Below are 142,809 nucleotides of genomic sequence, written 5' to 3' on the forward strand. Positions count from 1 at the left end.
CTCACAGTCTTAATCCCCATTTTACAGATCAGGAAACTGAGGCACAGAGAAGTGAAGTGACTTGCCCACGGTCATACAGCGGCCAAGTGGCAGAGCCAGGATTAGAACCCAAGCAACGGATCCTATTAATTGAGCACTTACTGTGTGCAGAGTAGTGTACTAAGCGTTAGGGAGAGGACAGTAAAGCAGGGTTAGTAGATTATGGGCCCCGCTCACAATGAGTTTAAAGTCTAGAGGGGGAGACAGATGTGAATACAAATAAATAAATTATAGATATGTACATAAGTGCTGTGGGGCTGAGGGAGGGGTGAATAAAGGGTGCAAGTGGAATGGCGATGCAGAAGGGAGTGGGGAAAGAAGGAAATGAGAGCCTATTTTGGGAATGAAGACCCCTCTAAACTGAACGCTCATTGCGGGCAGGGAATGTGTCTGTTTATTATTATTCAGGGAATGTGTCTGTTTATTGTTATATTGTTACTCTCCCAGGGTCTTAGTCCAGTGCTCTGCACACAGTACATGCTCAATAAATACTTCTGAATGAATGAATAAATGAATGAAGGCCTCTTAGAGGAGGTGTGCCTTCAATGATTTCGGGTTTCCTTCTGGTCTTGCTACCTAGCAGAATGATCTATTTGTTCTATGCTTTAATTCAAGCTTTAATTCTATTTGTTCTGACGATTTTGACACCTGTCCACATGTTTTGTTTTGTTGTCTGTCTCCTCCTTCTAGACTGTGAGCCCGTTGTTGGGTAGGGACCATCTCTATATGTTGCCGACTTGTACTTCCCAAGCGCTTGGTACACTACTCTGCACACAGTAGGCACTCAATAAATACGATTGAATGAATGAGTGAATGAATGCTCCGTACCCTTTTTTTAACGGTTCCTGTTGAATCAATCGTATTTATTGAGCACTTACTGTGTGCAGAGCACTGTACTAAGTGTTTGGGAAGTACGTCGGCAACATATAGAGACGGTCCCTACCCAACAACGGGCTCACAGTCTAGAAGGGGGAGACAGATAACAAAACAAAACAAGTGGACAGGTGTCAATAAATACGATTGATTCAACAGGAACCATTTAAAAAAAGGGTAGGGAGCATTCATTCACTCATTCATTCAGTCGTATTTATTGAGCGCTTACTGTGTGCAGAGTACTGTACCAAGCGCTTGGGAAGTACAAGTCGGCAACATATAGAGACGGTCCCTACCCAACAGTGGGCTCACGGTCTAAAAGGGGGAGACAGAGAACAAAACCAAACATACTAACAAAATCAAATAAACAGAATAGATATGTACAAGTAAAATAAATAAATAAATAGAGTAATAAATAAGTACAAACATATATACATATAAAGCGCTTACTCTGTCAAGCATTGTAATAATAATAATAATAATGGCATTTATTAAGCGCTTACTATGTGCAAAGCACTGTTCTAAGCGCTGGGGAGGTTGCAAGGCGATCAGCTTGTCCCATAGTCGTAATCCCCATTTTACAGATGAGGGAACTGAGGCACAGAGAAGTTAAGTGACTTGCCCACAGTCACCCAGCTGACAAGTGGCAGAGCCGGGATTTGAACCCATGACCTCTGACTCCCAAGCCCGGGCTCTTTCCATTGAGCCACGCTGCTCCTACTACGTACTAAGCACTGCGGTAGATACAAGATAATTAGGATGGACACAGTCCCTTGTCCTACATAGGCTCACAGTCTAAATTGGAGGGACAAGGATTTAATCCTCATTTTACAGATGAGGAAATGGAGGCACAGAGAAGTGAAGTGGTTTGTCCAAGGTCACACAGGCAGGTGGCAGAGCCGGGATTAGAACCCTGGTCCTCGGACATCCAGGTCTGGGCTCTTTCCACTGGGCCACACTGTTCTCCTGGGTGGTTCTCTGGTCAGAAATCTTTCCAATTAATCACACAGGCCTAGCACAAAGACCCGTTTTTAAAACTCAGGTCTCCTGACTCCTAAAATCAGCCCTTTACTTTGGACCCACCTCTGTTGTACTCTCCCAAGAGCTTAGTACAGTGCTCTGCACTTAGTAAGTACTCGGCGTGGCTCGGTGGAAAGAGCACAGGCTTGGGAGTCAGAGGTCACGGGTTCATATCCCGGCTCTGCCAATTGTCAGCTGTGTGACTTTGGAAAAGTCACTTCTCTGGCCCTCAGTTATCTGTAAAATGGGGATGAAGACTGTGAGCCCCACGAGGGACCACCTGATCACCTTGTATCCTCCCCAGCGCTTAGAACAGTGCTTTGCACATAGTAAGCGCTTAACAAATACCATCATCATCATCATTATTATTATTATTAATAAACATCATTGATTGACTGATTGTCCCATGACAGGGCTGGAGAATAGAATGCTGAATAATAATAATAATAATTTTATTTGCTAAGCACCTGCTCTGTGTCAAGCACTGGGGTAGATAGATGTTAATCAATTTGGAAACAATCTCTGTCTCACATGGGACTCACAGTCTACATAAGAAGGAGAACAGGGATTGAATCCCCATTTAACAGATGAAGAAACAGAGGCACAATAAAGTTGAGTGTTATTCAGTCACCCAAGCAATTCATTCATTCATTAATCGTATTTATTGAGTGCTTACTGTGTGCAGAGCACTGTACTAAGCGCTTGGGAAGTACAAGTTGGCAACATATAGAGACGGTCCCTACCCAACTGTGGGCTCACAGTCTAGAAACTCAGTAGCAAATCGGAATTCCCCAATTTTCCTAAATCAGATTTCATTTATCATTCATTTATTTATCTGTATTTATTGAGCGCTTACTGTGTGCAGAGCACTGCAGCGTGGCTCAGTGGAAAGAGCCTGGGCTTTGGAGTCAGAGGTCATGGGTTCAAATCCCTGCTCCGCCACTTGTCAGCTGGGTGACTTTGGGCAAGTCACTTAACTTCTCTGTGCCTCAGTTACCTCATCTGTAAAATGGGGATTAAGACTGCGAGCCCCCCGTAGGACAACCTGATCACCTTGTAACCTCCCCAGTGCCTAGAACACTGCTTTGCACATAGTAAGAGCTTAATAAATGCCATTATTATTATTACTAAGTGCTTGGGAGAGTAGGACAGAACAATAAGCAGAAACATTCCCTGCCCACAACAAGCTTACAGCCTAGAAGGGGAGATAGACATGAATAGAAATAAATAAATGGCAGGTACGGACATAAAGTGCCGTGGGACTGGGAGGGAGGAATGAAGAAAGGGAGCAAGTCAGGGCGACGCAGAAGGGAGTGGAAGAGGAAAGGAGGGCTTAGTCAGGGAAGGCTTCCTGGAGAAGCCATATGTCCCAGTGGAAAGAGCACAGGCCTGTGGAGGACTTGGGTTTTAATCCCAGTTCTGTGGATTGTTTGCCAGGTAACCTTGGGCCACTCACTTAATTTATCTGTGCCTCAGTTTCCTCATCTGTCAAATGGGGATTTAATAACTGCTTTCGCCCTACTTAGACTGTGAGCCCCACGTGGGACAGGGACTGTGTCCAATCTGATTAGGTTGTATCTACCCTAGCGCTTAGAACAGCGCTTCTCACTGTACCTCAATCTCCTCTATCTCAATCAATCAATCAGTCATATTTATTGAGCGCTTACTGTGTGCAGAGCACTGTACTAAGCGCTTGGGAAGTCCAAGTTGGCAACATATAGAGATGGTCCCTACCCAACAGTGGGCTCACCGTCTAGAAGGGGGAGACAGAGAACAAAACCAAACATATTAATAAAATAAATAGAATAGATATGTACAAGTAAAATAGAGTAATAAATATGTACAAACATATATACAGGTGCTGTGGGGAAGGGAAGGAGGTAAGGCGGGAGGAGGTAATCTCGCCACCAAACCCTTGCCCAAGTCCTGCCTGTGGTCTGGAACACCCTCCTCATATCTGACAGATGATGACTCTCCCCTTGTTGTCAACTTGTACTTCCCAAGCGCTTAGTACAGTGCTCTGCACACAGTAAGCGCTCAATAAATACGATTGATTGATTGATTCTTCAAAGCCATACTGAAGGCCCATCACTTCCAAGAAGCCCTCCCTGACTAAACCCTCCTTTCCTCTTCTCCCCCTCCCTTCTGTGTTGCCCCAACTTCCTCCCTTTATTCATCCCCCTCCCCACCCTACAGCACTTAGGTCCATATCTGTCATTTATTTATTTCTATTAATCTGTCTCCCCCTGTAGACTGTAAGCTCACTGTGGGCAGGGAGTATGTATGTCTGTTATATTGTTATATTGTCCTCTCTCAAGCACTTAGTCCAGTGCTCTGCACACAGTAAGTGCTCAATAAATACGATTAACTTTTAGACTGTGAGCCCACTGTTGGGTAGGGACTGTCTCTATATGTTGCCAACTTGTACTTCCCAAGTGCTTAGTACAGTGCTTTGCACATAGTAAGTGCTTAATAAATGCCATTATTATTATTATTATTACAATCCTTGATATAGAGTAAGCGCTTTATATGTATGTTTGTACATATTTATTACTCTATTTATTTATTTATTTTACTTGTACATATCTATTCTATTTATTTTATTTTGTTAGTATGTTTGGTTTTGTTCTCTGTCTCCCCCTTTTAGACTGTGAGCCCACTGTTGGGTAGGGACTGTATATGTTGCCAACTTGTACTTCCCAAGTGCTTAGTACAGTGCTTTGCACATAGTAAGTGCTTAATAAATGCCATTATTATTATTACAATCCTTGATATAGAGTAAGCGCTTTATATGTATGTTTGTACATATTTATTACTCTATTTATTTATTTAACTTGTACATATCTATTCTATTTATTTTATTTTGTTAGTATGTTTGGTTTTGTTCTCTGTCTCCCCCTTTTAGACTGTGAGCCCACTGTTGGGTAGGGACTGTATATGTTGCCAACTTGTACTTCCCAAGTGCTTACTACAGTGCTCTGCACACAGTAAGCGCTCAATAAATACGATTGATTGATTGATTAACTGACTGCTTGACCCACGTAATTGCTTTACAAATACCATTATTATTATCAGCGTCGAATGGCAGTAGATGGTTAGTTCAGAGAGGGACACAAGAATAGCCAACTGTTGGATCCAACTCCAAGCTCGCCCAATGCCTCACAAGGTACGTGAGGGCCCAGACCCTGAAGAAACCAGACTTCAACAGGCGGGGATTGTTAGGTCACAAAGGGACACAAGAATAGCTAATTTTTGTGTACAGTTTGTGAGGCCCCGGACCCTGAGGAAACCAGACTTCAACAGACGGAGGAAGGGTCAAATGTCTGTAGATTGTTAGGTCATAGAGGGACGCAAGGAAAGCAGATTTCTGTGTCCACCTTCGCCTTCACCAGTCGCAGTTGGTGAGAGCCCGGGCCCTGAGGAAATCAGGCTTCAACAGATAGAAGAAGGTGAGATCCCCCAGGGGTAGAGTGTTGGAGGGCCGACAAGGGAAGGAGAGGAGAAATGGTTAAAAAAAAATGAAAAATAACGTGGAAAGGGAAGGGGTGACTCCGCCATCGTTAGCCTCAAAGATCCTGGGGGGTAGTTGAGCCTTAGTCTGTCCTGTCCACAGCTCTGGGGGTCACACAAGAGTCTGGTTAAAGGCTCTTAACCCCTAGGACAGCTTCAACCTGGAAATTAGGAATTAATCACCTCCCCTTGAAACCCGTCCAAGTCTGTAGTAGAGGACTTCAATGATTAATCAATCAATGGTATTTATATACTCTCCCAAATGCTGAGTACAGTGCTCTGCACACAGTAAGCACTCAATGAATGGGTTGAACCCTTACTTTTTTTTTTAAATGGCATTAAGCACTTAATATATGCCAGGCACTGTACTAAGCACTGGGGTAGATGTAAGATAATCAGAATGGACACAGTCCCCGTCCCACATGGGGCTCACAGTCTTAACCCCCATTTTACAGATGAGGCAACTGAGGCACAGAAAAGGGAACTGACTTGCCCAAGGTTACACAGCAGATATGTGGCGGGGCCGGATTTAGAACCCAGGTCCTTCTGACTTCAAGGCCCGGGCTCTGTCCACTGGGCCACACTGCTTACTGTGTGCACAGCACTGTACCAAACACTTCATTTATTCATTCTTTCAATTGTATTTATTAAATACTTACTGGGTGCAGAACAGTGTATTAAGCGCTTGGGAAGATACAATACAACAGTAAACACTTGGGAAAGTATAATGTAATATCACTATTATTATTATTATGCTATTTGTTAAGTACTTACTATGTGTCAAACATTCTACTAAGTGCTGGGGTAGGTCAGCAGCAGCAGCAATGGTATTTATTGAGCGCTTACTGTGTTCAGAGCACTGTGCTAAGTGCTTGGGAGAGTACAATTGAAAAGAGTTATAAATACCATTGATTGATGGATTGAACTGGGGCAAAGGAAATCAGGTTCCAAGGGAATCGAATAGCTCTTAGATTCAGTTCCTTACCTATTCTATTTATTTTATTTTGTTAGTATGTTTGGTTTTGTTCTCTGTCTCCCCCTTTTAGACTGTGAGCCCACTGTTGGGTAGGGACTGTCTCTATATGTTGCCAACTTGGACTTCCCAAGCGCTTAGTACAGTGCTCTGCACACAGTAAGCGCTCAATAAATACGATCGATTGATTGATTACCTCCTTCCTCCAGGGTGGGTTCTAATCCCAGCTCCTCCACGTGTCTGTTATATGACCTTGGGCAAATCACTTCACTTCTCTGGGCCTCAGTTACCTCAGCTGTAAAATGGAGGCTGCGACTCTGAATCGTTGCATGACTTTATGTGGTCAGTGAGAAGCAGCGTGGCTCAGTGGAAAGAGCCCGGGCTTGGGAGTCAGAGGTCATGGGTTCGAATCCCGGCTCCGCCAATTGTCAGCTGTGTGACTTTGGGCAAGTCACTTCACTTCTCTGGGCTTCAGTTCCCTAATCTGTAAAATGGGGATTAAAACTGTGAGCTCCCCCCTTGTAACATCCCCAGCGCTTAGAACAGTGTCCTTCCCAAGTGCTTAGTACAGTGCTGTGCACACAGTAAGCGCTCAATAAATACGATTGAATGAATGAATGAATGCTTTGCAAGTAGTAAGCGCTTAACAAAAAAAAAAGTACATGATTCAGACTGTCTCCCAGATTTATTCTGCCAAAGGTCCCACATCACACCTCCCAAGGTGATTAGTGGAGGACCCCCGGACATTTTTTCAGTTACATTTACACCCAAACAATAGGCGCCTCCCCTTTATATTGACATTTCAATCACTCACATAGGCATCCTGATTCCCAGATAAGGTCATTTTAGGCCCCAGAGCTCGTTGACACATTCTCAATGGTCGGCAGTAAAATTCAGCAGTTACAGAGGATTTTCTAACCCAGAAGGGACTTTTCACCCTGGTATTTTGAAAGTTCTCTTCCTTGCTCCTCAAAATGGTAGTTAACTTTCATTCATTCATTCATTCAGTCGTATTTATTGAGCGCTTACTGTGTGCAGAGCACTGTACTAAGCGCTTGGGAAGTACAAGTTGGCAACATATGGAGACGGTCCTTACCTAACAGCGGGCTCACAGTCTAGAAGGGGGAGACAGAACAAAACAAAACATATTAACAAAATAAAATAAATACTTCTGCTAAGCCTATGTTTCCACAGAATGGTGGTGTCAGCTCAATTACTGCAATTTTATTAATTACTTTCTACAGAGTCCTATGTGGGACATGGGCAGCGTCCAACCTAATTATCTTGTATTTACCCCAGGGCTTAGAACAGTTCTTGGCACATAGTAAGCGCTTAACAAATACCATAATTATTACTATGATTAATACTAGTGGAAAGAGCCTGGGCCTGGCATGGGACCTGGGTTCTAATCCCAGCCCTGCCACAATACTTTGCGCCTAGCAAGCGCTTAATAAATGCCTTCATTATTATTATCCTTCTGTGTGTCTGAAGCAGCGTGGCTCGGTGGAACGAGCACGGGCTTGGGAGTCAGAGGTTGTGGGTTCTAATCCTGCTCCGCCACTTGTCTGCTGTGTGACCTTGGGCAAGTCACTTAACATCTCTGGGCCTCAGTTCCCTCATCTGTAAAATGGGGGTTAAGGCTGTGAGCCCCACGTGGGACAACCTGATTTCCTTGTATCTATACCCCTACCCTTAGAACAGTGCTCGGCACATAGGAAGCAGAGAAGCAGCGTGGCTCAGTGGCAAGAGCACGGGCTTTGGAGTCAGAGGTCATGGGTTCAAATTCCAGCTCCGCCAATTGTCAGTTGTGTGACTTTGGGCAAGTCACTTCACTTCTCTGTGCCTCAGTTGCCCCATCTGTCAAATGGGGATCAAGACTGTGAGCCCACTGTGGGACAACCTGATCACCTTGTAACCTCCCCAGTGCTTAGAACAGTGCTTTGCACGTAGTAAGCGCTTAATAAATGCCATTATTATTATTGCAGAGAAGCAGCATGGCTCAGTGGAAAGAGCACGGGCTTTGGAGTCAGAGGTCATGGGTTCAAATCCCGGCTCTGCCAATTGTCAGCTGTGTGACTTTGGGCAAGTCCCTTAACTTCTCTGTGCCTCAGTTACCTCATCTGTAAAATGGGGATTAAGACTGTGAGCCCCCCGTGGGACAACCTGATCACCTTGTAACCTCCCCAGTGCTTAGAACAGTGCTTTGCACATAGTAAGCACTTTATAAATGCCATCATTATTATTATTATTATAGGAAGCACTTAACAAAAATCGTCATTATTATTATTATTATTTTGGGTGAGTCACTTCGCCTCTATGTTGCCTCAGTTTCCTCAGCTGTAAAATGGGAATTCAATCCTGCTCTCCTACTTAGACTTCAAACCCCATATAGAATAGGGGATGTGCCTAACCTGATTAACTTGTATCTCCTTCGGAGATTAGAATATTGCTTGCCTGTAATGAGTGTTAAACAAATACATTTAAAATATTCTATTAATAATTGTGGCATTTGTTAAGCACTTACTAGGTGCCAATCCCTGTACTAAGGGCTGCGGCAGATTCAAATAATCAATTCAGACACAGTCTGCCTCCTGCGTGGGGCTTCTCAAATAATCAATCAATCAATGTTTTTTATTGAGAGATTACTAGGTGCAGAGCACTGTACTAAGCGCTTGGGAGAGTACACTGTAACAAAATTAGCGGACACGTTCGCTGCCCAAAACCGGGTTACGGTCTAGACGGGGAGACAGTCATTAATACGAATAATTAATTTATAATATATTATTTAAAGATATGTACATAAGTGCTGTGGAGTTGGGGCTGGGGGGAATATCAGATGTCCAAAGGTCACAGATCCACGGGCAGAGACAACACAGAAGGGAGACCGAGCAGGGGGAAAGAGGGTTTAATTAGGGGAAGGAAATTTGGGAAATTAGGAAAAAAAGGGGAATTTTGCCTGGGACAGAGAATGGAAAAGGAGAATTGTTTCAGTGAACTTTATGTTTTCAGTAGCCCTTGACTCGTCTGAATTTAGTTCCTTTGTATTGTTTTAGCTGAGATCCTGTCTCGGCAGAATTTGTCTTTGTCTTCTATTCATCTCTTTGTTTGCTGCTACTTAATTAGGTGGGTCAAAAGTTCATGCACTTAGTAGCCCAAGACTCATTAGTATTTTTCCTGCTGATTAATTTCAAGTCTTTGTTTTAAAATCTGTTGGGGGTCTGATGTGTAAAAAGCCAGATCACTTCTAGCCAATCTATTTATTTGGGTTAACAGTAATAACAATAATAATAATGGTATTTAGTGAGTGCTTACTATGTGCCTGGCACTGTGCTATGCACTGGGGTAGACACGAGGTAATTGGATTAGGCACAGTCCGTGTCCCACATGGGGCTCACAGTCTCAATCCCCATTTTACAGATGAGGTAACCGAGGCTCAGAGGAGTGAAGTAACTTGCTCAAGGTCACAGAGCAGACAAGTGATGGAGCTGAGATTAGAACCCATGACCTTCTGATTCCCAGGCCCGGGCTCTATCCACTAGGACACGCTTCACTTTTGACTAGGGCTGAGGAGGTGTTAAAAAAACAAAAAAACAAAAACAAAACCAGAACTGGGCTCATAAAACCAAGTTGCTTTATCCTGGAGTTTGGGGCTGGGCGTATCGTGAGCTGGCAAAATTTTATGATAATTATGGCAATGAAGATGAGACAGAGGGCCTGGGTTCTAATCCCTGCTCCACCTCCTATCTGCTATGTGACCTTGGGCAAGTCACTTCATTTCTCTGTTGCCTCAGTTACCTCATCTGTAAAATGGGGATTAAAGCTCTGAGCCCCATGTGGGACATGGACTGTTTCCAACCTGTACTTAGTACAGTGCCTAGCGTGTAGTAAGTGCTTAACACACAACATAAAAAAAAGAGAATATACAAGGGCAGTGATGGATTCAGAACTGTTTCTTCGGGGCCTAAGGAGGAACTGGGAAGTTGCCTCCAAGAAAAGCTCGGCTTGCAAAGTTCAGGTTCATTTATTCGTTTAATCATATTTATTAAGTGGTTACTGCAGGCAGAGCACTGTACTAAGCGCTTGGGAAAGTGCAATACAACAATATTTAGGTGCTGAAACTTGGACACTCCCTACGCACTGAATCAATTCCCTAGATTGGGGAATTGAGGGAAGGAATTGTCTACCCACTCCATTGTACTGCACTCTCCAGGAGCGTAGTACAGTGCTTTTGGACATAGCGCTCAGTAAGTATCATTGCTTGGGCACCAGTTTGGAAAATTTCGAGGGATCCCCTTGAGGGCCAGGAACTGTGTCTAATTCTCCTTTTCCTAATCCTTTTAGACTGGGAGCCCACTGTTGGGTAGGGACTGTCTCTATATGTTGCCAACTTGTACTTCCCAAGCGCTTAGTACAGTGCTCTGCACACAGTAAGCGCTCAATAAATACGATTGATGATGATGATGATAATTCTCCTCCATTTCCATTACACATAGTAAGTGCTCAATAAATACGATAGGCGGACTGACTGATTTCTTTTTCAGGGTTCAGTTCTGTGCTATGCACACTTTAGGTGCTGACTAAATACTATTATCATATCAATCAATCAATTGTATTTATTGAGCGCTTACTGTGTGCAGAGCACTGTACTGAGCGCTTGGGAAGTACAAATTGGCAACATATAGAGACGGTCCCTACCCAACAGTGGGCTCACAGTCTAGAACATAGACTCTAAGCTGGTTGTGGCCAGGGAATGTATCTGTTTATTGTTATAGTGTCCTCTCCCAAGCGCTTAGTACAGCGTTAGGTACAGACTAAGCGTCCAATAAATAGGACTGAATGACTGCTTTCTAGCCAAACCCTATGCTGGTTTAGAAACTGCCCCCTGGTGGACAAAGGAGAAATTGCACGGCTCCTTGCTCCACCAGACTACCTGGGCTTTATCATAATAATAATAATAATGGCATTTATTAAGCGCTTACTATATGCAAAGCACTGTTATAAGCGCTGAGCACTGTTCTAAGCACTAATAATAATAATAATAGTGGTATTTGTTAAGCGCTTACTATGTGCCAGGCACTGTTCTTAGCGTGAACGCTAGTCTTGTAAACGGATGGATCCTGAATCTGGCCCTGAGGGATCCATGTCTTTCAATCAATCAATCATTCATTCAATCAATAATGACAGTAATAATAATAGTATTTGGTAAGGGCTTACTATGTGTCAAGCACTGTTCTACGCGCTAGGGTAGATAATAATAGCAATAATAATGATGGTAAGTGCTTTGTGTCAGGCACTGTTCTAAACTCTGGGGTAGTTATAAGCTCTTAGTACAGTGCTCTGCGCACAGTAAGCGCCCAGACTGAGCCCCCTCTTTCCTCTCCCCCTCCCCATCCCCCCGCCCAACCTCATTCCCCCACCCACAGCACCTGTATATAATGATGGCATTTATTAAGCGCTTACTATGTGCAAAGCACTGTTCTAAGCGCTGGGGAGGTTACAAGGCGATCAGGTTGTCCCACGGGGGGCTCACAGTCTTCATCCCCATTTTACAGATGAGGTAACTGAGGCACAGAGAAGTGAAGTGACTTGCCCAAAATCACACAGCTGACAATTGGCAGAGCCGGGATTTGAACCCATGAACTCTGACTCCAAAGCCCATGGTCTTCTCCACCGAGCCACGCTGTATATATGTTTGTACAGATTTAATACTCTATTTATTTTACTTGTGCGTATTTATTATTTATTTTGTCAATGATGGGCATCTAGCATTACCTCTATTTATTCTGATGCCTTGACACCTGACCACATGTTTTGTTTTGTTGTCTGTCTCCCCCTTCTAGACAGTGAGCCTAATGTTGGGTAGGAACCGTCTCTATCTGTTGCCAACTTGTACTTCCCAAGCGCTTAGTACAGTGCTCTGCCCACAGTAAGCGCCCAATAAATACAACTGAATGAATGAAGGAAGGAATAAATGTTATTGAATGAATGAATGAAGAAGAAGGAGCGGGGTGGAGAGAGTGACGTAATGACGTATTAGCGCCTGAGCGTGCGTAGCCATGACCCCGCCCCTTTCTGTATACGTAAAAAACGCGTTTGTGAGCGATGTGTCCCTCCCTGCGGCCCGTAGCGGTCCATCCCGCCCCCTTGTTTCCATGGTTACGGGCCTGGCGCGGGAGGCTTCAGAAGGCGGAAGGCCGCGGGGGAGTCGGATGCGGTGAGTTTCCCGCATCCTCCTCCATCCTCCTCCTTGGACCCTCTTGGCTGCTTCTTCTCCTTAGATTTTAATGCCATTCCCTTCCCGCCATCCCCTCATTCTACTTTTTGCCCGGTTTAATTCCTCTCAGTGTCAGGAGACCTCTAGCAACTCCCTTTATTTTATTTTATTATGGTATCTAGGTGCGTACTATGTACCAGGCACCATCCTGAGCCCTGGGGTAATAATAATCACAGTGGTATTTGGTAAGCGCCTACTAAGTGCCAGAATAATGATGGTATTTGTTAAGCGCTTACTATGTGCCAGACACTGTAGTAATTATAATGATAGTATTAAGCATTTACTATAATAATAATAATGGTATTTATCAAGCGCTTACTATGTGCAAAGCACTGTTCTAAGCGCTGGGGAGGTTACAAGGTGATCAGGTTGTCCCAAGGGGGGCTCACAGTTTTAATCCCCATTTGACAGATGAGGTAACTGAGGCACAGAGAAATTAAGTGACTTGCCCAAAGTCACACAGCTGACGATTGGCGCAGCCGGGATTTGAACCCATCACCTCTGACTCCAAAGCCCGTGCTTTTTCCATACTATGTGCCAGACACTGTAGTAGTACTAAAAATAATAATGAGGGTATGTGTTAATAATAATGATGGCATTTAGTAAGCGCTTACTATGTGCAGGGCACTGTTCTAAGCGCTGAGGCACTGTTCTAAGAGCGTTTACTATGTGCCAGACACTGTAATACTACTACTACTAATAATGTGGTATTTAAGTGCTTACTATGTGTCGGACACTGTAATAATAATAATAATAATAATGGTATTTAAGTGCTTACTATGTGCCAGACACTAATGCGACTACTAATAATAATGGTATTTGTTAAGCGCTTACTATGTGCCAGACACTGAAATAATAATAATGATGGTATGTGTTAAGCGCTTACTATGTGCCAGACACTGTAATACTAATACTAATAATAATGATGGTATTTGTTAATAATAAGGATGGCATTTATTAAGTGCTTACTATGTGCCAGACACTGTAATACTACTACTACTAATAATAATAATGTGGTATTTAAGTGCTTACTATGTGTCAGACACTGTAATAATAATAATAATAATGGTATTTAAGTGCTTACTGTGTGCCAGACACTAATGCGACTACTAATAATAATGGTATTTGTTAAGCGCTTACTATGTGCCAGACACTGAAATAATAATAATGATGGTATGTGTTAAGCGCTTACTATGTGCCAGACACTGTAATACTAATACTAATAATAATGATGGTATTTGTTAATAATAAGGATGGCATTTATTAAGCACTTACTATGTGCAGGGCACTGTTCTAAGCGCTGAGGCACTTATTCTAAGAGCGCTTACTAGGTGCCAGACACTGTAATACTACTACTACTACTAATATGGTATTTAAGTGCTTACTATGTGTCAAACACTGTAATAATAATAATGGTATTTAAGTGCTTACTATGTGCCAGACACTAATACGACTACTAATAATAATGGTAGTTGTTAAGCGCTTACTATGTGCCAGACACTGAAATAATAATAATGATGGTATGTGTTAAGCACTTGTGTTAACTATGCCAGATACTGTAATACTAATACTAATACTAATGATGGTATTTGTTAATAATAATGGTGGCATTTATTAAGCGCTTACTATGTGAAAGGCACTGTTCTTAGCGCTGAGGCACTGTTCTAAGAGCGCTTACTATGTGCCAGACACTGTAATACTGCTACTAATAATGATGGTATTTAAGTGCTTACTATGTGTCAGACACTGTAATAATAATAATAATGGTATTTGTTTAGTGCTTACTATGTGCCAGACACTGTAATAATAGTAATAATGATGATGGTATTTGTTAAACACTCACTATGTGCCAAGCACTGTTCTAAGCGATGGGGGAGGTACAAGGTAATCAGGTTGTCCCACATGGGGCTTACATTCTTAATCCCCATTTTACAGATGAGGGAACTGAGGCAGAGATAAGTTAAATGACTAGCCCAAAGTCACACAGTTGACAGGTGGCAGAGCCGGGATTAGAACGCATGACCTCTGACTCTCAAGCTGGTGCTCTTTCCACCAAGCCACGCTGCTTCTCTAAGCCACGATCCATACTAAGCGCTCAGGTGGATACAAGCAATGGGGTAATATTCATTCATTCAGGCATGTTTATTGAGTGCTTATGTGTGTGGAGCACTGTACTAAGCGCTTGGAAAGTACAGTTCGGCAACAGAGACAATCCCCACCCAACAATGGGCTCACAGTCTAAAAGGAGGGAGACAGACAACAAGTAGACAAGCATTAATATAAATATATGGAATTATAGGTATCTACACATCATTAATAAAATAAATAGAATAATAAATATATATGTATATATACAGTAATGTATATTGTGATAATGTAATGTAATAATAATGGTATTTGTTAAGCACCTGCCTTGTGCCAGACACTGTACTAAGCGCTGGAATTATTATTATAATTACTTGTATCTACCCCAGTTGTAATGATTTGTATCTACCCCATTGCTTAAAATAGTTCGTGGCAAACAGTAAGCACTTGACAGATACCACCATTATTATCACTAATAGTAACTCATGCCTACCCCAGTGCTTAGAACAGTGCTGGGCATACAGAAAGTGCTTAACAAGTACCATTATTATTATTGTGGCGGAGTTGGCACAAGAATCCAGGCCCTCGGGCTCTCCCCGCTACAACGCACTTTTTCTTGGCAAACTTCTCCGGTTAAGCTTGTGCGACGTGAGCAAAGTGTACAGTTTTTCCTGTTGGTCTTTGTTGTAGCCCAGATGGCCCTGCCTACGCTCCCGTTCTGCTGGGAAAACCATGGCAGGGCGCTCCAACGCCAGATGCTGCGCCGCCGCGATCAGGAGGCCTGCTTTCGGCGCCAGTGGGATGCCAACAGTCGCTACTTCCGAGTCTCCGACATCTTCAGCTCGAAGCAGGCCCAGTGGAGTTCCCGGCGATCTTATCAGCAGAGGTAACCACCCGGAGGGGCAGAGAACAGGGTGGCTTTTATGTCTTTCTCCCTCAGCTACCTAATGAGCACCTCATGGAAGGGGATTGTGTCTGCTGAATGGTTTATAATAATAATAATAGTGATGGCATTTGTTAAGCGCTTACTATGTGCAAAGCACTGTTCTAAGCGCTGGGGGGGATACAGTGTGATCAAGTTGTCCCACGTGGGGCTCACAGTCTTAACCCCCATTTTTACAGATGAGGTCACTGAACCTCAGAGAAGTTAAGTGATTTGCCCAAGGTCACACAGCAGACTTGTGGTGGAGCCGGGATTCGAACCCGTGACCTCTGACTCCAAAGCCCTTGCTCTTTCCACTGAGCCACGCTGCTTCCCTTTAACAGTCTTCCCTGTAAACCACTCTAGAGAGTGGTTTACACTCTCTAGACTGTAAGCTCGTTGTGGGTAGGGGAATGTGTCGACCAACTGTGTTATATAGGCTCCCAAGCTCTTAGTGGGACCTCCATTTTCTTGTGAGAAGGGGCATGGCTTAGTGGGTAGAGTGTGGGCTTGAGAGTCAGAAGGACCTGGGTTCTAATCCCGGCTCTGCCACACATCTGCTGTGTGACCTTGGTCAAGTCACTTCACTTCTCTGGGCCTCAGTGACCTCATCTGTAAAATGGGGATTAAGAGTGTGAACCCCATGTGGGAGGTCTTCCCAGACTGAGCCCCTTCCTTCCTCTCCCCCTCATCCCCCTCTCCATCCCCCCATCTTACCTCCTTCCCTTCCCCACAGCACCTGTATATATGTATATATGCTTGTACATATTTATTACTCTATTTATTTATGTATGTATGTATTTATTTATTTATTTATTTTACTTGTACATATCTATTCTATTTATTTTATTTTGTTAGTGTGTTTGGTTTTGTTCTCTGTCTCCCCCTTTTAGACTGTGAGCCCACTGTTGGGTAGGGACTGTCTCTATATGTTGCCAACTTGTACTTCCCAAGCGCTTAGTACAGTGCTCTGCACACAGTAAGCGCTCAATAAATGCGATTGATGATGATGCTAGGGACTGTACTCAACCTGATGATATCTTATCGACCCCAGCTTTTAGTGCAGTGTTTGGTGCATAGTAAGTGCTTTACAAATGCCACAGTTATTATTATATTGTTATTATTGTTAAAGAATGATGTCTCTGATCTTTGGTAATCTGTTTTTTTGTTTGTTTGTTTGTTTTTTGGCCCGCTGGGTAGCATGGATGCATATCATCGTCAGAAGCTGAAGGCGGAAGAGATGAAAAACTTGGAAGACCGAAGGGAGCGTCTTCAGAAACTTTTGCTTCAGGAGCAGGAACTCTTAACGGAAGAAATGAAAGAGCTGAGGTTAAATCTTGAATCACGTGAACATCAAATCAGAGAGAGAAGTGAGAATTTGAAATCTGCAAGGGAAGAACGGAGGAAGATGGTATCTAATTCTAGTTTTTTTTTTCTTTTTGTAGAAGAGCTAGCCTAGGCGGTCGGGGGGAGCTGTCCTTTAGGTCTGAGCTAGACGGGGTCCCAGGGTCCTCGGCCCGGTTGACAACCGCCAGTCTCCCAAGAATCTCCACTGCCCGGTGACACACTCCATATTTGCCCCATTTGTCTGCTGTCAGGGCATTGAGACTTCTCAGTTGTGTTGAGTAGTGATCTCTTTCTCCCTCTTTCTCTCTCTTCCTCCTCCTCTTCCTTCTCTTTCTTCTCCTTCTCTTCCTTCTCCTCTTCCTCCTCTTTCCTTCTCCTCTCTCCTCCTCACTCTCTTCTCCTCTCTTCTCCTCCTCCTCCTCCTCCCTTTTTCTCTTCCTCCTCTCTCCTTCTCCTCCTCTTTCTTCTCCTCCTCCTGCAATTGGATCATCTTCCAAGAACCTCGACCGGCCTTCTGTAAGAAAACCAACTGTTCATTCAGAGCACCGCTCTTTCCCCATCTCCCAAGTGGGCGGTTTTACCCACGGAGCCGAGAGTAGCAGGAAAGTTCCCTGAGGGAGCTTTTTTGGACGGTTGCGGTAGCAGAAGGGCAGGGACCTTAATAATGACCATTGAAGGGATCGGCAGAGCGGGAAACAGTCCCACCCGACGGCCTTTCGGTTCCGATGCCGTCTCTGGCTCGTCTGGGCCGCGAGTGACCCCGGGAGCCTGCTGCGCGCTTCACTCTTTGTGTTTTGTCGTCAGGTGGCTGACCAGCTTTTATATGAACACTGGAAAAAGAATAACCCCAAACTGCGAGAGGTGAAAGCAGACAGCCTTTGAACGTTGTCTTTTCTGAGTCAGCCTCACTCACGCGTTCGTTCGTACCTTCTGTTGATGGCAATCAATCAATCAATCGTATTTCTCAAGCGCTTACACTGTGCAGAGTGCTGCACTGAACGCTTACTGGAGCTGGCTTATATTGTAGACCTGAGGGGAAATTAGATTTGTAGCTAAGTGGATTTAAGGCCCTGGTTCCAGGCTGATGAGTAAATGTTTGGGCAAGTTGTTCTGGTAGTGTGTTTGCCAAAGAGTAGCCTCCCTTTACCCATTATTTTGCTTACTAGAACGCCAGATGTGTTCTCTTGTGAACTCATCTGTAAAGTGGGGATGAAGACTGTGAGCCCCAGATGGGACACGAACTGTTTCAAACCCAATTATATTGTTTCTACCCCGGGGCTCAGGACAGTGCCTGCCGTATAGAAAGTGCTTAACAAATACCGCAATTATTATTAACAGTAGTAGTATTTATTGAGAGCTTCCTGTGTTCAGAGCCCCAGACTAAGTGCTTGGGAGAGGACTCTAGTACAGAGTTCAGTCAGTCGGTGGTATTCATTGAGTCCTTTCTATGCGCAGAGCACTATACTAAGTGCTTGGGAGAGGGCGTAATAAAGCTGGCACATGCATTCCCTGTCCACGAGCCCATCTTCACTCACAGGCTGCTGGATTCGGTGTGCTCAATGGCCACTTTGGAGACCTGTCAATCACTCTCACTGAGAGTTTGAGTGACAGGTCTGCATTATCAGTCTGGAGGAGATGGGATTTATGCTGCTCCTTTTCATGGAGAGCGATGCAGACGGAAAAGTCTTTTCAGTGGTTGATTCGGGGGTACGGAAGGATTGGAGATTTCGGGCTGGAAACAGGAGAGCAGAAAGGCCAGGAGGTTGTGATTGGAGAGTGGAATTTCAGAGCCGATGAGGGTAGAGATGGCAGAGTGACTAGAGATGATGAGGAAAGGAAACCATTGGTGGTGCCAGACGGTTTCACTTCAGTGGAACATCCTTGAGAAGTAGATTGGGAGGGATTCGATCTCAGCCCCATGGCCCTTCTCCTTCCTCTCTGCTTTCCTCCTGATGCTCTCCGTCGGGCCTACCTTTCGTCCAGAAGCGGGAGGGTCTGGCTTCCAACACTCCCCCTTTCTGACGACTTTCTGTTTCCCTCCCCGACAGATTGAAGCAGACCTCCACAAGAAACATATAATCAGTTCCTGGGGCGATCAGGTGGAAGGAAAAAAGCAGGTAACGTATTGATCTGTCGGTTTCTCGGCGATCTACTGAAAAGCGGGTGGCCTAGCGGGAAGGGTACAGGTCTGGGAGTGAGAAGGACCTGGGCCCTAATCCTGACTCTCCCACTTGTCTGCTGGGTGACCTTGGGCCAGTCACTTTGCTTCTCGGGGGCCTAAGTTCCCTCATCTGTAAAATGACGATTAAGACCAGGAGTCGCATGTGGGACAGGATCTGCGTCCAAACACATTATCTTGTTTTTTCCCCCATCCCTTAGTACAGTGCCTGGCAGAGTGTAAAAATTTAACAAATACCTTTTTTTAAAAAAAAAACACAACAAAACCCTCAACCAGTGCAGGGCGGGTTTTGCTTAGAAATGTCACGGCCCCCAGGGGATCTCCTCTGTTTGATATTGTGGGAGAAGGGAATAGGGGACGGTCGGGGGGTGCCACTTAAGAATGTCCCCATTTCTAAGACTTGACCCTTTCCGTCCAGACTGTGAGCCCCATGTGGGACGTGGACTTGCGTCTAACCTCTCGTACGTACCCCAGGGCTCAGTACAGCGCCCGGCCCGTGGTAAGCGGTTAACAAAAACCACCAGAAAAGGAATAATCCCATCGGTTTGGGTTCAATTTAGCAAGAAGCTTCCGAGAAGGAAGAGAACAGGCGTTTTGAGAACGAGTACGAAGCATCCCGAGCAGAAGCGTCAGAACGGATGAAGGCGGAAGAAGCCCAGAGGCGCTCAGAGGACCAGCTGCTGGCTGAGGCTCTACGGGACCAAATGGAAGAACTGAAACTCAAGGAGATGGAGGTAGAATCCCCGTTCTCTCCACACGATCCCCCTGCCCACACGGTAGCAATGGAAGGGGTGGGCTGGGAGGCTGAAGACCCCACTGGGTCTATGGGAGACTAAGAAGGTAAGCGGGCCAGGAGAATGGAATTCCCACCTGGCATTATTATTATCATCATTCATTGTGATATCCATTGTGCACTTACGATGTGCAGAGCACTGTACGAAGCACTTGGGAGAGTCCAATAGAACAATAAATAGACACATTCCCTTCCCACAACGTGCTTAAAGTTGATTCATTCATTCAGTTGTATTTATTGAGCGCTTACTATAATAATAGTAATGGCATTTGTTAAGCGCTTACTATGTGCCAAGCACTGTTGTAAGCGCTGGGGTAGATACAAGGTAATCAGGTTGTCCCACGTGGGGCTCCCAGTCTTAATCCCCATTTTACAGGTGAGGGAACTGAGGCATAGAGAAGTCAAGTGACGTGCCCAAAGTCACACAGCTGGTCAGTGGCGGAGCTGGAATTAGAACCCACAACCTCGGACTCCCAGTCCCATGGTCTTTGCACTAGGCCACACTGCTTGCAGAGCACTACATGAAGCGCTTGGAAGAGTCCAGTAGACCCATAAACAGACACATTCCCTGCCCACAATCAGCTTGCAGTCTCTAGGGGAAGACAAATGTTAATGTGCACGCATAAAAAAAATAAATTACAGATGTGTACTTAAGTGCCGTGAGCATTTACAGACTGGAGAGATTATTTCAAATGCTTATTGATAGAATATCTTTATTGTACGCTTATCATTATGAATACTCTCAGGCGATGAAACTGAAGAAGGAGCAGGAGAATTTGTTGAGCCAGCAGTGGGAACTGGAAGCCCTCGAGGAAAAGAGGAGACAGATGGAGGAATACAGGAAGAACATGGAGCATGGGTAATGTTGGGGGCACGGTTCCGGGCTGGGTATTTGGAGCCACTGCCGAGCGGTGGAAATCTGGACCCCCGAGATTCCAAGGGGATAATAATAGTGTGGTATCTGTTCAGCGCTTACTACGTACCAGGCTCTGTACTAAGCACTGGGGTGGATACAAGCAAATCGGGTTGGACACGGCCCCTGTCCTAGGATGCGTCTCTGTCTCTTTTTGCAGCATGGCTTAGTGGTCAGAACATGAGCTTGGGAGTCGGAAGAAGTGGGTTCCAATCCCAGCTCCCCCCTGTGTTTGCTGTGTGACCTTGGGCAAGTGACTTCACGTCTCTGGGCCTCAGTGACCTCATCTGTAAAATGGGAATGAAGACTGCAAGCCCCATGTGGGACAGGGACTGTGTCCAACCTGATTAGCTTGTATCTACTCCCGGGCTTAGAACAGTGCCTGGCGCATAGTAAGCGCTTAACAGACACCTTAATCATCGCCATTCTGTTCTCAGGCGCTATCTGAGACGTCAGTTCAACGCTCAGCTCAGCAGACACAGCCAGCAGGTCCAAGAGGAACTGGTAAGAGGAGGCTCGAGAGCACCCACACAGACCATTTGCTGTTCCCTCTGCATTTAGGGGACGGCATTTGCTGGGGCTTGCGGACATCCATCACACCGTCTGTAGAATCTGAGCGCCTATTGAGTGTGGGGCACTGTGCTGAGCGTTTAGCAGAGAAGGAGAGAGTCAGTAGTCATTATCCCTGCCTTAATGGAGCTTCCAGTCTCCAGGGTGTAGAACACTGTACTAAGTTCCCTCATCCCTAAAATGAGGATTAAGACTGTGAGCCCCATGTTGGACATAGACTGTGTCCAGCCTGGTTATCTTGTATCTGCCCAGCACTTAGTTTCTTGGCACATAGTAAGCGCTTAACAACTACTATTTGGAAATAGTACAGAATAATAATGGTATATTATAGTGCAAAATATTATAGTACAAAATAATAAATAAATAAAAATTTACTACAGTATTATAGTATACTAGTATTATAGTATGCTAATAGTACAGTTAGTATTATTAAAAATAATACTATTTAGTGCTTAAGGCGATCTTGAAGATGGGACCCAAGCCTAGTTCAGCCGCTTGATGATAATGATGATGATGGTGTTTGGTAAGTGCTTACTGTGTGCCAAGCAGTGTTGCAACCACTGGGGTAGATATAAGGTAATCAGGTTGTCCCATATGGGACTCACAGTCTTAATCCCCATTTTGCAGATGAGGTCACTGTGGCACAAAGTCACACAGCTTGATATGTGACGGGCACAGCTTGATGTCATCTGGATCATGGGGTGGGGAGGAAAAGAGCTGAGATCTGAGTTTCCGAATGACTCGGACAAGTCAGTCTGTAGTGGTACGTATCGGGTGCTTACTATCATCATCATCATCAATCGTATTTATTGAGCGCTTACTGTGTGCAGAGCACTGTACTAAGCGTTAGGGAAGTACAAGTTGGCAACATATAGAGACGGTCCCTACCCAACAGTGGGCTCACAGTCTAAAAGGGGGAGACAGAGAACAAAACCAAACATACTAACAAAATAAAATAAATAGAATAGCTATGTACAAGTAAAATAAATAAATAGAGTAACAGTGCAGAGCACTGTACTAAGTGCTTGTGAAAGGACAATAGAAGAACAAACAGACCCATTCTGTGCCCACAACAAGCTCCAATTCTAGTGGACAAAGACCCATGAAAGAGTGGACTCGTTTCCTCGTGGGCCAGCGGTGGGGTTGGAAGTCCAGCGCGGGTGGATAAGAGGGAGGGTTTTGGAATGCCTCCCCACAGGAGACGGACAAGCGCATCCTCCAGGCCCTCCTGGACAAGGAAGACGAGGAGCAGCGCCTTGTGTCCGCCAGGCGGGAGCAGGCGGCCGCCGACGTGGCCTGGATGAAGCAGGTGGTCGAGGAGCAGCTCCAGCTGGAGAGGGAACGGGAAGCGGAGCTGCAGACCCTCTACCTGTGAGGACCCCTGCGCTCCCTCATTCACTTCTCTCAGTCTCAGTTCCCTCATTTGTAAAATGGGGATTGACACCGGGATTGAGATGTGGGACAGGGACTGTGTCCTACCCGATTTGCTTTTGTCCACCCCAGCGCTTAGTCCAGTGCTTGGCACATCGTAAGCGCTTAACAAATGCCATTATTAGTACTATTACTAGCACAAGGCAGACACGGCCGAGCCAGGCTCAAAACCGGACAGAAGCTCTGTCCCCTTCTGCCCCTCGGAGGGTGGAGCCCACCATCTTTCATTCGGTCGTATTTATTGAGCACTCACTGTGTGCCGAGGACTGTACTGAGCACTTGGAAGAGGACACTGCAACAATAAACAAACACATTCCCTGCCCACAGTGAGCTTACAGTCCAGAGGGGGGTTACCCCGGGCCTACCCTCACCTGTCTTTCTGTCTCCCCAGGGAAGACTCCAAACAGATGTGGCAAAAGAGAGAAGAGGAGTGGGCTCAAGAAAGACAAGCCCGAGATAAGCTGATGAACGAGGTAATTTCTCCCAGACACACCCCAGAGTTCTGCAAATCAATCAGTCATATTTATTGAGCGCTCATTGTGTGCAGAGTGCTTGGGAGAGGACTCGATAACAGACGCGTTCCCTGCCCATAATGAGCTTACAATCTAGAAGGGGAGACAGTAAACTTTCTTGGGGGGGATGAAGTGCAGGGCGACTGATCAGACTGTATCCTGAATGAGATTCATTCATTCAATTGTATTTATTGAGCGCTTACTGTGTGCAGAGCACTGTACTAAGCGCTTGGGAAGTACATGTTGGCAACATATAGAGACGGTCCCTACCCAACAACGGGCTCACAGTCTAGAAGGGGGAGACAGACAACAAAACAAAATGTGTGGACAGGTGTCAAGTCATCAGAATAAATAGAAGTAAAGCTAGATGCACATCCTTAACAAATAATAAATATGTACAAGTAAAATAGAGTAATCTGTATAAACATAGATACAGGTGCTGTGGGGAGGGGAAGGAGGGTGGGGGCGATGGGGAGGGGGAGAGGAAAGAGGGGGCTCAGTCTGGGAAGGCCTCCTGGAGGAGGTGAGCTCTCAGTAGGGCCTTGAAGGGAGGAAGAGAGCTAGCTTGGCGGATGTGCGGAGGGAGGGCATTCCAGGCCAGGGGGAGGATGTGGGCCGGGGGTCGACTGCGTGACAGGTGAGAACGAGGCACAGTGTGGAGGTTAGCGGCAGAGGAGCGGAGGGTGCAGGCTGGGCTGTAGAAGGAAAGAAGGAAGGTGAGGTAGGAGGGGGCGAGGTGATGGACAGCCTTGAAGCCGAGAGTGAGGAGTTTTTGCTTGATGCGTAGGTTGACTGGTAGCCACTGGAGATTTTTGAGGAAGGGAGTCTCTTTGCCAGGTCTGGTTCTCGCCTCTCTCTGCTGACTGAGTTCTCCCTGGTGAGACTCTTTTAGACTGTGAGCCCACTGTTGGGTAGGGACTGTCTCTATATGTTGCCAATTTGTACTTCCCAAGCGCTTAGTACAGTGCTCTGCACATAGTAAGCGCTCAATAAATACGATTGATGATGACGGTGTCTCTAGAGAAGCAGCGTGGCCTAGTGGAGAGAGCTTGGGCCTGGGTGTCGGAACACGTGGGTTCTAATCATATCTCTGACCCTCGTCTGCTGTGTGACCCTGGTCAAGTCACTTCTCGGCGCCTCAGTGACCCCATCTGTCAAATGGAGATTCAATACTTGCCCTCCCTCCTTGCCAGCTGTATTTGGGGCAGGCTGGGTAACCTTGTATAATACTAATTGTGGTATTTAAGTGCTTACTACGTGCCAGTCACAGTACTAAATGCTGGGGTGGATATAGGCAAATCCTATAAATCAAATAGATCCTATAAATAAGTAAGTAAATAAATAAATAAATCGTTTTGAGCGCTTACTGTGTGCAGAGCACTGTACTAAGGGCTTGGGAAGTACAAGTTGGCAACATACAGAGACAGTCCCTACCCAACAGTGGGCTCACAGTCTAGAAGGGGGAGACAGAGAACAAAACCAAACATATTAACAAAATAAAATAAACAGAATAGATATGTACAAGTAAAGTACAAGTACAAGTAAAATAAGTAGAGTAATAAATATGTACAAACATATACAAACAATAAATGTAAATAAATAAATAAATAAATATAAATAAATCCTATAAATCAAATCACAGTCCTCATCCCAAATGGGGCTCACAGTTTGAATCCCCATTTTATAGATGAGATAACTGAGGCCTTAGAGAAGCAGCGTGGTTCAGTGGAAAGAGCACGGGCTTTGGAGTCAGAGGTCATGGGTTCAAATACTGGCTCCGCCAATGTTCAGCTGTGTGACTTTGGGCAAGGCACTTAAATTCCCTGTGCCTCAGTTACTTCATCTGTAAAAAATGGGGATTGAGACAGCGAGCCTCCCGTGGGACAACCTGATCACCTTGCAGCCTCCCCAGCGCTTAGAACAGTGCTTGCACATAGTAAGTGCTTAATACATGCCATCATTATTATCGTTATTAAGTGAAGTGACTTACCCAGGGTCACCCAGCAAGCAAGTGGCGGAGCCGGGATAGGAACCCAGGCCCTTCTCACTCCCAGGCTCAGGCTTTAGCCACTGGGCTATGCTACTCCTCTCTATCTGCCCTAGAACTTAGTATAGTACTTGGGACATATTAAGAGCTTAAGAAATATTAGTAGTAGTAGTAGTAATAGTAATATTCCTAACAGATAGCAAGCTAGGTACTATGGCAGTGCTGAAGGGTTTATGATCTCATTTTGAGCTCTAAGCCAGATGGTATTGCTCAGACTTAGTTTCCCTTGGGTTGTCCTCTCCCAAGCGCTTAGAACAACGTACAGTTCTGCATACTGTAAGCGCTTCATAAATCCCATTGACTGATTCCTGTCAATTCAGAACTAATTGCAGTGAGATTTGTACATACCCTTCATATCTGTAAATGTCGTATATGTAAATGATTTGTTATGTCCGCAAACTGTTTATATTGATATCTGTCTCTCCCTCTGGACTGTAAGCTCTTTGTGGGCAGGGAATGTGCCTGCAACTCTGTTTAATTGTCCTCTCCCTGGCACTTGGTACACTGCTGTGCGTACAGTAAACGCTCAATCCATCAATGAATGGTGTTAATCGAGCGCTTACTATTTGCAGAGCACTGTACTAGGCGCTTGAAAGAGGACAGCACAACAGAATTAGCAGACTCATTCCCTGCCCACAATGAGCTTCCGGTCGATAAATAACTTCGATGAATTGATCCCTGGCACTTGTAGTGACTTAGAGCAAGTCTTGGCCTTCAGTGTCTCCGATCCATCCTTCTAAAATGTCATCTTCATCTTCCCACCGGGGACAGGTCCTGGCAGGGAGGCAACTTCAGATCCAAGAAAAGATGGAGCAAAATCGTCGTGCCCAGGAAGAATCCCTAAAATGTCGGGAACAGCTCCTCCGGGACCTGGAACAGGCCAAAGAGCTGACTTGGAGGGAGAAGGAGGAGGCGGCGGAACTCAAGACTGCCCGCAAACAGGAGCTCGAGGCGCAGGTACCACAAGTTTGAGAGAAAGAGAGGGAGAGTGTGCGCGTGTCCTGTAGAATGGGCTTCCATTATTGCCTTTTGAGGTGTCTGCTGTGTGTGTGTGTGTGTGTGTGTGTCCCTCATCTAGAGAGTGCCCAGTTCATAGCCTTGTGTGTGTATGTGTTTGTGTGTGTTTGTGTGTGGGTCTTCTACTCCTACAACATGCACAGTTGATAGCTGGTGTGTGTGTGTGTCTGTGTGTCTGTGTGTCTGTGTGTTTGTCTCCACTAGAACATGTACTATTGTTAGCCAGTTCTGTTGTGCTGTGTGTGTGTGTGTGTGTGTGTGTGTGTGTGAGAGAGAGAGAGAGAGAGAGAGAGAGAGAGAGAGATTGCCTGTTGAGGTGTGGGCTTTGTGTCTGTGTGTCACCCTCTTCTAAAGGGTGCCCTGTTCATAGCCTTGTTTGTCTGTTTGTGTGTGGGTCTTCTACTTCTAGCTGGTGAGTATGTGTGTGTGTGTGTGTGTGTGTGTGTGTGTGTGTGTATGTGTCTGTCACCATCAGAATACATACTGTTGTTAGCCAATTCTGCTTTTCTTTGTGTGTGCATGTGTGTCTGTCCCTAGAATGTGCCCCATTTGCAGCCGGTTCTGGTCGCAGCCCCTCCCGAGAGCCACCCCGGCCCCCCCTTCCCCTGGAAGTCTGTGCCTGGGGGACTCCCCTCCCCGCCTCCCCTGGGGGTCTGTGCCCATGCCCATGCCCACCAGCCTGTTTTTTCCCGGCGGGGCCCAGGTGGCGGAGCAGAATCGTCAGAAGCAGGCGGCCTCCCGCCAGCAGCAGCACCAGGAGGAGCAGGCCAGGCTGGCCCAGCGCCAGGAGGACGAGGTCCTTCAGCAGGAAGCCAAGGCCTTGAGCGACCGCGGCTACCAGCCCAAGGTACCCCCGCCGCCCGGCCAACGCCCCGTGTCCTGACACAGAACGGCCCCTTGGGAGGGATCTCCTTCTACCCTGGACTCCTCTCACCTTCTCAGCCTCCCTCGGCCCCCTCTCGCCCCCCTCCCACTCCCCATGCCCACCCACGCTGGAAGCTGGCACCCGGCCCAATGTTGGTCATACCGGGGCCTGCGGGTAATAATAATAATAATAATAATGATGGTATTTATTAAGCGCTTACTACGTGCAAAGCACGGTTCTAAGCACTGGAGAGGTTACAAGGTGATCAGGTTGTCCCACAGAGGCCTTCCTTGATGAAGTTCTCTTCTCCCGGCTCACTCTCCCTTCTGCGTCATCTCTGCACATAAATCCGTGACCTTTGGACATTTGATATTTTCCCCACTCCTAACCCCGTAGCACTTATGTACATACCTTTAATCAATCAATCAATCAATCGTATTTATTGAGCGTTTACTGTGTGCAGAGCACTGTACCTTTAAATTCTGTAGTATAAATTACTCGTTTATTCATCTTAACATCTGCCTCCCCCTCTAGACTATAACCCCGTTCCTGGCAGGGAATGTGTCTGCTAATTCTGTCGTATTTTCCTCTCCCCAGTGCTCAGTGCTCTCACATAGTAAGCGCTCAATAAATGCCATTGCCTGATTGACAATACAACAGAGTTGGTGGAGACATTCCCTGCCCAAATCAGGCATACGGCAAATGAGTCGTACATCCCAATGCCTGAGGGTTGATGACTTGGGGTAATCAAATCTAATGTCGTTTTCTTTCTCCCCCTCCTTTTTCTCTTCCCCTCAGCACTATGGCCGCCCCAAAACCGCCTGGTCCTGAAGCCGATTTCAAAAAGCGCTTCAGCTCCTGACATCAAGATCGTCGCATCGTAAGTGGTTTTGATAATAAACCGAGTCAGGTGTTCAGCGACTTGGGAAAAGATTTTCATTGCTGCCACCGTTTTAGGACACCTCAAGCCGTGAGTTTTTCCCCAGAGGGGCCCAGGAGGTTAGCCTGTCGACTTAAATTTGGGGAAAGGTAGTTTGTTGGATGTAATAGGACTCGGGTCCATCTGACGATCTGTAGAGACTGCTTAGCTGGCACATAGTAAGCACTTAAATACCGTAAAAAAATATTCTGTCAGCCACGTCTGTTTAGCTGTAACAAACAGTGCCTAAAAGCACTGAATTTAGGTGGAGAGAGTTGAAATAGCAGGAAGTCACTCTCTGCCCCTTCAAAGTCTTATCGAAGGCCCACCTCCTCCAAGAGGCCTTCCCTGACTAAGCCCTCAATCCCTCTTCCCCCACTCCCTTCTGCGTCACCTTTGGCTTGGATTTGCCCCCTTTCTCCACCGCCCCTCTCCACCTCAGCCCCACAGCACTTATGTCCGTATCCCTAATTTATTTCTATTCACGTCTGTCTCCCCCTCCAGACTGTAAGCTCGTCGTGGGCAGGGAACGTATCTACCAACAGCTCTGTGGTATTGGATTCCCCCAAGCGCGTAGCACAGGTCTCTGCCCGCAGTAAGGGCTCAATAAAAACGATCGACTGACTAATTGAAGTTGCCTAAATTGACAGCGGACTTTGCTGACTTCCCCTTTGACCCGAGGGCCTTCAGCTGAGCCCACCCACCTCCAGCCGAGTCTCGGGTTGAGGTTCCAATGCCCCCCCGCCGGCTTCAGGTCCCACCCCCGAGGACGGAGGACCGGACCTTCCCTCTCCGGCATGCCACAGTCTTGGTTTTCCCTTGAGGAAAAAAACCATTCACAGCCACCCCCGGCTCAGGCCTACAGGACGGCCCAGAGGCCTTTACCTCTGTGGCGAACCAGCAAGGATTTGCGATCCTCAAGGTGGATCGGATCGGAAGAACCGGTCTGCTCGGAATACCGAAGTCCGCGTGGGTGAAAAGCAGAGAAGCAGCGTGGCCTAGTGGAAAGAGTCAGAGGACCTGGATTCGAATCCCAGGCTCCCTCACTTGTCTGCTGGGTGACCTTCAGCAAGTCACTTCTCCGGGCCTCAGCTACCTCATCTGTACAATGGAGATTAAGGCGGTGAGCCTCATGAGGGATGTGGGCTGGGTCCATCCTGATTAGCTTGTATCTACCCCAGCACAGTGGCTGGTAAGCGCTTATGTCATTTAAAAAAAAATCAAAGCCGGGGTTCAACTTGATCAAAGAAAAATCTACCTAAAGCCAGTTTAGTGGGGACAGTCTCCTGTGCTGAGATGTATACCTACTTTCCTTTTGGGGTTCCACCCCCTAACTGTGGGAGTCCCTCAAGGTTCAGTTCTGGGTCCTTCTATTCTCCTCTGTTCTCCTTGATTACTGTATCAGCCTCCTTGCATACCTTCCTGCCTCCTGTCTCTCCCCACTCCAGCCCATTCTTTACTCTGCTGCCCAGATCTTTTTCCTACAAAATTGTTCAGACCATGTTTCCTCACTCCTCAAGAACTTCCAGGGTTTATCCATCCACGTCTGCATCCAACAGAAACTCCTTACCTTGGGCTTTACAGCCCTCTATCCCCTCGCCCCCTCCTACCTCACTTCACTACTCTCCTATTCCACGAGGCCTTCCCAGACTGAGCCCCCTCCTTCCTCTTCCCCACCTCCCCATCCCCCCAGCCTTACCTCCTTCCCTTCCCCACAGCACCCGTATATATGTATATGTTAGTACGTATTTATTACTCTATTTATTTTATTTGTACATATTCTATTTTATTTTGTTAATATGTTTTGTTCTCTGTCTTCCCCCTTCTAGACTGTGAGCCCACTGTTGGTTATATGTTGCCAACTTGTACTTCCCAAGCGCTTAGTACAGTGCTCTGCACACAGTAAGCGCTCAATAAATATGATTGATTGATTGATTGAACCAACCCAGCCTGCACACTTTGCTCCTGTAATGCCAACCCTCTCACTCTACCCCCATCTTATCTCTCTGATCGCCAGCCTCTCACCCCGTCCTACCTCTGGCCTGGAATGCCCTCCTCCGTATCCGAAAGACGATCGTTCTCCCTCACTTCAAAGCCTTATTAAAGGCCCATCACCTCCAAGAGGCCTTCCCTGACTAAGCCCCCCCATTCCTCTTCTACTCCCTTCTGTCACCCTGATTTGCTTCCTTTTTTTACCGCTCCCTTCCAGCCCCACAGCACTGAGGTCCATAGCTGTGATTTTTATCCATATCTGTCTCCTCTAAACTAGAAGCTCGTTGTGGGCAGGGAACATGTTTACCAGCTCTGTTATATTCCCTAGTGTTTAGTACAGTGCTGTTCACACCATAAGTGTCAAAATATGTGACTGAATGATTGAATGGTGTTCTTGGTTTTCATAGCAGAGTACAGAGGCCATGGTTGCAGCTGAGGTGAAATTCAACATTTCCCACATCCACCCCCCGAAACATCCCCCTGGGTACATTGGTCTTGTTTTCATCAGAGTTTGAATCCATATAGTTTGAATGTGAAAAATTAAGTTTCTTTATAAGGTGCAGATTTGGGGTTTGGAGGCCTAGGATGTAGACTGCTTCTGTTCAGACTCAAATGGGTGTTGAGCGTGTGGGTGAACAAAGATTTGTGTCACTCCAAGCGTTTTTCCAGAGCCTGTTTATTGCATAACTAGCAGGCACATCAACTCAAACGATCGTATAACACTTAAAAGGTTGTACAGTACTTACAATAAGAGAATGTACACAAAAAAAGGAAGACGTGAATACAGAGCGATGAGGGACACATAAATACAAATTCGTAAAAAGGCATTTCTTTCGTCCTGTGCGTTTGTGTAAATAAGGTGAGTCCAACCATGACGAGGAAAGAAACAATATTAAGCTGCTGGAAGCTTGATAATGCAGCTAGGCGGGGGAGTGAGGGGAAGGGAGGGAACTTTTGCTATCTAGTCTGCAACTTACAGGATCCAAGGGATCTAGTAACAGTTGTTGCATTGTGCAACCCTGGCCTGATTGTAAATCTTTGATTGATTTGCCCCTTTGGGTCCAAGCAGCTGCTCTTTGGCAAATGGGGACGACTTAGGTTAGGAAGGCAGAACGCTAAGCAGCGTGGCTCAGTGGAAAGAGCCCGGGCTTTGGAGTCAGAGGTCACGGGTTCAAATCCCGGCTCTGCCAATTGTCAGCTGGGTGACTTTGGGCAAGTCACTTCACTTCTCTGGGCCTCAGCTCCCTCATCTGTAAAATGGGGATTAAGACTGTGAGCCCCCGGTGGGACAACCTGATCACCTTGTAACCTCCCCGGCGCTTAGAACAGTGCTCTGCACGTAGTAAGCGCTTAATAAATGCCGTTATTAATATTATTAAGTTAACTTTTGTTCAAGCGCCAGTTCGATGAAGTTCCCCCTCTGTCTTATCGACCCGCTAAAAGGAAGAAAAAAGCTTTAAAAAACCAGGAGACAGCCACTTCTTAGAGCAACATCACTGAAACGGATGCAGGAGGGCAAGTCAGCCAGTTATCTGTTTAGACAAAGGTGCGAATTTGCGATGGAGCCTTAGACCATCATCGGACGCTCGATTGCGGGTTTTTCTAATCGAGCCTGTGGCACATGGAGGTTTGGCTTGGTTTTGGCCCGGTCAGTTCCTGGGGCAATCTGGGCCTCTGCCTCAAAGATGCTGCTTTATCAGGCCGGAGCTTCCGAGGAATTTTGAGGGGGCCAGAGGCCGGACCTGCCCCATGCCCCAACCCTTCCTGTGGAAAAACAGGCGCAGGCGAACTTGGCTAAAATACGAATGTCGCAGCCCCCGACTTGAGGCAGGGAAAATGCTGCAATGGGGCCGTTTCCTCTTGCGGATCGACGGGCTGCAAAGAGTTTGTGTCCACAGCTCTCCCCCTACACGGGCTTAGAAAGGTTAATCTCCATTTTACACGATGGAGGGTCCCACTCCGATGTTAGGGGAGGGGATGGAGGAAAGAAAAAGAGGCAGTGATTTACAAATCCAAACACCGTGCTGAACCAAATACAACAGAGATGTCTGTGAGGAGCAGCGTGGCAGAGCGGCTAGAGCCCGGGCCTGGGAGTTAGAAGGACCTGGGTTCCAGCCCCGCCGTGGGGTCTCGGGTGGGTCACTTCACTTCTCTGGGCCTCAGTTCTCTCATCTGGAAAATGGGGATTATGACTATGAGCCCCTTACGCGGCAAGGATTGTGTCCAACCTGATGACCTTGTATCTACCCCAGCGCTTAGAACATTTTCTGGCACACAGTAGGCACTTAACGAATAGCTTTTTAAAAAAATGAAGAGGAACTCCACGGGGCTCAGTGATGTGGTCACAGAAGATGCAATTCCCCTTTAAAAAGGCAGCACCTATGCCACCTCGTAACAGCATTTATGGCACTTAACGTCAAGGCAGACAACCCAAGTGGTACAAGGATTACAGAGAAATGAAACTCTTCATTTACTCTTGACTGTAACCTTGTTGTGGGCAAGGAATGTGTCCGTTTTATTATGTCATATCCTCCCAAGTACTCAGAACAGTGCTGTACACATAGTAAGCGCTCAGTAAATACGATTGACCGTCTGACTTTCACTTGGGCAAATCCGGAACAGGGCCCATGGAAAGAGTCCAGGCCTGGAAGGAGAGGCAGTGTGGCTCAGTGGAAAGAGCCTGGGCTTTGGAGTCAGAGGTCATGGGTTCAAATCCCGGCTCTGCCAATTGTCAGCTGTGTGACTGGGCAAGCCACTTCACTTCTCTGGGCCTCAGTTCCCTCATCTGTAAAATGGGGATTAAGACTGTGAGCCCCCCCTGGGACAACCTAATCACCTTGTAACCTCCCCAGTGCTTAGAACAGTGCTTTGCACAGAGTAAGCACTTGATAAATGCCATCATCATTATTATTATTATTATTAGAGGACCTGGGTTCTAACCCCAGCTCCGCCACTTGTCTGCTGGGTGACCTTGGGCAAGTCGCTCTGCTTCTCTGTACCTCAGTTCCCTCATCTGTAATATGGAGATTAAGACTGTGAACCCCATGTGGGACATGGACTGTTTCCAACCCGATTAGCTCGTATCTATCCCAGTGCTTAGTACAGTGCCTGGAACACAGTAAGCGCTTAACAAATACTATTTTAAAAATCCAAAAACAACTGTACATAGACCAAAATGATGGAGGAACACCTTTTAACACTCAAATGGTAGAAAATGTTTCTGTTTTTGCTATTTTTTTTTTTAATTCAAAGGACCCAAGTGGGGCTTTTTGTTTCCGGTTTCGGGACTGCTGGTGATCAGTTAAACAGACCCTCCCAAGAGGAGTTTTTAAAAGTGACTATTTTTCAGGGGTAGGCAGAAAGCTCCTCACCAAGTGAAAATGAGCAAAGTCATCGATGGAAAAACGTTCCCTGAAGGATGAGGGAATCAAATGGAGTAAATCCAGGCCGGCAAATGGAATGGTTTTGAGGAAGCGGGGAGGCATCTCGGCAACTGGCGGAATTGCAAAATTCCACGTCGGCGGTTCCAATATTACTTGGTCCTGCCTCGGTTCAGGGGTCAACAAAAATCTCAGCTCCGGCTTACCTAACCCAAATTCTCCCTCCATCCATTTCGAATGGAGATGCTGATCTAGACTGAAGCGAGGTAAGATTCTCAACCGGATGGGGGGGGAAACAAAAATCCAGCCAGAGCCAAGAGAACGTGTCAAAGCACAAACCCTCTGGGAACTTGGGCATTGAAAGGGAGATGAAAGATGAAGACATAATGACGGGAAACTTCTCCCCTTCCACCTAGACTGTGAGCCCCATGTGGGACAGGGACTGTGTCCAACCTGATAACCTTGCATCCACTCCAGCGCTTAGAGCAATGCTTGGCACATACTAAACAGCTAACGAGTACCCTAATAATAAGAAAGTCACCATAAAGTCGTGATGACGAAGAGAAGTGCTTTTAATTCACTGTCCTTCCCAGTCAGATCAGGAAGCGACACAGGCTGTTACTCTTTCTCACCCTTGGGTACCCCCGCATTTGTAAAATTTTCAGAAAATTACCTCGGTTTATTGCACAACGCTCGATAAGATAAGAGTACATCGCTGGGTATCGAATAGCTTCGGGAGAATCTTGCCGGAAACGTATCCTTTCACCCCACGGACGTGACTTGCGATGACAATGGTGAACTGCCGATCGACTTCAAATAACGAGGCGCTTTTTTTTTGGACAGAGACGTTGACTCCATGGGCTGTTTCCAACAGCTTAGAACACAGTAAACTGGGTTGGCAGAACCGGCACAAAATAAGGCAAGTGGGTTAAATTAATAGTTGAAAATCGGTTAGAAAACATGCAAAAATAATACTGAGCTTTTATTAAAAAAGTCTATAGTCAGCCCCTAAATTTTTTCTTTGTCGTAAAAAACCCCCCGTCTCACGTGGCCGTGGGGCCTTGAAAAAGACTTCGGGGGAGGAAAAAAAAATAGACCGAGCGCCTCAGTTGTTGTTTTCTTTGGTGGTGATGGTGACCAGCTGCTTGGCAGCTTTGGCAATGTCGTAGGCACACTGGATCACTTGCTGGGTCGCGAACTGGATGTCCGTCGGGGGGCTGGACTCCCCCGGGAGGGTCTTCTTGCACTCGGACTGGAGCCGGTAGGCGCTGGACGTCAGCAGCCGCAGGGAAGCCCTCACCGTTTCCGACTTGGGTTTCTAAAACGGAAGACGCGGCGGATCGGGACGCCTGGTGGCTCCCCCTCCCCGTCCTCCCCTCCCTCCTCCCCGCCTTCGGATCCGGGATCGTTTCCGGCGTGAGCTTACTTTGGGAAACAGGGCTGCCATCTCCGTCACGGCCACGTGAATCCTCTCGGAGCACGGGCTGTAACTGGAAAAATAGCAGCAATTATCCTACCTGTTCGGAGCTCGCTCTTTGCCAAGCGCTGTTCTAAAGGCTGGAGTCGGTGCGAGTTGATTCATTCGTTCATTCAATCGTATTTATTGAGCGCTTACTGTGTGCAGAGCACTGTACTAAGCGCTTGGGAAGTACAAGTTGGCAACATATAGAGACGGTCCCTACCCAACAGTGGGCTCACAGTCTAGAAGACTGTGATCAGTTTGAACCCAGTCCCTGTCCCACGTGGGGCTCCCACTCTTAATCCCCATTTTACAGATCATCATCATCATCATTAATCGTATTTATTGAGCGCTTACTGTGTGCAGAGCACTGTACTAAGCGCTTGGGAAGTACAAGTTGGCAACATATAGAGACGGTCCCTACCCAACAGTGGGCTCACAGTCTAGAAGACTGTGATCAGTTTGAACCCAGTCCCTGTCCCACGTGGGGCTCCCACTCTTAATCCCCATTTTACAGATCATCATCATCAATCCTATTTATTGAGCGCTTACTGTGTGCAGAGCACTGTACTAAGCGCTTGGGAAGTACAAGTTGGCAACATATAGAGACAGTCCCTACCCAACAGTGGGCTGGTCACTGGGGCACAGAGGAGTCCGCTCTGCCGAAAGCGGCTGTAAGGTCAGCATGGCAACTTGTCTTGTATCTTTATCACCCTGTGGACAGAGATCACATCTACCCACTCGAGTATACTGGATTCTCCCCAGCGCTTAGTACAGTGCTCTGCTCAGGGTAAACGCTCAATCAATTTAAAAGCCCCTTCCCGAGACAGGTGGGATTTTCCCAGAATCCTTCAGGTGCAGGATGCTTTCCCACGCTCTTCCAGTCGCAGCCGTTCGAGAGAGGTTGATGTTCGTGAGCCCCACAAAGCCCAAGGGTTGGGGGGTGGGGGCATGTCCCAATTCTGAGATCCGGACCTATCACCTGGGCTTTGTGCTGATTCTTTTTTGGGGGATGGTGACCATGCTCAGGCCAAACACGTACTTCAAGACTCCCCCTGCGAGAGAACGTGGGTCTCTGGGATGTTCTTTCTGGGTGCCGTGCTGAGCCTCAGCTTCTCCTGGCTTTCACCTCTTTACTGTCATTCAGGAAAGATCTCCCGAACATTTTCCAAGTGAGGGACAAGGATCCCCGTGGGTTCAGGTGGGCCCTTGTCTGTTCAGGGTGAGGTCGGTATATTCCCACTGGTTGTAGGTAGGAGGGGGAAGGATCTGAATGTCGGAACTGTAAGCTTGTCTCTAGACTGTGGGCTTGTTGTGGACAGGGAACGTGGCTGTTTATTGTTGGGTTGGCCTCTCCCAAGTGCTGAGTACAGTGTTCTGCACATAGTAAGCGCTCAATAAATATGACTGACTGGCCCAGAGCCCCATGGGGGACAGGGATGGTGTCCAACCCCATTAACTGCTAACTCCCCCAGCGCTCAGAAAGGTGCTTGACGCACAGTAAGCGCTTAATAAATATATTGATAACAGCCCCCTCTTTGAGAATTCTCTGGATCAAACCGGCTAGCGTGGCCCAGTGGATATAGCCCGGGCCTAGAAGTCAGATGGACCTGGGTTCTAATCCCGGCTCTGCCACTCATCTGCCGTGTGACCTTGGGCAAATCGCTTCACTTCTCGGTGCCTCATCTGTGAAATGGGGATTAAGCCCTTGAGCCCCATGAGGGACTGGGATTGTGTCCACTGTGATTATCTTGTAGCTCAGAACAGCGCCTGGTTCAAAGTAAGCGCTTATTATTATTCTCATCATCATCATAATTCCCAGAAGCTCTATCGAGGAGTGCCTTTTCCCCTTTTTTTTTTTGGCTCTCCTCCTTACCTGTCATGCTTGTTCTCTTGAGCGGCTCTTAAGAGCTCCTGGATGTTTTTGGTGATCTGCTCGGTTTTCCGAATGACATCCTCCGTGCTGGGGAGGAGCGGGCTTGGGACGACATGTGCGTCTCCTCCCTCTGGAATAGCTCCTTCTGCCTGCCAAATCACACTTCTCTGTCTCCCCTTCCTGCTTGACCTGGGAGAGATGAAAGGTTAGAGAAGCGGTGTGGCCTAGTGGGTAGAGTGTGGGCCCGGGAGTCAGAAGGAACTGGGTTCTGATCCCAGCTCTGTCACTTGGCTGCTGTGTGACCTTGGGCAAGTCGTTGCACTGCTCGTGTGGGCCTCGGTTCCCTCATCGGTAAAATGGGGATTAAGATCGTGAGCCTCAAGTGGGTCACGGATTGTGTCCAACCCAATTTGCTGATGTCCACCCCAGCGCTCGGTACAGTGCCTGGCACGCTTAACGAAAACCACAGTTATCATCACCATTATCACTGTGGAAGTGGGAAAATCCAGAAGCCAGCTCCGACACACGCCTGCTGTGTGACCTTTGGCAAGTCCCTTAATTTCTTTGGGCCTCAGTTTCCTCATCTTTGATGGGGATAAAATCTACCTGTTCTCCCCCAACCCTGAGGCTGTGAGCCCCGAGTGGGACAGGGACTGTGTCTGACCTGCTCACAACCTATCTAACCTGGTGTTTAGGGCCATGTTTGGCATGGAGCGAGTGCTTAACAAATACCACAATTATTATTTTAATGCCAGCTGGAGGCACGGAGGATCCAGTAACGTGGGGCTGTGAAGTCGAGGGGGATAGAAAAGCTGACAGGAAGACAGGAAATATCAATAAGGGACATAAGCTGGTTCTGAAGAAATGTGAGACTGGAGAGGATTTTCTGGGCTAGACTGCCTTTCTGACCAGACTTCTAAGCCAAAGGAACGGGGACATGGAAGTTGAGGGGGTCCAAGAGAGCTGCGAGCTTCCTCTGAGGCCTCATGGTAGATTTTATTTTGTATAAGCCCCTTGACAATGAATGGGGGCAAGGATAATGGCCTTGGTCACCTAGGTGACAGCACAGCGTGAGGATCTGCCTGGGAAAACTCATCTTGTGTGTCACCCAAGGGTTCTGCGCGGGATGCTGGGATTACCCTGGAAAAACGAGCTCTGAAAACAAGTTCTCGGGATGAGCGGGGAGGCCAAGGACCCTCATCGTTTCTGAAAGGAGGCCAGGCTTCCAAATGGTCTGACTACGAGCCTGGTTTCTACTAACAATCCGCCAGCCCAAAAAACCAATGAGATGAATTTGGGAACCACTTTCCCCAAAGCTTGGGTACTTTTCCGGGGTGATTTCCCCGACCTGCGTTCTTATCAGACCTACCCTGTGTCATCCATGTCTGAATTGTTGGCCGTGTTATCGTAATCGTTTTCGGGCACGCTGCTCTGCTTTTCTAATTTGGAGGCCTAAAACAGGGAGAAAAAAGGACACGTAATTTAATCGCCTTAAATGAGAAGTCTCTTAGAACCATTAGATACTCTAACCTGGATCCCTGCTGTTCGAGGAGATTTGATCTGTGTGCGTTTCTGCTGAAAATTCGATAGAGCGATATAATGGGGCCAAAATCTGCCTTTTCCTTCCCCGACTGTTCTCCAGGACCAGGGTTTTACCGTCTCATATTGATATTCCAGATCTAGTCCCTGCACAGGTGAAGCTCTCACAGATTTCAATAAGAAATAATAGATGAGACCCCAGGAAAAAAACAACCAAAAAAACCCGTTTCTGTTCCTTTTCATTGACTATGACTTCCTGGAATTTCATTTTGAAGTCACCAGGACTGTTTAGGGCAGGTCTAACAATAATAATAATAATGATGATGATGATAATTCTGGTAGATTTTGAGCGCTTACTATGTGCCAGGCCCTGTACTATGTGCTGGGATGGATACAAAAATAAATTGGGTTGGACACAGTCCCTGTCCCACGTGGGGCTCACAGTCTCATCTCCATTTTACAGATGAGGTAATTGAGGCTCAGAGACGTGAAGTGACTTGTCCAAGGTAACACAGCAGACAAGTGGAGTAGCTGCAATTAGAAATCATGACTGTCTCACTCCCAGGCCCAGGCTCTAGCCACTGTGCCATGCTGCTTCTTAAAACAACTCCCACTTAGGGAGGTTAAAGTTTAATTTTTGTGTTGCAAAAACAAAGCTTTGAAATATATGGCCTTCACATATGGTCGCTCACGTGATCTGCCGTTTCAACTTCCAGTACGAATGCCAATAAATATATATTTATCTATTTATTTATACATATTGTACATAATATATAATTATTGATATACTAAATATTTATATGTACATCTTTAAAAGCATCTTTGTAAGTCTTTTTAGGGTCATTATCCACAGTTAAGGTTAAGCCCAATTAAGTCATTCGTTTCCTTTTACTTTTTTAAGGGCCCCAAGACTTTGGTCACAATTTTCTAGGTTACCAGAGTTTAAATCCGGCCTAATCCTCGGACGGGACCAGACTACAACGACTCCTTTTTGGCAAGGTATAGAATGGCAGTGTGGCCTAGTGGATGGAGCTTGGGCTTAGGCGTCAGGAGGATCTGGGTTCTCGTGCAAAGAATAAAAAGCGCGGCCAAGACCCAGTCTTCTTCTACCCAATCAACGATATTGATTGGCTGCATTGTGGGGAGGGGTCATGTCTACCACCTCTACTGTAGTATTCTCTCCCAAGCGCTCAGTACAGTGCTCTACCTTCCTCAGTAAATGCTTGATGAGCCCACTGTTGGGTAGGGACTGTCTCTATATGTTGCCAATTTGTACTTCCCAAGCGCTTAGTACAGTGCTCTGCACACAGTAAGCGCTCAATAAATACGATTGATGATGATGATGACAGTTGACTAGACCCTCTTTAACCCCTGGGGAAATACTCTAAACTGTGGTTTTGTCACAGCACCCATCAATCAATCAATCATTCATTCAATCGTATTTATTGAACGCTTACGGTGTGCACAGCACTGTACGAAGCGCTTGGGAGAGGAAAATAAAACAGTAAACAGACATTCCCTGCGGACAACGAGCTTCCAATCACTCACACCTGCTCCCAAGGATACCACAATGATCCACAAGGGCCACACACTTTGGCAACAATCAATCAATCAGTCGTATTTATTGAGCGCTTACTGTGGGCAGAGCACCGTACTAAGCACTTGGGAGAGGGCAACAGAACAGAGTTGGTAGACACATTCCCTGCCCACAACGTGCTTATAATAATAATAATAAGGATGGCATTTATTAAGCGCTTACTATGTGCAAAGCACTGTTCTAAGCGCTGGGGGGGGGGTTACAAGGTAATCAGGTTGTCCCACGGGGGGCTCACAGGCTTCATCCCCATTTTACAGATGAGGGAACTGAGGCCCGGAGAAGTGAAGTGACCTGCCCAAAGTCACACAGCGGACAAGTGGCGGAGCCAGGATTTGAACCCATGACCTCTGACTCCAAAGCCCGGGCTCTTTCCACTGAGCCAGGCTGCTTATGGTCTAGAGGCACGTAACACAGCGGTCAATTGTTCTTTACATTAAATATTATCAATTGCTTATTCATATAAATGTCTTGTCTCCCCCTCTAGACTGTAAGCTCATTATGGGCAGGGGACATGTCTGCTAATTCTGTTGTATTGTACACTCCCAAGCACTTAGTATGTGCTCTGCACAAAGTAAACGCTCAATAAATACCTTTAGTTGCTTCTTGCCGAAGTGTGTGGCCCTTGTGGATCGTAACCTGAGACTGTGGTATCCCTGGGAGTAGATACAACTGTAAAATTTGGCCTAGAGACTTTCTCCTGTATTGTGCTTTCCCAAATGCTTAGTGCAGTGCTCTGCACACAGTAAGTGCTCAGTAAGTACCAAGGATTGATACAGAACTTGTGAGCCAGCCTGGGAGATTGGCTCAGAGTGTCTCCTTGTCCCCAAGATGGCAATACCCTGTAAGCTCCTTGAGGGTGGGGCTTGCATCTACCAACTCTTATCAGTCAATTGGTGGTACCACTGGTCTGCTGTGTGACCTTGGGCAAGTCACTTCACTTCTCTGTGCCTCAGTGACCTCATCTATCAAATGGGGATCAAGACTATGAGCCCCACGTGGGACAGGGACTCTGTCCAACTCGATTTGCTTGTATCCATCCCAGCACTTAGTACCTAGTCTACTTGTTTTGTTGTCTGTCTCCCCCTTCTAGACTATGAGCCCACTGTTGGGTAGGGACTGTCTCTATCTGTTGCCGAATTGTACTCTCCAAGCGCTTAGTACAGTGCTCTGCACACAGTAAGCGCTCAATAAATACGACAATGAATGAATGAAGTTAAGTGGCCTGCCCAAGGTCACATCGCAGACAAGTGATGGAGCTGGAATTAGAACCCACGTCCCCTGACTTCCAATCCCATGCTCTTTTCACTAAACTATGCTGCTTCTCTGACTGACCTTAGTGGGTGGTTAGGGAGGGGGTTGAATAATAATAATAATAATGGCATTTATTAAGCGCTTACTATGTGCAAAGCACTGTTCTAAGCGCTGGGGAGGTTACAAGGTGATCAGGTTGTCCCACGGGGGGCTCACAATCTTAATCCCCATTTTACAGATGAGGTCACTGAGGCACAGAGAAGTTAAGTGACTTGCCCAAAGTCACACAGCTGACAACTGGCAGAGCCGGGATTCGAACCCATGACCTCTGACTCCAAAGCCCGGGCTCTTTCCACTGAGCCACGCTGCTTCTCACTGAGTGGGAAGACTCATAAGATTTTTCCAACCACGCTTTTGCAGTTTCATTCACAGAGCTCACCCTGCTAAACTTGTGCCCATTTATGCCTTATCTGTCATTTATTTATTCGTATTAATGTCTGTCAGATCTTCTAGACTACAAGCTCATTGTGGGCAGCAAATATGTCTATTATATAGTTGGATTAGAGAAGCAGCATGGCATAGTGGATAGAGCACGGCTTGGGAGCCAGAATGATAATAATGGCATTTATTTAGCGCTTACTACATGCAAAGCACTGTTCTAAGCGCTGGGGAGGTTACAAGGTGATCAGGTTGTCCCACGGGGGGCTCACAGTCTTCATCCCCATTTTACAGATGAGGTAACTGAGGCCCAGAGAAGTTAAGTGACTTGCCCAAAGTCACACAGCTGACAATTGGCGGTGTTGGAATTTGAACCCATGACCTCTTACTCCAAAGCCCGGGCTCTTTCCACTGAGGTCATGGGTTCTAATCCCGGCTCCGCCACTTCTCCGCTGTGTCACCTCGGGCAAGTCACTGCACTTCTCTGGGCCTCAGTTCCCTCATCTGTAAAATGGGGACTGAGATTGTGAGCCCCACGTGGGACAAGGGACTGTGTCCAACCCGATGTGCTTGTAACCATAGCAGCACTTAGTACAGTGCCTGGCCCATAGTAAGTGCTTAACAAATACCATCAGCGTTATTATTACTCTCCCAAGCACTTAGTTCAGTGCTCTGCACATAGTAAGGGCTCAATAAATAGGATTGATTGAATGAATTTTAGTCCCTTTTGGTTTGTGATTTTTGCTACGGGACTTGGTTAGTTACTAAATCCGGGAGACCAAGTCTAAGAGGCTACTTTGGAATGACCAACTTGAGGTCTTGACCAGTTTTTAACTTTCTCATTGGCCTTGTGCTAACAAATGGGTCTCTACTCCCTAAAAAAAATACCCGTTCCCCAAAGAGTAAATAGGATAAAAATATATGCTTCAAGTTGCCTACATTGGAAATTCCATTTTAGTATTGAAAAGGAAAACTCCATCAATCAAACGCCACCCTCCACTGTCTTCCACTATTTTCCCTTCAGCAAATTTACGAATGACGAAACTAAATAAGGGTCCATATGGTAAATCAAAAAAAGTAGGGGACGCTTCTTCGATATAAATATTTATGAAAACATTATTTCCAGCCATAAAAGCATGCAAGCCCAGCTTCTCAGAATGGAGGAGAGAATTCAATCCCAGCCCCCATCCAGAAAAGCCCGGTACTTGGGCAGTGTGAAGGTCAAAATTCTTCTAAATCAGTAAGTCAAGCAGGATTTCAGATGACAATCATTTTCCGTAAAATCAAACGCTAAGCACACATGCAGAGCCAAGATCGATGGGTTAAAAGGGCTGATTTTTCAAAGCTGTTAAAGGAAAAGGGTCCTTGTAGTTGGCACTGGTTCCATTCCTAATCTAGATTGGGAATTCTTCTCCCTAAAATCTAAATTTATGGAGAGGCATCCGTGGCCGTGCCTGGGAGTCGGAGGCCCTGCGTTCTAATTCCGGCTTCACCACTTGTCTGCTGCTTGACCTCGGGCACGTCATTTCACCGTACCTCAGTTCCCTCATCTGTAAAATGGGGACTCAGTACCTGTTTTTTTCCTCAGACTGTGAGAACCCCGTGGGACCTGATCATATTGCATCTACTCCAGTGCGTGGTTCAGTGCTTGACACATAATAATAATTATGGTATTTGACAAGAGTCAATAGTAGTAATAATATTGGTGGTATTTGTTATGTGCCAAGCACTGTTCTAAGCACCAGAGTAGGTACAGGATAATCAGGTTGGACACAGTCCTGGGTTCTGGACCTGGCTTCTCATCCCGGCTCCACCACTTGTCTGCTGGGTGACCTTGGGTAAGTCATTGCACTTCCGTACCTCAGGTGCCTCATCTGTGACACGGGGATTAAGACCGTGAGCCCTGTTTGGGACAGGGATGGTGTCCAGCCTGATTAGCTTGGAACTACTCCAGCACTTAGTACAGTGCCTGGAACATAGTAAGTGCTTAAGAAATAGCATTTGAAAAAAAATAATGCCACCCAAGAGGGAGGGTGGGTCACTCGAGGCTGTAAGCTACACTGTAGCTACTGTAGACTGTAAGCTCGATGTGGGCAGGGAATATGTCTGTTGTTATACTGTACTCTCCCAAGCACTTAAAGCAGTGCTTTGCACACATTAAGCCCTCAGAATGATTGACTGACTGAATGAAGGCGTTCCCTTCCCTGTCCTAATGCCTTTTCAGTTCTCTCTTCCCAATGTAAAGTTAGATGGATTTGCGCTAGCAGGAGATGTGGCTTCCTAGCCGGCCACCTAAATCATCAAGCCTACCCCGATGCCCATCTGAATTCAGGACACACGACCTGTGGAGAACTCATATCTTAAAAAGAAAGGAAAAAAAAACAGTTCTCCCACAAAACACCGCCTGAAACAATAAGAGCGTCGTTTTCATCCTGTCCTCCGCTCCTCGAGTGGAAATGAATTGTCGTCTTGAAGGTCGGCCCCGGATTTTCTTTTCATCCTAAATTAGAAACCAACTACTGGCTCATTTCTCCCCCCCGGGCTCCCTTCTCCCCGATTCATATAAAAGATAGAAGGCTGAAGGAAGGAAGGATGAGGGGTTGTTTGTGCGTCGTTAAACGGTGTCGCCTGCCGCGTGAAATTTAGTCGCTGTCGCGTTAGCCTGCAGGATGGGAGGGGCTGCCTCTTGGGGATCACCTGCGCTTAGTACAGTGCCTGGCACATAGTAAGCGCTTAACAAATGCCACCATTATTGTTACTGTGTGAGGGGAGATGGCGAGAGGGGTGAGGAGGGAAGTGTCACTGCCGCATGCGGGAATGGAGAGGGGTCAGGGTTAGCGGGGTGAGGGGAAGGGTGGGCGCGGAGGCCGAAAGCCCAAGCTTCTTCCCGAACACCGATCCATTCGGGCAGGTACTTAACCCTTCGGGTGCTTTCATCCCTGGACCAGGAAAGCGTGGAGGGGAAGGAAGGCAGGGATGAAGAGGAGGTCCCGAGCGCACTCCTCCCGATCTAAAAGGGGAGAGAGAAACATACTCGGGAAAACAAAAAAAACAAACCGGAATTTCGCCGTGGAGATCACCGGCGGCTAAGGGGAGCGTCCCGATCTCCCCCCAGCTGCCGGGAAAGGGAGGGAAGGAGGGAGGGAAAGAGGAAGGGTGGAGGGATGGTCGGATGGCCGGGAGAGAGAAGTTGTGGACTTGAGGCTTTAGACTGTGAGCTCGTTGTGGGCGGGGATGTGTCTGTTTGTTGTTATACTGTCGTCTCCCAAGAGTTTAGTACAGTGCTTTGAACACAGTAAGCACTCAAAAAAATACGACTGACTGAATGAATGAATGAATGAATGAGGCCTGTATGCAACATTTTGTGAGATAAACGTTTGAAGATGGCCACCCTTTTGGGAATTTTGGGTGGCGGCTTCTCTGTATCTACCCCAGGGCGTAGAACAGTGCTCGGCATATAGTTAGTGCTTAACAGATACGCTATTATTATTACAAGGAAAATGTCCTTGTAGACTAGACTCTAAGCTCCTTGAGGGCGGGGATCGTGTCTGCTATCATCATCAATGGCATTTATTTAGTGCTTCCTGTGTGCAGGGCACTGTACTAGGCGCTTGGGAGAATGTATATACAACAGTGTTGGTAGACACAGTCCCTGCCCACACTGAGTTGACAGTCCAGAGGGGGAGACAGATATTAATAAGACCATCATGTTGTACTCTCCCAGGCGCTTAATCCAGTGCTCTGCACACAATGAATGTTAGATAAACAGCACTGATTGATAAGTATATTATTATTATATTCAGCAATAAAAGATGAATGGTTTAGGGATGAAAAAACCACTTTCAGAGCATGACTGAAAATCACTAATCATTAAGCGATGAAGCAGGAGAAACTACAGTAGCATTGAGTGGTTGGAACGTACTATATTTTTCTGAAACAATCCACACAATTCTCAAGTTTGACTTGGCCTTCTTGCCCTTAGGTTTAGTAGCCCAAGTCCAAGTCATTCCAAAAACCAAGTACAGAAATCCATCCGAGCAACGGATGTCAGAGACCGCTGTGTGGCCAAACGCTGTTTTGAAAGCTTTGGAGAATCCTATTTAACCTAAAACTAAGTCGATCCACAAACCATCCAGTAACAGACTAGGCAACAGTTAAATCAGGGCAAAATTAACTTCCCAGATGAACAAAACAGACATTCGGAAAGCCTCAGTTCAACACCTAAATAATTTGGAGGTATGTAGTATACCCTCCCAAGCGCTTAGTACAGTGTGCTGCACATAGTAAGCGCTCAATGAACACGTTTGATCGATTGTATGGTGTTGATCCTCCTTTTTCCAAAAGCAGGCCAGCATGTCTTTTGTGCATTCCCACACATTGGTGTCTTAATCAATCAATCGTATTTATTGAGCGCTTACTGTGTGCAGAGCACTGTACTAAGCGCTTGGGAAGTACAAGTTGGCAACATACAGAGACAGTCCCTACCCAACAGTGGGCTCACAGTCTAAAAGGGGGAGACACAAAGCTATGTGCTTGAGTTTCTGAGATTAAAAAACATTTATTACGGCAATCATAAGTTCACAGATCTTGAAGAAAATGTGAATCTTTTTGGAAACCACCAACAGGCCAACCTAAGTAATAATTCACAATTGTGAGGCTCAAAAACTAAACGAAACAAAAAAGTCACATGTTTTACAGGGTCGTTCCCGCGGCGTGGCCATATGATGTTTGAAGAATATACCTGTATATATGTATATATGTTTGTACATATCTATTACTCTATTTATTTATTTTATTTGTACATATCTATTCTATTATTTTGTTAGTATGTTTGGTTTTGTTCTCTGTCTCCCCCTTTTAGACTGTGAGCCCACTGTTGGGTAGGGACTGTCTCTATATGTTGCCAATTTGTACTTCCCAAGCGCTTAGTAAAGTGCTCTGCACATAGTAAGCGCTCAATAAATACGATTGATGATGATGATGAAGAGTGGTTTACAGAGCTCTAACCATGTTTCTTTCAAACCGGTGTTTCGAATCTGTATAAAACGGTCAACCCCTAAGAAGCCCGCTATTTCTGGTCTTACGTCAAAAGTCTGTCCTGTCTCAAGGGTCGTCGTTACTTTGCTGGGGAGAGAACATCAAGTGACCCGAAAGCTTTCGTCCGATCGGTAAATACGGTCAGCCCGGGGTAGAACGGCCCAGTCAGCTCACTGGTGTGCTCTGGATAGACTGGGCAACTAATTTGGACCATACGGTCCCAACTGGGTAGAACTTGCGGGATGTCAGGAGAAATGTGGCATCGGAGACATTCCGATGGCTACAATGGATGTCGTCGTCCTTAAGTTTTCATTTCCGTCCCTTTGTGCAACCAACGGAGCCAAAGCTCAAAACGCTTCCTTCGGAAGAATGCAGTGCAAGTGCTTAGTACAGTGCTCTGCACGCAGTATGTGCTCAATAAATATGACTGAATGAACGAGTGAGCAAGCAGGACTCAGGAGCCGGCCCCCGAGAGCCCCCCGGCTCCAGACCGGGGTGAAAAAACGCTGTTTAAGGGATCGCCCGCCGGAGCAGACGGTATTAAAAATAAATCAAGGAGGACTGAGGTAGAGAACCAACGGACTTCTCCCAGCATCTCAAGCATGCAGTACCCCAGGCTTCAAGAAGCAGGCACGATGACGGCAGCAGGGCACAGAGACGGTTCTCGCGGCTTAGTTTAGTGGGACACGGAGACACTCACGGGGGAAAGAGGCAGACAAAAAGAGGACAGCGGAAGCGACGGCCGTTTTACTTACGTGAGGCGGGAAGGGCTGCAGTCTGGTAACGCTCTCTTCTGGGTAGGTGGCTTCGCCCATGGGGAGGTAAGGACTGGGAGCCGAGCCCGTCTCGTACATGGACATGGGCCGGCTGCTCCGAGCTGACGGGCGCCGTTTTAGGGAAGAATGGTTGGAAGTGTCTGGGTATTCGGAAACTGTTTGCCCCTGATATAGATTGGTTGTGGCCTGTCTCCTGAGGGTGGTGTTTTCGCTCTGTAGTGTTTGAAGCTGAAAGAAAACGTTTAGTAGAGGGACTTTGCTTTTGGTTTTTTTTTTTTGGGGGGGGAGATAACAGCAAGCAGACAAAGCGGATTTTACATACAGGCCCCTGTCGCCTTCGCGATAAAACGAGCGAGAGCCAGCTGGACAAGAAAGCCAAAGAACTGCCACAAATAATAAGTCTGAAAGTTAGCGTGATTTATCCACCGGCCACGCAGTGGAAGGAACGAATGATTTCCTCCCCTGGTTACGACGCATCTGACTTGGACCTATCTCTCCTGTTCGGACACCTGGCCTGCCGTCGTTCGATACGGTGTTGCTTTCGAATGAGTTTCCCAGCTAGCCGGACTCTGGATAAGAGTAGCTTAAATTGAGGGCGCCACGTCTCAAGCAGAGAGCTACCGTTGGTGAGAGAGGTCGGTAAAAGCAATGACTGCCTGCTTCTTCAGAAGAAAAAACAAAAACTGGCTTGGCAAAGCAAGCAAAGCAGCGAAGTTGAGCTTGGAAAAACTAGTTTTTTTGCTTTCCAAAACGCCACCAAGAAATATTACGATAGGAAAACATTTTTATTACATGATATTGCGGATTTCAAAAACCATCGACAGTTTGTCCTTGAAGAAAATGAACTCGGAATGACTTGGCTACCAAAAAGAGGGTTTGCGGATCGTCTGAAACGCTTTAACATCTTCTTAGCAACGCAATCTCGTGGCGATGCTGTTTCTGGCGAATGAGGATCTCGCACCAAGCACTTTAACATTCGGCATTTGTTCCCATCGCGCTTTGGGGCCACAGGAGGTCAACAGTGGCGGTCTCTGCTTTTGATCACCCTAATGTGCCTGGTGTTGCCTTGGGTTCGGTTCCGAGATCTCCCTTGGAGATCTGGAACTCACTGCCATTTTCCGTTCTTAAAGGTGATTTCCGTCTCCTGGCGTTTGGCGAATTAAGACTGGGGGACAGGCCAAGAGGCAGAGCGCTCTGATAAAAGTCTGACTTTAACGCAATTGACCAGGTCCTCTGAGCACCTTTTCCTTCCCCCCAACCTCTTGCAACTTTCTCTTCCTTGCCGTCTTTAGCACCAGGAGCGGGTGGTTCGATTTCGGCCGTCCGTTTGGATAGCAACTCTCAAGATCCGATCACATCCCCGACACCGCCCCGGTTTAAGTCCACAGGGAATTGTATCTCTGTCAGATGGACCTTTTTTTTTTTAAACAACCCATTCAATTCTAGAAGTTATTTTTTGCTTTCTAATTTAAGGAGAATCGAGCTGGGAGAAATACAGCGGTAGGGGTGCCTCTTCTTCGTTAATTAGCATCTTTTCCAAGAAACTGTTAGGTATGAGAGATCAGATACAAATCACTCTATGATGACCGTGCAAGAACAGGAAGGCAGCTTTGGTATTTTACAACTTTTAGTTCTCCCTAAAAAATGAGATTGCTTAAGCCTGTAGCAAACAAACCCCCTTATCTCTTACCCACTTTCATCAATGGAAGCACAGTCGGCTTCATCTCAGAGCTGAAGCTACTTGGTTTCTCTTCTGGTTTCTTCCTATGACGACTCTCTGGACCCATAAGTGTCCAAACGCTTAGAGCCCTCGGGCAAAAAAAAAGCCTTCCGCATACAGGCAGGTAGCAAAAATCGGATGCTCCTGTTTAGCCAAAGTAGAGCTGGTGCAAAATTAAAAACAACTCCCAAGATTTCATCCATATTAGAGCATTAAGGTGTTAGCATCTTTTGAAACTACTCTGTGGGCACCTGAGTTCCCCTTATAAAAATGCCAAGTGCAGCCTGGTCAAGATTAATTTTTCAAACCTCCCTGGGTACCCCTCAGCTCAAAAAATATATCTCAGCGGCCGACGTGGGCACTGGCAAATACTTGGGATCTAGCAGTGTGTGTGGGCACGTCTCCCAGGGTTGGAAAACACCGGGCAGTTTGGTTTTAGGGGTGGTCTGAAAATCAGGGCTTCTGAAACGCCCTGGGGGCCCAAAGTATAGTTCCCGACCCCATAAATGTGAGGGGTTGATCCCGGTTTCTTGGCTCGGGTATTCCAGATTTCTGACAGTTGAAGTTTGGAGGGACGAATTTAGCTGGCTAGAACTCTCAGGTTCGAATCCGTTCAAGTTTTGAGGAGAGAAGCCGTAGAATCAAATTGGATTTGGTGTGGGGGTCACAGGAAAAGAGGTCTCTTGGAACTGAAGAAAGATGTTAAATGAAAAGCAACGTGGTCTTCTGGACAGAGCCCGAGCCCAAGGGTCAGAAGGACCTTTTTTTTTAAAATGGTATTTGTTGAGAGCTTACTGTGTGGTAGACACTGCTGATCTAAGCGCTGGACCTGAGTACTAATCCCGGCTCCACCACCTGTCTGCTGTGTGGCCATGGGAAAGTCACTGCACTTCTCTGAGCCTCAGTACCCTCATCTGGAAAATGCAGATTAAGACTTTGAGCCCCATGTGGGACAAGGGACTGTGTCCAATCCACTTTGCATGAATCCACCCCAGTGCCTGGCACACAGTAAGCACTTAAATACCACAATTATTATCATTAGTATTACTATTTACTATAATTGGTATTTAGCTATTTTCTAATCCCACATTAAATGAGAAGGTGGGAAGCTTTTTCCCCAGAACAGCCTCAGAAAGCTATCTAGACTTAGTACAGTGCTAAGCGCTTAGTACAGTGCTAAGCGCTTAGTACAGTGCTAAGCGCTTAGTACAGTGCTCTGCACATAGTAAGCGCTCAATAAATACGATTGATTGATTGATCTAGACCCCAAAGGGCAATTTTTAAAATTAGACGGTCCAATTGAGCGACTGGACCAAAACTAAGTGATGCTATTGCGGTTCAAAGTAAAGCTCCCTTGGGCAAGCCACTTCACTTCTCTGGGCCTCAGTTTCCTCATCGGTAAAATGGGGATTCAATACCTGCTCTCTTTCCTACTTAGAACGTGAGTCCTGTGTAGGACAGGGACCGTGTCCAAACTGATTATCTTGTATCTGTCCCGGCGCTTAGTAGTGTTTGCCATGCAATAAGCGCTTAACAAATGCCACAATTATTACTACCTTGAATGTGACAAAAATAAATGTAAGACACTCTCAGAGCCTGCTTCCCATGTGAACACTGAAGCGATATTCAAGCTTTCCTTCTCTTAAAAAGAAAGATTGCAATTTTGAGAGAAGCACCATTGCCTAGTGGAAAGAACACAGTCCTGGGAGTCAGAAGGTCCTGGATCCTAATCCCGGCTCCTCCGCTTTTCTGCTGTGTGACCTCGGGCAAGTCACACCACTTCTCTGGGCCTCGTTTCCCTCATCTGCAAAATGGGATTAACCCCGTGAGCCCCATGCAGGCCAGGGGCTGTGTCCAACCCGACTGGCTGGCATCTACCCCGGCGCTTAGTGTACAGTGCTTGGCACAGAGTAAGAGCTTAAAAAAAAAATCACAAAAAAAGGAAGGAAGGAATGTTTGTCAGTTTCTACTTGCTGGGGAAAAAGCGACGATCGTCAGCTTAATCAAACAGTCTTTGATCGCCGGAACCTCCCGAAAGCTCTGGCCAGACCCTGTCCGGAAAGATGGCTTCCGTCTGGCGTGAGGTAGGTAGGGCGGGCGTCAGCTGTGTTTGCGCCGACAAGCCGCGGTAGAAGTGGGTGGAAGGAGAAAGGGGGCTCACCGGTACTCGCCTAAGGCAGCAGCTTCTGGTCCAGCCTCAGAAGTTCCCTCCCTCTTCGCTCTTCCCCTCTCCCCACACCGAACCATGTGCCCTAGGCCCTCCGAATTAGAGCGGCTCAGGTAGATCACCTCCCGGAACGAGGTAGAGAAATGTCCGCGACCGAGCTAGTCCATCCTCCCGGAACGAGGTAGAGAAATGTCCTAGTCCCCTTACGGAGGGCAGTGACTCTCTTCTGTAGCCTCGGGGACCAGTTGAGGGAGTTAAAGTGGAACTCAGTGCCCACTGAGGAAGGGGCTTGCTTCTCCGGAGAGGGAGGGGCCGACATTTTAAACCGAGAACCTCAGTGCCCTTATTTCTAGGTCTCAGAATCGTCCTAACCACGGTCCCAGATTTTCAAGAGGGAATCGTGTCCCTGTTGACACATTTCTTTAATGAAAGAAAATATTTTTCCTTCTCCGGGAAAGCGTGTGCTGTGCCTTCTGCTTCTGTCTGCCATCTGTCTTGGATTTAAGTGCCAAGACTACGGCGTTACGGATATCGGAGCGTGTGCTTAAAAAAGCCATCACTCCAAGGCTAGATGTTCATCTTTACTTCAGTTTAAATCCCCACATATTCTCACATATTTTGATTAATTATGCTTCTTCTGTACACTATCATGGAGGTGCAGTGTGGTCTAGTGGAAAGGGTCAGAAGGAAGACTGTAAACTCATCGTGGGAGGGGGATGTGATTGTTTATTGCTCTGTTATACTCTCCCGAGCGCTCAGTACAGTGCTTTGCACACAGTAAGCGCTCAATAATGAAATGAATGAATGAATGAAAGGAAATGGGGACCAATCCCAGCTCAGCCCCTTGCCTGCAGTGTGACCTGGGATGAGTCACCTCCCTTGTCTAGCCCTCTGTTTCCACTTCTGTAAAATGGGGGTGAACCACGCGTTCTCCCTCCCCGCTGAGACCGGGAGCCCTGTGTGAGACAGTGCCTGTGTCCGATCCGAACCGATCCTATGCTCAATCTGTGTCTGGTTACCTGGCCCGCTGCTCAGTACAGTGCTTGGCACCAAGTAAGCACTTAACGAATACCACAATAACCATTAGTGTTACTATGTCAACGTACTGAAATAGAAACCTCGCTTTTATAAATGTGTCTGTTACCTTTGTCTGCATAATTCTCAGCTCATCATTCAAGTTGTTATTCACCTTCATTAGTTGTTGAATCTTTGCTTCGGAAGCCACTAGGGCGTTTTTCACCTCCATAAATTCTTGCACAGTGACCGATCCATCTGACAAGTCTGAATCAAGGCTCTAAAGGTAAAGGGAACGTTCAGTAAGATATTTAATATTTGTTGTGTGTGGTGGGAAGGGGGTGCGGGGCGGTGGTGGGGATGTGGGGAATGCCGTGTCTCAAAACCATGCCAATTAACTTTCAATACTTATTATGTGAATTAAAATTAACACAGTAAACTTGCTGCTACACACCCTAGAAATTCCAAAAATCAAGGATCCATACTAAATTATGACCACACACTGCCTTTTTTGGGTTTTTTTTCTTTATGGTAACAAGCACACATTTATGGGGTTTGCAGAAGCTTGGGTTCTATGGCAGGGAATGTCACTGTTTACTGTTGTACTGTACTTTCCCAGGCACTTAGTAGAGTTCTCTGCACACAGTAAGCGCTCAATAAATACGACTGAATGAATGAATGAAAGAAGCCTAGTTGGGGTTCCAAGGCCGAGCTGAATGGAAACTGATCCGGTGGCTAGGAGTCAGAAGGACCTGGGTTCTAATCTCGGCTCCACCACTTGTCTGTTGTGCTCGGGGAAATCACTTTCCTTCTCTGTGCCTCAGTTCCTTCATCTCTAAAATGGGGATTAAGACCGAGAATCCTACTTGGGACGTGGACTGTGTCCAACCTGATTTGCTGGTATCTACCCCAGCGCTTAGTACAGTGCCTGGCCCACAGGAAGCACTTAACAAATACCATAAACGTACATGCATTATCTGTTACGCTGTAATGACTGTTTTCTGTAATAATCATTTTACTACTAAAGAGCATCTTTTTGGTAGGGGACTCAGTTACTTTAAATGAGCATTTCGATATCCTATTAATGAAGTATTTACTTTTTTTTATGCGTACTGACAATTGCCAGTCACTGTCAACTGTCCAGCGCTTTGAGGGCAGGGATCGTGCCTACCAACTCAATTTCAACGGATCTCTTCCAAGAGCTTAACACAGTGCTCGGCTCACAGTGAGCACTCAACAGATACCACCGATTGATTGATTGAACCGGGGATGGAACTAATGGACATTCAGTTTTTGTTTCCTTGTCCCCGATGTCATTTATCCTTTTCTGGCACGAATTCCACTTGCACCCATTTTTCGGTCTTCCTTATTGGACAGGAAGGAATGTTGTTGGCTACTCACTTTTTGGTTGAGGCTAAACATCAAAAGGAGAGCATTACGCTTTAAGCGGAGAATCATATGGAGCAAACAAAGTGGGTTTTTGGTGCTATCAGTGCCTGGCCTACCTTTTGTCTGTTGGCTTTGCTCGCTGTCGTTTCTAAATCCGTATCCTCGTCGGACGCAACGCTGTCGTAATCGGGTTGGTCGTTGTCTTGGCTCTCGCTACTGTGTTGGCTCTTGATTGCTTTCAGGATGAGCTCCACGTTGTCTGTTGGAAAAGACAAACCTCTTTATAATCTGGCGTTCAACTGGACGCCATACAGAACACCGCTATACAGGTCAGTTGATGGACTGAAAGGTATACGTGTATATCAATTAAACAATCGTATTTATTGAGCACTTACTGTGTGCAGAGCATTGTCTAAGCACGCAGGAGAGTACAGTATAACAATAAAACAGACATTCCCTGCCCACAGTGAGCTTACTGTCTAGAGGGGAAATATATACATATATCTCATATAACATTAAGCTCTCCTCCTTTCTTCCTTCTTTCCACCCAGCTGTGAATTCTTTCCATGTGTTTCCACTGTTAACCTGTAAGCTTCCTGAGTGCAGGGATCCCGCCTCCTCGTTTTATTATAGTCTCCCAAACGCTGAGTACAGCACTCTGCACACAGTGCGTCCTCAGAAAGTAAGAAATAATAATAATAATAATAATGGCATTTATTAAGCGCTGTTCTAAGCACTGGGGAGGTTACAAGGTGATCAGGTTGTCCCACTTGGGGCTCAAAGTCTTCATCCCCATTTGACAGATGAGGTAACTGAGGCCCAGAGAAGTTAGGTGACTTGCCCAAAGTCACACAGCTGACAGTTGGCGGAGCCGGGATTTGAACCCATGACCTCGGACTCCCAAGCCCGGGCTCGTTCCACTGAGCCACAGAAACCATCAGAGAGAAAAATCACACCAAATGAAGCAGCATGGCTTACTGCATACAGCATGAGCCTGGGAGACAGAAGGGACCTGGGTTCTCATCCGGCCTCCGCCACTTGTCTGCTGGGTGACCTTGGGCAAATCACTTCACTTCTCTGTGCCTCAGTTACCTCATCTGCAAAATGGGGATCAAGACTGTGGGACAAGGACTGTATCCAACTTGATTCGTTTGTATCTACCCCAGTGCTTAGTACAGTGCCTGGCACACAGTAAGTGCTTAACAAATTACCCCCCCACCCCCAAAAAAGAGAAAAGGCCTAGGCCTTTTCCAATGGTGGATTTTGGGTGTGAATGAGCATACAGTCTCATAACCTCGCACGGCTTCATCATCATCATCATCATCATCATCAATCGTATTTATTGAGCGCTTACTGTGTGCACAGCACTGTACTAAGCGCTTGGTAAGTACAAGCTGGCAACATATAGAGACAGTCCCTACCCAAGAGTGGGCTCACAGTCTAAAAGACAGTCTAAAGTCTGAAGTCTAAAAGGCTTCAGGGTTACTAATGCCCCAGTGATGGGCCAGTGGTTGCCCATCCACCTCCGCATCAGCCAGGGACACCTCACCATCAGCTTTAAAGCCCTCAATCACTTTGCCCCCTCCTACCTCACTTCGCTGGTCTCCTACTCCAACCCACCCGGCACATTACATTCCGCTCCTCTAGTGCCAACCTACTCACAGTCTATCTTGTCCATCTCGCCACCAACCTCTCATCCACGTCCTTCCTCTGGCCTGGAATGCCCTCCCTCTTCATTTTCACCAGACAATGACTCTCCCCACCTTCAAAGCCTTATTGAAGGCCCATCTCCCCCCCAGGGGACCTTCCCTGACTAAGCCCTCCTGATCCCTTCTCTGCAATGCCCTGCCTCACTCCCTTTACCTTATCTTTATTATATTTGTTAAGCGCTTGCTGTTTATAAAGAACTGTTCTAAGCACTGGGGTAGATACAGGATCATCAGGTTAGACACGGTCCCGGTCCCACAATCCCCGCCTCAGTGCTGTGTCCAGATCTGTAATTTCATTTATTTCTATTAATATCTGTCTCTCCCTCTAGACTGTCAGCACACTGTGGCCAGGGAATGTCTGTTATATTGTACTCTCCTTAGTACAGTGCTTTGCACACATTAGACACTCGATGAATACGACTGACTGAGCCAGGAGAGCAGTTCTGTTTAATCTCTGGCAGTATCGCAGTGTGGACCTTACCTTTAGAGCCTAAGCTGGTATTTCCTCGTTGTCTCCTCTTGGCATCACTCAGAATGTCGGTAACCAGGGTCGCGAATTCGTGAGCGTTGAACCGGGCTAGTTTCTGTCTTCCCTGAGAGAAGCAAGAAGTTGGAGTGAACGCAGAGTTTACGTTCAAGCCGAGAAGCAGGATGGCCTAATGGATAGCTCTCAGGTCTGGCAGTCAGTCACTTCTGTCTGCTGGGTGATCTTGGGCAAGTCACTTCACTTCTCTGGGCCTCATTTACCTCACGTGCAAAAATGGGGTTTAAAACTGGGAGCCCCACGTGGGATGTGGGCCTGATTACCTTTTATCCACCCTGGCGCAGAGAACAGTGCCTGGCACATAGTAAGCGTTTAACAAATACCATTTAAAAAAAAAACCAAAACAAACCAAAAACAAAAAAAGTGCTTTGAAAAGGCATTTATCAAAGTATACTGCTTACAGTTGTGGTAAAAGTTGTACTTAGAAGGATAATAGCTCGTTCGTAAGGAAACCTTTCAGAGCCGCTTAACATTAGCCTTCTACACACCCATTTATTTTTTACACATAAAGCCAAATAGCACCAGCAAATAATCCAATCACTATATCATCATCTATTTTAATTTAAATGGCATTTGTTAAGAACTTACTATGTGCCAGGCACTGTACTAAGCGCTGGGGTAGACACAAGCGAATCAAGTTGGACACAGTCCCTGTCCCACATAGGGCTGTCTTAACCCCCATTTTACAGAGGAGGTAACTGAGGCCCAGAGAAGTGAAGTGACTTGCCCAAGGTCACCCAGGAGACAAGTGGCAGAGTTGGGATGAGAACCACTAGGCCGGGCTGCTCTTTAAGTTTGACAAAACCTCATACGAGAAAAGATCTAGGCCAAAAGTGAAGAGCACGTATCCAGGGGAAATCAATCAATTAATCGTATTTACTGAGCACTTACTATGTGCAGTCAATCAAATGGTATTTTTCAAGTGCGTACTCTGTGCAGAGCACTGCACTAAGCGTTTTGGAGAGTACAGTACAACAGAATTAGCAAACAGGTTCCCTGCCCATAGATAAAACGAATTATTACTCTATTTTACTTGTACACATTTATTCTATTTATTTTATTCTGTTAATATGTTTTGTTTTATTCTCTGTCTCCCCCTTCTAGACTGTGAGCCCACTGTTGGGTAGGGACCGTCTCCATATGTTGCCAACTTGTACTTCCCAAGCGCTTAGTACAGTGCTCTGCACACAGTAAGCGCTCAATAAATACGATTGAATGAATGAATAAATGAATGAATAAGCGCTAGGGAGAGCCCAATGCATGGGCCCGGGAGTCAAAGGACCTGGGCTCTAATCCCAGCTCTGCTACGTGCCGCATCCTTGGACTTCTCTGGGCCTCAGTTCCCTCGTCTGTAAAATGGGGATTCGATCCTTGTTCATTCAGCCGTATTTACTAAGCACTTACTGTATGTACAGCCCTATACTAAGTGCTTGGGACAGTACAATATAGCAATAAAGAGTGACAATCCCTGCCCACAACGAGCTCACAGTCTAGAGGGGAGGGAGACAGACATCGATATAAATAAATAAAATGACAGATATGGACGTAAATGCTGTGGTGTGGCGGGGGGAGTAAAGGGAGCAAGTCAGGGTGATGCAGAAGGGAGTGGGAGATGAGGAAAATGGGGGCCTCTTGGAGGAGATGAGCCTTCAATAAGGCTTTGAAGCAGGGGAGAGTCATTGTCCGGCGGATTTGAGGAGAGAGGGTGTCCCAGACCAGAGGCAGGACGTGGGCCAGGCGAGAACGAGGCCCAGTGAAAAGGTTAACGGCAGCAGAGGAGCGGAGTGTGCGGGCTGGGTTGGAGGAGGAGGGAAACCAGGTGAGGTAGGAGGGGGCGAGGTGATGGACAGCTTTAAAGCCAACGGGGAGGAGTTTTGTGTCTGATACGGAGGTGGATAGGCAACCGCTGGAGATTTTTGAGGTGGGGGTGTGTGTGTGCTCCCTCCTAAACTGTAAGTCTCATGAGGAACAGGGACTGTGCTTAGCATGACCGTATGGTACTGACTGCAGGGCTTAGTACAGCCTGGCACATTAGTGAGCGCTTAACCTCAGTTATTATTATCATTACTTGACATTCAGGGCTTTTTGAGGATTTGCACACTTTCCGGTAACGCAGAGCCTGCCCTTGTTCACAGTTAATTTGACAAAACACTTTCACGTTAGAAGTGACGAGCAGGATATCTAAAAATGGCCTTTACTGCCACACCTTTTTTTTTTTTTTTTACGGTATTTGTTAAGCACTTACTATGTGCCAGGCACTCTACTAAGTGCTGCAGTAGAGACCAGCTAATCAAGTTATACCCTGTCCCTGTCCCATACGAGGCTCCTGGTCTTAATCCCCACTTTACAGATGAGTCAGCCAAGGCCCGGGAAAGCAAAGCGACTTGTCCGAAGTCACACCCAGCAGACAAGTGGAGGAGCCAGCATTAGAACCCAGGTCCTATGCCTCTCAGGCCTGTGCTCTATCCACTACGACAGGCTGCTTTTCAATTTACAACACCAACTTACAACGGTCAGTCGTATTTATTGAGCACTTACTGCGTGCAGAGCACTGTCCTAAGCGCTTGGGAGAGGACATTAGAACATTATAACAGACACACTCCTTGTCCACAGTGAGCTTCCCGGCTAGAGGACTCTGTAACAACAACTTACCTGATTTCTTGTGGAGGAGTAGTCCGGGTTTACCGGAAGGAAGGGAACCACCGTTGTCTCGGTTACCAAGGTACTGTGGTTCTGGGTAGCGAGCCAAACTGGTCAGAGAGAATCAATAAATCGATCAGTCAGTGGGATTTATTGAGCGCTTATTCCGTGCAGAGCACCGGACGAAAGTGCTTGGGAGAGAGCAAGAAAGCAGAGCTAGAGATGGAATTTCATCACTGAATGAAATTCGCTCTTCCACAGCAGTAGCCACCCCCTTACTCCTCGCCAGAAACCCCTCGCCGTCAGCTTTCAAGCCCTCAATCCCCTTGCCCCCTCCTACCTCCCTTTGTTACTCTCCTACCTGAACCCAGCCCACAAACTTCGCTCTTCTGATGCCTCTTCTGACTGGACCTCCATCTCCTGTTTCATCTCCAACCTCTCGCCCACGTCCTGCCTCTGGCCAGGAATGTCTGCCCTCCCGACAATTTCTCTCCCACCTTCAAAGCCGCATTGAAGGCACATCTCCTCCAAGAGGCCTTCCCTGATTAAACCCTCCTTTCCTCTTTTCCCACTGCCTCCTGCGTTACCCTGCCTTGCTCCCTTTATTCATCCCCACTCCCAACCCCACAGCACTTATGTCCATATCTGTCATTTCTTTATATTTATGTCTGTCTCCCCTTCTAGACTGTGAGCTTGTTGTGGGCAGAGACTGTGTTTTTATTTTTATACTGTCCTCTCCCAAGCTCTTAGAATGGTGCTCTTCATAGTAAGTGTTCAATAAATAAGACTGACTGATTTATTCCGTCTATAAATGGGCCCTAAATCCCAATCCCAAACCACAGACTTTCTTTAAAATGAGGGCTGATTCCCACGGGAGTTATGGCTCCTGGGTCCAGGAAAGTCTAGAGTTAAAACAGATGACTGCGAAGTCATGGACCGCAGGCTTTCAATTCTGATTCACGATAGATAAAGTCAGCCCTCAACAAATCACACCTGCATCCGTTTCCCGCCTGTCGACTTCATCATATACGTCCATGGCGAGTTCTTCAAACAGGTGGTTACTTAGCTAGAAATCAAAAAGGAAGGACAAGAGAAACACGGAGAATGAAGATGAATTCATGGGAAGTTAGCTGAAATGCTGCACATTTGAGAAGTAGCGTGGTCTAGTGGAAAGGACCAGGGCCAGAGTCGCAGGACCCGGGTTCCAATCCCGGCTGTGAGGCGCTGGGCAAGTCGCTTTGCTTCTCTGGGCCTCAGTTTCCTCATCTGTCAAAAACAGGGATCTAATACCTGCTCTCCCTTCCCTTTAGACAGTGAGCCTTCTGGGAGACAAGGACTGAGGTCAACATGATCAACTTGTCTCTACCATTGGATTCAGAACAGTGTTTGCCATACAATAAGGGCTTAACAAATACCATTATTATTATTTAATGAAATCCTATTGAACATACAGGCTTTGATCAAAAGCAAACATACACCTCTGAGAACCAGGACGGCCTAGCAGAAAGAGGCCGGGCCCGGGAGTCAGAAGGACTTGGGTTCTAATCCCGGGGGCTCCACCGCCTGTCTGCTGGGTGATATTAGGTATATCACTTCAGTTCTCTGTGCCTCAGTTCCCTCATCTGAGGATTGAGAACATGAGTTTAATGTGGGACAGGGACTGTGTCCAATCTGATTAGCGTGTATCTACCCCAGCATTTAGCACAGTGTCTGGCATGGAGAAGGCGATTAACAAATTCCATAAACAACCACCTGGAGTCACCAGGCCCAGACCCAATTTTAAAATACTTCTCTAATCGAGGGAGATTATAATTCACCTCTCTTCCACGATGCCGTCAGCAGTCTCTTCTTGACTCTGGGCCTGAGAAGCAGCATGGCCTAGTGGCTAGAGCCCGGCCCTGGGTGACAGAAGGACCTGAATTCTCATCCCGGCTCCGCCACTTGTCTGCTGTGTGACCTTAGGCAAGTCACTTCATTTCTCTGGGCTTCAGTTCCCTCATCGGGAGAATGGGGATTAAGACTGCGAGCCCCAAGTGGGACAGGGACAGTGCCCAACCCAATTTGCTTGTATTCGCCCTGGTGCTTAGGACAGAGCTTGGCACATGGTAAGCGCTTAACAAATACCACAATTATTATTATTATCATCATTATTATTATTAAAGGATTTAACTTTTCCTCCAGATAAAGGGGAGCCCTAGGAGCTACTACCCCGCAAAAGCTCCTTAGACCCACACTGATGAGAAAGGTAAAAACAGAGCCAGCCCGGGAAGAAAAAGATGGTGGGGGCAAAGGAAGAAAAGTCTACAACCTTGGAGGGAATTAGGGGATAAGCTTGGGCAGGGACAGGGAACGTGTCTGCCAGTTTTTTCACTCTTCATTCACTCAGTCGTATTTACTGAATGCTTACTATTTGCAAAGCACTGTACTAAGCGCTTGGGAGGGTACAGTATAGCAATAAACAGATATTCCCTGCCCACCATGAGCTTACATTCTAGAGGAGGAGACAGATATCAATAGAAATAAATAAACTGTCAGATATGGACATAAGTGCTGTGGGGCTGGGAGGAGGGAGAAATAAAGGGGGCAAATCAGGGTGATGCAGGAGGGAGAGGGAGAAGAGGAAAGGACGGCTTAGTCACGGAAGGCCCCATGGAGGTGGTGGACCTTCTGAGAAGCAGTATGGCTCAGTGGAAAGAGCACGGGCTTGGGAGTCAGAGGTCATGGGTTCAAATCCCCGGTCTGCCACTTGTCAGCTGTGTGACTTTGGTTAAGCCACTTAACTTCTCTGAGCCTCAGTTCCCTCCTCTGTCAAATGGGGATGAAGACCATGAGCCCCACGTGGGACAACCTGATTACCTTGTATCTACCCCAGCGCTTTAAAACAGTGCTTGGCCCATGGTAAGCGATTAACAAATACCAACATTATTATTCTGTTGTATTGTGCTTTCCCAAGTGTTCAGTACAGTGTTCGGCCATATAGTAAGTGCTCAGTAAGTACCATTGACGATAGCGCTGATGAAGAGAGTTAAGAGAAGAGAGAACTGAGCCCGTCTTCTATAGACTCTGAGTCTGTTGTTGGGTAGAGACTGTCTCTATATTTGCCAACTTGTACTTCCCAAGCGTTTAGTACAGTGCTCTGCACACAGTAAGCGCTCAATAAATATGATTGAATGAATGAATGAACTGCCTGGCAGCAAATGGAAGGAGCTGGGTAGATATAGATGGGCCCCAGTAGGATTATGACAAGCTCCTTGAAGGCAGGGTTTGCACCTCCCAACTCTCCTGTACTCTCGTAAGTGCATAGTACAGTGCTCAGCCTACAGTAAATCGCAAGCTCTTCGAGGGCAGGGTTTGTGGCTCCCAACTCCCTTGTATTCCCTCAAGTGCGCTCGGCACAAAGATCTGTGGGTCATTCCACCAAACGGAAATCATGCCAATGGGCACAGACTTGGTAAAACACAGGTTGGCCTGAGAAGACTATTGTAATTTCCGTATTAAAATCATGCAAAAAAGCTGGAGAGAGGTACTCACTGACTGAAGTTTCTTCTTAGCAGCTTTAGCCAGTTCTGACAAATCCAGGCTGCGGGGAAAAATGCTCAAAATGATGAAAAATGACATTTTTTTAAGAAAATCAGTAAAACGCCATATGGTTTCCTTTGAGTCTTCCTAGCTTTTTTTTTTGAAGGCGGGTGGTGGGGGTGTTCATAAACTCTACATGATCTTCCAAGTTCCCAAAGCTGTTATAGTAGAGCCACAACTGGGATTTCAGTAGTTATACGGAATACACTAAAGGGGGAACTTTGAGCAGAAGTACTGAAAAAAACCATCAAAACCCCCCAAATCCACTGCTTTTGCTTAGGGAAGAGGCACGGCCTAGTGGAAGGGGCACACTCTGGGGGTCGGAAGGCCTGGGTTCTAATCCCATCTCCGCCAATTGTCCGCTGTGTGACCATGGGCTAGTCACTGCATTTCTCTGGGCCTCAGTTTTCTCATCTCAAAATGGGGGTTAAATCCTCCCTCCAATTTAGACTCTGAGCCCCATTTGGTGCAGGGATTGTGCCAACATGAAGATCTCATATCTACCTCAATTCTTAGAATTGTGCTTGGCACATAGTAAGCGCATAATAATAATAATAGTATTAAGTGCTTACTATGTGCCAGGCACTGGGGTATATACAAGGTTGAGTCGGACGCAGTGCCTGTACCACGTAAGGCCTACAGTCTTAATCCTCATTTTACAGTTGAGGAAACTATATTGTATATTGTCCTCTCCCAAGCGCTTAGTCCAGTGCTCTGCACAAAGTGCTCACTAAATACCAGTGACTGATTGAGAGAGGATGAGACCACAGAATTAGCAGATTCATTCCCTGTCCACAATGAGAGAGGCGACTATATGAGTATGTGAGGAATTTCAGTCAGAATTTGTTGTGGGCAAGGAACGTCTCTGTTACACTGTTATATTGTGCTCTCCCAAGTGCTTAGTACAGTGCTCTGTACACAGTAAATGCTCAATAAATACTGCTGTTTAATTGAATTATTTTGTTAAAAAGCAAAGTACGACATGGAGAGGGCAGAAAAAAACAGTATGGTGAGTCTACGCGAAGAATGCTCGGTGACTGGGGTCGATTTTCTCCTAAATAACCGAAATAGAGAAGCAGTGTGGTCTAGTGGCTAGAGCCCGGGGCCTGGGTTCTAACCCCGGCTCCGCCACTTGTCTGCTGGGTGACCTTGGGCAAGTTACTTCACTTCTCTGTGCGTCTGTTACCTCAGCTGTAAAATGGGGATTCAGACTGTGAGCCCCATGGGGGACAGGGGCTATCAAACTTGATTAACTTGTATCTAACCCGGTGCCTGGCATATAGTAGGTGATTAAGAAATACCATAAAAAAATACCGTCATGATCGTTCAATCCTATTTGTTGAGCGCTTACTGTGTGCAAAGCACTGTGATAACCCTCCTAAGCCAGCCGTCATGTGACACAGAAGCAGAGAAACTCACCTCTAGACTGTAAACTCCTTGTGAGTGGGGAATGTGTCTATCAACACTGCTGTACTGTCCTCTCCCTAGCGTTTAGTCCAGTGCTCTGCCCCCAGGAAGCGCTCAATAAATACCAGAGAGGATGACGACAGACCAATGGCCTATTGGATCACACACCTTTGTGGTGTGAAAAACGGTGATGGGAAATGATTTTGTTCCTAATGCAAATCTATCCCTTCTAAAAGTCCGTTAAGTAAGGAGCTGGAATCTACAAGTGTCTACTTACAGCCGTCTTATTCCCGATGGCGCAGCCGTGAAAGAGAAGAACGTAGGCGCTTTGTTATAGTGCGACAAGAAAACACGCTCAACACAAACCGAATGAATCAGGCACGGCAACAGATAAGGGATCGTACCTATCTGCCATCTGAGGAATGATAAAGTGCTGTCCGTTCTTGTGATCTAGAAGAGCAAGCGAGAGAAAGCTTACTTTGGTATCTTTAGAGGACTGGCGCTTTTCATCATTTAAATCTGGGACAGTCTGAAGGCTTGGTTATTTGGGCTACACCGATCCCGAGTGTTTAAGGAGGAATTCCGTCAATCGGTGAAGCAGCGATAGAGAAGCAGCGTGGCCCAGTGGATAGAGCACAGGGATGGGAATGAGAAGGACTGGGTTCTCATCCCGGCTCCGCCACTTGTCGGCTGTGTGACCCTGGGCAAGTCGCTTCACTTCTCTGGGCCTCGGTTACCGTATCCGTAAAATGGGGATTAAAACCGTGAGCCCCATGTGGGACACGGACTGTGTCCAACCTGATTAGCCCGGGCTCTTTCCTCTGAGCCATGCTGTCTTTTAGACTGTGAGCCCACTGTTGGGTAGGGACTGTCTCTATATGTTGCCAATTTGTACTTCCCAAGCGCTTAGTGCAGTGCTCCACACATAGGAAGCGCTCAATAAATACGATTGATGATGATTAGCTCATATCCAGCGCTTAGTACAGTGCCTGGCATATAGTAAGTGCTTAATACCAAAATTATCATCATTAAAATGGCCCCACCTCCAACAAGCCCTCCCCGATTAACTCCCAACAGCCCAAATTGTACAAATCAAGCAATACATCAGTGGTATTTATTGAGCGCTTACTGTGTGAAGAGCACTGTTCTGAGCACTTGGGAGAATATAGTGAAACAGAATTAGCAACCACGTTCCGTGTCCCTAATGGGCTTACCAGAGGGGAAATCGCTACCAAATTGCTCATCTCAGTCACGTTTATAAGTGCTAGTTGATTGTACGCTCCCGTCCCTTGACTTGAGAGCGCTCCTCCAGTTCGCTCTCCCCTACCTATTCACGCTCTTCTGCTATTAAACCCCAGCTCGTACTCAGGGCTTAGAACAGCGCTTGACATGAAGTAAGCGCTCAGTAAATACCGGAAAGACGAAACTGTGTATTTCTACTCACCTGGTTTCCTCCCACAAAGATAGAAGGCCAGCCTGTCAGTGAGTTCATACTGTATTTCTATAAGGCGTTCTGCCAGTTCATTATGGCCTCCTTGTCTACAAGGGAGAAAACAGAGCACCATTTACTCCTCTTACCATTTGCTGGTTGAAGAAAGCAGAGAATAATAATAATAGTAATAATTACTAGGGTATTTGTTAAGCGCTTCCTATGTGCCAGGCACCGTTCTGAGGACTGGGGATCTAGATACAAAATCGGACACAGTCCCTGTCCCAAATGGGGCTCACAGTCCCCCAATTTACAGATGAGGGAACTGAGGCACGGAGAAGTGAGTGACTTTCTCAAGGTCACAAAGCAGACAAGTGGCGGAGCCGGGATTAGAAGCCATGACCTTCTGACTCCCAAGGCTTCTCTGGACAGAGAAGTAAGATTATCAAGCCTGAAAGTCTAAAATCCTCCTCCTCCTCCTCGATCGGCAAACAATTAAGGCCTCTGCTTGTAATTCACATTTTGCATTCCCTAAAATTCTCAACAGCATTGGAAAATATTGCTAAAGAAGGGTTTGTTTCTTGGGCTTGTTGTTTTTATGTTCCACCAGGAATTTGGGCACGAATGGGGAAGCAGCGAGGCCTAGCGGATAGAGCCCGGGAGTCAGAAGGACTTGAGTTCTACTCCCGGCTCCGCTTCTTGTCTGCTGTGTGAACTTGGGCAAGTCACTTGGCTTCTCCGTGCCTCAGTTGCCGCATCTGTAAGATGGGGATTCAGACTAAGTCCCATGTAGGACAGGGATTTGTGTCTGACCAGACTAGCTTGTATACACCCCAGCACTTACAACAGTGGCTGGCCCGCAGTAAGCATGTAACAAACACCGTAAACAAACGAACCAAAAGAATGAACAGAAGGAGGATGGCAAATATTTCTCTTTTTGGCCGTGCTGGGAAGTTAGTAAAGGAGTGTGGTCTTCTTTGGATGGTTTCACTTTAGTAGAGATAAATGTCCTGGAATGTTTCCAGTGCCTCAATGGCCATTCACTTACCCATCCCTCTAGGTCACGTTCCCTCTTCCCTACCTGCTCTCTTCTCCTTTTACACCCCAGCTCGCCCTCTTTCCAAGCAAAGCTTCTAGTCGTTTCTCCCTTGCCTAAAGCACTTTCCTCGAAAAGCGTGTCCTACCAGCAAGGGTCCGGGCTTGGGAGCCAGGGGACATGGGTTCTCCTCCTGGCTCCGCACTTACCTGCTGGGTGATCTTGGGCCAGTCACCTCACCTCTCTGGGCCTCAGTTCCCTCACCTGTCAAATGGGAATTCAATCCCCGTTCCTCCTCCTACATTGACCGGGAGCCCCATGTGGGACAGGGACTGTGTCCGACCTGACTGTCTTGGATTTAGTCTCAGGGGCTTTGTACGGTGCTTGGCACAAGCACCACAGTTACTATCAATCAATCAATCAATTGTATTTATTGAGCACTTACTGTGTGCACAGCACTGTACTAAGCGCTTGGGAAGTACAAGTTGGCAACATAAAGGGACAGTCCCTACCCAACAGTGGGCTCACAGTCTAAAATTCAGCTTCTACTATTCAGCTTCCTCCCATCATGGCCCTCCTTAAGAGGTCGCCTCTTCCAAGATGCCTTCCCTGACTAATCCCCTACTTCCCGGACACACATCCCACTGTGGGTAGTGAATGTGTCTGTAACTCTGTTATACCGGGACACTGTATTCGCCCAAGCGCTTAGTGCAGTGCTCAGCACACAGTAGGCGCTCAATCAATACCACTGTTTAATCAAGCCCCTTAATCATGTGAATCTCTTTATGTTGCTCACAGATGTTTCTCCATAGATGGTATGTATTGAGCGCCTTAGGGCACTGTACTAAGCACTGAGGGGAGGGCGATACAACAGAATGAGCAGGGACATTCCCTGCTTGTGATGAGTTTGGATCTACTCTCTAGGGTCATCTTCTGTCCCTTTCCTTAGCCTGTGATCTCCGTGAGGGTGTGACCTGCATTTTTGACTTCTACAAGCGTTTCCCGTCCTAGGCCCTCAGAGGCACCATCAGGACCACTGATGGAGACGGATGAAGTCAGTCTGCAACGGCACACTACCCGGTCTCTCGATCGATGGTATCTATTGAGCGCCTACTCTGTGCAGAGCACTCGACTAAGCACTTAGGAGAGGACCATACAACGGAGTTAGCAGACACTGTCAATCCTTCTTTACGGCGTGCCTTTAGGCTCGGGCAGAGATTTTACAAGCTTCTGCCCTCCTTTTTATTTTTACGGTATTTGTTAAGCATTTACAGTGTGCCAGGCACTGTCCTAAGCACTGGGGTAGATAGAAGCCAATCAGATTGGGCCTAGTCCGTGTCCCAAATAGGGCTCACAGTCTTCACCCCCATTTTACAGATGAGGAAACTGAAGCACAGAGAAGTGACTTGCCCCAAGTCACACAGCTGACAACCTTATTTATTTATTTAACGCTTAACAACTATCACAATTATTGTTATTACCATCAGGGTGGACACTGATTTGACACCTAATTGGGTCTCTGCTCCTGGCTTGCTGGGCGACTTGGGAACTTGTCTGCTAATTCTGTCCTGTCGTCCTCTCCCAAGCGTTTAGTATAGTGTGGTTTAGTGGCTGGGAAGGCAGAAGGACCGGGGTTCTAAGCCCAGCTCCACCTTGTATCTGCGGGGTGACCTTGGGCAAGTCACTTCACTTCTCTGGGCCTCAGTTCCTTCGTCTGTAAAATGGAAATGAAGACTGTGAGCCCCATGTGGGATAGGGACTGTGTTCGGCCTGATTAGCTTGTATATTACTGGTAGCGATGCTCTGCACATAGTAAGCGCTCAATAAATGCCACTGATTGACTGGCCTGACCGTTTCTTTCCCAGCAGAGCGAGATTACTCTCTGCCCCCTCAAAGCCTTATTGAAGGCACATCTCTTCCAAGAGGCCTTCCCAGACTAAGCTCTCCTTTATTCTTCTCCCACTTCCTTCTGCGTTGCCCTCACTCCCTTAATTCATCCCCCGCTCAGTCCCACAGCCCTCATGTCCCGATCTGTCCTTTATTTATTTCTATTTACATCTGTCTCCCCCTCTTAACCGTAAGCTCGCCGCGGGCAGGGAATGTGTCCATTTGTGGTTACATAGAGAGAAGTAATGTGGCTCAGTGGAAAGAGCATGGGCTTTGGAGTCAGAGGTCATGGGTTCAAATGCCAGCTCCGCCAATTGTCAGCTGTGAGACTTTGGGCAAGTCACTTCACTTCTCTGTGCCTCAGCTCCCTCATCTGGAAAGTGGGGATGATGACTGTGAGCCTCCCGTGGGGCAACCTGATCACCTTGTAACCTCCCCAGCGCATAGAACAGTGCTTTGCACATAGTAAGCGCTTAATAAATGCCATTATTATTATACTGTCCTCTCCCAAGCTCTCAGTACAGTCCCCCGCATAGTCGGCACTCAATAAATACGACCGCATGAACGAACAACGTGCCGACCGAGGCGACGGATGAGGGTGCCGCGGTCCGGGGCCGATTATCGGCGCTAACTGTTCCTCGGGCGACTTGCCCGCCCCATCGGCGACCGTCCCCAACATGCGAGAAGACGGCCGTGGACCCCCGACCACTCGCCTCGCGTAATCGACGGGTGTCTTCCCGCTGGAGTCCTGGGTGCCCGGGTCGCCGCCGTAGATCGCCAACAGCTCGACCTGCAAAATCTGCCCCGCTTTAGAAGCCACGTGAAGTGGGGTGTTTCCTTTCTCCTGAGGGGAGGGGTTCAACGGACAGAAAACAAACACCGACAGTGAAACGGGAGGCGGGTCGGAGGGAGATGGGACGCGACGGGCCGGGGGAAGGCTTTTGCCCGACGCAAAGTGGGTGTGGGGCATTTCTGTTGAAGGGATGTGACGGCGGGCGATCGTACAGGGTGACAAAAGTTCGCTTGAGCTCCTAAAGACAGCAATCGCAGACACGTCTCCAGATTGCCTGTCCTCACGCTCGAATGGAGTTGCTGGAAAACAAAAGATAAGGCCGGGATTAAGACATCCAGCGGAGGACACTGGCCCCGGAATTGACGTGTGGCCTTTCCACCGTATTCAAAGCAACCGTTCGCCTTCCTGATGGCAAAAGAGCTTCAAACGGAATGGGGAAGGCCAAAGAAATCTTCCACCCCATTACAACGCACGTTTGAGGGACATTTACCACAGACAAGACGTTAGGGAAAACCCATTTCTCGTATAGAAGCAGTGTGGCCTAGTGGATAGAGCCCGAGGTGGGGACTCAGAAGGACCCGACTTCTAATCCTCTAGATTCTAAACTCGTTGTGGGCAAGGAATGTGTCTCTTTATTATTATATTGTACTCTCCCAAGTGCTCAGTACAGTGCTTTGCACACTATAAGCGCTCAAATATGATCGAAGGAATGAATAATTCTAGCTCCACTGCTCCTCTGCCACGTGACCTTGGGCAAGTCACGTTAATTCCCTCGTCGGTAAAAATGGGGTTGAAGACCGTGAGCCCCATGTGGGACAGGGACTGTGTCAAACCTGTTTACTCTGTCTCTGCCCTAATGTTTAGAACGGTGCCTGGGCCGTATGATGTGCTTAACAAATACCATTAAAAAAAAGTGGAAAATGAAAGACTAGGTTGAGTCGCGTTACAAGGGGAAGCTTCTTGTAGGCAGGAGGTAACCCCCGTTCTGGTTTGGTTGCTCTCGAGTGCTCAGTAAGACTTGAGCACCCAGGGTCGCTCAGTAAATCGTATCAGGACGATTGTTGGGTTATGCGCCGCAAATGAGGTATCAGAACGTAGGTTGTAATAATCGGTTGTATTTAGGGAGCGCTTACTGTGTGCAGAGCACTGGGCTAAGCACTTGGGAGAGGACAATGGAACAGAGTAATACCAAGGTCACAAATGGGGGCTTCACCTGAAGAAGCATCTGAAGGGAAGTTTGGGATATTTTAATGCATCCACCAGAGTTTACAGCTCCTTCCCTCTCAAGGTAAGAGGGCTGAAACAATGACTGTATGTTAAGTGCCCCTTTGGACTCTCTCTCTCTCTCTGGTGGAACAGACTGAAATTCAAGTGGATCAACCCGCTTGCCCCAAATCGTTTTTCCCACCTTGCCGACCTTGGGCAAGTCCTTTCACTTCCCTGGGCCTCAGTTCCCTCATCTGTAACATGAGGATTGAGACTGTGTGCCCCATCCTCTCCCCCTCGTCCCCCTCTCCATCCCCCCGATCTTACCTCCTTCCCTTCCCCACTGCACCTGTATATATGTATATATGTTTGTACATACGTGTTACTCTTTATTTAACTTGTACATATCTATTCTATTTATTTTATTTTGTTAGTATGTTTGGCTTTGTTCTCTGTCTCCCCCTTTTAGACTGTGAGCCCACTGTTGGGTAGGGACTGTCTCTATATGTTGCCAACCTGTACTTCCCAAGTGCTTAGTACAGTGCTCTGCACACAGTAAGCGCTCAATAAATACGACTGATGATGATGATGATGTGATACAGGAACTGTGTCCAACCTGATGAGCATGGATTTGCCCCAGTGCTTAGAACAATGCTTGACACACAGTAAGTGCTTAACAAATACCATTATTATTATTATTGTGTTTTTAATGCTGGTGGTACCTGATGTTGTCTTCTCTTTTGCCTCCCCGTTTCCTTGCCAGTGAGACAAAGAGCCCAGAAAATACAGTTTGGAACCAGAAATGTCGTATCTGGTTGGGTTTTCCATTTCCTAGATCCCTTAGGTGATGGCTGTCAGTCTAAAGACTGGAACCCAAATTCTAACCGTTCCATTTCTTAGATCCCTTAGGTGATCGCTGTCAGTTTAAAGACTGGAACCCAAATTCTAACCGCCTCCCACCCTACCTTTACTCCCGACATCCCAGAGATCCCAAGGAAAAATTTAATTTCCTCCCGCATGACTTTGATGGACGAGTGAGGCCCAGTGGAAAAAGTCTGTGCCTGGGAGTCCGAGGATCGGGGTTCTAATCCTGGCGCCGCTGCCCGTCCGCTGTGTGACCTTACGTAAGTCACTTCGCTTTTCCCTCGTCGGCAGAACGGGGATTCAATCCCTGTTCTCCCTCCTACTTAGACAGTGAGCCCCAGGTGGGACCTGATTAGCTTGTATCTACCCCAGCACTTAGTACAGTGCTTGGCATACATATAGTAAGCGCTTATAAATACCATTATTAGCTAATTCTTTTGTCTGAGAGAAAGGAGGGGGGTCAAGTGATGGTGGTCCTCCTCAGATTGAGTACTTTGCTGCCAGGGAGGAGAGGGGGAAGAAAACAAGGGAGAGCGATAGAGAGGCTCACCTTACTCAGGTCTTTGGAAGTAACACTGTCGTCGTCCCGACATGGCAAGTGATGAACAAATGCTAACATCTGGTACTTAGCTCTGATGAACTCTGCCTTATTGGGACTGGTAAAGAATCAAGACAGAGAATCGCAAACGGTGTTAGTCCTTGGCGCAGTTTCTCTAAAGGGAGACCGGGGAAAGGGGAGCGAAATGCTTTTTCATAGAGTATGAAATCCGAGTGGGTGGACCAATATTTTCCATGAATACAAATCAATCAATCTTTAGTCTCGCGTGCGAAAAAGAGGCGGGAAATTCTGGAAAATGTAAAAGAGGAGTCGAAACCTCTTTGGTATGTGGGTGTGTGGGGTTCAATCGTTATTGTTAAGGAACGTTGATCCCACTTCTTGTTGAAAGAAGTTCCTTCTAGACTGGAAATTCGTTATGGCCAGGGAAGGTTGTCCACTAGTTCTGTTGTATTATGCTCTCCCAAGTGCTTAGCACAGTGCTTTGTACATAGTACGCGCTTAACAGATACCACTGACTGATCAACTGACTCGAAGCTCCTTAAAGACAAGGATCAAGTCTACCTAGCAGTGTGGCTTAGTGGAAATCAATCAATCAATCGTATTTATTGAGCGCTTACTATGTGCAGAGCACTGTACTAAGCGCTTGGGAAGTACAATTTGGCTTGGGAGTCAGAGGTTGTAGGCTCTAATCCCAGCTCCACCACGTGTCTTGCTGTGTGACCTTGGGCAAGTCACTTCCCTTCTCTGGGCCTCAGTCACCATATCTTTAAAATGGGCATTGTGCCTGTGAACCCCACGTGGGACAGGGACTGTGGCCAACCCGATTTGCCTGCATCCACCTAAGCGCTTAGTACAGTGCCTGGCACAGAGTAAGCGCTTAACTAATACCACAGTTACTATTATTACCCAAGTGCATGGGCGATGCAGAAAGGAGAATGGATAGGGGAGTTGAGGGCGATGCCAGGGAAGGCCTCTTGAAGGAGATTTAGTAAGGCTTTGAAGTTAGGGAGAGTGGTGGTCTGTCATATTTGAAGGGGGGACGGAGTTCCAGGACAGAGGGAGGAAGCGTGGGAATGGGGGCGGCGGCGAGGTAGATGAGATGACTGAGGCACGGTCAGCTGAACCGGGATTTCAGCCCTGAGGAGACAGTAAACAGTGTAGAAGCAGCGTGGTCTAGACGGCAGAACTTGGGCCTGAGGGTCAGAAGGATCTGGGTTCTCATCCCGACTCCGCCACTCGTCTGCCGTTGTGACCCCGGGCAAGTCGCATCGTTTCTCTGGGCCTCGGTTCCCCGATCCGTAAAATGGGGATTCAGACTGTGAGCCCCACGTGGGACAGGGACCGTGTCCAACCTGAGAAGCTTCCATCAATCAATCAATCAATCGTATTTATTGAGCGCTTACTATGTGCAGAGCACTGTACTAAGTGCTTGGGAAGTACAAATTGGCAACATATAGAGACAGTCCCTACCCAACAGTGGGCTCCCAGTCTAAAAGGGGGGAGACAGAGAACAAAACCAAACATACTAACAAAATAAAATAAATAGAATAGATATGTACAAGTAAAATAAATAAATAAATAAACAGAGTAATAAGTATGTATTCCATCTACCGCAGGGCTTAGTTCAGTGCCTGGCACATAATAAGTGCTTAACAAATACCATAAAAAAAAAAAAAGAGTTCAGCCAAAGCTTTCTCGGTGCAAAGGGAAGGGGTTATTTCCTCTCAGTCAGCTCCACCAGCACCCGTACATAGTGTAATAATAACTGTGCTATTTGTTAAGCGCTTACTATGTGCTAAGCACCGTACTAAGTGCTGTGGTGAATACAAGTAAGCCAGGTTGGACACAGTCTCCAGCCCCATTTTACAGATGAGGTGACTGAGGCCCCGAGAAGTGAACTGGCTTGCCCAAGGTCACACAGCAGACAAGTGGCTCAGCCGGGATTAGAACCCATGACCTTCTGACTGTCAGGCCCAGGCTCCATCCACTACGCCACGCTGCTTCTCTGTGCCTCTAATGGACTTCGCAGCAGATTTAATCCCTCCGCTCTGTTTCTGCACTTGCCAATGGGCGGAGGGGAGGGTGAGAGATGGGGGAGAGGAAATAGGGGGACAGCGCTAACTGATCTGCTTTGATGGATGCCAACAGCGCCAAGGAAAAAAAAACATTTAAACACGTCACTTACTGTACTTTATCCTGTGGACTGGCTTTCCGCCTTCCGCTCATAACAGAGGCTGGGTCGAGCAAAGAATGTTCCCATATAGAATTAGCACCATTATTATACAGCGTTTCAACCATCTAAAACCAAAGTTTATATAACACACTTTAAAGTATCGAACAACAACAGGTCATCGGACTGTTCGCTCCCTGAGGCCAGGGCTCGCGTCTTTTTCTCCGTCAGACCCCCAAGTGCTTAGTTTAGTGAGTGCTCCTCAATAGTACTGATCCTGGGTGGGGAGGCCTGAAAATCCATTTTCGAATCTGGGGGGGCCTCCTTCTGAAACCACCTTTTGACGCTCTTGGATCCAAGTCCCGACTGTCTTCCGGGGGTAATTGAGAGTTTGGAAAAGAGAAGCCAGTCTTCAATTCTGAGACTCACAGGTGAGACCTCACTCTATGTTCTCAGGTTGACTCTCGGGAAACCAAGGAGCAAAAGTGAAAAACCGCCCTCTCTCCCGATTCAATGGAAAAGCAGAGCGGAAAATCGGGTTCATCTTTTGACTTTTACACAGACTGTCTCTCAGAGTATAAAGTTACGCAGGAGCTTCAGAGGCGGGGAGAATTAAGGAGCTCACGCTGCCATCGTAAGAGGGGCTCAAATCAAACGCACACACGCTTAATCTGGGGCAACATTTATTTACAGAACGTGTCAAGGAGGAATAGAAAGAAAATTGTAGCTTTGTCGTTTTGGGAAGCCCGAAGGGGAAGGCCAAAGCATTTAAGCCTTCCCTTCAGCTCAGTATTGAGGAATTTCAAATCCTCCAGAAATTCAACCAACACCAGCAAACACTCCGCAACACAGCCCCAGAGAAAGAGTTTGAGGGAAAAGGTGAACCAGGTAAGCAGGAAACAGCTAGATTCACCCTGATTAAGTTATATAATTGGAGAGCTTTTCGTGATCTTCCAATTCAGCAGATGATCTGCCCAACATTTTTGCCAAAGAGCGAAATGGCCAAAAAATTGCCCTCCCTGATGCTACAGCTCTAACATTAATCTCGCTCCTCCTCTAGACTGTAAACTCATGGGCGGGGAATGTGTCAGTTTATTGTTATATCGTACTTTCCCAAGCACTTAGTACAGTGCTCTGCACACAGTAAGCGCTTAATAAATAAGATTGAATCTTTTAGCACCTCTAAACCACTATATCCAGATAAACCTTACTAAACACTTCACAAGCCAGGAGTGTCCTATTGATCACAAAGCTCCTTATGGGCAGGGATCACATTCATTCATTCATTCAATCGTATTTATTGAGCGCTTACTGTGTGCAGAGCACTGTACTAAGCGCTTGGAAAGTACAATGATGTACTTCCCAAGGGCTTAGTCCAGTGCTCCACACGCACAGAGTACTTAGTGGAATATTGTATTTATACTGTCCTCTGCCAAGAACCGAGTTAAGCGCTCTGCCCACAGTAAGCGCTCAATAAATACGACCGACTGACTGAATGCACTGAGCTCCCGGAGCTCTGCGACACTGGGGCTCCTTTCGGCAGCGCAGGGCGGGGAAATGGTTTTACCTGAAGCAGCGTCGCTGGCCACGGTGTGTGTTTAAGATGCCGCACTTGGGAGATGTGTCGGCCCAGGCTCCGATGGACACTGCAGCATTCGTCGCAGATTAGGATCCCCCTGTTTACAGACGCCCACGTGGGATCTGGAGGGAAAATGAGGACCGGGTCGTGAGGGGGACCTCGGGGGCCCACCTCCTCCAAGAAGCCTTCCCTGACTAAGCCCACCTTTCCTCTTCTCTCACTCCCTTCTGCATCACCCTGACGTGCTCCCTTTATTCACCCCCTCCTTACACAGGGCGTATGTCCATATCTGTCATTTAATGATTTCTATTCATGTCCTTCTCCCCCTCTAGACTGTAAGCTCGGTGTGGGCGGGGAATGTGTCTGTTTATTGTTGGACGGTGCTCTCCCGAGCATTTAGTACAGTGCTCTGCACACGGTAACTGTTCAGTAAATACGACCGACTGACCAGGATTTAACAGGCTGGAATGATGGTTGTTTCACCAAAGAAGTGGCCTCCTCTTCTCCTTTAACACTTTTGGTTTTCTTTTTGTCTTTTTCTATGGTATTTGGATGTTTCAGAATACGATACTACCCTTGGGATGGGGTGAGGTGAGTCAAAACGGTGCTGGTCCTTTAAGACCCTTCTGGCTATCTAATAATTAATAATAATAATTTTGGTATTTGTTAAGCGCTTACTATGTGCAAAGCACTGTTCTAAGCCCTGGGGAGGATACAAGGTGATCAGGTTGGCCCACGTGGGGCTCACAATCTTAATCCCCATTTTATAGATGAGGTCACTGAGACCCAGAGAAGTGAAGTGACTTGCCCAAAGTCACACAGCTGACAATTGGTGGATCTGGGATTTGAACCTATGACGTGACCTCTGACTCCCAAGCCCATGCTCTGTCCACTGAGCCACGCTGCTTCTCTAATTATTATTATTATTAATAATAATCTAATAATTATAATAATGATGGCATTTAAGCGCTTCCTATGTGCAAAGCACTGTTCTAAGCGCTGGGGAGGGGAAACAAGCTAATGAGGTTGTCCCATGTGGGGCTCACAGTCTTAATCCCCATTTTACAGAGGAGGTAACTGAGGCTCAGAGAAGTTAAGTGACTTACCCAAGGTCACCCAGCAGACATGTGGTGGAGCCGGGATTCGAACCTATGATCTCTGACTCCAAAGCCCGGGCTCTTTCCACTGAGCCACGCTGCTTCTCCATGGTACATGTTAAGCGCTCGCTATGGGCCAAGCACTGTTCCAAGCGCTGCGCTCCCTGTCCTGCACGGGGCTCACAGTCTTCATCCCCGTTTTACAGATGAGGTCACTGAGGCACAGAGAAGTGAAGTGACTTGGCCAGGGTCACACGGGAGATGGCGGCAGAGGCGGAATTAGAACCCAGGTCCTCCTGACTCCCGTTCTAAGCTCTACTCACTAAGCCACGCTGCTTCCCTACCTCTTTCTGTTCTTGGTCTCTGGGGGCCCAGAGGAGCGACTCAGTCTGCAGCCCCCTTAGGTTTTGGGGGTTTTTTGGCGGGGGGTTTATGGTATTTTTCTTGGTGTCTGAGAAAACAATAGGAATGGGGTGAGGTGATTCGAAAGGATGCTAGTCCTTTTGGCAACCTCTTCCCGTTCCTGGTCTCTCGGATTATTTTGCCTTGGGGGACCCAGAGAAGCCATTCAGCCTGCAGTTTCCCTAGTTTCCTTTTTTTTTATTCATTCATTCATTCAATCGTATTTATTAAGCGCTAACTGTGTGCACAGCACTGTACTAAGCGCTTGGGAAGTACAAGTTGGCAACATAGAGGGACGGTCCCTACCCAACAGCGGGTTCACAGTCTAGAAGGGGGAGACAGACAACAAAACATGTGGACAGGTGTCAAGTCGTCAACAAATCGAAGTAAAGCTAGATGCACATCATGAACAAAATAAATAGAATAGTAAATACGTACAAGTAAAATAGAATAATAAATCTGTACAAACATATATGTTGCCAATTTGTACTTCCCAAGCGCTTAGTACAGTGCTCTGCACATAGTAAGCTCTCAATAAATACGATTGATGATGATGATGATGATATATGCAGGTGCTGTGGGGAGGGGATGGAGGGAGGGCGGGGGGGAGAGGAAAAAGGGGGCTCAGTCTTGGCAGGCCTCTTGGAGGAGGTGAGCTTTTATCTAATGGTATATGGGTGGGTGAGAATACAATACTGCTCTTGGGATGGGCTGAGGTGAGTTGAAAAAGTGCTAGTCCTTTAAGAGCATTTTGGCTACCTCTTTCCACTCCTGCTCTCTGGAACCCAGAGGAGCGACTTCTGTTGCCCTGTCCTCTCCCAAGCACTTAGCACAGTGCTCTGCACATAGTAAGCACTTAGTAAATACTCTATCGATTGATTGATTCAGCTTGCAGCACCTCCAGGTTTGGGGGAGTTTTTTTAATGGCCTTTATCAAGGTCTTACTATGTGCCAGGCACTGTACTAAGCGCCGGGGTAGATACAGGCTAATCGGGTTGGACGCGGTCTCTGTCCCACATGGGGCTCACAGTCTTCTACTCCATTTTCCAGATGAGGGAACTGAGGCCCAGAGACTTGCCTATGGTCACACAGCGGACAAGCGGCGGAGCGGGGATTAGAACCCAGGTCCTTCTGATTCCTGGGCCCGGACTTTTTCCACCGGGCCGCGCCACTTCTCTAACTCACTTACTCAGGGAGGGAATCTGGCCACTCTGGTGGTTTCTATCCCTACCTCTCGAGCTCCAACCCCTCCCTTCTTCTAGAATCTCCCATTTCCGCTGGCCTCCACCACATCTTCATGGGGATTTCTCTCCAACGCCACAAACTCAATACAGCTAATAATTAGAATAAGTGTGATATTTGTTAAAATGCTCACCATGGGGCAAGCACTCTGTTCGGATCAGCTGCAGTTCCAGTCCCTCACAGGGCGAGCAATCCAGCGGAGAGGTAAGGATGGCTATCGAATCCCCATTTTATACGTGAGGAGACTGAGGCCCACAATCACGGGACTTGCCCAAGGTCACCCAGAAGACAAGTAGCGGAGCCGGGATTAGAACTCAGGTCCTCTGACTCCTAGGCCTGGGCTCTTTCCATTGGGCCACGCTGCTTTCTTTGCCAGAAGCCAGCGCCTTGGTTATTAGCTTCTGTTCCTTGTTCTCTAACAAGTCTTACACCGAGAAGCCACGTGGCCTAATTAATTCATTAATAATGGCATTTATTAAGCGCTTACTATGTGCAAAGCACTGTTCTAAGTGCTGGGGAGGTTACAAGGTGATCAGGTTGCCCCACGGGGGGCTCACAGTCTTAATCCCCATTTTCCAGATGAGGGAACTGAGGCCCAGAGAAGTGAAGTGACTTGCCCAAAGTCACACAGCTGACAGTCGGCGGAGCTGGGATTTGAACCCATGACCTCTGACTCCAAAGCCCGGTCTCTTGCCACTGAGCCGCGCTGCATCTAGTGGACAGAGCGTGGGCCTGAGAGTCCGAAGGACCTGGGTTCTGGTCCCTGGCTCCGCCGCTTGTCTGCTGGGTGACCTTGGGCAAGTCACTTCACTTCTCTGGGCCTCAGTTACCTCCTCTGTAAAATGGCGATCCAATACCTGTTCTCCCTCTGACTTGGGCTGTGATCCCCATGTGGGCCCTGATGAACAGTTCTGGGACCCCTTCCATTCTCCATCTCCATCCACTCCCTTGGAGAACTCACTCCAGCTACCACCCCAATGTGGATGATTCCCAAATCCGCATCGCTAACCCTGATCTCTTTCCTTCTCTGCAGTCTCACATTTCCTCCTGCCTTCAGGACATCTCTACTTGGACGTCCCGCCGACGCTTCAAACTTAACCTATCCAAAACAGAACTCCTTAGCTTCCCATCCAAACCCCATCTTTCCCCTGACTTTCCCATCACTACAGATGGCACCACCATCCTTCCTATCTCACAAGCCCTTAAACCTGGCGTTATTCTCAATCAGTCAATCAATCGTATTTATTGAGCGCTTACTGTGTGCAGAGCACTGTACTAAGCGCTTGGGAAGTACAAGTTGGCCACATATAGAGACGGTCCCTACCCAACAGTGGGCTCACAGTCTAGAAGGACTCACCTCTCTTGTTCAACCCACCTATTCCCTCTGCCTCTAAATCCTTTCAACCTTGACAACGTCGCTAAAAACTACCCTTTCCTCTCCACCCAAACTGCTACTCTGTGAATTTAAGCACTTATCCGATCACACTTAGCACTGTGCTAAGTCATCAAGGCCATCGGGTCCCACTCGGGGCTCCTGGTCTAAGTAGGAGAAAGAACAGGTACTGAATCCCCATTTTGCAGATGAAGCAACTGACGCACAGAGACGTGAAGTGACTCACCCAAAGTCACACAGCCAGTAAGTAGCAGAGTACGAATTAGAGCCCAAATCCTCTGATTCCCAGGCCCATGCTCGTTCCATGAGGCCACACCTCCTTCTATACTTGTATCTGTATAAATATATATAATTTGTGTGTGTGTGTGTGTGTATGAGTGTGTCCTGAGGATGAAAGTTTAAACCCCTAAATGTTAACAGTGGTCGTGGGGCTGACGTGGCTTGGAGCGCTGGCAATTAATCAAGAGCCATTGAAAAATGATGGCACCAGAGAAGCAGCGTGGCCTAGAGGAAAAAGCCCAGGCCAAGGAGTCAAAGGACCTGGGTTCTAATCCCGGCTCTGCCTCCTGTCTGCTGTGTGGCTTGGACAAGTCACTTCACTTCTCTGTGCCTCAGTCTCCTCTTCTGTAAAACCTGTTCCTGTTCTGTACCTGTTCTCCTTTCTCCTCACAGTGCGAACCCTGTGTGGATAAGGAACTGTGTCTCCCCACAGCACTTGTGTATATTTGTACATATTTATTACTCTATTTTATTAACGGTGTATATATAGCTATAATTGTATTTATTCTGATGGTATTGACACCTGTCTACTTGGTTTGTTTTGTTGTCTGTCTCCCCCATCTAGACTGTGAGCCTGTTGTTGGGTAGGGACCGTCTCTATATGTTGCCGATTTGTACTTCCCAAGCGCTTAGTACAGTGCTTTGCATACAGTAAGCACTCAATGAAGAGTGAATGAATGAATGAATGAATAAATGTCCAACCTGATTATCTAGTAGTGTGCTTAGCACATAGTGAGAGCTTAATAAACACCACAGTTATGACATTCTAAAGTAAAAAAGCCCATCAAAATGGCCATTTTCTCTTAACAGATTTGTACTGGAAACAGAAGGCGAGGAATCAGGGCAAAAATTAAAAACAAACAAACAACAAAAAATGATTTTGTTCTACTCTGTACTGTATCCCCCTAGGATATCAGCCCTTTGCAGTCTACTATCACTTGAAATGGAGCTTAGATTTGAAATACCAGCCAACGGACAATTCACATACATAACAGAAGCGGGTAGAAAAGCCACTGAACTTAGTTCTCAAAGGACTGGGATGGACTCTTTCATCACAAACACATAATTCATCGTTCTCTGACAACACAGAGCAGATTGTGAGCAAGCTGATTACAGTCTGGACAAGCAGACATCTAAGTAACTGGTGAAGAGTTCCTTTTTTTTTATTTTTTAGAGCTATACATGGACCCTTCCAAACAAACCACGCAATCTCCACCTACTTTCACTTAACAGAGTTTGTTTTTGTTTCTGTTTTTTAAAGCCATTAGTGGGCTACTTTGCTTACTAAAATTGAAGCGCTGTTGTCCGCTGATTATCAAAATCCAGATCTGTGTGTCTGTAATTGATAGCTATGTTCCAAGATTACATGCATGCCCAGTACCGTTTCATTACTGCTCTGCAGAAAAGCCAGGACACAAAATAGAAATGAAAAATTCCTGTTCCACCAGTCCACACGGCAGCTTCAGAGCTGTCAGATAATCGCAAAACAGGAAGGAAGTGACTCAAGGCCTGGTAGATTAGGCATTTAAAACTACCACTGTGCTGGAGAAGAAAAATAAAATGAAATAAAAAACATGTTCCTTGGTCAAAAAACAAACAAACAAAAACAACCCCCCCAAAACCAAAACAAAGCATCTTTTGAGAAGTAATTGTTCTTTGTTCTTTAAGAAGTAGTTATTTTGAGAAGTAACAGCACCGGTATAAAAAAGAGGAAGTTTCTGAGTTGGGGCTATACATCAGAGTTAACGGCACAAGAAACTAGAGCCAATCGCAAGAGAAGGAAGGCGAAGAAAAGGAAGCTTATTGAAAGGGCAGTATAATGTAAAGAATATGTGTTTCAGTAAACAGTATTTCTTGCAACACGCCCCGATTGAGTTTATGGAGCAATAGTCCCAGCTCTGCCACTTGTCTGCAGTGTGACCTTGGGCAGGTCACTTGGCTCCTCTGTGACTGTTCCCTTATCTGTTAAAAGGGGATGAAGACAGTTACCTCATCTGTAAAATGGGGATTAAGATCATGAGCCCCATGAGAGACTGTGTCCAACTTGCTTAGCTTGGATCTACCCAAGCGCTTAACAAATGACATTGAAAAAAAAAAACCAGTGACTTTGTGATCCCACAAACAACAAGGAGGAAGAGAGTGGCCAAGGCACTGATGAATTCTTCCTGAGACAGGTGATTGCTGAGGAAGAGACTGGCCAAGGCACTGATGAATTCTACCTGAGACAGGTGATTGTGGCCTGGGGGCTTGGAGGGAGGCGGAGCCCTCTCTCCCTGTTCTACCTTGCAAAGGGCCTGGACCAATAAATGAGTGCATGTGGAGCCCAGCTGAGACGCCTAAAGCAGCTAAAAGGCGGTGGCGTTGAATCACGAGGAAGCAGCAGGCCGCAGAAACCTAGAGGAAGTGTTCAGGAAAGAAGCACGGAGGAGGAGAGCAGGAGCACAGCACTATTAAGTGGCAGAAGACCATGGCACTTGGAAGCAGAAAGAAGAAAGGTTGGCAGAGTGGGCTCCCTTGACCAGCAAACTGGTATTGGACTCTTGGTGAAGTTACCGTGTGTGAGTTTGGGGGGGTCACTCCCTTGCTACTTGGTAAAACTAAGTAAAAAGCTTTCCACAGTATCCTTGGCGGTCGGTGGTGTGGTTTGACTACACTATGTGTCACCGAGCAGCATGGTTTAGTGGAATGAGCCCGGGATGGGATTCAGAGGTCGTGGGTTCTAATCCCAGCTCTGCCACTTGTCTGCTGTGTGACTTTAGGCAAGTCACTTCACTTTTCTGGGCCTCGATTACCTCATTTGTAAAATGGAGATTGACTGAGCCCCATGTGGGACAACCTGATCACCTTGGATCTACCCCAGTGCTTGGCACATAGTGAGTGCTTAACAAATACCATCATTATTAGTTCTGAGGCTCCCCTGATCAAGGAAGGTCTGGTTGATTACTAGATGGGGGCTTGTTCCAGGAAAAAAAGGTCGCATCAGCCTTAGGAATTGCCGTCTTCAGTTTCAAAATGTATTGACTGTCTTGCATAGCCACTGAAATGATCATCTTCGGCTCTGATGAATTTACTCTAACTTCAAATTGCCTTCCAAACTTAAAACAAAACACAAATTGTTTTAACAAACACTAGGACTTCACCAGAACTCTTTATTCCGAAAAAGTGACGGTGTGACTGCCTTTACCCAAAGATTAGAATAGGGCCTGAGCCACAATAAGTACTTAAATGCCACAAATTACAAAAGCCAATTGTAGCCATTTTCATCTTTATGCATGGAATGTTTATTTTCCAGGTGCTCTACTAAACCTCAGAAGCAGTTAAATGATTCCACAAAAGGTGTCCTAGTGCAAAGAGCCCAGGCCTGGGAATCGGAAGGTCATGGATTCTAATCCTGGCTCACTGCTTGTCTGCTGTGTGGCCTTGGGCAAGTCACTTCACTTCTCTGTGCCTCAGTTCCCTTACCTATAAAATGGGGATTAAGACTGACACACCCATGTGGGACAGGGGCTGTGTCCAACCCAATTTGCTTGTATTCACCCCAGCATGTAGCACTGTACCTGGCACATAGTAAGTGTTTAACAAATACTACTATTATTATTATGATTATTATTATCATCAGAGAATCTGGGTTCTAATCCCATCTCCACCAGTTGTCTGCTGTAGGACCTGGGCAAGTCACTTTGCTGGGCCTCAGTTCTCTCACCTGTAAAATGGGGATTAAGACTGTGAACTCCATGTGGGACGGGCTAAATCCAACCTATTGTGTGTATTCAAGTGCTTAGTTCAGTGCCTGGCACATAGCAAGCGCTTAACCATAAAAAAGCTGTAAATACCTAATTTGAAAGACAGCACTAAAAGTATTAGAGTAATAATAATGATGGTGTTTAAGTGTTTACTATGTGCCAAGCACTGTTCTAAGCACTGAGCATCCTTCTAAGTGTGGGCACTTAGAAAACTAGATCTGAGCCCCCTAAACCTCATCCCTTGCCGGACAAAGCAGCTTGGCCTTGTGTCTAAAGCCAGGGCCTGGGCCACAGGAGGCCCTGGGTTCTAATTCAGACTCTGCCATTTGTCTGCTGTGGAAAAGACTGCTGGTTTAGGAGACAGGGTATGCGGATTTGAATCCTACCTTGGCCAAAAGCCTGCTGTGAGGGACTCGGTTTCCTCATCTATGAAATGGGGTCAGATCCTTGTTCTTAGAGGGTGGGGCAGGGATTGTTCAGGGGCTGATTGCATGGTTGCAGTCTGGTCCCTATCATTTATTATTATTATTATCATCATCACAAGAAGAAGCATGGCATAGTGGCTAGAGGTCAGAAGGGCCTGGGTTCTAATTCCAGCTCTGCCACATATCTACTGTGCAACCATGGTCCAGTCACTTCACTTCTCTGTGCCTCAGTCCCCTCATCTGTCAAATGGGGGATGACAACTGTGAGCCCCATGTGGGCCAATGCCTGTGTCCAACCCCCTTGCATCTCCCCCAGTGCTTAGTACAGTGCTTGGCACACAGTAAGCAAAGCGGCTTACTTCGCTAAATACTTCTCCAGTTCGTAGAGAAGCAGCGTGGCTCAGTGGAAAGAGCCTGGGCTTTGGAGTCACAGGTCATGGATTCAAACCCCTACTTGGCCAATTGTCAGCCATGTGACTTTGGGCAAGTCACTTCACTTCTCTGGGCCTCAGTTCCCTCATCTGTAAAATGAGGATTAAGACTGTGAGCCCCCAGTGGGACAACCTGATCACCTTGTAACCTCCCCAGCACTTAGAACAGTGCTTTGCACATAGTCAGCGCTTAATAAATGCCAACATTATTATGTGAGCCCGTTGTTGAGTAGGGACAGTCTCTATATATTGCCGACTTGTCCTTCCCAAGCGCTTAGTCCAGTGCTCTGTACACAGTAAGTGCAAAATAAATACCCCGCTGTTGGGTAGAGACCATCTCTTTATGTTGCCAACTTGTACTTCCCAAGTGCTTAGTACTGTGCTCTGCACACAGTAAGCGCTCAAATACGATTGAATGAATTATTATGAAGACTGACAGCCTCACATGGGACAACCTGATGATCTTTTATCTACTCCAGCGCTTAGAACAGTGCTTGGCACACAGTAAGTGCTTAACAAATACCATTATTCATTCATTCAATCGTATGTATTAAGCACTTACTGTGTGCAGAGCACTGCACTAAGCACTTGGGAAGTACAAGTTGGCAACATATAGAGATGGTCCCTACCCAACAACAGGCTCACAGTCTGGAAGGGGGAGACAGACAACGAACCAAAACATATAAACCAAATAAAGTAAATAGAATATGTGCAAGTAAAATAGAGTAATAAATATGTACAAACATACATGCATATATACAGGTGATGGGAGGGGAAGGGGGAGACAGACAACGAAACAAAACATATAAACCAAAGTAAATAGAATAAATATGTACAAGTAAAATAGAGTAATAAATATGTACAAACATATATACGTATATACAGGTGATGTGGGGAGGGGAAGGAGGTAAGGCGAGGGGGAGAGGGAGAGTCCAGTGCCTGCCACCTAGTTATTAAGCGTTTCCCAAGGTCCATCCCGATGATGACGATTGCGGTTCCCCCTTCCCCTCCCCACGGCACCTGTATATATGTTTGCACATATTTATTACTCTACTTATTTTACTTGAACATATTTATTTTATTTTGTTGTGTTCTGTTGTCCGTCTCCCCCTTCTAGACTGTGAGCCGGCTGTGGGGTAGGGGCCGTCTCTAGATGTGGCCGACTTCTGCTTCCCAAGTGCTCTGCACACAGTAAGCGCTCATCATCATCATCATCAATCGTATTTATTGAGCGCTTACTATGTGCAGAGCACTGTACTAAGCGCTTGGGAAGTACAAATTGGCAACATAGAGAGACAGTCCCTACCCAACAGGGGGCTCACAGTCTAGAAGGGGGAGACAGAGAACAAAACCAAACATGCTAACAAAATAAAATAAATAGAATAGATATGTACAAGTAAAATAAATAAATAGAGTAATAAATATGTACAAACATATATATACAGGTGCTGTGGGGAAGGGAAGGAGATAAGATGGGGATGGAGAGGGGGAGAGGAAGGAAGGGGCTCAGTCTGGGCCCCTCAATAAATGAGCCCACTGTTGGGTAGTGACCGTCTCTATATGTTGCCAGCTTGTCCTTCCCAAGCGCTCAGTACAGTGCTCTGCACACAGTGAGCGCTCAATGAATACGACTGACTGAATGAATGAATGAATGCAAGGTGAGGGGTCAGAGGTGAAGGGTCACGAAGCGGGGCTGGGCCCGGCCGCACTCACCCTGGCCGCTGCAGTCGGCGCACACCTGGCTGCTCCGCAGCCGCTTCGACATGGTTCCCGCGTCCGATCCCCGGGAATGGGATCGGGATGGGAATGGGATGAGGAATCCGGGATCGGCGGGATGCTTCCCTCCTAACGGATGGCGGAGCACGGCCAGTCGGGCGGAGGCGCCTTCCTCCTCCCCCCCCTCCCCTCCGGAGTCCGGCAGCGGCCGCAACGCGCAGGCGCAGGGCCGGCGGCCCGCCCCTCCGCCAATGAGGAAGGGCCGCACCTCGCCCGCGGCCAATAGGAAAGGGAGGGCCGCCCAGCGGCGGCCAATAGGAAAGGAGAGCCTGCGTTCCCGCCCATTGCCGACGGCCAATGGGGAAGGGGCGGCCGCCCGCCCGCGCGCGCCATTTTGACTAAGGGCACGGGGCCCGGCCCTGCCCGCGCTCCCCACCAGCTTCGACGACACCGTCATTCACTCATTCATTCATTCATTCAATCGTACTCATTCATCCATTCAATCGTATTTATTAAGCGCTTACTGTGTGCAGAGCACTGGACTAAGCGCTTGGCAAGTCCAAGTTGGCAACATAGAGGGACGGTCCCTACCCAACAGTGGGCTCACAGTCTAGAAGGGGGAGACAGAGAACAAAACACATTAACTAAATAGAATAAATATGTACAAATAAAATAAATATTCATTCAATCGTATTTCATGAGCGCTTACTGTGTGCAGAGCACTGTACTAAGCTCTTGGGAAGTACAAGTTGGCAACATATAGAGATGGTCCCTACCCAAAAGTGGGCTCACAGTCTAGGAGGGGGAGACAGACAACAGAATATATTAACAAAATAAATATGTACAAATAAAATAAATAAATATTCATTCAATCGTATTTAGTGAACGCTTACTGTGTGCAGAGCACTGTACTAAGCTCTTGGGAAGTACAAGTTGGCAACATATAGAGATGGACCCTACCCAACAGTGGGCTCACAGTCTAGGAGGGGGAGACAGACAACAGAATATATTAACAAAATAAATAGAATAAATATGTACAAATAAAATAAATAAATATTCATTCATTCAATCGTATTTAGTGAACGCTTACTGTGTGCAGAGCACTGTACTAAGCACTTGGGAAGTCCAAGTTGGAAACATACAGAGACGGTCCCTACCCGACAGTGGGCTCACAGTCTAGAAGGAAGAGACAGACAACAAAACGTATTAACAAAACAAAATAAATAGAATAAATATGTACAAATAAAATAAATATTCATTCATTCAATCGTATTTATTGAGTGCTTACTGTGTGCAGACCACTGTACCAAGCGCTTGGGAAGTCCAAGTTGGCAACATCTGGAGACGGTCCCTACCCAACAGGGGGCTCACAGTCTAGAAGGGGGAAACAGAAAACAAAACATATTAACAAAATAAATAGAATAAATATGTACAAATAAAATAAAAAAATATTCATTCATTCAATCGTATTTAGTGAGCACTTACTGTGTGCAGAGCACTGTACTAAGCACTTGGGAAGTACAAGTTGGCAATGTATAGAGATGGTCCCCACCCAACATAGGGCTCACAGTCTAAAAGGGGGAGACAGACAACAAAACATATTAACAAAATAAAATAAATAGAATAAATATGTACAAATAAAATTAATAGAGTAATAAATACATTCAAACATATATATAGGTGCTTTATTAGCTTACACACTCCTCTCTCTGCATCTGCCTCTTCATTTCTGAGTCTCTGCCTTTGTAACCTCCCTAGCGCTTAGAACAGTGCTTTGCACATAGTAAGCGCTTTATAAATGCCATTAGTTTTATTATTATTACAAGTCGTTAAGAGGTGGTCTCTACCGAATTTATTCAATCGTATTTATTGAGCGCTTACTGTGTGCAGAGCGCTTGGAAAGTACTAATGATGGCATTTGTTTAGCACTTACTATGTGCAAATCACTCAATCGTATTTATTGAGCACTTACTGTGTGCAGAGCACTGTACTAAGCACTTGGAAAGTACAAGTTGACAACATATAGAGACGGTCCCTACCCAACAACGGGCTCACAGTCTAGAAGACTGTGAAGAGGAAGCACTGTTCTAAGTCTGGGGAAGGATATAAGGTGATCAGCTTGTCCCACGTGGGGCTCCCAGTCTTAATCCCCATTTTACAGATGAGGTAACTGAGGCACAGAGAAGTCAAGTGACTTGATGATGATGGCATTTGTTAAACACTTACTATGTGCAAAGCACTGTTTTAAGCCCTGGGGAGGATACAAGGTGATCAGGTTGTCCCACTTGGGGCTCACAGTCAATCCCATTTTCCAAATGAGGTAACTGAGGCACAGAGAATCAATCAATCGTATTTATTGAGCGCTTACTGTGTGCAGAGCACTGTATTAAGCGCTTGGGAAGTACAAGTTGGCAACATATAGAGACAGCCCCTACCCAACAGTGGGCTCACAGTCTAAAGAAGAAGTTAAGTGACTTGCCCAAAGTCACATAGCTGACATGTGGTGGAGTCTGAATTTGAACCCATGACAGCTTGAGAAGTAAAATCAGCAACATAGAAAGACGGTCCCTACCTAATTTATTCAATTGTATTTATTGAGCGCTTACTGTGTGCAGAGCACCGGACTAAGCTCTTGGAAAGTAATAATAATGATGGCATTTGTTAAGCACTTACTATGTGCAAGGCACTGTTCTAATCAATCAGTCGTATTTATTGATTGACGGCACTACCATCCTTAAATACGATTGATTGATTGAGCGCTTACTGTGTGCAGAGCACTGTACTAAGCGCTTGGGAAGTCCAAGTTGGCAACATATAGAGACAGTCCCTACCCAACAGTGGGCTCACAGTCTAGAATCTCTGGGGAGGATACAAGGAGATCAGATTGTCCCAAGTGGGGCTCACAGTCTTAATCCCCATTTTACAGATGAGGTAACTGAGGCACAGAGAAGTGAAGTGACTTGATGATGATGGCATTTGTTAAGCGCTTAGGATGCACTTCTTCAGAGTTTACTGTGCACCAAACACTGTACTAAGCGCTGGGATAAATACCAGAGAACCTGATAGGGCAGACACAGTCCCTCGTAGGGCTTACCGTCGAAGGCAGGGAGGGGAGAGGACAGATGGTGAATACCCATTCTACAGAGGAGGAAACTGAGGCCCAGGGAAGTTAAATGACTTGCCCATTCTCACACAGCAGGCCAGCGGCAGCGTCAGGATTAGAACCCAGATCATCTGACTCCCACGCCTGGGCTCTTTCCGCTAGGCCACAATGTGCTCAATTGTGTCGCCTTTTATTGTAGCAATTACAACCACAAGAGGTGATTTGTTACACAGAAGCATTGGAGCCTAGTGGTCTCCTGAGTGGCCTTGGATTCATTCATTCATGCATTCAATGAATCATATCAATTGGGCGCTTACTGTGTGCAGAGCACTGTACTAAGCGCTTGGGAAGTACAATTCAGTAATAGAGACAATCCCTGACCACACCAGGTTTACAGTCCAGAAGTGGAGAGACAGACATCAAAACAAGTAAACAGGTATCAATATAAATACATAGAATTATGGATATATGGTCCTCACTTTCTTCATCTGTTGAAGTGGGGATTAAATATCTCTTCCCCCTCCTCTTTAAAATGAGAGCCCTATATGGGCCAGGGACTGTGTCCAATGACCCCAGCACTTAGCGCAGTGCTTGGCACAGGGCACAGAACCATCATCAATATTTTTATCATCATCATCATCATCAATCATATTTATTGAGCGCTTACTATGTGCAGAGCACTGTACTAAGCGCTTGGGAAGTACAAATTGGCAACATATAGAGACAGTCCCTACCCAACAGTGGGCTCACAGTCTAAAAGGGGGAGACAGAGAACAAAACCAAACATACTAACAAAATAAAATAAATAGGATAGATATGTACTATGTATGTACTATGTATATGTATTTTTAGTATTATGATTATGGACTTCCCAGTGAGTATGAAGGGTAGAAAGACCAAAAGATACATAAGATGGCCAAAGTCTCTGATCGCTTGCCACCTCAGATCAGGGAGGAGAGGCAAGACAAAGAGCATCTAAAAAAGGAAATTAAAGAGAAGGAAAGGAGGAGCTGGCCTCTCTGTTACTTAGCATTGGTATGTAAATATTAAACTTTTAGTGCCAAGCACTGTACTAAATGTTGGGGTAGATATAAAATAATCATATTTGACACAACCCTGTTGTCATTTTTTTTTAATGGTAGTTGTTGGGTGCTTACATTGTGCCAGGCACTGTACATCTATCCATGTCCTACACGGAGCTCACAGTCTTAATCCCCATTTAAAAGATAAAGTAACTGAGGCCCAGAGAAGTTAAGCCTTTTTGAAGGCACATCCCCTCTGAGGCCTTCCCTAACTAAGACCTCATTTCTTCTTCTCTCTCTCTTTGTCACCCTTGCACTTGGATCTGCACACTTTATTCACCCAAAGAAGCAGCATTGTAAAGTGGATAGATCAGAGGCCTGGATGTCAGAATCAATCAATCAATCAATCAATCGTATTTATTGAGCGCTTACTATGTGCAGAGCACTGTACTAAGCGCTTGGGAAGTACAAATTGGCATCACATAGAGACAGTCCCTACCCGATAGTGGGCTCACAGTCTAAAAGGGGGAGACAGAGAACAGAACCAAACATACCAACAAAATAAAATAAGTAGGATAGAAATGTACAAGTAAAATAAATAAATAAATAAATAAATAAACAGAGTAATAAATATGTACAACCATATATACATATATACAGGTGCTGTGGGGAGGGGAAGGCGGTAAGGCGGGGGGATGGAGAGGGGGACGAGGGGGAGAGGAAAGAAGGGGCTCAATCTGGGAAGGCCTCCTGGAGGAGGTGAGCTCTCAGGAGGGCCTTGAAGGGAGGAAGAGAGCTAGCTTGGCGGATGGGCAGAGGGAGGGCATTCCAGGCCCGGGGGATGACGTGGGCCGGGGGTCGATGGCGGGACAGGCGAGAGCGAGGTACAGTGAGGAGATTAGTGGTGGAGGAGCGGAGGGTGCGGGCTGGGCAGTAGAAGGAGAGAAGGGAGGTGAGGTAGGAGGGGGCGAGGTGATGGAGAGCCTTGAAGCCCAGGGTGAGGAGTTTCTGCCTGATGCGCAGATTGATCGGTAGCCATTGGAGGTTTTTGAGGAGGGGAGTGATATGTCCAGAGCGTTTCTGGACAAAGATAATCCGGGCAGCAGCATGAAGTATGGATTGAAGTGGAGAGAGACACGAGGATGGGAGATCAGAGAGAAGGCTAGTGCAGTAGTCCAGACGGGATAGGATGAGAGCTTGAATTAGCAGGGTAGCGGTTTGGATGGAGAGGAAAGGGCGGATCTTGGCAATGTTGCGGAGCTGAGACCGGCAGGTTTTGGTGACGGCTTGGATGTGAGGGGTGAATGAGAGAGCGGAGTCGAGGATGACACCAAGGTTGCGGGCTTGTGAGACGGGAAGGATGGTAGTGCCGTCAACAGAGATGGGAAAGTCAGGGAGAGGACAAGGTTTGGGAGGGAAGACAAGGAGCTCAGTCTTCGACATGTTGAGCTTTAGGTGGCGGGCGGACATCCAGATGGAGATGTCCTGAAGGCAGGAGGAGATGCGAGCCTGGAGGGAGGGGGAGAGAGCAGGGGCAGAGATGTAGATCTGGGTGTCATCAGTGTAGAGGTGATAGTTGAAGCCGTGGGAGCGAATGAGGTCACCAAGGGAGTGAGTGTAGATTGAGAACAGAAGGGGACCAAGCACTGAACCTTGGGGAACTCCCACAGTAAGAGGATGGGAGGGGGAGGAGGAGCCTGCAAAAGAGACTGAGAAAGAACGACCGGAGAGATAAGAGGAGAACCAGGAGAGGACGGAGGTCAGAAGGTCATGGATTCTAATTCTGACTCCACCAAGGTCTGCTGCGTGACCTTGAGAAAATCTGTTCACTTCTCTGGGCCTCAGTTACCTCATATGTAAAATGGGGATTGAGATTGAGTCCCATTTGGGACAGGGACTGTGTCCTACCTGATTCGCTTGTGTCCACCCCAGGGCTTAGTGCAGTGCTTGGCACATAAGCATTTAACAAATTATTACTATTACTTTTCCCTCATCCCCACAGCACTTATATCCATCCATATCCGCGATGGAAGAGCCGCGGGCCTGAAAGCCGGAGGTCCTGGGTTTGAATTCTGGACCTGATACCCTTTTGCTCTAAGGCTTTAGGCAAGTCACTTAACCGTCCCAGTTTTCCCCGCTGTAAATTGGGGATAATACCTGAACTCTACCTCACAAGGGTGTTGTGAGGAGTAAATAACTAAATAATTAATGTAAGGCGCTTTGGTAATAAAAGTACCACCTAGACACATAATCCAGCCTTAGAAAAGTGCTTGGTACTTAGTATGTGCTAGCAAAAACCATTATTTATTATTATTATTATTATTATTATTATTATGGCATGTTCCCTGCCCATAATGACTTTATAGTCTAGAAGACAGACATTAATATGAAAGCACTGTGGCCTAGTGGCTAGAGCACGGGCCCGGAAGTCAGAAGGACCTGAGTTCTAATCCTGATTCCTGTGTGACCTTGGGTGAGTCACTTCAGTGCCTCTGTCACCTCATCTGAAAATTGGGGATTAAGACTGTGAACCCCACGTGGGACTTGTTAAGCGCTTACTATGTGCAAAGCACTGTTCTAAGTGCTGGGGGGGATACAAGGTAATCAGGTTGTCCCACGTGGGGCTCACAGTCTTCATCCCAGACTGAGCCCCCTTTTTCCTTTCATTCTCCCCATCCCCCCGGCCCACCTCCTTCTCCTCCTTACAACACCTGTATATATGTTTGTACAGATTTATTACTCTATTTTACTTGTACATACTTACTATTCTATTTCTTTTGTTAATGTGGTTCATCTAGCTTTATTTATAATGGCATTTGTTAAGCACTTACTATGTGCAAAGCACTATTCTAAGCGCTGGGGGGGATACAAGGTGCTCAGGTTGTCCCACGTGGAGCTCACAGTCTTAATCCCCATTTTACAGATGAGGCTCAGAGAAGTTAAGTGACTTGCCCAAGGTCACACAGCTGACAAGTGGTGGAGATGGGATTCGAACCCATGACCTCTGACTCCCAAGCCCAGGCTCTTTCCACTGAGCCACACTGCTTCTCTTTATTTCTATTTGTTCTGATGATGACACCTGTCCACATGTTTTGTTTTATTGTCTGTCTCCCCCTTCTAGACTGTGAGCCCATTGTTGGGTAGGGACCATCTCTATATGCTGCCAACTTGTACTTCCCAAGCGCTTAGTACAGTGCTCTGCACACAGTAAGCGCTCAATAAATATGATTGAATGAATGAATCCCCATTTTACAGATGAGGTAACTGAGGCTCTGAGAAGTTAAGTGATTTGCCCAAGGTCACACAGCAGCACACACATGTTGTACCTGCCCCAGCGCTGAGTACAGGGCCTGGCACATAGTAAACACTTCACAAATGCCATGACCCCCCCCCCCCCCAAAAAAAAAACCCTAAGCATCTCATGTAGTAAACACTTCACAAATGCCATGAAACCCCCCCCCCAAAAAAAACCTAAGCATCTCATCATTCCCAGACTGAGCCTCGTCCTTCCTCTCCCCCTCCTCCCCCTCCGCAACCCCCCGCCTTACCTCCTTCCCCTCCCCACTGCACCTGTATATATGTATATATGTTAGTACATATTTATTATTCTATTTATTTTACTTGTACATATTTATTCTATTTATTTTATTTTGTTAATATGTTTGGTTTTATTGTGTATCTCCCCCTTCTAGACTGTGAGCCCGCTGTTGGGTAGGGTCCATCTCTCTATGTTGCCAACTTGTACCTCCCAAGCGCTTAGCCCAGTGCTCTGCACACAGTAAGCGCTCAATAAATACGATTGGATGAATGAATGAATGTTGGGTAGGGACCATCTCTCTATGTTGCCAACTTGTACTTCCCAAGCGCTTAGTCCAGTGCTCTTCACACAGTAAGCGCTCAAGAAATACGATTGACTGAATGAATGTTGGGTAGGGACCGTCTCTATATGTTGCCAACTTGTACTTCCCAAGCGCTTAGTACAGTGTTCTGCACACAGTAAGTGCTCAATAAAAACGATTGAATGAATGAATGACCTCCAGTCACCCAGAGCCAGTCAGGCCACAGATGGCCTGCCCCATTGACTCTTTCAATTAAGGGCTGGTTTTTTAAAAAATCTTTATTTCCAAAGGGGAATCTTGGCTGGGGCGGATCCACCAGCAACTAAATAAATAAATAAAGATGTTCCGCCCGTCTTCAAAATGGATTTTTTAAAACCAGTCAGGGGGAGGATTCCGTCGCCCTCATCCAAAATGGCCGCCATTGAGTCATTCAACGGCGTGCCCACGGATCCTAATATGGTTTCGCCCGGTTCTCTCTTCCAACTCCTCCCCCCCCGACGCTGAGCCAATGGAAGAGCCTGAATCGTGGACCATACCATCCCAGCCTGGGGGGGTTCAAGGCGTCCAAGGCGGGAAAGAATCCGGATGTTTTAAAATCCCCGCATCCTAACCGAGAGGATTTTGTTTAATTGTAATTATATGTTCTAGGGTGGGTGTTTGGAGAGCGGATGCTGGGCGCGGGTGGGGGTTCGCTCCAAGAGGGTGGGGAGGGTCCCCCCATCCCGGCTTGAGGTGGTGTGTCCCGAGCACTTCACTGTGTGGGACAGTTCGGGGCCTTAGGGAAGAGCCTTGGGTGTCCCTGACCCCTCAGGGCCTCACAGCCCAGAAGGAGGGGCCGCCCTGAGGGGAAGGGCTTCAGGGGGAAGGAAGAAAGGAAAAGGAAGGAAGGAAGAAAGGAAAAGGGAGGAAGGAAGGAGGCCCTCCTGGAGGCGAGCAGTGGGGGAAGGTGAGGGACTAGAGATGTCAACCCCGGAGGATGCCGGGAGCCGCTTCCCCTTGCACGTCCTGGTCTGGAACAACGACTTCCAGCAGCTGGAGAAGGAGCTGGCGGGCCAGGTAAGAGCGACCCTCAGACCTCCATGGTCATCATCATGAGGATAACACTACTAATAATGGCATTTGTTAAGCGCTTACTATGTGCAAAGCACTGTTCTAAGCGCTGGGGAGGTTACAAGGTGCTCAGCTAGGCCCACGGGGGGGGCTCACAGTCTTCATCCCCATTTTCCAGATGAGGTCACTGAGGCCCAGAGAAGTGAAGTGACTTGCCCAAAGTCACCCAGCTGACAATTGGCAGAGCCGGGATTTGAACCCGTGACCTGTGAGCCCACTATTGGGTAGGGACTGTATATGTTGCCAACTTGTACTTCCCAAGCGCTTAGTACAATGCTCTGCACACAGTAAGCGCTTAATAAATACGATTGATGATGATGATGACCTCTGACTCCAAAGCCCACGCTCTTTGAGCCACGCTGCTTCTCAAGCGCTTACCAAGGGCCAAGCACTGGTCTAAGCGCTGGGGTAGACACAAAGGTATTCAGATTGTCCCATGTGGGGCTCACAGTCTCAAGCCCCATTTTACAGGTGAGGTAACTGAGGCCCAGAGAAGTAAAGTGACTTGCCCAAGGTCACACAGCAGACAAGTGATGAAACACTTGTTTCACTTTTAGACTGTGAGCCCCTTTTAGACTGTGAGCCCACTGTTGGGTAGGGACTGTCTCTATATGTTGCCAACTTGTACTTCCCAAGCGCTTAGTACAGTGCTCTGCACACATTAAGAGCTCAATAAATACGGTCGATTGATTGATTGAAACAGGGATTAGAACCCGCGACCTCTGACTCCCAAGCCTGTCCATCCAACAGTGCTCTGTAGTGAGCGCTTACTATAATCATTATAATAATAATGGTAGTACTTGCTGAGTACTTACTGTGTACCAAGCACTCTACTTAGGCCTAGGGTGGATACAAGGAAATTAGGTGGGACACAGTCCTTGTCCCTTGTGGGGTTCACACTCTCGCTCCCCATTTGACAGATGAGGGAACTGAGACCCAGAGAAGTGAAGTGACTTGCCCAAGCTCCCACGGCAACAAGTGGCAGAGCTGGGATTAGAACCCATGACCTTCTGACTTCCAAGCCCGGACTCTGTCAGGGACTGTCTCTATATGTTGCCAACTTGTACTTCCCAAGCGCTTAGTACAGTGCTCTGCACACAGTAAGCGCTCAATAAATACGATTGATGATGATGTGATGCTGCTTCTGTAGCCCATTGTTGGGTAGGGACTGTCTACATGTTGCCGACTTGTACTTCCCAAGCGCTTTGTATAGTGCTGTGCACACAGTAAGCGCCCAGTAAATTCATTCATTCAGTCATATTTATTGAGCCCTTACTGTGTGCAGAGCAGTTGGGGAGTACAAGTTGGCAACGTATAGAGACGGTCCCTACCCAAAAATGGGCTCACAGTCTAGAATGGGGAGACAGACAACAAAACAAAACATGTAGACAGGTGTCAAAATCGCCAGAACAAATAGAATTATAGGTATATACACAGCATTAACAAAATAAATAGAAAATATGTGCAAGTAAAATAGAGTATTAAATCTGTACAAATATATACAGGGGAAGGAGGTAGGGCTGGGGGGGGTGGGAGGAGGAGAGGAAAAAGGGGGCTCAGTCTGGGAAGGCCTCCCGGAGGAGGTGAGCTCTCAGTAGGGCTTTGAAGGGAGGAAGAGAGCTAGCTTGGCAGATGTGTGGAGGGAGGGCCTGGGGGAGGACGTGGGCCGGGGGTCGATGGCGGGACGGGTGAGAATGAGGTACAGTGAGGAGGTGAGCGGCAGAGGAGCGGAGGGTGCGGGCTGGACTGGAGAAGGAGAGAAAGGAGGTGAGGTAGGAGGGGGTGAGGTGATGGACAGACTTGAAGCCGAAAGTGAGGAGTTTTTGCTTGATTTGTAGGTTGATGGGCAGCCACTGGAGACTTTTGAGGAGGGGAGTGACATGCCCAGAGTGTTTCTGTACAAAGATAATCCGGGCAGCAGAGTGAAGTATAGACTGAAGTGGGGAGAGACAGGAGGGTGGGAGATCAGAGAGGAGGCTGATGTTATACGATGGATTGAATGAATGAATGAATACTGTACTCATAGTATATAGTACTTTGTGCTGAGCACTGGACCAAATTTTAGCTTGGGAGAAGACACTAATCTCTTTTTTTATGTGTATATATAGTGTTAGGTGCTTCCTATGTGTCAAGCACATGAGAATAATAATAATGATGGCATTTGTTAAGCACTACTCTGTGCCGAGCACTGTTCTAAGCGCTGGGGTAGATACGAGGTAATCAGGTTGTCCCATGTGGTCACAGTCTTAATCCCCATTTTGCACATGAGGTAACAGGCCCGGAGAAGTTAAGTGACCTGCCCAAAGTCACACAACTGATCAGTGGCGGAGCTGTGATTAGAACCCACAACCTCTGAATCTCAAGCCCAGGCTCTTTCCACTAAGCCAAGCTGAGTACTCTGTACTGAAGTACTATGCTCTGCACACAGTAAGCGCTCAGTAAATATGACTGAGTGAAGCACTGTTCTAAGCGCTGGAGTAGGTGCAAGTTAATTATTCAGTCATTCATTCAATTGTATTGAGTTTGCAGAGCAGTGAACTGAGCGCTTGGAAGAGGACAGTATAACAATAAGCAGATCTATTCCCTGCCCAAATGTACAGCCTAGAGCAAGGGACAGACATCAGTAGAAATAAATAAATGACAGATATATAAGGGCTGTGGGGCGGGGAGAGGGAGGTAGAGTGAAGGGGACAAGTCGGGGAGATGCAGAAGGGAACGGGAGATGAGGAAAAGTGGGGCTTAGTCTGGGAAGGCCTCTTGGAGGAGATGGGCCTTCAGTAGGGCTTTGAAGGGTGGGGGAGAATCGTTGTCTGTTGGATTTGAGATGGAAGGGGGTTCAAAGCTGGAAGCAGGGGGTGGGCCAGGGGTCTGCGGGCAGCCAGATAGACTAGTTAGGACGTAGTCACTCTCCTACATAGGGCTCATGGTTCAAGTCAGAGGGAGAACAGAAGAACTGAGGCACAGGGAATTAATCAGTCAATGGTATTGAGCGCTTACTTCCTCTCCCCCTCGTCCCCCTCTCCATCCCCCCCATCTTACCTCCTTCCCTTCCCCACAGCACCTGTATATATGTATATATGTTTGTACATATTTATTACTCTATTTATTTATTTATTTATCTTGTACATATCTATTCTATTTTATTTTGTTAGTATGTTTGGTTTTGTTCTCTGTCTCCCCCTTTTAGACTGTGAGCCCACTGTTGGGCAGGGACCGTCTCTATATGTTGCCAATTTGTACTTCCCAAGTGCTTAGTCCAGTGCTCTGCACACAGTAAGCGCTCAATAAATACGATTGATGATGATGATGTTGATTTGAGGCGGAAGGGCGTTCCAAGTCAGAAGCAGGAGGTGGGCCAGGGGTCTGCGGGCGGCCAGATAGACTAGTTCGGACGTAGTCACTCTCCTACATAGGGCTCACGGTTCAAGTCGGAGGGAGAACAGAAGAACTGAGGCACAGAGAATTAATCAGTCAATGGTATTGAGCGCTTACTATGTGCAGAGCAATGTACTAAGTGCTTGGGAGAGTATAATACAAGAGAATTAGCAGACATGTTGCCTGCCCATAACTAGACTTGCCTGCCCTTCTAGACTGCGAGCCCGCTGTTGGGTAGGGACCGTCTGTATATGTTGCCAACTTGGACTTCCCAAGCGCTTAGTATAGTGCTCTGCACACAGTAAGAGCTCAATAAATATGATTGAACTAGCTTACAGTTGAGGAAAGTTGTCACCCAGTACAAGTCACGAGATCACCCAGCATGTCAGGATTAGAACCCAGGTCCCTGGACTCCCAAGGCCATACTCTTTCCACAAAGCAATGCTGCTTTTTGTGGGCAGGGAATATGTCCACCAACTCCATTTTTGGAGAATCAGTGTGGCTCAGTGGATAGAGCCTGGGCCTGGGAGTAAAGAGGATATGAGTTCTAATCCTGGCTCCACCACTTACCTGCTCTGTGACCTTGGGCAAGTCCCTTCACTTGTCTGGGCCTCAGTGTCCTCATCTATAAAAATGGGATTTAAGCCTGTGAGCCCGCTGTGGGACAGGGACTGTGTCTAATCAGATTAGCTTGTATCAATCAATCAATCAATCGTATTTATTGAGTGCTTACTGTGTGCAGAGCACTGTACTAAGCGCTTGGGAAGTCCAAGTTGGCAACGTATAAAGACAGTCCCTACCCAGCAGTGGGCTCACAGTCTAGAAGGGAGAGCCAGAGAACAAAACCAAACATATTAACAAAATAAAATAAATAGAATAGATATGTACAAGTAAAATAAATAAATAAATAAATAGAGTAATAAATATGTACAAACATATATACATATATACAGGTGCTGTGGGGAAGGGAAGGAGGTAAGATGGGTCTACCACAGTGCTTGAACGTAGTAAGGCTTAACAAAAACCATCATTCTAGGACTTTCCCACATGCTTAGTACAGTGCTCTGCACACAGTAAGCGCTAAATCAATACCATCGATTAATACAGCAGAATTAACAGACATATTCACTGTCCATAAGTGCCCCGCGCTGCAGTGTATTGTACTCTCTTTTATGTTGTATTCTCTCAAGTGCTTAATACAGTGCTCTGCACACAGTAAGCAGTCAGTAAATATACTGGACGGCTGGATCATGGGTAAATAGAGCATCAACAACCCTAACCCTGCCCCTGTCCCCCACACAGCTCACATCATCATCATCAGTCGTATTTATTGAGCGCTTACTATGTGCAGAGCACTGTACTAAGCGCTTGGGAAGTACAAATTGGCAACATATAGAGACAGTCCCTACCCAACAGTGGGCTCACAGTCTAAAAGGGGGAGACAGAGAACAAAACCAAACATACTAACAAAATAAAATAAATAGAATAGATATGTACAAGTAAAATAAATAAATAGAGTAATAAATATGTACAAACATATATACAGGTGCTGTGGGGACGGGAAGGAGGTAGCATGGGGGGGATGGAGAGGGGGACGAGGGGGACTGTGAGACTCTCTCACAGTCTAACTGGGGAGAGAGAGCAGGTTTTGAATCCAGTGCTTAGAACAGTGCTTTGCACATAGTAAGCGCTTAAATACCATCATTATTATTATTATTATTATCCCCACTTGGCAGATGAGGAAATGGAGGCACAGAGAAGTTAACCGACTTGCCCCAGGTCACACAGCTGGCGGGGGGCAGAGTCAGGATTAGAACCCAGGCGTCCTGACTCCCAGTACGGGGCTCCTTCCATTTCGCTCCACGGCCCCATCACTTTTCCACCTCTAGAAGTATTCAGTAAGTAGTATTTTCCCCCTCTAGACTGTGAGATCATTGCGGGTTGGAATGTGTCCGTTATTGTCATAGTGTCCTCTCCCAAGTGCTTTGTACAGTGCTTAGCACACAGTAAGCCCTCAATGTGAGCCCACTATTGGGTAGGGACTGTCTCTATATGTTGCCAACTTGTACTTCCCAAGCTCTTAGTACAGTGCTCTGCACACAGTAAGCGCTCAATAAATGCGATTGATTGATTGAATGAATGCATTGTGTTTGGGCTCCATCAATCAGACATAGAGACTGGAAGCTAGTTGTGGGCAGGGAACGTGTCTGCCAACTCTGTGTTGTTGTGTACTTTCCCGAGCGCTTAGTGCAGTGCTCTGCACATAGTAAGCGTTCAATAAATTCCATTGAGGGCTTACTGTGTGCAGAAACTACCAACTCTGTTGTATAGTATTCTCCCAACTGCTTAGTACAGTGCTGTCCACTCAGTAATGCTCAAATATCACTGATTGCAGAGCACTGTACTAAGCGTGTGGGAGAGTACAGTACAACAGAGTTGGTAGTCGTGGTCTCTGTCCGCAAAGCGCTTACAGTCTGGAGTGGGAGTCAGACATTAAATAAACCGTGTCAATCAACTGATGTTATTTATTGAGCTCTTCCCACCTGCAGAGCACTGTATTAAGCAGCGTGGCTCAGTGGAAAGAGCGCGGGCTCGGGAGTCAGAGGTCATGGGTTCGAATCCCGGCTCCGCCACTTGTCAGCTGTGTGACCTTGGGCAAGCCAGTTACCTTCTCTGTGCCTCAGTTACCTCATCTGTAACATGGGGAATAAGACTGTGAGCCCCAAGTGGGACAACCTGATCACCTTGTATCCCCCCAGCGCTTAGAACAGTGCTTTGCACATAGTAAGCACGTAGCAAATACCGCCATTATTATTATTATTATTATTATTATTATTAAGCGCTTGGGAGAGCGCAGTACAACAGAGTTAGCATGTATAGAACCGCTGTGGGGCTGAAGGTGGGGTGAATAAAGAGTACAAAGCCAAATTCAGTGGTGACACAAAGGGAAAGGGAGTCGGGGAAATGAGGGCTTAGTCGGGGAAGGCCTCCTGGAGGAGGTGTGTCTGTGAGGTAGCAGTTGGGTGTGGAAGTTGATACAAGCTGGGAGCGTCTCCAAAACCACAACAGGCGTAACAGTCGGCTCTGATAAGCGTTTACCGTGCGGAGATCCGATACCGTGACTGCCAACCCAGGGTTCACGGGCTAAGAAAAGCGGGCATTTCATGCCCATCTAACAGCTGAGGAAACAGAAACACGGAGATGCCAAGTGGCAGAGCCGAAATTAGAGTCCTCTGGACTGTAAGGTTGTTGTGGGAAGGGAAGGTGTCTACCAACTTGGCCTTATTGTACTTTCCCAAGCGCTTTGTTCAGTGCTCTGCACTGTGCAAGCGCTCAATAAATGCGATTAATTGATTGATTAGAGCTCAGGGCTCCTGACCGCCGGCCCTGTGGTCTTTCTACGGTGCTTCTCTGTGCTGGTGTGGGAAGCAGTGTGGCCTGGTGGATAAAGCCCGGGCCTGGGAATCAGAAGGACCTGGGTTCTAAACCCAGCTCTGCCACTTTCTCTCGTTCATTCATTCAGTCGAATTTATTGAGCGCTTACTGTGTGCAAAGCACTGTGCTAGGTGCTTGGAGGAGTTCAGTATACCAATAAACAGACATGTTCCTTCCCACAACAAGCTCACGGTCTAGAGGGGGAGACAGACATTAATACGGTGCTTAGAATAGTGCTCGGCACATAGTAAGCACTTAACAAACACCATTATTATTATAAATAGATAAATAAATTACAGATATATACGTATGTGCTGTGGGGATGGAAAGGAGGATGAATGAAGTCAGAGAGGCGCAAAAGGGAGTGGGAGAAGAGGAGAGGAGGGCTTAGTCAGGGAAGGCTTCCTGGAGGAGATTGATTCGTTCATTCATATTAATTGAGCACTTACTGCGTGCAAAGCACTGTACTAAGTGCTTGTAAACCTACGCATCAGGCAAAAACTCCTCACTCTCGGCTTCAAGGCTGTCCATCACCTCGCCCCCTCCTACCTCACCTCCCTTCTCTCCTTCTACTGCCCAGCCCGCACCCTCCGCTCCTCTGCCGCTAATCTCCTCACCGGGCCTCGTTCTCGCCTGTCCCGCCGTCGACCCCCGGCCCACGTCATCCCCCTGGCCTGGAATGCCCTCCCTCTGCCCATCCGCCAAGCTAGCTCTCTTCCTCTCTTCAAAGCCCTACTGAGAGCTCACCTCCTCCAGAAGGCCTTCCCAGATTGAGCCCCCTCCTTCCTCTCCCCCTCCTCCCCCTCCCCATTTCCCCTTCCCTACCTCCTTCCCCTCCCCATAGCACCTGTATATAAGTTTGTACAGGGTTATTACTCTATTTTACTTGTACGTATTTACTATTCTATTTATTTTATTTTGTTAATATGCTTTGTTTTTTGTCTGTCTCCCCCTTCTAGACTGTGAGCATGCTGTTGGGTAGGGACCGTCTCTATTTGTTGCCAACTTGTACTTCCCAATCGCTTAGTACAGTGCTCTGCACACAGTAAGCGCTTAATAAATGCGATTGAATGAATGAATGAATAAATTACAATTCAGCAGTAGAGATGATCCCTGCCCACAACAGGTTCACAGTCTAGAAGCGGGGAGATGGACATCCAAACAAGTCAACAGGCATCAATATCAATAAGTAGGAAATGTGCCTACTTATTCCATTTTTCTGCTCTGTGACCTTGGCCAAGGCTGCTCCGGGCCTCGGTTTCCTCATCAGCAAAATGGGGACGAAGACTGTAAGCCCCGTGTGGGACAGGGACTGCGTCCAACCCTATTAGCTTGTATCTACCCCAGCGCTTAGTACGGTCTCTGGCCCAAAGTAAGGGCTTAAAAACTACCATGACTATTATTATTTGTGCCTCGCTGTAAATCAGACAGTACAAACGGGCAGCGGGCTCGCCACGGGACGACAAGGTGGTGTGAGTGTTTGGGGTGATCGACATTTCAATCCCTACGGTGGCCTCACGTTGCGTTGGACTACAATTATTATTTGCAACAAGTTCTTCCTTGCCAATGGCCAGTAGTACGAGGGCAAGCCAAGAGCCAAAGTTCCGGCCACTGTGGGTATCCCTAAAGAGCAGGATCATTTCACCCAATTCCTCCTGTCCTGTTCCCCCTCCAGGCTTGCACATTAAAATTTCCCAACAATCCCAGTGGGGCTTTTGATACCGTCAAGGCTCAGAGCCCCTCTCAGCATCCCTAAGTCCGATAATAATAATAAGGATGGCATTTGCTAAGCGCTTACTGTGTGCCAAGCACTGTTCTAAGCGCTGGGGTGGATACAAGGTAATGAGGTTGTCCCACGCGGGGCTCACAGTCTTAATCCCCATTTTACAGATGAGGGAACTGAGGCCCAGAGAAGTGAAGCGACTTGTGCAGAGTCCCTCAGCCGGTAAGTGGCCAGGATTAGAACCCATGGCCTCCAACTCCGAAGCCCGGGCTCTTGCCACTAAGCCACGCTGCTTCTCTCGGCGTCTTTGGTCTTGGCTGAAATCCTATGTAAAATACTCCTTGTTAATCCGAGGAGAGATTCACAGCGAGACTCTTTACCAACCAACACCTCCTACGCAGTCTGTTGAGCTCCAAGTGGGACAGGGACTGTGTCAGACCTGATTAACTTGGATCTAACCCAGTGCTAGACACACAGCTCTTAGACCAGTACTCTGCACACTGTAAGCGCTCAATAAATACGATTGAATGAATGAATGAACATAGGTGCTTCACAAATACCATAACAGTAACAATAACATCAATTTTGGCTTTCCTGATCATCGCATCCTCTGGGCCTCATCATTCGTTCAATCGTATTTATTGAAGATTGTGCGCAGAGCACTGTACTAAACGCTTGGGAGAGTACAATATAACAATATAACAGAGTTGGTAGGCCCATTCCCTGCCCACAACGAGGTTACGGTCTAGAGGGGGAGATGGACATCAATATAAATAAATGAATTACTGTTCAGTCGAGTTTATCGAGCACTTACTGTATGCAGAGCCCTGGACTAAGCGCTTGGGAGAGGACAGTACAACAATAAACAGTGACATTCCTGCCCACAACGAGTTCACAGTCTTGAGCCGGGCAGACAGACATCCATACAAATAAATAAAATTACAGATATGGACATAAGTGCTGTGGGGTGGGGAGGGGGGAAGAGCAAAGGGAGCATGTCAAGGGTGACGCAGAAGGGAGTGGGAGATGAGGAAAACTGGGGCTGAGTCAGGGAAGGCTTCTTGGAGGAGATGGGCCTTCAGTAAGGCTTTGAAGATGGGGAGAGTCATTGTCTGGTGGATTTGAGGAGGGAGGGTGTTCCAGGCCAGAGGTGGGACATGGGCTAGGGGCTGGCGGTGAGACAGAGGCCCAGTGAGGAGGTTAGTAGCAGCAGAGGAGCAGAGTGCTCAATAAATACGATTGAATGAATGAATGAATGGGTTGGAGAAGGAGGGAAACCAGGTGAGGTAGGAGGGGGCAAGGTCGTGGACGGCTTTAAAGCCGATGGGAGGAATTTTTGTTTGATATGGAGATGGCTGGGCACCCACTGGAGTTTTTTGAGGAGGCTGGGTGACGTGTCCTGAATGTTTTTGTAGAAAAATAATCCAGGCAGCAGAGTGAAGTGTGGACTGAAGTGGGGAGAGGAAGGAGGCTGGGAGGTCAGCAAGGAGGCTGATGCAGTCATCCAGGCGGGAGAGGAAGAGTGATTTTATTAAGTGGTAGCAGTTTGGATGGAGGGGAAAGGGCGGATTTAGCCCTTTGTGAAGGTGGGACCGACAGGTTTTGGAAACGGATTGGATATGTGGGTTGATACCTTCTTCTCCAGCCCTGATCTCTTTCCCTCTCTGTAGTCTTAGGTAGCGCTTAACAAATACCATAATAATAACGGTTTATGATGATGATCATGGTATTTAAGTGGTTACTATGTGTCAAGCACTGTTCTAAGCGCTAGGGTAGAACCACGCTAATGAGGTTCATTCATTCATTCAGTCGTATTTATAGAGCACTGTACTAAGCGCTTGGGAAGTACAAGTTGGCAACATACAGAGACAGTCCCTACCCAACAACAGGCTCACAGTCTAGAAGGTTGGACACAGTCACTGTCCCACTTGGGGCTCCCAGTCTTAATCTCCATTTGGCAGATGAGGGAACTGAGGCCCAGAGAAATGACTGGCCCAAGGTCACGCAGCAGACAAGTGGCAGAGCCGGGATCAGAACCCAGGTCCTCCTGACTCCCGGCCCAGGCTCGTGGGTGTGATACAGTGGACTGAGAGCTTGGACCAAAGGGTGCCAACTCTCCCGAGTGATTCATGACTGAATACTCAGAGCCCATCATTAAGGAGAGTTGGCATCATTTTTTCCCACAGTGCACGCTTCGCTCTTGCTCACATCAAAACTCTCCTGTCACCCTTCCACCCACTCATTCAGTTTCATAAGATCTGCCTGCGTTCGATCCCCATTTTAGCCTGCGGAAGAGCGTAGTGTCATCCGCTGGCTTTCACTCTACCCATCCTCGTCCAGATCATCGGTGAAAATGTTCAAGAAAAAAAATACCAATGCTAGGAAGGATCCCAGAGAGAGAAAAAACGGCCATGTATCCCGACCCTGAAATAGAGCTGAGTTCCTGTGGTCATAGACGTCTTGAGGAAATTACGGTTTGGGGTGATGTTTCTCTTAGTACAGCAGCATTAGTGGTAGTAGTAGTAATAGCTCATGAGCTAGTGGAAAAAACTCAGGCCTGGGTGTCAGAGGATGTGGGTTCTAATCCCAGCTCTGCCACACGTCTGCTGGGTGACCTTGGGCAAGGCACTTCACTTCTCAGTGCTTCAGTGACCTCATCTGTAAAAATGGGGATTGAGACTGGGAACCCCACCTGGGATGGGCAATGTGTCCAACGTGATTACCTTTTATCCACCCCAGAGCTTACATTAGTGCCTAGCACATAATAAGCACTTAACAAATACCATAATAATAAGAAAGAAGCCATAACACTCCATCGCCTCCAGCAAGTTCTGCAGTTTAAAACGGTCCTTATTGCTAGTGTGATGTACGTGGTTGAGTGACTTTTTTTTAAGCGGTATTTGTGGTATTTTTTAACGGTACAAGTGGTGGAGCCAGGACTAGAACCCAGGACCTTCCAACTCCTAGGCCCGTGCTCTGTGCTTTAGACCACACTGCTTCTCTGCTCCTGACTGGCTGTTTGACCTTAAGTCACGTTTGCCTCTTTAAACTTCAGTTTCCTAGGATGCTTCCTCTCCCTTCTCTTAGACGGTGAGCCTCTCTTGGGCCAGAGACCGAATCCATTCTGATGGTCCGAGTCAGCCCCCAGTGCTTAACACAGTGCAGACACAGAGCTTACTTTCCAAGCTGTCAGTACAGTGTTCTGCACGCAGTAAGCGCTCAATAAATACGACCGACTGAATGAATGAATGAATGAATGAGAAGAGCTTCATAAACACCATAGTGGTTATTTTGATTATTGGGCCAATCTTCCAGCCCCTGAAGTGTAAAGCTCCCAAGTAACTGACGACTTGACACCTGTCCACATGTTTTGTTTTGTTGTCTGTCTCCCCCTTCTAGACTGTGAGCCTGTTGTTGGGTAGGGACTGTCTCTATACGTTGCCAACTTGTACTTCCCAAGCGCTTAGTACAGTGCTGTGCACACAGTAAGCACCCAATAAATACAACTGACTGAATGAATGAGAAGAGCTTCATAAACACCATAATGGTTATTTTGATTATTGGGCCAATCTTCCAGCCCCTGAAGTGTAAAGCTCCCAAGTAACTGATGACTTGACACCTGTCCACATGTTTTGTTTTGTTGTCTGTCTCCCCCTTCGAGACTGTGAGCCCGTTGTTGGGTAGGGACTGTCTCTATATGTCTCCAACTTGTACTTCCTAAGTGCTTAGTACAGTGCTCTGCACACAGTAAGTGCTCAAAAATTACGATTGAATGAATGAATGAATAACCCAGGACTTTAGTTTATCATACCATAAATACCATATCATACCATAAATATCATACCATACCATACCATGATATGTTTATCACATATCATGTGGACACCTGTCCACATGTTTTGTTTTGTTGTCTGTCTCCCCCTTCGAGACTGTGAGCCCGTTGTTGGGAAGGGACCGTCTCTATATGTCTCCAACTTGTACTTCCTAAGCGCTTAGTACAGTGCTCTGCACACAGTAAGCGCTCAAAAATTACGATTGAATGATTGAATGAATAACCCAGGACTTTAGTTTATCTGGGAGAATTAGGGTTCGATAAGTCAGTCAGTGGAATTTCCTGAGTGCTTACAGTGTGCAGAGCACTGTGCTAAGCACATGAGAGAGAACAATATGACAGAGTCGGTAGACACGTTCCCTTCCCACAAGGAACTCACAGTCTGGAGGGGGAGACAGACGTGAAAATTAATTATTGATAGGGCAATAGGTTGGAAGGAATCGCTTACTGGGTATTCTCAGAAGGAATTTGCCTTAAAAAAAAATCCATAGGCATTAGCGGGTCTACATTTATATTCTCTCTGACTTCTTTTTGTGTTTGCTTCCTTCCCTTTTTTTTTTAGTTGCTAAATTCCCCTGGGTTTTAGCAACATGTCAGTGAGTCAATCTAGTATTTATTAATAATGATAGGAATGCTAATAATTGTGGTACTTATTAAGCGCTTACTATGTGCCAAGCCCGGTATTCACAGTCCTTGTCCCACGTAAAGCTCGCAGTGTGCAGAGCACTGTACTAACCATCTGAGCCCGTCATTGGGTCGGGATTGTCTGCCAAATTGTACTTTCCAAGTGCTTAATACAACTTTGTGCACACAGTAAGCGCTCAGTACAGTGCTCTGCACACAGTAAGCGCTCAATAAATACGATTGAATGAATGAATGAATCAATACAATTGAATGAATGAATGAGTAAGGTGGAGTCAGTAGATACAATTCTTGCCCTCAAAGAGTTTACAATCCCAGTGGAGAGAAAGGCAATAAAATTCCCAACCCTGACTCGGAAGGCAGCTCGGCACAGTGGGTAGAGCACAGGCCCGGAAGTCGGAAGGACCTGGGTTCTAATCCCGACTCCACCACCTGTCTGCTGTGTGACCTAAAGCAAGTCACTTCACTTCTCTGGGCCTCAGTTACCTCATCTGTAAAATGAGGATTCAGAGTGGGAGCCCCATGTGGGACAGGGCCTTTGTCCAACCTATTTCATTTGTATCTACCCCAGCACTTAGTATAGTGCTTGGCACATCGAGCTTAGCAAGTACCATAATTATTATTTACTGAGCGCTTACTGTGCTCAGGGCACTGCACTAAATGCTTGGGGAAGTCCGATACAGTCGAGTTACTTCATTACAAAAGGAATTTGGTTCCGTGACCAGAGATGACATCAATTTCCCCTGCCGGCTGCCTTGCAGTGTGTGCCAGTGTCTACCCATCCTATTGTTGTAGTGTCCTCTCCCAAGCGCTCAGTACAGTGCTCTGCACCCAGTACGCACTCAGTAAACACCACCGATGATGATACGGGCGGATCGGGTGAGAGAGTGTAGGTGGCTCAGTGCAAACCGTCCCCATTTCTGCAAAAACACAGGGCAGATCCCTGTCCCGTTGATAATAGGTGATCTCTCCCATCTGTCCTCCTGAACCCCCGCCTGCCATTTATACTTGTGGACAGCCCAAGCCCCCTGCCTTACCTCCTTCCTCTCCCCGCAGCACCTCTATATATGTTCGTACGTATGTATTAACACTATTTATTTTACTTGTACATACTTATTCTATTTTATTTTGTTAATACGTCTTGTTTTGTTGTCTGTCTCCCCCTTCTAGATTGTGAGCTCGCTGTTGGGTAGGGACCGTCTCTATATGTTGCCAACTTGTGCTTCCCAAGCACTTAGTATGGTGCTCTGCACACAGTAAGCGCTCAATAAATACGATTGAATGAATGAAAAGCTGATGTTGCCACCGGTAGCATCTTGGTAGCCCTCCTAGGGAATGGAGTGTGCAGTGCAGTGGGGCAAGGGAATAGAAAATGTCCCCCGTTCCTTTTTTTTTCTTTTTTCTGTTGTGCCCTACTGTGGAATTCAAGGTGTCTTTCACTGATGCACCATTTTCCACAGTCAGCTGGGTTTTTCATTGTCATATTTATTGAGCGCTTACTGTGTGCAGAACATTGTACTAAGCTCTTGGGAAAATACAGTACCACAATAAACCGTGACAGTCCCTGCCCACAATGAGCTTACACTCGAGTTGAATACCAAGAACAGGCACATAAAGAAGTGAATTGTTAAATACAAAGAACAGGCAAACAAAGAAATGCAAGTCTGTCCCTGTATGCAGTTCTGCTTGATTCATTTGAGACCAGATTAAAATCAAATTCCTTTGTTTCTTCCAAAATAGTTTTGGGTTTGTTTTGTTTTTCTTTCCCAATTATTTGGGTTTGCCTATTTCAGAAAAAGCAAATTCCGTAACGAGAGAGGGCAAAGAGTCCCCAGACCAAATGGGGGAGTCCCCTTTTGGCTTTTGAAGGTCGTCTTATCTTGGGGTTGGGTGGCAAATAACTTAGAGATCATGTGACCTTGGGTAAATCACTTCACTTCTCTGGGCCTCAGTTTTCTCAGCTGTAAAATGGAGATTAATGCTGTGAGCCCCATATGGGACAGGGTCTGTGTCCAAACTGATTAGCTTGGATTAGCGCTTAGAACAGTGCTTGATGCATAGTAACAGATACCACTGTTATTGTTATTATTCTTCCTAGAAGGATATGCCTAGTCCCAGTCGTGAACCCACGGCAGTGATTTAATAGCTTTCACGTCTCTTTCAGAAGGAAATTTAAACATTCCCCCCAGCCCAACAGGGAAAATGGCCATTTATTTAACCGCATTTGTCCACCAAATAACTTTTGCTGTTCTCTTCTTCATTCCTTCCCTCTTATGAGTGTGTCTAACCGTCCGCTCTGGAAGCTCTAAGAATCTTAATTCACTCGGAGAATGGCAGCCCCGAAGAAATCGAGTTTATTCAGCTGAGAAGGATAAACACATGTTCTTGCCACTCTAGGAGCCAAGACCAAGCCCGTGATCTCAATCATATTTCCATTTTGGCTGCAGAAGGAACAGGGAGAGGATTCTTCGCTCATTCCTTCTGTCGGCTTTCATTATGTGGCAGATGAAAGTTAGTCGCTGCAGTCTAATTAAACCGTTTGTTTTCCGGATAGTGCTATATTGCTTTGGCAACTGAGAAACTCTACAGTGAAATACAGCCTTCTGCTGAATTTAGGGTCTTATTGATGTCCTGGAGCTCATCGCTTTTTAACTCATTGTGGCCTAGTAGAGAGAACCCGGGCTTGGGGATCAGGCCACAATTCTTCTTCATTTTCTTCTTCTTCTTCTAGAGAAGCAGTGTGACCTAGTGGCTAGGGCCCAAGCCTGAGCGTCTGAAGGTCATGGATTCTAATCCCGGCTTCGCCACTTGTCTGCTCTGTGACTTGAGGCGAGTCGCTTTACTTCTCTGGGCCTCAGTTCCCTCAGTAAAATGGGGATTAGAGTGTGAGCCCCATGTGGGGCAGGGGTTGTGTCCAACCTAACTTGAACTTTGCCCATTACTTAGTACAGAGTGGGGCACATAATAAGTGCTTAACAAGTACTGTAATTATTATTATTATTATTGATTGCAATTATTCTTCATGGGCAGGATGTGGAAGCGGTGGACCCTCGTGGCCGGACCCTGTTGCACCTGGCAGTCTCCTTGGGGCACCTGGAGTCTGCCCGAGTCCTCCTACAACACCGAGCGGACGTGACGAAAGAAAACCGGCAGGGATGGACGGGCAAGTTTCCGCCACTTTCTGCCGCCTTCCCCTTCCGGCTTTCTCCCCTTTCCTTCCCGTTTCTCTCTCAGCTCAGGATCCATTCCGACTCTTACCATTCCCCACGTAGACCATCCTTTCTGCACTCATTCATTCAGTTGTATCTGTTGAGTGCATACTGTGGACAAAGCACTGTACTAAGCGCTTGGAAGAGGACAGTAGAATAACAAGCAGGCACATTCCCCACTTTGTTGGGTCAGTCTGTCGGTGGTGCGGACGGAGAGCACTGTCCTGGGCTTGGGGGAGCATGGTAGAGTTAGTAGATGCTGTCCTCAGGGAGTTGCAGTGGCAGAGCATTGTACTGGATGCCTGGAGAGTACGGTGGAGTCAGTAGATGCCATCCTCAGTGAGTTCCATTGGCAGAGCACTGGACAGGATGCTTTGAGGAGTTGTGGACAGGGATTGTCTTCATTGCTGTATTGTCCTCTCGCAAGTGCTCAGTACAGTGCTCTGCACACAGTAAGCACTCAATGAATATGATTCAATAAATGAATGAAAGTAGACACTGTCCTCCAGTGAGCTACAGTTGCAGAGCAACTGATGACTTTATTCTGATGACTTGACACCTGACTACATGTTTTGTTTTGTTGTCTGTCTCCCCCTTCTAGACTGTGAGCCTGTTGTTGGGTAGGGACCGTCTCTAGATGTTGCCAATTTGTACTTCCCAAGTGCTTAGTACAGTGCTGTGCACACAGTAAGCGCTCAATAAATATGATTGAATGAATGAATGAATGAATGAATGAACACTGTACTGGCTGCTTGGAGGAGTATAGTAGAGTCAGTAGACGCTGTCCTCAATGGGTTACCATTGCGGAGCGCTGTACTGGGCTTGGGGGAGTGTAGTAGTAGAAACTGTCCTCCAGTGAGTGACAGTCTTCCACATGCAAAGCACCGCACTGGGTGCTTGGGGGAGTACAGTAGAATTAGTAGATGTTATCCCTACCCTCAGGGAGGTTCCAGTCTAGCCGGGGAGCTGGGCGGGAAAATGCCATGACGATGGGGGCAGGGGGGAGCCAGGGGAAGGAAACCTAGGACAGCTGGTCATTGACTCAGTCAATCCTATTTATTGAGCACTTACTGTATACAGAGCACGGTACTAAATGCTTGGGAAAGGACAATACAACAATAAATAGACCCATTCCCTGCCCACAACGAGTTTACAGGCTAGAGGGGGAGGCAGACATAAATAGAAATTTAAGTAATGACAGATATGGGCCTAAGAGCTATGGGGCTGGGCCGGGGGGGATGAATAAAGGGAGCGAGTCACGGTGACATAGAAGGGAGTGGGAGAAGAATAAAGGAGGGCTTAGTCAGGGAAGGCCTCTTGGAGGAGATGGGCCTTCAATAAGGCTTTAAAGCGAGGGAGAGTCTTTGGCCGGTGAAAATCGTCCACGCCCCTGCAGTCTTGGGAAAACCGCGGCGGGCTAGCAGCCACGATTCCTGGCGGCGGGACCCCATCACGCTGCAGAGAACAGGCCCTCATCCCTTTTTGGTTATCACGGCCCTGTCGTCGTGATGGAGCTTCAGAAGCCAGCGGCCCCCAAGGGCCCAGTAAGTGTGCCCTTGGGGCAGTTTGTGGGCCGAACGGTTGGCTTCAATCTCTCACGGTGGCCAAGGAAGGCTTTGGGAAATATTCCTGAGGTAACCGCCTTCCTCCACATCCATCCTCAGGGTTAGAGATGTTTCATCAAACATCCTTAATTTTCCTCAGAGGGAGGAAGAGGTGGGCAAGGGAGGAAGAGAGAGAGAATATGGCGGTAGATATGCTGTTTGAGCTTGAAGAAAACACCACTGGTGAAGTTCTTCCCTGATGATTCATTTTGGATGCCTCATCCCTGAAGTGGTCCAAACCCTCTTTGAATCTACCTCTGTTTTCAACCAGCCCAACTTCCTCTGGGTAATGAATTCCAGATAGTTATCACCTGCTGTGGGAAGAAGTGTTTCTGTTTGGCCTTTTTCTTTGGCCTTCAGGTCTTGGCGGGTGTCTCCACGTCCCTGTTTTATGTGTCCTCCTCCTGGTTTTGTGTCTCCTCATCCCGCTTTTGTGTCTCCTCATCCCGCTTTTGTGTCTCCTCATCCCGCTTTTGTGTCTCCTCATCCCGCTTTTGTGTCTCCTCACCCCGGTTTTGTGTCTCCTCACCCCGGTTTTGTGTCTCCTCACCCCGGTTTTGTGTCTCCTCACCCTGGTTTGTGTCTCCTCTCCCTGTTTTGTGGGATTTGAACGAACTTTCTGTGGGCACCTTGTCCAGAGCCTTTTTGATTTGGTAAACTTCATCCTGTCTTCCCCTTGGGCCTTCTTCATCTTTTCAGAGAGAAGAGATCTAATCTTTTAGTGTTTCATTGTTTGGAAACCTCTCCATCTCCCTGATCATCTTGGGATCAAAAACGGTGGCAGCAAAAGAGAGTGTGGTTTGAGCATAGGGGTGGGAAGGGCTTGTCACAACTGTGACAAAAGCATGTCTTCCTTTGCCCAAAAGAAAATGCCAATTTTTTTTTAATAGTATTTGTTAAGGCCTTATACTGTGTCAAGCACTGTCCTAAGCACTAAATTTCAATTCCCTGCTGGGTTGCTTAGTCTGAAAACTGTTCCCATAACTTGGTAAACTTTGGTATTAAACTTGATTTTGCCCTTTTGGATTTTCAGTCTTACATGAGGCCGTGAGTACAGGGGACCCCGAAATGGTCTACACAATTCTGCAACATCGCGACTTCCACAACACGTCCATGGCTCTCGAAGGAGTTCCAGAATTGCTCCAAAAAATTCTTGCGGTAAGTCCGACTTGATAATTCAATCTTTGTGGGCTGCTATGGCAGATCAGGGAGTTCGAGGATGGCCATGAGGCAGAGGCGTATTGTTTAGTCTAGCGGAAAGGGAGTCGGAGGCTCTGAGTTCTAGTCTCAGGCTGCTGAGTGACCTTGGGTGAACGAAAGGTCGAGAGGCAAATGTTCCAGCTTTGCAAGTGTATTTCCAAGACCTCCTGTGCCTCCGAACGCTTTCGCCATCCTTGCCCACCATGCTCCCTCTTTCAGAAGTATCCAGACAGTAAAGCCATCAATCAATCAGTCAGTGAGTGGTGTTGATTGTGCGCTTACTGTGGGCAGAGCACTGTAGAAAAGAGGACGGTGCAGCAAAGCTGATAGACACAGTCCCCAACCAAGAGGAGCTGGAAGGGGCTCAGACCAGTACTCAGCACAGCACTCGGAACAGTGCTCAAAAAATAGTAAGCACTTCACAAATACCATCGTTATTATTATTCTTCCAATCAACAAGTTGTGGATATGAACGTAAATGCTGTGGGATGAAGAGCAAGTACTTAAATGGCACAGATCCAAGAACAATAATAATAATGATGGTATTTGTTAAATGCTCACTGTGTGCCAAGTACTGTTCTATGTGCTGGGGTAGATCCAAGGTCATCACGTTGTCCCTCGTGGGGCACACAGTCATAATCCCCATTTTACAGATGAGGGAACTGAGGCACAGAGAAGTTAACTGGCTTGCCCGAGGTCACACAGCAGACAAGTGGCAGAGCCAGGATTAGAACCCACGTCGTTTGACTCCAAAGCCCGGGCTCTTCCCGCCAATCTGCTTCTCTAAACATAGAGAATGTAGGTGTCATTGAAGGGAGAAGGAATAAGGGAAAGGATGACTTAATTGAGGAAAACTACCTGGAGGAGATGTAATAGGGCTTTGGAGTGGGGAGAGCAGTAATAATAATAATAATGATAGCATTTATTAAGCGCTTACTATGTACAAAGCACTGTTCTAAGCGCTGGGGAGGCTACGAGGTGATCAGGTTGTCCCACTGGGGGCTCACAGTCTTAATCCTCACTTTACAGATGAGGGAACTGAGGCGCAGAGAAGTTAAGTGACTTGCCCAAAGTCACACAGCTGAAAGTTGGCGGAGCTGGGATTTGAACCCATGACCTCTGACTCCAAAGCCCGGGCTCTTTCCAGTGAGCCACGCTGCTTCGTCTGTGCGATATGAAGGGGGAGGGATTTTCAGGCCAGGGTGGGGATGTGAGTAAGGAGTTGGTGGTGAGATAGATGAGATTGAAGTACAGAGAGTCTTTTTTTTTTTTTTGTAGCGATTACTATGTGCCAGGCACTGAACTGAGTACCAGAGTAGGTACGAGACAATCAGGTTGGACACAGTCCCTGTCCCTCATGGGGCTCACAGTCTAAATTGGAGGTAGGAGGAATGAATCCCCAATTTGCAGATGAGGTAACAGAGGCCCAGAGAACTCAAGTACTTGTCCAAGGTCACCCAGCAGGCAAGTGGCAGACCTGGGGTTAAACTCCGACTCCCAAGCCCGGGGTCTTCCCACGGGGCCCCACTGCTTCCCAAATTGGCTTTGGGAGAATGGAGCGTGTGGGCTGGGTTGGAATGGGAAGATCAACAAGGGAAGGTAGGAGGGGGTGAGCCGATGGATGCTTTAAAGCCGATGCTCAGCGGTCTCTGTGTGATGCAGAAACAAATGATGCCGTCGTTCTCCCGGCTCAATAGAGTTGCTGACTGATGCCGACTGAGTAGTTATTTGCAAGATGGTATTTTATTTTTATGCAGCTTCTTCAAATTCAAGCTCTTAAGTTATTAAATTGGGTCCATCCCAGGAATCAATTTTGGCTCTCCCCCAGGGTTTGTTCCATACTTGCTCCGCCCCGGCTGTCATCTATTTATTTCTGTTTATCTCCCCTCTAAACTATAAACTCACTGTGGGCAGGGAATGTGTCTGTTCCATTGTACTCTTCCCAAGCGCTTAGTGCAGTGTTCTGCTCGCAGTAAGTGCTCAGTAGATGCAATTGACTGACTGGCTAGTTAGTGAAGAGTGAATAATAATAATTACGGTATTTATTAAGGAATTACTATGTGCCAGAAAACCCCGATAAACGTAAAAGCAATTTCCACTTCAGTGGAATTACACTCGAAAAGCAACGGGGCCTAGCGGCTAGAGCCCGGGCCTGGAGTCAGAAGGACCTACGTACGAATCCTGACTCCGCTGCTTGAGTCGTGGAGGACTCGGGCGGATCACTTCACCTCTCTGGGCCTCAGTTCCCTCACCTGTAAAATGGGGATTAAGACTGTGACTCCCACGTGGGACAGAAACTCTGATCATCCTGCTTAGCCTATATCAGAGAAGCAGCGTGGCGTAGTGGAAAGAGCCCAGGCTTGGGAGTCGGAGGATGTGGGTTCTAATACCAGCTCCACCACTTGTCTGCTTTGTGACCTTGGGCGAGCCACTTCACTTCTCTGGGCCTCAGTTACGTCACCTGTAAAATGGGGATTGAGACTGTGAGCCCCACGTGGGACAACCTGATGACCTTGTACCTACCCCAGTGCTTAGAACAGTGCTTGGCACGTAGTGAGCGCTTAACAGATACCATCATTATTTTTTATTATTATTCTTACCCCAGTGCCTAGAAAAGTGCTTGACACTTAGGAAGCGCTTAACAAAGACCGTCTATCGAGGAGCCAGGTTTATTTTTTATCGTTTTTTAGCGCATTCTTGACTGCCTCTTCGGTTTATTGTCGGAACCTCTGTCTGCCCCCCAGGCTCCAGATTTTTACGTGCAGATGAAATGGGAATTCACCAGCTGGGGTAAGTGGCTTCACACAGCAAACATTCCCTTAACCGATCCGGGAGTCTCCCTGGATGGGTTTGCCCCAGTTAAAAAGGAAAAAAGGAAAAGCAGAGCCCGAGAGCATCTGGGAGATGCTTCGTCGGTCACGTGGTCACTTCGGAGGGGGCTTCCCACAGCCCTGAGCCTTCCTCAAGAGACTGAGGAAGAGTCTACCAGCTCAGCGGGAGTGGGGAAAGGGAGAAGCGAATGCGGCATTGATTCCTCCGGTCGTATTCATTGAGCATTTCCTGTGTGCAGAGCACTGTTCTGAGCGTTTGGGAGAGTATATGACAGTAGTACAGATGCATTCCCTGTCCACAGCGAGCTTACAGTCAAAGAGCAATCAACGGGGTTGGGGATGAAAATCTGGGGGAGGCCTCAAGGCCCACCCCGACTGTCCTCCACAACTTGACTCGCCCACTTAGGAAACCGGCAATGGAGCAGCTCCCCGCTGCCCTCTAAACAGCCAACCCCATGGCCATCTCGCTCACCCACTTCATCACCCTTCCTTCTTCCACCCTCCAGAATCCCCCAGCACCAGCTGATCTAGGTGGAAAAAAAAAATGCTATTTAGTAAGCACTTACTATGTGCCAAGCTCTCTTGTGAGCCCTGGGGTCGATACAAGGTAATCGGGTTGCCCCACATGGGGCTCACAGTCTTAATCCCCATCTGACAGATGAGGGAAGTGAGGCCCAGAGAAGCGAACTGACTTGCCCGAGGTCACACAGCAGATAAATGGCGGAGCCGCGATTAGAACCCACGACCTCTGACTCCCAAGACCGGGATCTTTCCACTAAGCCGCGCTGGAACACTGATTCTGATAATAATAATAATTGTAGTACTGGTCAAGCGCTTACTATGTGCCAACGACTGTTGTAAGCACTGGGGTAGATCCAAGGTAATCAGGTCGGATAGAGTTCCCGTCCCACAGTCTTCATCCAAAAGCTACAGATGAGGGAACGGAGGCCCAGAGAAGTGCAGGGACTTGCCCAAGGTAACGCAGCAGACACGTGGCCGAGCCGGAATTAGAACTCACGTCCTTTGACTAGACCATGTTGCTTCCCTCAGACGTCCTCTGCACCTACAAGGCCTCAGATCCGGCGGGTGACAGGACTAGGCAAGGTCCCCAAACTGGTTTGCAATTAATCAGTGGTATTTATTGAGCACTCACTGTGGGCCGAGCACTGTACTAGGCACTTGGGAGAGGACAGTAGAACCGAGTTGGTTGACTCATTTCCTGCCCACGACAAGAATAATAATGATGGTGTTCGTTAAGCGCTTACTACGTGCCAAGCACTGCTCTAAGCGCTGCCTAGTGGGTAGAGCCCACGCCTGGGAATCAGAGGGGTTCTAATCCCGGCTCCGCTACTTGTCTGCTGTGAGCCCTTGGGTAAGTCACTTCACTTCTCTGGGCCTCAGTTCCCTCCCCTGTAAAGTGGGGTTGAAGACTGTGAGCCCCATGTTGGACATGGACTGTGTCCAACCTGATGAGCTTGGATCTATCCCAGCACTTAGAACAGTACCTGGCACATAGTAAGCGCTTAACAGATACCTTTTTTTTAAAAAAAAATCTTCGTCTAGAGAGGGAGACAGACATTAATATAAATGAATAAATGACGAATATAGATATAAGTGTTGTGGGGCTGAGAGAGGGGTGAATAAAGGGAGCAAATCACGGCGACACCGAAGGGAGTGGGAGAACTTCTGTCTTCTCCAAATATCTCCCGGGCCCACTCCCTAACATTTTGTCTCAGCCAAGGCCCGGTTATCCAATTCTGCTATGTAGTGTTCTCCCAAGCGCCTAGTACAGACCTCTGCACGCAATAGGCGCTCAATAAATATCCTTGATATTATATATCAAGTAAATATCCCTTGTGGCACCTGTCACATTTTTGCCTCGGCTATTTAAGAATTGCACTCGTGAAAGAAAATTGTTCGTATTATCACGATTGCGCCGACGGTGATGACGAGGAATGATAGTGACGTCTAGGATTTTCAACTGGTCAACGGTATCCGGTGAGCACTTACTGTGCGCCTAGCACTGTACCGGACACTTGGGAGAGTTCAAGACAATAGGGTCAGTAGACATGACTCATTCAGTGGTATTTATTGAGTGCTGTACAGAGTACTAAGCGCTCGGGTGAGTATAGTATAACAATACAACAGGCACATTCTCTCCCCAATGATCCGTGCCTTCGAGGAATGGCAATCTCCTGCCTTCTTTCTTCCGTTGCATCTTCATTCTGCGTATTTGGGTGTATCCTGGGTGACCTTGGGCAAGTCACCTAACTTCTCTGTGCTTCAGTCTCCTCATCTGTAAAATGGGGTTGAAGATTATGAGCCCCACGTGGGACAGGGACTGTGTCCAACCCTATTAACTTGTATCCACCCCAGTGCTTAGAATAGTGCGTGGCATATAGTAAGCGCTTAACAAGTACCGTTATTATTATTACTATTGTCATCATCGTACCCTTTCTTTCTGCAGTGCCGTTGGTTTCGAGGATCTGCCCCAACGATATCTGTCGCATCTGGAAAAGTGGTGCAAAACTCCGCGTCGATATCACGTTACTGGGTTTTGAAAACATGAGCTGGATTAGAGGGCGACGGAGCTTTATATTTAAGGGCCAGGGTAAGTGACTCTGACTACCTAGCCTACAGTGATGAAATAAAAACGATAACAATTGTATTGGTTAAGCGCTTACTATGTGCCAGGCACTGTACTAAGCGCTGGGGTAGATACAAGCTAATCAGGTTGGACTCACTCCTTGTCCCACATGGTCTCACAGTCTCAATCCCCATTTTACAGATGAGGTAACTGAGGCCAGGAGAAGTGAAGAGACTTGCCCATGATAATGTTATTGATGGCAATAATTGAGCACTTACTTTGCGCCAAGCAGTTCGTATTGGGGGGAGATTCGGGGTTATGAGTTTGGACACAGTTCCTGTCCCACCCAGGGCTCCAGGTCTAAGGTGGATAGAGAAAGGTATTTTATCTCCGTTTTACAGATGAGGAAACTGAGACCCAGGGATGTTAAATGAGTTGGCCAAGCATGCACGTGGCAGAGCCGGGATTAGAACCCAGGTCTCTGGAGGCCTGGCTCTTGTTATTTAAGTGCTTACTTTGTACCATCATCAATCATCAATGGTATTTATTGAGCACTTACTGTGTGCAGAGCACTGTACTAAGCGCTTGAGAAGTACAAATTGGCAACATATAGAGACAGTCCCTACCCAACAGTGGGCTTACAGTCATTCTACTAAGCGATGGAGTGAATACAAGCAAATCGGGTTGGAAACAGTCCCTGTCCCACATGAGGCTCTCAGTCTTCATTCGCATTTGACAGATGAGGGAACTGAGGCCCAGAAAAGTGAAGTAACTTGCCCCAGGTCACCCAGCAGACAAGTGTCGGAGCCGGGATCAGAATCCAGGTGCTTCTCATTCCCAGGCCTGGGCTCTAGCCACTAAGTAACGCTGCCCTCCGAATCCTGACCTCAGTCGAAGGAGTTGCTCATGGGGGTTCCTCCTCTCCCTGAAAGAAATAAGGTGTTTCGGTTTTCTCTTGGGGCCCAAACGGGGTGTGAAAGGAGCAAGTTCCGGGGGCCCCGTGGTGTCGTGACCCCTTCTGATTATTTTCCCCCCGGTCTCGCCGCCGTTGTCCGTCGGCAGATAGCTGGGCGGAGCTGATGGAGGTGAACCACGACGAGCAGGTCGTCACCACCGAGCACTTTGACCTCTCCCAGGAGATGGAACGTCTCACGCTGGACTCCATGAAGCCCAAAGGCCGGGAGGTGGAGAGGCGCCTCACCTCGCCCGTCATCAACACCAGCCTCGACACGAAAAACATCGCCTTCGAGAGGTAGGCCCTCGGCGCTCTGCCCCCCGTTCCTCTCTCGGCCCACCGGCCCCTCGACGGACCGCTGGGCCGAGGCCGCTGAGGTGATCGTAGTTAGCGTGGTCAATGCCGACGGCAGGGATGCCCGCCTTCCCTTTTCCCGTCTTCCCGTTGCCCACCCCGCCCCGATTCCTCTCCGACGGCCCGTCGGCTGTGTTCTCCGAAAAGATCGAGTTCCACGTTGCCCCTTATTTTGGGGAGGGGGGAGACACCTGTTCCCCCTTAGACGCCGGGTCCTCCCCAAACCGATCCACAGCCCACTCGGGGTTGCTGAAGCGAAGGGGATTGAGGAATGAGTTCGACACGGCTGGGTTTTTTTCGCTTTCTGGCCTGGGTGATTTTTTTTTTTTAAAGAACACACTCATCTCCGGGCTAAGCGGGTTGGTGACAACAGGATTGAAGAGCAGTGGGTATTTCTTCCTGGTGCGTCAAGGGGCCGCGTAGCCTAGTGGCTAGATCTTGGACTTGGGAGTCAGAAGGACCTAGGTTCTAATCCCGGCTCCGCAGGTGACCTTGGGCAAAGCAGTGTGGGTTAGTGGAGAGAGCCCGGTCTTGACATGGCTTCTAATCCCGGCTCCACCACTTCTCTGCTCTGTGACCTTGAGCGAGCCGCTTAACTTCTCCGTGCCTCAGTTTCCTCATCTGTAAAATGGGGATTAAAATTGGGAGCCTCCTGTGGACAACCTGATTACCTCGTATCCACCCCAGTGCTTAGAATAGCGCTAGACACATAGTAGGTGCTTAGCAAATACCATCATTATTATCCTTATTATTATTATTCTCCATGCCTCAGTTACCTCATTTGTCAATTGAGGATTTATCAATCAATCAATCAATCGTATTTATTGAGCGCTGACTATGTGCAGAGCACTAGATTGTGAGCCCCATGTGAGGCATGGATCACATGCAACTAGTTTAGCCTATGTCTGCCCAGCACTTAGTACAGTGCCTGGCACATAACAAATGCTTAACAAATACCATAAAAAAAAGAAAATCCCGGCTCCACCACTTATCTGCTGGGTGACTTTGGGCAAGTCACTCGACTTCTCCATTGCCTCAGTTACCTCATTTGTCAAATGGGGATTAAGACGTAGAGCCCCATGTGGGACAGGGACCGAGTCCAACCTTGATTAGTTTATATCCACCCCAGTGCTTAGTACAGTGCCTGGAGATAGTGAGCACTTACTTAACAAGTACCGTAATTTATTAGAGGGGGACACCGACGTCAATATAAGGTCTCTGAGGGATTTTCAAGAAGCCTTGCCTGTTGGTCCAGCTGTTTCTGTGTTCTCATTCATTTACGTTAGTCTGTCTTCAAAATCAGTCAGTCAGTTGTATCTGAGTGCTTACTATGTGCAGAGCACTGTACTAAGCGCTCGAAAGGATACAACAGAATTAACAGACACATTGCCTGCCCACAAGGAGCTCACAGTCTAGAGGGGGAGGGCAGACATTGATATAGACAAATAATTTATAATTGTAATTTAAAGATATGTATGTCACTCAGTGGCATTTATTGAACGCTTACTGCGTGCGAAGCACTGAACTGAATGGTTGGGAGAGTACACTTCAACAGAACTAGCTGACACGTTCCCTGCCCATAAAGAGCTCACAGTCTAGAGGAGGAGGCAGGTGTTCATTTAAACAAATCATTTATCTGTAATCTAAAGATATGAATCAATCAGTGGTATTTATTGAGCACTTATCGCGTGCAAAGCTCTGTACTGAGTTCCTGGGAGAGCACAAACCAATGGATTTAATGGATACATTCCCTACCCAAACCTTGCTTACAGTCTAGAGGGGAAGATGGCCATTCTGGTAAGCGAATCATTCGTAATCCATAATTTTAAAATACATACGTCAATCGATCGGTGGTATTTATCGAGCGCTCGCTGCATGCAGAGCACTGTACTGAGTGCTTGGGAGAGGACTGCAGACATAGTGACTACCTTCCCTGCCTTATTTTTTTTTTCTCGGTTTCATCAAAAACTTTCAGTGATTTAAAAAAAAAATCAGTCAAAGCGGTGAGTGAGGGTTTTTTTCTGAGGCCACGTTCGAAGCCAAAGAGGGAAGCAGTTTGAGTGACCTGCCTGTACATGAGAAGCGGTCTGGGGGCACCTGTGCTCGGCAGCTTCCTGAACACGGTCTCGCCTCATTTACCCCTCACCCTTTTTGGCCTATTTAATAATAATAAATAATAACGATGGTACTCGTTAAGCGCTTACTATGTGCCAAGCTGAGGTAGATAGAAGCTAAGCAGGTTGGACCCAATCCATGTCCCACATGGGTCTCACACTCCTATCCCCTTTTTAACAGATGCGGGAACTGAGGCACAGAGAAGCAAAGTGACAGGCCCAAAGTCACATAGCAGATGAGTGGCAGAGACAGGATTAATAATAATAATAATAATGATGTTTGTTAAGCGCTTGCTCTGTGCCAAGTGCCGTTCTAAGCGCTGGGGTAGATACAAGTTAATCAGATTGGACACAATCACTGTCCCACATAGGGCTTGCACTCTTATCCCTATTTTACAGAGGAGGGAACTGAGGCTTAGAGAAGCGAAGAAACTCGCCCAAGTTAACACGACAGACGAGTGGCGAAGCCGAGATTAGAATCCAGGTCCTTCTGACGCCCAGGCTGTAGCCACTAAGCCACACTGCGTCTTCTCACGCTGCCTTTCAGGAAGGACCCAAGATCCCACCGCAGGTCTAGTTCGGCCCCCAGGACTTTGGGAAGGGCCCAGAACCCTTTGGGGTTGAGAACCGGAGGCTCCACAGAGGGTCAGGAAGATTAATGGACACATTCCCTTCCGTGTCCACCTTCTAGACTGTGAGAACTTGTACTTCCCAAGCGCTTAGTACAGTGCTCTGCACACAGTAAGCGCTCAGTAAATACAATTGAGTGAGTGAATGAATGAATTAAATAGGCTCCAGATACCCCCACTCTCTCACGCACGGATATATATGTGAACTCACCCATGCTAGCTAGATATATGTCGATCCGAAACAGCCCTATAATAGCCCCCGTACAAGAGATAATGACTTGTTCGGGGCGGGGGATTGAGGGAGTTAGCTAGCTAGTGGATTTAGGTGGGTGGCGTGCCAATTTCAGAAATCACACGGGAACGTTTTTTATTAATATTCAGGCCCCTGAGTCATCAAAGACTCCAACATGGCTTAGCGGATAGAGCCCAGGCCTGGGTGTCAGAAGGACCTGGATTCCAATCCCAGCTCCGGCACTTGTCTGCTGTGTGACCTTGGGCAAGTCCCTTCACTTCTCTGGGCCGCATTTCCCTCATCCGTAAGACTGTGAGCCCCACATGGGACGGGGACTGCGTACAACCCGATTTACTTGTATTTATCCCAGCGCTTAGTACGGTGCCTAGCACGTAGTAAGTGCTTAACAAAAACTGTAGTTATAATTATTACTTGTCGGGCTTTGGAGTCAGAGGCCATGGGTTCAAATCCCGGCTCCGCCAGTTGTCGGCTGTGTGACTTTCGGCAAGTCACTTAACTTCTCTGTGCCTGTTACCTCATCTGTAAAATGGGGATTAAGACTGTGAGCCCCCCGTGGGACAACCTGATCACCTTGTAACCTCTCCAGCGCTTAGAACAGTGCTTTGCACAAAGTAAGCGCTTAGTAAATGCCATTATTAATATTATTATTATTTTTGTTATTGCCTCTACCCCAGTGCTTACAGTGCCTGCTACATAATAAGCGCTTAACAAATACCATTAAACACCCCCCCGCCACCAAAAGCAAACAAAAAAAGCCTCACCCTTTCTCTTCCAAACTGACCAAAGGCCAGTCATGCTCTCTGGAAGAACTCAGCTTATAAGAGACTCAAGGTAGGCTTAGGTTTGATATTAATGTCTGTCTCTCCCTCTAGACTATAAACTCATTTTGGGCAGGGAATGTGTCTATTGACCATTGTGGTGTACTCTTCCAAGAGCTCAGTACGGCGCTCTGCATTCAGTAGGCGCTCGGTAAATACGATTGACTGACTAGCGGGCCGGGAATTCAGGGTACATGGACCGCGAACTCTTCACCTCTGTCCTGGAACTGGTAGGGCTTTGTGGATTGCGGCCTGGTCTTTGTGTGTGCCCCACATGAGACCCGGGCATCTGAACACCCTATATTTGTCTTCTTGATATTAAGGCCCCGCTCTCAGGGTGGCACCTGGAGAGCTTCCAGTCCTCTACCAGTCTCAGCTACAGGAGGGAGAGTCAAGCAGAGGCCTACCTATTCCAATCTTAGCTTGGCCAGTGGCTAGCTAGTGGAAGGCAATCCGCCACAAGTCAAAAGTCCCCTGTGCTGGGCATCAGTGGCGTGGGAGAGAGTCAAGGGCAGAGACTCAAGTTGACCACGCGGAAGGATGCGATGGTGAACCACTTGAAGATTTTTACCAAGAAAACTCTGGACCCACTACTGGATCGATTGCAGATGGAGAGTGAGGCCTTCTGGAAGAGATGTGTCCACGGAGTCGCTGTGGGTCGGAAACGACTCGACGGCATGAGACGAGACTTCAAGTCCGTGCTTTCTTTCGCTAATACTGAATAAAAATTCTGATATTTTATTCGGCGCTTATCATCCCCAAGCACTGCACTAGGCACTGGCATAGATATGGGGTAATCAAATCCGGCAGAGGCCAGCATCCCAGAGAGAGTGGGAGAGAGAGAGAAAGCAGCTGTCCTGTCTTTGTTTTTCAGATGAGGAAACCGAGGCCCCGAGAGATCAAGGGACTTCCCCAGCATCTCATGGGAGGCCAGCCGTAGAGCAGGGATTAATTAGTGATAATTGTGGTGTTCATTAAGCGCTTACTATGTGGTAGGCACATATACTAAGGCTGGGGTAGATAAAAGATAATTGGTTTGGACGCGGTCCCTGTCTCACATGGGACTCACAGTCTTAATCGCCATTTTGCCGATGAGGGAACTGAGACCCAGAGAAGTGAAGTGACTTGCCCAAGGTCATACAGCAGGCAAGGGGAAGAGCCGGGATTAGAACCCAGGTCCTCCCGGCTCCCAGGCCCGGGCTGTATTCATCAGGCCACTCGGCTTCCTGGGAGTGTTTGATCATCCTCCCTCTCGCTTCCCTCAACTCTGGCCCCGGGGGCGACAGTGTGACAGAAAGAAATGGAGTCGCCTCAGGAAAACCTCTCTGCCATAATGGACAGCTGTCATCGGGGCGAGGTGGTGCCCAGATGGCAGTCAGAGGAGAGAAATGAAACTTGCCAAACCTGGTTTGAGCCTCGTGAACCTCGGGGCTCATCGGGTGTACCCGCAGCAGGATGCAAATAAACCAGTCCGGTCTCGGACCACCCGTGAAGTGGATGGTAGGGGAGTGAAAGCGAATGAAAAAGGAGCATAATTTTTGAAAGGGAGTGTTCAAGGAAAGAGCCAAGGATCCTGGACAGGGTACTGGATGTAAACTTCAGGGGATCAATCATGCAGTCGTGCGGAGCGCTGTCACTCAGTGGAAAGAGCACAGGCTTGGGAGTCAGAGGTCAAGGGTTCTAATCCCGGCTCCTCCACCCGTCAGCTGTGTGACTTTGGGCAAGACACTTACAACTTCTCTGTGCCTCAGTTACCTCATCTGTAAAATGGCTATTAATACTGAGCCCCACATGGGACAACCTGATTACCATGTATCTCACCCAGCGCTTAGAACAGTGTTTGGCACATTGTGAGCGCTTAATCAATGCCATTATTATTATTAGAAACGTTCCCCACCCATAGCGAGCTTATAGCCTGGAGATGAACTCTGTTCCCTTGAGGGACGAAGTGATGTCATCCCCTCAGTTTCACCAGCCCATCTTTTGGGGTCCAGGGAATTCCTTGCCCAGCGGGGCGTCCTTCTCCTCTGACCAAGAGACGTCTCTGCTAAAACGGGAACCTCGGGGTTCATGCCCGGATTATCGATTCTCCCATGTGGAACGTCTCTGCAGCCAGCACGGGTAAGGAAGGGGAAGCGAGAGCAGAGGAAGACAAATGTAGTCCTGTGGGAGAGGAAATGGAGCGACAGCTGCTGCTGCTTTTACTGTTTCTGCCACTACTGCCACCCCCATCATCTCTAATAATAATAATTGTGGTATTTGTTAAGCGCTTGACTGTGTGCCAGACACTGTACTGAGCGCTGGGGCAGATACAAGCAAACCGGGTCTGTTGGACACAGTCCCTGTCCCATTTTACAGATGAGGGAACCGAGGCACAGAGAAGCCAAGTGACTTGCCCAGGGTGTCACAGCAGAGAAGCAGCAGAGAAGGGATTAGACACCAGGTCCTTCCGACTCTCATGCCCAGGCTGTAGCCACTGGGCCACGTTGCTTCACAAAAGCTGTCAGGCTTGTAGCCGATATCCGGTAGTCTAGACTTCCTTTTCATTCAGTTTCCTAGTTGGTTTTCCTTAAATACAGCCCTAGTCAAGTAATCAAGTTATGTGTCTACCGGCTGTAAGACTAAGAGCTTCTTGTGGGCAGGGAATGTGTCTGTTGTACTCTTGGAAGTGCTTAGTGTAGTGTTTTGCCCCCAGTAAGCACTCAATAAATATGATTGAATGAATAAACTCTGTTTCAAGAAGCTTAGTACAGTGCCCCCACATAGCTCTCAATAAATCCCATCGAGTGATTGATTGCCTGCCGTGTGACCTTGGTTAGGTCATTTCCCTGCTGTATACTTCAGTACCCTCATCTGCGGAATGGGGATTCAATAGCTGTTCTCCCTCGTACTTAGACGGTGGAGCCCGTGTAGGACTTGATGAGCTTGTACCCATCCCAGCACCTAGTGCAGTGCTTGCCTCGTAGTAAGCGCATAACAGATGCCATCATTATCATCATCACTACTCATTATTACTGTTATTTTTATTTGCTTGTCGTGTGACTTTGGCCAAGTCACTTAACTTCTCCGAGCCTCAACTCCAGAATGGCAGTTCTCCCTCCTACTCGTAGATCGTGAGCCTCGTGCAAGATAGGAAGTGCGTCTGCCGTGTTTAACTCGTATCCACCCCTCCGCTCAGAACAGTGCATGACCCCTTCTAGGCAGTTACCAAATGTGACGGTTAATTAATGAACGTCCTCCTCACTCGGCGGATGCAGCCCCGCTATTCCTCAGAGCCCAGAACCGAGCGTCTCTCACACGCTTTTGATCGTTCAACCCAGAGGCATAACGCGGGCGTGTCACGATTTGTGGTGTTCACTCTTCATCAGGACGAAATCCGGATTCTGGGGCTGGAGGACGGATAAAGCCGAAGTGGTGAATGGTTATGAAGCAAAGGTAAAAAGCAACCTCTGGACGGGGGCTCTCGTCTACCCCTATAGCTCCCGCTCAATGGCGGATCCCATTCGGGTCCCTGTGGAGGAGGTGGTCATCTCCGGAGGTGTCTGTGGGTCTGGGGGAGGTGGCGTGTTCGAATCGATGGCTCTCATTTTGCCACAGTCAGTCGAAGGAAATGGGGACGTCCCTGGAGAGCCCGTCCGACATAACCGAGGGAAACAGTGGTCTCCAGGAGAACCCTTAGTTGTGCAGAACTGAGGTGGTGGACTGTCCTCACTCCTTTGGATCCCATCATTCACCTCCAGTTGCTGTACCGATTTTCAGGGGTCGAGCACACTTATTCCTCTGTGGGAGCTTCCATTTTTTAATGATTAAGTGAACCCACGAGAAAGCTGGGGCCGTTTCCAAGCTCCAGAGAAATTGGGTGTAGCGTAGGCGCACCCCAGAAGTTTGATTTTTTCCAGATTCATTCTTTGTCGTATTTATTGGGCATGTACTGTGTACATGCATGTACAGGCATGTACTGTCCTAAGCACTTGGGGAGAGTACAGTACAACCATAAACAGACACTTTCCCTACACACGACACGTTCACAGTCTAGAGGAAGGGACAGACATTGAGATACATGCATATGTAGGTAGGGAATGTCACTGTTTATTGTTGTATTGTACTTTTCCAAGCATTTAGCCCAGTGCTTTGCACACATTAAGCACTCAATAAATGTGATTGAATGAATGAATATATAAGTGCCATGGGGCTGGGAGGGGGGATGAATGAAAGAAGTGAGTCAGAGATGCCTGAGAAACAATGTAGTTTTTATTCACCCATTTCCCTGGGTTCTCCAAGCTGGAGAACTCTGTATTTGTTTGTCGGTGTTGACTGATTTATTTTTATTGCGTCTGTCTCCCCCCTCTAGCCTGAAAGCTTGCAACGGGCAGGGAACATGCCCACCAATTCGGTTGTATCTACCCAGAGCTTAGAACAGTGCTTGGCACATAGCGCTTAACAAATACCAAAATGATCATTATTATTATTATCATTGTTGAGTAGCAAGGGCAAGAACTAGCAGCCTGCAGGCTTGGGTGGGTATTTTAAGTTGTATTTTACTCTCCCAAGCACTTAGTCCAGTGCTCTGCACGTATTAAGTGCTCAATAAATACCACCAAGCGTTCAGTCCAGCGACCTGCTTGTAGAAAGCGCTCAATCAATACCACCAAGCACTTAGTTCAGGGCCATGTCATAGTAAGCTTTTAATAAACCTCATAGTGAGCGCTCAATAAATACTATTGATTGATTGAGTGACCAGATTGATTATTCACTGCTTCTCTTCACGCAGCGGATGATTACCTCGTTCAGCGTGGCTCAGTGGAAAGAGCACGGGCTTGGGAGTCAGAGGTCGTGGGTTCTAATGCTGGCTCCGCCACACATCAGCTGTGTGACTTTGGGCAAGTCACTTAACTTCTCCGTGCCTCAGTTACCTCATCTGGAAAATGGGGATTAAGACTGGGAGCCCCATGTGGGACAACCTGATTACCTTGTATCTACCCAGAGGTTAGAACAGTGCTTGGCACATAGCGCTTAACAAATACCAAAATTATCATTATTATTATTATCATTGTTGAGTAGCAAGAGCAAGAATTAGCAGCCTGCAGGCTTGGATGGGTATTTTAAGTGGTTGTTGTCCGGGAGAAAATCAACCAGAAAGCCTAGGTTGCTCAGTCTTGGTCTGAGGAGGATGAACTGCTTAAACCAAATTAAAGAAGCAGCATGGCCTAGTGGAAACAGCCCAGGCCTGGGAGTTAGAGGTCATGGATTTGAATCCCAGCTCCACCACTGATCTGCTGTGTGACCTTGGGCAAGTCACTTCACTTCTCTGGGCCTCAGTTCCCTCCTCTGCTAAATGGGGATTTAAGACAGTGAGCCCCCACATGGGACTGTGTACAATCCGATTAGCTTGTATCCACCCCAGCGCTTAGTACAGTGCCTGGCACGTGATAAGCACTTAACAAATACCATTTAAAAGCAAAAAATGGATTGGGCGAGTTGGGTAGGATGAGCGATTGATTTGCTGGACTACTACTCTTTGCATTTTCTCAGCTAAATGGTTTTTAGGTTCCTCTCTCTTTCCCAAAGTGGAGTCAATTTAAAGGGCTAGGCTTCTGTCGATTCATTTCCAGGACCGTAGATGGGGATTTTCTCCATAAAGGATTTTCTCCGAGTCTTGGTTTCCCTTGAGTCCAGAAATTTTAAGCGTGATTTTTGGAGGGTGAGGCGACCAGAGTCATGACTTGTTTCCATCACTGTCCTCTTCTTTTGGTAATTTTCTCAAGGTGTACACAGTGAACAATGTGAGCGTGTTAACAAAAATAAGAACAGAGCACTTGACCGAGGAAGAAAAAAAGAGATACAAAGGTAACCATTCTTTTTTTTTCCTATTTTTTTCTTGCTGAGAGTATCTTACATTAGCTCTGAATAAATGTTTCAGTTCATCCAACTCAGATCCTCTCCAGCACCATGGTACACGGGAATATGTTTCTATATATATATGCTCTGTGAAATTCTGGTTTGGGTTAGGGTCTTGAAGCTCTCTTTGGTGATGAAACTCTTAGCTGTGTGACTTTGGGCAAGTCACTTCACTTCTCTGTGCCTCAATTACCTCATCTGTAAAATGAAGATTGACTGTGAGCCCCCATGGGACAACCTGATCACCTTGTAGCCTCCCCAGTGCTTAGAACAGTGCTTTGCACATAGTAAGTGCTTAACAAATGCCATTATTATTATTATTATTATTGGAGTTTCCCTTCCTGGAACCTAGTTTTGAGGAAGACTATTCCTCACAGTCAGAAAATGATTGTTTTCCCAAACCCCACTTTTCCTCCTCAAGGAGGAGTCAGTATTGATGATGCCTTTTGCTATAGCGTGGCCTAGCAGATAGAGCCCAGGCCTGGGAATCAGAGGACCTGGGTTCTAACCCCGGCTCCTCCACTTGTCGGCTGTGTGACCTTGGGCAAGTCATTTCACTTCTCGGGGGCCTCGGTTCCCTCATCTGTCAAATGGGGATGAAGACTGCAAGCCCCGTGTGGGACAGGGACTGTGTCCAACCCAGTTGCCTGGAGTCTACCCCGTTGCTTAGGACAGTGCCTAACATAGTAAGATCTTAACAAATACCACAGTTATTATTATTATACCCGTGAGATACTCTTGGATACTGTTTCTCGGTCTAGACTTGCACTGAACCCATTCACAGTGAGGTGGAGTTAGGTTAGGCCACCGAGCCCAATCCGTGGGGGTGACCGGGGCGATGACCTCGTCTCTGACAAGACCTGTGGGTTTCCAGCCAGGGCTGAGAAGACCCAAAATTGCAGCCTGCTGGCCTGCTCACTCTTGAAGCCTATCCTCCTCCCTAAAAATCCCTCCTGCTTTGTACCCCCACCTCCCCGCCGCATTCCCAATGAAAAGCCGATCCCTACGGCTCGGATTATCCCCCAGGCCCATGGAGGCGGCGGGGATGTTTCTTGAGGGCCGATGTGCGGCCTAGTAGTTCCCGTAAATGGTGGAACCAGAAACCCGAGGTCCATGTCGAAACGTCGACAAAGGCTGATGGTTTACTACTTCAAGCTGGAATTTGCTGCCATCTTTCCATTCAGAGGAGCCGGATTTTGCTTAGCAGACTTTTTGGATCGTATTTAACTGCTTCTACACGTTATCTAACACCTCATGGGAATGAATTCCAGATCTGTTTAAGGTTCTTAGCGAAGCTCCGGGACTTACCCCTGTTGAGTGAAAGTAAGTCCCCATGGGGAAGAGCGGGAGAGTCTAACAGTGGGGGTCTGGTTATTTGTGTTTCAAACAAACGGCCCCGTCACCTGAAGTAAGGGAAGGTTTAGGCCGGTAGGGCCGGACGTCTGGAAACGGCTTGTCTTTTGGGGAGGGGGGGAATCGGGATGGAATTCTTTGAGGTGAATATGCGTTTGTGTTCCTACAGCTGATAGGAACCCATTGGAGTCTTTACTGGGAACCGTAGAACACCAGTTTGGCGCTCAGGGGGTAAGTAAAGGATTAACAAAGAACCGTATGTACTTTGGCCCTTCCCAAATCAAATCATTGGCCTGAGCGAGAATGTAGTTGTCACCAGGAAATGCTTCAAAAACAAGCAAACAAGAGTAGCTTAGAACCCTGGAAGCTGGATTTCCAGATTTTACTGGTAAATTGGTAAAGATGCGGAGGGACTCTTCATTTTCCCCTGGAGAACCTGAAATGTGAAAGTGAGTTGAAGAAAGACATAGTGAAAGGAAAAGGGTGGTATCGATTGAGGGCTTACTGTGTACAGAGCACTGTTCTAAACGTATGGGAGAGGGTGATACAACAGACTCTAAACTGTGAGCCCGTTGTTGACGGGGATTGTCTCTATTTGTTGCTGAATTGTACTTTCCAAGCAGTTAGTACAATGCTCTGCACACAGTAAGCGCACCGTAAATACGATTGAATGAATGAACAGAGTTGATAGACACGTTCCCTGCCCAAAACGAGCTTCCAGCTCAGGTGAAAATTCAGCATTCTGGGAAACTTTGTTCCAGTGGAATGACCTGTTTGACTTCTGGAGAAGCAGTGAGCTGGGGTCTTAACTTTGTTCTGTACCCTCCCAAGAGCTTAGTACAGTACTTTGCACACAGTAAGTGCTCCATAAATATGACTGAATTGAATGAATACCTCCATAAAGAGAGAAGGGTCAAAGCTCTGAGCTGCTGCATTCCTAAATCCCAAACAAGGAAGAACCTTTATGCCACACGGTTTGAAAAAAATTGAATTCCCAATATTTTTCGGGAACATTTTCCTTTAATGCAAAAGTTTCATCATCGATCAATCGGTCATATTTACTGAGCACTGTCTATGTGCTCAATAAACTATGTGCCATGTGCTCAGTAAAACTTACACTGTCCTACTGGCTTGGGAGAGTGTAAAACAACAAAATTATGGCTCGTTCCATGCCCCTAATGAACTTACAGTCTAGAGAGAGAGACAGATGTGAATATGAATAAATAAATAATTTCTAATGTATAGTTTAAAGATTGGTACATACGTGCTGTGGGATTGGGGGTGGGGAGAATATCAAATATGCCTGGCAAATAATAAGCGCTGAACTAATACCATTTAAAACAAAAATGGTTTGCCAGGGGAGTGATCATTTCCCTCTTCTGGTTTGTATTTACAGGACCTCACGACCGAGTTCGCGACGGCAAACAACCCAACAGCCATTACCCTGGAGGAATACTTCGATGAAGGGTTTGATCTCAAAGACAGGGACATCGGGAGGCCTAAAGAGCTTACAATTAGGACGCAGAAGTAAGAGAGATTCCTGTATCATTGGAGAACGAGCTAAGCATTGATTTTTTTTTCCTTGGTGCATTATTCTTGTTTCATTTTTTAATTTTTTTTTCAAGGGTATTTGTTAAGCAGTTAGTGTCAAACACCATTCTAAGCACCAGGATAGATCCAGACCGACACAATCCTTGTCCCACATGGGGCTCCCAGTCAAAGTAATAATAATGATGATGATGGTATTTGTTAAGCGCTTACTATGGGCCAAGCACCGTGAGGGGGTAGATCCAAGGACATCAGGTTTTCCCATGTGGGGCTCACAGTCATACTCCCCATTTTCCAGATGAGGTAACTGAGGCCCAGAGAAGTGAAGTGACCTGCCCTACGTGTCACAGCAAACAAGCGGCGGAGCCAGGATTAGAACCCACCTCCTAAGTAGGAGGGTGAACGGCGTTCGAATCCCCTTTTTACAGTTGAGGAAACTGAGGCCCAGAGAAGCAAAATGACTTGTCCGAGGTCACACAGCAGGCAGGTGGCAGAGCCGGGGTTAGAATCCGGGCTCTAGCCATCAGGCCACCCTGCCTCTAACAGTATTTATGGGCAGTGTCAGTTTACATAGGTCATACGCACATTTCCTCCAAGAGGCCTTCCCTGACTAAGCCCTCCTTTCCTCAACCTGTGGTATCTTTCCATTCTCCTCATTGTTTTAGTCATAGCAAAATGCCATTAGATTAGTTGGATTACAATCTGAAGGAGCCGTTTCTTCTGTTCAATGACACAGGTTTAAAGCAATGCTGTGGATGTGTGAAGAATTCCCTCTGTCTCTGGTAGAGCAGGTGACTCCAATCATCGACCTCATGGCCCGGACAAGTGCCCATTTTGCCAGACTGAGAGATTTCATCACGCTAGAATTTCCACCCGGATTTCCTGTCAAAATCGGTACCGTTTGACTTTTGTGTTACCGTAGTGTCTGCCTGGGTTCCTGGTCAGAAACACAGGTTTGGTTTTTTTTTAATGGTATTTGTTAAGTGTTTATTATGTGCCAGGAACCGTTCTGAGTGCTGGGGTCTTTTTTTGTTTGTTCGTTTCTTTGAAACGGCATCTAAGGACTTATTATGCTCCAGGCACCGTATTGAGCCCTGGGGTAGATACAAGACAGGTTAGCTGCAGCCCGTGTCCCTCGTGGGGTTCACGGTCTTCATCTCCATTTTACAGATGAGGGAACTAAGGTCCAGAGAAGTGAAGGGACTTGCCCAAGGTCACCCAACGGACAAGGGGCACAGTCAGGATTAGAATCCAGTGCTTTTACTCTCATGCCTGGGCTCTTTTTCCCCTAGGCCCCACTGCATCTCTGATTTTTTTTCTTAATATTCATTCATCCATTCAGTCGTATTTATTGAGCGCTTACTGTGTGCAGAGCACTGTACTAAGCGCTTGGGAAGTACAAGTCTGTTAAGCACCTAATAATCGTTGTGTTTGTTAGGCACTGTACTAAGCCTTGGGGGGGATAGAAGCAAATTGGGTTGGACACAATCCCAATCCCACGAGCGTGGACTGTGACTGGCTGCAAAGGCAGCAGGCTGGCGTACCCGAGGCCTCCTGTAGAACCTGAATGGTCCAGCCATTTGACCCCTCTGGGGATCCTCCAGACCGCACTTATTCCCCCCACAGCGTGAGAAACCACAGCAGAAAGGCTGAATCGGGGACAAATTAGCAGAGCATGCAGAGAGGCCATTTCAGTCAAATCGGTGGTATTTATTGAGCACTTTCTGTGAACAGAGCACTGTCCTGAGTGCTTGGGAGAGGACCATACATCAGAGTTGGTAGAAACGCTCATAAGGAGTTTAGGGTTAGAAATACAGTCTGTCTGAGGCTCTCAGGCACACAATCACCTTAGACTATTTTGTAGCTCTGACTTGATTGAAATGTTCTGTGTGTGTGTGTGCGTGCGTGTGCGCGCGCGCACGCCTGCATGATTTGAAATGGTAAAATCAGGCCACCAAGATGACATTTTTGGTTTCGAGCAGAGATATTTGGCTCATCCTACTTTTTGAATCCCTGTTTGGTTTTCTCTTAAAATGATGGCAAACCCTCATGAGTTTAATGCCAACAGCAGCCAATGAAAACTAGAAAGACAGCTTGCCGCATTGATATTCTGTTTTTGTCCTCATGTTTTATGAAGATCCACTAAGTACCTTAGATTGACTAGCCCCCACCCTACCGATCACTGTGACTCCTGCTATTTATTTTTTTTTCTTTAAGGTACAGTGCATTTCAATCCTGAGGGGCATCATGGAATACTTTGGAAACCATTCAGTCATATTTATTGAGCGTTTACTGTGTGCAAAGCACTGTACTAAGCGCTTGAGACAGTACGATATAAAGATAAGCAGACACATTCCATGCCCATAATGAGCTTACAATCTAGAAGCGAGTTTACCGATTGTGAAACAATGGTACTTTAAAAGGAGGAGCTTGAGGAAAATCTTGGAAGGGTCTTGGATTTCTTACACCCACCCTACCGATCACTGTGACTTCTACTATTTTTTTCCTTAGGCTAAGGCACGTTTTAATCGCGTCAGATGTGCATGCAATACTCGGGAAACGATTGTGAAGCCACGTATGAAGTCTTGACATTCCTTCCTAGAAATTCCTCTGTTTCACGTCCTGAATGCCCGAATCACCTTCGGAAATGTCAACGGCTGCAGCACAGCAGAAGAACCAGCTTCTTCGAGTATGGAGACGGCCCAGGCAGACCGAGGTAAATATTGGGGAGGGTTCTGCCACTCGATGATCGTGGTCTTTGTTAAACGTGTACCGTGTGCCTGGCACTGAACTAAGGGTTGGGGTGGATCCCGGCAAATTGGGGTGGATGATGATGATGGAATATTCTAAGTGCTTACCGCTTACTATGTGTCAAATCCCGTTCCAAATGCCATGGCAGGTGCTACCAAATCAGTGCTGTGGGGCTGAGACGGGGGAGGAACAAAGAGAGCAAGTCAGGGCGACGCAAAAAGGAGTGGGAAAAGGAGAAAGAGGAGGGCATAGGGCAGGCCTCTTGTAGGAGATGTGCCTTCAATAAAGCCTTGAAGCGGGGAAGAGTAATAATAATAATAATAATAATAATGATAGCTTCCTGGGCCACGGAGGCTCTCCCTAGATTTTTTGGTTTACGTGTTAAAGCGGAAGCTAACCGAGGCGGGGGCCTGGACTTGGTTTGGTTTCCTCAGCTACCCTTGACGCCGGTTTCGAAGTTGACCAGTCTGTGTTCGAGATCCCCGAATCCTATCACATCCAAGACAATGGTAGAAATATGCACCTGCAAGATGAGGATTATGAAATCATGCAGTTTGCCATTCAGCAGAGCCTGTTGGAGTCCAACAGGAGACAAGTAAGTCTTTTCTTCTCCGGCGTTTTGGGGTCTGTCCTGGGGGTTGGCCCGTGAAGAGTTTGGGGGGCTGGCCTGGAATGTCTAGTCAGTCATATATATTGAGCGCTTACTGGACTGAGTGCTTGGGATAGGACAGTATAACAATAAACGGACACATTCCCTGCCCACAATAAGCTTGCAGGCTAGAGGGGGAGACAAACGTTAAGAGAAATAAATGTGACAGATATGGACATCAATGCTGTGAGGCTGGGAAGGGGGTGAATAAAAGGAGCAAGTCAGGGCGATGCGGACGGGAGCGGAGAAGAGGAAAGGAGGGCTTAGTCAGGGAAGGCCTCTTGGAGGAGATGGGCCTTGAAGAAGGCTTTGAAGTGGGGGGAAGAGTCATTGTCTGTTGGATATGAGGTGGGAGAGTGTTGCGGGCCAGAGGCAGAATGTGGGCGAGAGGTTGGAGGTGAGATAGACGAGATCGACCAGTGAGTCGATTGGCATTAGAGAAGCGAAGTATGTGGGCCAAATTGGAGTAGGAGAGCAGCAACACGAAGTAGGAGGGCGCAAGGGGATGGAGGGCTCTAAAGCTGATGGTGAGGAGTTTGTTTGAGGCAGAGGTGGATGGGCAACCACTGGAGGTTCTCGAGGCATAGGGAAACACGGTCTGAACCACTGGAGAAAAATGATCCGGGCAGCAGAGTGAAGTCTGGACCGGAGTGCGGAGAGGCAGGAGGCAGGGAGGTCAGCAAGGAGGCTGGTACAGTAGTCAGGGTGGGCTAGGAGAAATAGGTGACGTGCGGTCAGCTCTCTCCATACCCGCACATCCTCACGGGCCATCTCGGAGAGAGAGTTGCCGGCCGGGGAAGGAGGGCCCAGTCTTCCGACCGCGCGCCTCTGTCCACCTGGAATGTGAAGCCTCAGACCGGAGGCTCCGGTGTCAGGGCTTTGGGCAGGGATTGTGTCTGTTCTATTGTCCTACTGTCCTCTCCCAAGCGCTCAGTGCAGTGCTCTGCATACAGTAAGCTCCCAATAAATATGATTGAAGGGATGAATGGGGAGCAGGGCTGTCACCCGGGGTGTGACCCCGACCCCCGGAAAAGCTGGCCTGAGGTGACAGTCCCTTCGGTGGGGGCTGTCTCGGGTTGGAGCTCTGGCGTTCCCACCCCTGGGCTTCCCTCCGATGCCTGGCTCTGTTCTTTCGGCCGTCCTCTGCCCCTGAGACTCCCCTCAGTGACCCCACCATAGTCATCACCACCCCCTCCTTTGCCCCTTGCCATCCATGCACATCTGACCCACCCTCAGGGAACATTTTTTTCACTGTTGGGTGAATCCCCAGGAGGGCCGGTCAGTTAGGTGGTTTTGGGGGGAGGGGGCGTGTGTGTGTGTGTGTGTGTGCGCGCGCGCGCGCGCGTCCACAGACCTCCCCAACCCCGCTGCCAACGTTTGTCCCTGTCTCCCTTCTTGGATCATAAGTGCTCCCCTCCACTCCCCCCCAAGAGAGAACATCCTTGAACTCCCTCTTGACAGTTTCCACAAAGGCTTTATCCTGTGCATTTCTGGTGTGATTGACCAAGAAAAGTCTGCAGCGATTTAGGTTTGACTCACGGGGTGGTGGTTTGGTAAGGTGGTTGGTTTGAAGCAGCCCACAGCACAATGTGGTCACCATGTTTTCCCCCAACTCCGCTGCAGGAAGCACCTGGACTCTCATCCAATGGATCGATCGGCCAGTCGCACCTGTATGACGCTCAGTATGAGAGGTAGGACTCGACTCTGAGGGTCTTAGTGGACGGGGTTCAATAAGGGCTCTCTTTGGGGCGAGTGCCACGCTGAGCTCAAGGGGTAGATACAGGATAAGGTACATGGAGCAGGTCCCTGCTTTTTTGGGTAGGGGTGAAGCGATTACTATGTGCCCAGGCCCTGTTGTAAGCACCAGGGTAGATTCAAGATAATCCGGTTGGGCCTGATCTGTTTTCCACATGGGTCTCGCAGTCTTAATCCCTATTTCACAGATGAAGGTAACTGAGGCCCAGAAAAGTGAAGTGACCTGTGGTCCTTCTGACTCCTGGGCCCAGGCCCTAGCCACTGAAATTAATAAAAATAATTGTGGTATTTGTTAAGCACTTACTATGTGCCAGGCACTGTACTAAGCGCTGGGGTGGATACAACCAAATCGGGTTGGACGCAGTCCCTGTCCCGCATGGGGCTCACAGTCTCAAGCCCCATTTTACAGATGAGGGTAACTGAGGCCCAGAGAAGTGAAGTGACTTGCCCAAGGCCACACAGCGGGGAAGTGGCAGAGCCAGGATAGACCCCGCTGCTCTGTACGCTGGGCTCGCACTCAAAGAGGTGGGAAGAGTAGGTAACTTATTCCCATTTTCCAGAAGAGGAAAATGAGGCCCAGAGAGATTCAGTGACTTGCCCAAGGTCCCAAAGCGAGGCGGGCAGAGCCGGAGTCTAGTCACCCCACTTGCCCCGACTGGCTCCCGAGCCTTGGCTCTTTCCACTTGGCAACACTGCTCCTCGTTTGCGGAAAACGCTAGCCCTTCCTCATAATCCCATTTTGCAAGAGGAGTGGAGATCTTTTTTTCTTTTTTTTTGTCCGTCAAGGAATTCCTTGGTGACTTTCTGTTTCTTGGAAGAGGGATCTCTCCTTCGCCTCTTGTCCCATCAGACCTCTAGATGAAGAATCAATCAATTAGTGGTATTTATCGAGCTGCACAGAGCACTGTACCAAGCACTTGGGTGAGGATAAAATAACAAAAACGTGGTAGACGTCCCCTGCCCTGTGCATACTTCCAACAGGGCAGGACCTGCAGCCAGTGCTCACCCATCCGGTACTTGCAGACGGTGACGTTCTAGTAATAATAATAATGATGGCATTTATTAAGCACTTACTATGTGCAAAGCACTGTTCTAAGTGCTGGGGAGGTTACAAGGTGATCAGGTTGTCCCACGGTGGGCTCACAGTTTTAATCCCCATTTTACAGATGAGGTAACTGAGGCACAGAGAAGTTAAGTGACTTGCCCAAAGTCACACAGCTGACAATTGGCGGAGCCGGGATTTGAACCCCTGAGCTCTGACTCCAAAGCCTGGGCTCTTTCCACGCTGCTTCTCCTAGTAATAGCTTCCCATGGAGAAATAGAGAGAGATGCACAGTGCCAAATTTTTAAAGGGTGAAGCAGCATGGCCTAGTGGCTAGAGCCTGCTCCCGGGAGTCAGAAGGACCTGGGTTCTAATCCCGGCTCCACCACTTGTCTGCTGTGGGATCTTGGACTGGTCTCCGTGCCTCAGTTGCCTCATCTGAAAATGGGGATTAAGACTGTGAGCCCCAAATGGGACAGGGACCGTGTCCCACCCGATTTGCATTTATCCACCCCAGCGCTTAGTACAGTGCCTAGAGGCGCAGCTTGGCGTAGCGGATAGAGCCTGGGCATAGGAGTCAGAACATCATGGATTCTCATTTCAGCTCTTCCACTTGTGTGCTGGGTGACCCTGGGCAAGTCCCCTCACTTCTCCAGGTTTCAGTTCCCTCATCTGTAAAATGAGAATTGAGACTGTGAGCCCAATGCAGGGACTGTGTCCAACTCAAGTTGTTTGTATCCACCCCAGTGCTTAGTACAGTGCCTGGCATACAGTAAGCACCTACCACAATTATTATTAGCACATAGCGCTTAACAGATACGAACAATTATCACAAATTATTATTGAGGGCGAGGGAGAAGAGGGCCGGGGAGAGGGGAAAAAGACAGGGGCGGTGGGCTCCTGTAGCGCGACTTCTCATGCCTCGACTGTTTCCCAGGGCCCTCCAGGAGAGCCTGCTGATGAACCCCGGCGGTCCCCCGGCTGGCTCCTCCCACGAGGCGAGCGGCTTCGACACGGACCTGCAGCTGGCCATGGAGCTGTCGGCCAAAGAGTTGGAGGAGCGTGAGCTCCGCCTCCGGGAGGAGGAGGCGGAGCTTCAGCAAGTCCTACAGCTGTCACTCACTGAGAAATGAAAGCCCCCCACCCTCCCACCCACCCCGTCCCTGATCCCCCCAACCCCTGCCACGGGCGTCCTGGGGACCAGATGGCAGCTGCCGCTCTCTTTCCTTCAGAGGTGTCCGCCCGGCCGGTCCCGGGAAGACCCGGGGCTGCGGGTCGAAGTAGGCCGGACCGGTTGCCCCCCCCAATCCACATCCACTGGTCACATTTCAGCCCCCGCTCCCCGCCTCGGTTTTAAAGGAAAGAGAAAAATCCCTCAGGAAGGATCGTGGGTAAATAGTTTTCAAGGAACAGTGCCAGGACGGTACTGCAGACGACAGGGAGCTTTGGCGAGGGGTGTGGGGAGGCCGGGCAGAGTCGCCACCCCTGTTTTTAGAACGAGGGGCGGGGGGAGCTTAGGGAAGGAGAAGAGCTCCCTCATCTTTCACCAAAGAGATGGGGACTCCGCGCAGGTCTACTTATTGATTTTGGACCGGTTTTCCGTCCGACTTCCGGGCGGGGTCTCGAGGCCATGGCCTCCGTCTTGTTGGCCTTTCCCTCTCCGGCCACCCCCACCCAAACCCGGCGGCCACCTCGGCCGGCCGGGGGAGGCCTGGTGCGGTGGATTTCTACATGACAGCCGCCCGTGGGGGTCGGTAGCCCAATGGGGTCCGCAGCTGGGCCAGGAGGCGACGCCTTACCCTTTTCCCGCTCCTGTCCGGCGACAGCCGCCCCCCCGGAAAGGGTCCGATTAGGACTCGGAAAGGGCACCGGGTTGGAGGGGGAACGGGCTCCTCCCGCCTCAGTGGAGTCCAGGCCGCTGACGGAACCGCCCACCGACCTGAGGGGCCCCCACCCCCACCCCACACCTTGAGGCCCTGCTTTTGAGAGTTCAAATCGGAATCTTTCCGGATATATATATATATATTTTTAACAAGATCTTTTTATTGCTTTTAAAAGATATTAAAACGAAGAACTGCTCCCATCAGTAGCAATACAGGTATCTATTTTAGCCAGGTTTCCTCAGGCCTTTTTTTATACCTTTTAGCAGTTTGACTATTTTATCTAACCCCCCCCCCGCCACCCCCCGGGTGTGAATACGGATCCTGCCCCTACAGCGTGGAGAACTCCCGGGGAATGTAAATAGCCACACTCCGCCCCTCTGGGCCTTGGGTCGATCTGGTGGTCTCCAGCGCTGACGTAATCTGATCCAAACATCCCCCCACCCGTCCCCTTCCTCGGCCCCCCGCCCTCCCGTGCCCCGGCTTTTCGGTGGGTCTGAAGTCGGGGTGGGTGAAGGCGAGTTAAACCAGGGTTCAGGCTGACCTTGGCAGGGACCCCTTAATGTTGCCCAGATGCCTTTCTCGGTGGTTGCCCACCCCGCGACAGTCGAGGTTTTCTGATGCCCAGAAAGCAGCCAGGATTTGGGGGCTTGAGAACGGGATGCAGTTTCTCCAGGGCGCGGGAGGCCCGGGGGTGGTCTCCGTCGTCCGTGTCGCACAGCTTTGGAGCGGGCTTCCCTGCCGTAGCGGCCTCGGGTCGTGCATCCAACGGCCCTGAATGGCCCATGTAGCGCTCGCCGTCTTGCTCTCTCCCTCCCCGAGTGTCTCCTTCTCTCTCTCTGTCTGTCCGTCTCCCTCTGTCTCTGTGCGCACGTGGCCTCGCTCCGCTCTCCTTCCCGGCAGGTCGGGCCGGAGGGCCTCAGCTGCCCATGTCGGAGGGAGTCGGGGGGTGCTCGGGTCCCTGGGACCGGGCCGGTAACACCCCTCGGGATCGGTTTTGTATTTCGAGAGGTCGCCGCTTCCTCTCGACCGATTAAAGATCCGGATTGGGAGACCGCACTTGGTGGCCCTCTGTTCTTTGGGGGGCGGGGGAAATGGCGGCGTGGGGGTTGGCTCCAGCCCACCCTGCTCCCCCGGCTAGTTTGTTGAGCCCTGAGGAAAGCGGCCCACTCGGAGGGTCTCCGGCCGGGAGTTGGCTGGGTTTCCCCCGCTCCGGAGCCATCCATGCGGTGGGAGGGTCCGGG

General features: G+C 47.6%; 3 protein-coding genes across 11 annotated transcripts; 2 read left to right on the forward strand and 1 right to left on the reverse strand.

Annotated features, from left to right (window-relative positions):
* The first annotated feature begins 5,265 nt into the window (after positions 1 to 5,265).
* On the forward strand, positions 5,266 to 28,285 carry LOC119942264 (trichoplein keratin filament binding). 3 transcript variants are annotated; one of them, XM_038762950.1, is made up of 13 exons: positions 5,266 to 5,381; positions 15,465 to 15,660; positions 16,897 to 17,107; positions 17,848 to 17,904; positions 19,092 to 19,160; positions 19,783 to 19,956; positions 20,762 to 20,874; positions 21,366 to 21,432; positions 22,697 to 22,869; positions 23,321 to 23,402; positions 26,260 to 26,445; positions 27,209 to 27,352; positions 28,169 to 28,285. In XM_038762950.1, the coding sequence occupies exons 2-13, from the start codon at positions 15,470 to 15,472 to the stop codon at positions 28,199 to 28,201; spliced, it is 1,500 nt and encodes a 499-aa protein (XP_038618878.1). In that variant the 5' UTR covers positions 5,266 to 5,381; positions 15,465 to 15,469; the 3' UTR covers positions 28,202 to 28,285. The 3 variants fall into 3 exon arrangements, with proteins under 3 accessions (XP_038618878.1, XP_038618880.1, XP_038618879.1); XM_038762951.1 differs by lacking the exon at positions 5,266 to 5,381 and adding an exon at positions 12,577 to 12,629; XM_038762952.1 differs by lacking the exon at positions 17,848 to 17,904 and having other exon boundaries at positions 5,268 to 5,381.
* A 5,070-nt stretch (positions 28,286 to 33,355) lies between these two features.
* GIT2 (GIT ArfGAP 2) lies at positions 33,356 to 86,177 on the reverse strand. Of its 7 annotated transcripts, none has more exons than XM_038762357.1 (21): positions 86,052 to 86,177; positions 75,315 to 75,448; positions 73,763 to 73,875; positions 71,569 to 71,674; positions 69,161 to 69,247; positions 68,869 to 68,999; positions 65,248 to 65,342; positions 64,208 to 64,253; positions 64,081 to 64,086; positions 62,349 to 62,397; positions 59,811 to 59,883; positions 58,830 to 58,927; positions 56,115 to 56,226; positions 54,041 to 54,183; positions 52,711 to 52,815; positions 47,614 to 47,862; positions 44,742 to 44,831; positions 38,366 to 38,448; positions 36,997 to 37,185; positions 35,088 to 35,151; positions 33,356 to 34,979 (listed from the first exon to the last, which is right to left on the reverse strand). In XM_038762357.1, the coding sequence occupies exons 1-21, from the start codon at positions 86,101 to 86,103 to the stop codon at positions 34,767 to 34,769; spliced, it is 2,238 nt and encodes a 745-aa protein (XP_038618285.1). In that variant the 5' UTR covers positions 86,104 to 86,177; the 3' UTR covers positions 33,356 to 34,766. The 7 variants fall into 7 exon arrangements, with proteins under 7 accessions (XP_038618285.1, XP_038618283.1, XP_038618284.1 ...); XM_038762355.1 differs by having other exon boundaries at positions 52,666 to 52,815; XM_038762356.1 differs by lacking the exon at positions 64,081 to 64,086 and having other exon boundaries at positions 52,666 to 52,815.
* Positions 86,178 to 94,797: 8,620 nt separating this feature from the next.
* ANKRD13A (ankyrin repeat domain 13A) lies at positions 94,798 to 142,624 on the forward strand. The gene is made up of 15 exons (XM_038763532.1): positions 94,798 to 95,074; positions 111,166 to 111,298; positions 113,982 to 114,106; positions 116,893 to 116,938; positions 119,447 to 119,590; positions 120,629 to 120,818; positions 128,058 to 128,124; positions 130,455 to 130,536; positions 132,110 to 132,171; positions 133,337 to 133,467; positions 134,225 to 134,382; positions 136,091 to 136,204; positions 136,674 to 136,834; positions 138,512 to 138,579; positions 140,623 to 142,624. Exons 1-15 carry the CDS (start codon positions 94,979 to 94,981, stop codon positions 140,816 to 140,818), a joined length of 1,773 nt encoding a protein of 590 aa, XP_038619460.1. The 5' UTR covers positions 94,798 to 94,978; the 3' UTR covers positions 140,819 to 142,624.
* The last annotated feature ends 185 nt before the right edge of the window (positions 142,625 to 142,809 follow it).

Source organism: Tachyglossus aculeatus, chromosome 21 (assembly GCF_015852505.1).
Source record: "Tachyglossus aculeatus isolate mTacAcu1 chromosome 21, mTacAcu1.pri, whole genome shotgun sequence".
NCBI lineage: Eukaryota > Metazoa > Chordata > Mammalia > Monotremata > Tachyglossidae > Tachyglossus > Tachyglossus aculeatus.

What these genes read in the sequence shown, in the direction of transcription:
- LOC119942264 (XM_038762950.1), top strand. Translation starts at nt 15,470, where the DNA reads ATGGCCCTGCCTACGCTCCCGTTCTGCTGGGAAAACCATGGCAGGGCG. An exon ending in TGAAACTCAAGGAGATGGAG is followed by an intron (nt 19,957 to 20,761) that starts GTAGAATCCCCG and finishes GAATACTCTCAG; the next exon opens with GCGATGAAACTGAAGAAGGA. An exon ending in ACCGCGGCTACCAGCCCAAG is followed by an intron (nt 27,353 to 28,168) that starts GTACCCCCGCCG and finishes TCTTCCCCTCAG; the next exon opens with CACTATGGCCGCCCCAAAAC.
- GIT2 (XM_038762355.1), bottom strand. Translation starts at nt 86,103, where the DNA reads ATGTCGAAGCGGCTGCGGAGCAGCCAGGTGTGCGCCGACTGCAGCGGC. An exon ending in ACTCCTCCACAAGAAATCAG is followed by an intron (nt 56,227 to 58,829) that starts GTAAGTTGTTGT and finishes TGCTTCTCTCAG; the next exon opens with GGAAGACAGAAACTAGCCCG. An exon ending in GCAAAGCCAACAGACAAAAG is followed by an intron (nt 52,816 to 54,040) that starts GTAGGCCAGGCA and finishes CTTTACCTTTAG; the next exon opens with AGCCTTGATTCAGACTTGTC.
- ANKRD13A (XM_038763532.1), top strand. Translation starts at nt 94,979, where the DNA reads ATGTCAACCCCGGAGGATGCCGGGAGCCGCTTCCCCTTGCACGTCCTG. An exon ending in TGCTCCAAAAAATTCTTGCG is followed by an intron (nt 114,107 to 116,892) that starts GTAAGTCCGACT and finishes TCTGCCCCCCAG; the next exon opens with GCTCCAGATTTTTACGTGCA. An exon ending in TATGACGCTCAGTATGAGAG is followed by an intron (nt 138,580 to 140,622) that starts GTAGGACTCGAC and finishes ACTGTTTCCCAG; the next exon opens with GGCCCTCCAGGAGAGCCTGC.